The sequence below is a fragment of the Sebastes fasciatus genome, chromosome 18, assembly GCF_043250625.1.
Source record: "Sebastes fasciatus isolate fSebFas1 chromosome 18, fSebFas1.pri, whole genome shotgun sequence".
Taxonomy (NCBI): Eukaryota; Metazoa; Chordata; class Actinopteri; order Perciformes; family Sebastidae; genus Sebastes; species Sebastes fasciatus.
In genome coordinates, this window is record NC_133812.1 from 26,137,329 (window position 1) to 26,239,570 (window position 102,242).

Here is a 102,242-nt window from a genome sequence, read left to right on the forward strand (position 1 = left end):
CACTGAAGGCTTGTAAAAGGAACCCACCTAACATTGAATTTAAAGACAGCTGTATTACAATAGACAAACAGGCATAAATATTTATTAAATATCTAAAAGAAGAAAGAATACTATTACAAAACTTGAGGTTAAGAGGATAATCAAGAATCCAGCTTTTCACACATTATAGTTAACAAACTGTAAATATTCTGGCTTGCTACATCCTGCAGTATCCACGCCCTCATGTATTATTACCTTTGTTTGTCCGACAGATAAAGTGATGAGGCAGGACCGGGAGATCAAGGAGATGAAGCAGAAGATAGCGGAGGTGATGGCCGTCAGTCCCGGCGTATCCTACATGGCTCCTCGGCCTCCGGTGCCGCAGTATCTCACCAAGTTACTCAACTCTGAGCGCTACATGCTGAATCCACGAGCGCTGATGTACCAGTGTCTGAAGAAATAAAGGAGGCCATCGACCCTTTCTCTGATCCTCAGACCCCTCCATCGTAAAACACGAGGGCACGGGGCTAACGGACTTTATTACAGAGCTAAATGACACCATGAAGTCATCTACTTCCAGCCATCAGTGGAACCAGAATGAACCTCTCCACAAGTCGAATGCCTTTCGCTGCACTGACGGTGCTAACTTTACGCTGGGTTGAAGTGTTTCACTCCAAAATAAGAAATCTGATATGCAGAGCTGCTCTAGGCACAAGTTTTATTTAAAGATACGACATAAACCATCTCGTCGGGATGCAACAGAGAAAACAGCACAACATTTATTGAAATTTAATCTGAATAAATTAATGATTTCTGCATAAATAAGTAGATAAATCTCGTTACCCTGCGGATCCACTAACTTACTTACCTACTGTAGCTTTAGAAGACTGGTCAACTCTGTACAATATGACATTAACTACTGATAAAACTACACTCTCATTATTATTTATGTCCTTATCAAAAGCATTATACTTACAAAGTTACAAGAGTTAATAACCTTTGTTTTAATGATACAGAATGATCTTGATCTGCAGGGATGTCGACTAAAGAATTCAAAATAACATGATAGAATTTTATAATCTTGTTTATCCCTTTGAGACAAATGATTTTACAAAATGATCTAATAAGTATGGAAGCCCATTTCCGCCAAAATGATGAAAAAAAGATCTCGTTAGTCATTATAATGAGAAACCTCAAAATAATGAGAAACTTTCTCAAATACATTTCTCATTATTTTGAGAAAGTTTCTCATTATTTTGAGATATTTAGTCATTATTTGCGTGTTTCTCATTATTTTGAGATACTGTGTCATTATTTTGAGATACTAACTCACTATTTGAGAAAGTTTCTTATTATTTTGAGAAAGTTTCTCAGTATTTTGAGAAAGTTTCTCATAATTTTGAGAAAGTTTCTCATTATTTTGAGAAAGTTTCATTATTTTGAGATACTATGTCATTATTTTGAGAAAGTTTCTCATTATTTTGAGAAAGTTACAATATAATACAAATATTACGTCCAAACAATATTGTATTTACAATTTTCTCAAAGCCTAAATATGATTATTAACCGACAACATCAACATATGCTAAATGTTTAAGGAAAGTATGTCTGTGCCTGTAAATAGTGGATTAAGATCATTTGAATTGTGCTGAAATTAAGATCAAATTAACACTTTTTAAAATCTAAAATGTGTTTTGGAATGAGACCCTTCAGAGAGACGGGTGTCGTTTTCATGTGAAGCTTCCTCAGCTGCAATCTGGGAGTTCATTGTGAACAACGAGCAGCGTTGTTTGATTGTCGGAGTGACCAGATAAAGTTGAGGAGAAGTGTTAGCAGCGATTATCTCTTTGTTTCAACTGACGGCTACATTTGGCAGCTCTCGGCTTCACGATGGCAAAACTCTGGAAACTAGAGAAAGTGTGAAAAAGTGAACTGAGTAGTTTCCACTTTGTTTGCCAGAATCGGATTTCGTCCGTGAGTTAAAGTGGAGTTGTGAATAACAAGGAATGACCAAACATGGTTCATGAATTTAATTACTGTGCCTATATACATTAAGCCGCCCACACATGATCAGCCGCTCTGCGCCGGCTGTACCATTGTTTTCTTACGGGGAGAGCGCTACTCTCGGCGTGGCACTCGAAATCGCCACCGAGCGCCGCACTCAAAGTTTAAATTCTTTCAACTTTGACCTTGGTTGCCGCGGCCCTTTCAAAGCGCAACCAGAGATAACAGCTGTTGTTGTTGCCTAGAAACAGTGAATGGCGTTCTTTGCGCACTTACTGATGGCCTATTATACCTGCGCTGCGCTTTGCCTCTGCGAGGCTCTGCGCTCTACCTCGCGGTGAGCGAAGGGCACATTTCTTATCATGTGAAGGCAGCTTTACTTTCAAACTGGGAAGTAAAAAACACAAATTTAATGTGAACCAGTAATGTGTTTGACTTTTGAAGTGCTATGTACTGTTTTTTGTAGTTTTTTTTTTCTTCTTTTTTTTTACTCACAATGTACAGAATTTAAAATACGGCTGATAAACACTCATGAACTGGATGTCGCCATTTTGGTAGCTTTTTATTTTAGAGTGTGTTTCTAGGGTGTTTTATATCAAAAGTATTTTTTTGTCTCGCTGTACTTTTATTATACTGCTGTAATTTTGTACGGCAAATGTGTTTGTCAGCATGAAATGTGTTTTATTCAACTGTTATTCGAGCACACATTGTGACTTTAAGTATGTACATGGATATACTTGTACAAGGGCTACAGTTTCTTAACATTTTGAACAAATAATGAATTGAAACGGTGATGCTCTGAGGGTAGAGATCACGATCCTGATACACCAGGATGGGTTGTTTTGTATAAATAATTTAAACAATGGAATTTTGTCTCAATTGTGTGTCTGTGTACATTATTTTACTTTTATTATACGGCTTTGTTGAATACTCGATTCTGATTGGTCAATCACGGCGTTCTACGGTCATTTCTTTATAGCTAACTTTTTTCTCGAAAGGTTATGACTTTATTCTGGTAATATTATGACTTTTTTTCTCGTTAACTTTTATGACTTTATTCTGGTAATATTATGACTTTTTTTCTCGTTAACTTTTATGACTTTATTCTGGTAATATTATGACTTTTTTTCTCGTTAACTTTTATGACTTTATTCTCGTAATATTATGACTTTTTTTCTCGTTAAGTTATGACTTTAATCTCGTAATATTACGACTTTTTTCTCGTTAAGTTATGACTTTAATCGTAATATTACGACTTTTTTCTCGTTAAGTTATGACTTTAATCTCGTAATATTACGACTTTTTTTCTCGTTAACTTTTATGACTTTATTCTGGTAATATGACTTTTTTCTCGTAAAGTTATGACTTTATTCTCGTAATATTACGACTTTTTTTCTCGTTAAGTTATGACTTTATTCTCGTAATATTACGACTTTTTTTCTCGTAAAGTTATGACTTTATTCTCGTAATATTACGACTTTTCTTCTCGTAAAGTTATGACTATTCTTAGAGATTGATCTCTTTGCTTGTATACTCTGGTGTTTATACTAAGGGAAGTGGTAGTAGACCTTTTTAACCTCTAGGGGGCGATAGTGTGAATGGTAGGACGGAGAGGCGTGCTAGTGGAGACCGGAAGTCACCTGGAACAGGTGAGGAAGACGTGAGGACACGTCCTCGCGATGGAGGATCAGTCATGTAACTTTAGAGGGAAAGTTCTAGATTTATAATGAATTATCAGTTAAAATGCGAGAGCCAAGATCTTTGGGGTGGATGACGTCATCACGTCAGAAGAAGACCGGGCGGTTTCGGAAGAGGTTAAAAGTATCAATTAAAGCTACTTTGTGGCTGTTCAGGTTAATTGTAGCCATGTATGGAAGCTAAAGAGCGCGGCTAAAACGACCCACGCTGCGGTCAGAGGTGACAGTGAGCTGTGACCAGCAGGAGAGATGGAGGAGGAGGAGGCCTGGATTTACCAGCCAAAGGAGGGAAGGCAAGTGAAGGCTGTCATATCTATTTTCCAGCTGCCTGTCATACTACACTATGACTTATTTGACATACTATATACTATTACATTTTGTTACTTTTTTGACATACTATACTATGAACTTTATTACTTTTTTCGACACTATACTATGACTTTTTTTCTTTACATTTTTCAGTGCACTATAATGAAATTTATGAGTTTTTTTGATACACAATATGAATTTTGACTTTTTTCAACCTACTGAACTATGACTTTTTTTTACAACTTTTTTCAACATACTATGACCTTTTTCGACATACTATACTATGAACTTTTTTTTTTTTTTTACATTTTTCAACGAACTATATTATGAAATATATACTATATACTATATACTGATTACTTTTTTTTTTTTTTTTTTTACTTTTTTTCCACATTGATCTTTTTCGACATATTATACTATGACTTTTTAATAACTTTTTTGACATTTTTTTGACTTTTTTCAAAATACTATACTATGACACATGACTTTTTTGGGCATACTATAAACATAATGACTTAATACGAAATACTATAATATGACTTTTTTTCTAAACTTTTTTCGACATGCTATACTATGAGTTTTTATGATTTTTTTTCAACATACTATGCTATGATTTTTTATGACTTTTTTCGACATATTATGAACTTTGAGTATTCAACGTACTATACTATGACTTTTTACGATTTGTTTTCAACATACTACACTATGACTATGACTTTCTAAGACTTTTTGACAGGCTTGAACTTTTTTATGACTTTTTTGTTTTTTTACATTCTTCGATGCACTATATTATGAAATGTATGCGTTTTTTCAACATACTATGCTATGACTTTTTTTACAACTATTTTCAACATACTATACTATGACACTTTTATTACTTTTTTTGGCATACTATAAACATAATGACTATATGAAATACTATATTACTTTTTTTCTTAACTTTTTTTGACATGCTATACTATGACTTTTTATGAATGTTTTCAACATATTATACTATGACACTTTTATAACTTTTTTACATCATTTTTTACTTTTTTAGAAATACTATACTATAACTTTTTTCAACATACTATTCTGTGATTTTTATTTTATCGCGTTTATAGATAGGGTGACTGGGAACAGAAAAAGAAGGGAGGCCAATACAGGGCTAAAACAGCATAAACATAAGTTAGCGACCAGTTATGGAGGGTAGCTGATAGGGGGCTCAGGCACTTACATTCAGGGGCTCTTGTCTAAACTATGACTTTTTATGACATACTATAATATGACTGTTGAAAAACATCAAGAAAAAAGTCATAGTATATTATGTCGAAATTAGTAAAAAATGTCATAGTATGTCAAAATAATTCATAAAGAAAGTATAGTATATCCAAAAATAAAAAAAGTCTTAGTATAGTATGTCAAAAACAAAAAAAGTCTTAGTATAGTATGTCAAAAACTTTCATGGAAAAAGTCTCAATTTAGTATGTCGAGAAATTTGTTGAAAAAAAAGTCATGTCGAAAAATTTCATGAAAAAAAAGTCATGTCGAAACTTTTCATGAAAAAAGTCATGTCGAAAAATTTCATGAAAAAAAAGTCATGTCGAAGTTTCATGAAAAAAAAGTCATGTCAAAAAATTTCACAAAAAAAAGAGTATAGTATGTTGAAAATTTTCATGAAAGAAGTCATGTCGAAAATTTTCATGAAAAAAAAGTCATGTCGAAACTTTTCATGAAAAAAAAGTCATGTCGAACTTTTCATGAAAAAAAAGTCATGTCGAAAAGTTTCATGAAAATGTCATGTCGAAAAATTTCACAAAAAAGTCATGTCATACGTCAAAAAAGTTCATGAAAAAAGTCATAGTATGTCGAAAATTTTCATGAAAAAAAAGTCATAGTATAGTATGTCGAAAAAGTTCATGAAAAGTCATGTCGAAACTTCATGAAAAAAAAGTCATGTCGAAAAGTTTCATGAAAATGTCATGTCGAAAAATTTCACAAAAAAGTCATGTCATACGTCAAAAAAGTTCATGAAAAAAGTCATAGTATGTCGAAAATTTTCATGAAAAAAAAGTCATAGTATAGTATGTCGAAAAAGTTCATGAAAAGTCATGTCGAAACTTCATGAAAAAAAAGTCATGTCGAAAAGTTTCATGAAAATGTCATGTCGAAAAATTTCACAAAAAAGTCATGTCATACGTCAAAAAAGTTCATGAAAAAAGTCATAGTATGTCGAAAATTTTCATGAAAAAAAAGTCATAGTATAGTATGTCGAAAAAGTTCATGAAAAGTCATGTCGAAACTTCATGAAAAAAAAGTCATGTCGAAAAATTTCATGAAAAAAAAGCCATGTCGAAAAATGTCATAAAAAAAGTCATGCTGAAAAATTTCATGAAAAAAAGTCATGTTGAAAAATTTCATGAAAAAAGTCGTGTCGAAAAATTTCATGAAAAAAAGTCATGTCGAAAATTTCATGAAAAAAAAGTCATGTCGAAAAATTTCATGAAAAAAGTCATGTCGAAAAATTTCATGAAAAAAAGTCATGTCGAAAAATTTCATGAAAAAAAGTCGTCGAAAAATTTCATGAAAAAAAGTCGTCGAAAAATTTCATGAAAAAGTCATGTCGACACTTCATGAAAAAAAAGTCATGTCGAAAAATGTCATGAAAAAAAGTCATGTCAAAAAATTTCATGAAAAAAAGTAATTTCGAACTTTTCATGAAAAAAAAGTCATGTCGAAAAATTTCATGAAAAAAGTCATGTCGAAAAATGTCATGAAAAAAGTCATGTCGAAAAATTTCATGAAAAAAAGTCATGTCGAAAAATGTCATGAAAAAAAGTCATGTCAAAAAATTTCATGAAAAAAAAGTCATGTCGAAAAATTTCATGAAAAAAAAGTCATGTCGAAAAATTTCATGAAAAAAAGTAATTTCGAACTTTTCATGAAAAAAAAGTCATGTCGAAAAATTTCATGAAAAAAGTCATGTCGAAAAATTTCATGAAAAAAAGTCATGTCGAAAATTTCATGAAAAAAAAGTCATGTCGAAAAATTTCATGAAAAAAGTCATGTCGAAAAATTTCATGAAAAAAAGTCGTCGAAAAATTTCATGAAAAAAAGTCGTCGAAAAATTTCATGAAAAAGTCATGTCGACACTTCATGAAAAAAAAGTCATGTCGAAAAATGTCATGAAAAAAAGTCATGTCAAAAAATTTCATGAAAAAAAAGTCATGTCGAAAAATTTCATGAAAAAAAGTAATTTCGAACTTTTCATGAAAAAAAAGTCATGTCGAAAAATTTCATGAAAAAAGTCATGTCGAAAAATGTCATGAAAAAAGTCATGTCGAAAAATTTCATGAAAAAAAGTCATGTCGAAAAATGTCATGAAAAAAAGTCATGTCAAAAAATTTCATGAAAAAAAAGTCATGTCGAAAAATTTCATGAAAAAAGTCATGTCGAAAAATTTCATGAAAAAAAGTCATGTCGAAAAATTTCATGGAAAAGTTGTCGAAAATTTCATGAAAAAAAGTCATGTCGAAACTTTCATGAAAAAAGTCATGTCGAAAAATTTCATGAAAAAAAAGTCATGAAAAAAGTCATGTCGAAAAATTTCACGAAAGTCATGTCGAAAAATTTCATGAAAAAAAGTCGTCGAAAATTTCATGAAAAAGTCATGTCGAAACTTTTCATGAAAAAAAAGTCATGTCGAAAAATGTCATGAAAAAAAGTCGTCGAAAAATTTCATGAAAAAAAAAGTAATGTCGAAAATGTTCACGAAAAAAGTCATGTCAAAAAATGTCATGAAAAAAAGTTATGTCGAAACTTTCATGAAAAAAAAGTCACGTCGAAAAAGTTCATGAAAAAAGTCATAGTATTAAAATTTCACGAAAAAAACTTCATAGTATGTCAAAAAAGTCATAGGACATGTCGAAAAAAAGTTAAAAAAAGTCATAGTATAGTTTGTCAAAAGAAAGTGAAAAAAGTTATGGTATAATATATCGAAGAAAATGTCAAAGTATAGTATTTTGAAGTATAGTCTGTGGGGAAAAAAACGGTTAAAAAAAGTCATCTTATAGTATGTCGAAAGAAAGTGAAAAGTTATGGTAATATATCGAAGAAAATGTCGTATAGTATAGTATCTCGAAAAAGGTCATAGGATAGTATGTCGAAAAAAAGTGACTTAGCATCTCAACATAATAATAGTATAGTAAAAAGTCAAAGAATAGTATGTCGGAAAAAAAGTCATAGCATAGTCGAATAAAGTCATAGAAAAGTCATAGTATTAGTGTCGAAAATTTATAAAAAAGTTAATAGTATAATACCTCGAAAAAAGGCTGACTTAGTATCTCAACATGACTCAGCATCGCAAAATAATGACCTAGTCAAAGACTTAGTATCGCAAAAATAATGACCTTGTATCTCAACACAATGACGGTATCGCAAAATAATGACTTAGCATCTTAACATAATCACCTAGTATCTCAACACGGTGACACTATCGCAAAATGAATTAGTATCACAAAATAATTAGAAACATTAAGAAAGCTTCATTATTTTGAGGTACTAAGTCATTATTTCTAGAATGTTTTTTCCATCACAAGGCTTCATCAATGTGAATATAGAGATGATAAATGACAAAATAGAATTATCCCCAAACCATAGTTGTGTTTATGGACTTCCTTTGAAATTTAAGATTAAAATACAAATATTAGGTCCAAACAGCACAAACATACTCTCACGGCTTTAATCTTCCACATTTACTTCCCTTTAATCATGAAAGTTAACGACACCAAACAAAACCTTAAGTGCTGATAGTGTAAATATTTATTCAGGAAGTGAAAAAAGGGGGTAAATGCATTGCAGAAACAGAGCACGGTGTCCAGCATACAGTGTACAAGATGGTTACAAGCATGCCAGGCAGTTCCACACTTGTATCTCAAAGTATCTACAGACCCTGTCAGAAGGTTTAGTGACAGCACAGAGTCGACTGGATCACTGACATTTATAATGTCGCCATTTCCAATTCATCTAAGTTCCTCCTGTTGTTGCAAAGAAGCCAGAGGCCACGGGACATTTCCAACAGGATAGAAAAAGTGTGCAAACTAACAGAGAGATCCCCAAACAGTTAACATATAAGGGTGGTCTGAGCCAATAAGTGAACGTCTACATGGCGAGGGCGAAGGTATAGCACTGGGGTCACGCAGAATACTTCAGCCATGAAGAAAACTAATAATTCAGTCACAAAATCTAAATGTTGAGACGCCTAAGCTGACAAAACTTCCTCTGCATGATAAACGACTTGACTATCACTATTGCTGTTAAAATGAGAACTCCAGCAGCAAGCTTGTTGCATGCATCAGTTTCCATTTAGACATAGAAAAGCTTTACATGCATTCATCAGAACCGGATGACAACTTCAGATGAACCTAACCAACCTCTCCGGTGTAAAATGTCACCTAAAGACAACTTTTTATGGACCTCGAGGTCAAGGGGTCTCCAACAAGAGCTACCAGTAGCTCGCTACCTGTGTCAGAGTGGCTCACCGAAGTGTTACAAGAATATGGACATTAATCTGACAACACAAAGTCACATTGTTAACCAGTTTAAATGTCTATCAAATCAAATTCACAGACACTGCGCCCCTTTCTGACACAAAATTATCATTCGCCAATTGGCCAGCAAAAAAACATACTATTTTAATAGTATAGCGAGCGTGTCAGTCAGTAAAAGATGCAACGTCGAGCGCCGCTTCACCAAAATCCACAGCAACTTTTCACGGGACTTTCCGGCTGGTTGCAGTTTACGAACGGAGAACGTGAAGGAGCTGAAAACAACGCTTAAAAGACGACGAAGTCTCTGTTAACAAACTAACAAAGAAGAAGGCCAACGCTGCAGCAGAGGCTTCGTTTAAAGTGGCGCACATCCTAACGACACAAAACAGCAGCGGTGGCTGCAACATTATTAAAGGACCAGGGAAGTAAGACAGAAATGATGTCCGCTATTGGCGACTTGGTGGCGCTACGTGTAGCTCTCGGCCGGAAAACAGGTTGGAGACCCCTGACCTAAACCTAATTGATAAGTGCTGCACGTGGAAAACAGAAGTAGTTGGACCACAGTCGTGTGACGACACTCTTTTCATAGAAAATGAACAGCGTGATTTAAAGAAAATATAGCAACTAAAAGCGTACATTCAATCAACCACCGGGCTTAGTGCTGGAAGTGAACAACAGTACACACTCGAGAAAAATACACAAATAAATAGTTTGATCTTTTTTGATATTGTAGCTGCAGCTCTTCAGATTGCGTTGCAGCTGCATGGTTCATGACTAAGTCGTATAATTACAGAAATTTTGAAGTAAAAGTGACGTTGCATTACTAGCTTGATGCATTTGAGAGTCTTCGAAAGCCGATACAAGTTAGGAAGATGCCTCGCTCGCTGCTCAAGAGAGAGTTTAAAGCACCGGACTTATTAACCTTACAACACCATTAACACATACACTTCAGTATGCCGGGACAAAGAGGGGTTTCTTTATACAGACAACTATTAAACAGTTTTAAGTAAAAATGTTTAAAATACAGTTTTAATACTGACTTAAGGAAAATACTTCTGTACTCCAGTTTGATGTTTCTTACCTCTTTCTTCACTACTTGAATGAAATAAGCCAAAAAAGTGAAAACATTTGTATTTTCCTTGAAGTTGCCGACTAGGATTTCCTCTTTTAAAAGAGAAGCAGATGGCTGTATTGGGTGGGAGGGAGGAGAAAAAAAAAAAGAAAAGATAGAAAGCAACAACCACTTAGTGGCAGCTTCTTCCCACCAGAAGATGACAGCCTGCAGGATCTGCAACCAGACCAAAGGCTTCCTCCTCTGTCCTCGCAAAGCTTTCCTGCAACTCAGAGGTGGAGCAAAAGAAGCTAGTCCTGTTGTAGAGGATGAGGAGGGCTGAAAGAAGGCCTAGCGAGTCCTCCGCTACGAGGAAACAGTCACCGGATTGAGAGAACCGTTCCGGCTGTAGAACTTTGAAAAGGCCTCCTCAAGAACGGATGCGAGTCGCGGCTGATCGCCCTGAAATGCAGAGACAGCGAGGTTAAAAATGTCTTACAGGTTGTGGTTATATTGAGTGTTTTTCAATACAGATGGTGATGAACTCCGCTTACCTCACTGATGAATCCCAGCTGAACCAGCTCCACAGCCAGCTCCTGCACGTTCTCATCTGAACAGAAATACAAGTCGGTCAGAATCACGGTGGCAGGGTGATCCTAAAATCCTAAATTAGGATTCCCATCTTGGCTAAATTAGGACAGTTCTGTAATAGCTAAATTCCCATCCTAAAATAGGATAGGATTGGATTTTTTTTCTTAAATGCAGTTAGGAAACAAAAAAAATCCTAAATGACATCCTAAACTGAGATAAGATAGGATTTCAGACTTAGGAAGTTTGGACCCTGGTTGACAAATACCAAAGTTATCCTTTAAGTCTGTTACTCAAAGGTGATTAAAGGTGCGACGTGGAGTTTTGTCAAGCAAAGTTTCCCATATTACGTGCACTGTATGTTTTACCAGCATCCACATAGAAATGATCAGCTTGCACACAAATGCAATACACAAGCAAAGGAGTGATGTGATACACAATGAAACCTCCTAAAGTTACTTGTTATTTAGTTTTCAAATGTTAAAGTGCATGTGATTATTAAAACATCTCTCTAATTTAAACTGTAAAATAAAGGCTGTTGATTATAACTGAGGGTGAGAGTATTTTATAATAACATGTTGATGTTGGATTGATTTGTGCACGTGGCAAGAAATTAAGACTTACTTGGTAACAAATCACAGCTTAAGTGCCTGTTCAGTTTATCCTCCAGTTTCAACAGCAAGGTCAGCTGGAAGGAGAATAAAACAATTCATTTCAGAAAAACAAAGCACTTAACACATATGACATATAACACTTTGAAGCAGAAACAGTTTATCACTCATCAGACGGGCAGCATTGAAACTTACATGATGCTTGGTGCCCTCATCAACAGGCTCAATATTGCACTGCATCTGAAGGACCTGTGAAAGAAAACACATCAACTGTGATCAGAAAATGATGAGGTGGTACACAAATGAAGAACTTCCTGATTTAAATCGCGAGGAATCGCAAATTAATCACATTTTTATCTGTTCAAAATGTACCTTAAAGGGACAGAGATCTAGTTTCTGTGCGCTCCTGCGTTTCAGTTCTTACCTTCCTGGTCTCGAGCTCTGCAGGTTCAGGAGTCGGGGTCTTTACTGACGGCGGCACTATGGGCGACTTCACCGCCTCCTGCTGAGGTTGTTGTGGACACGGTACCCCAAACGCAGTCAGAGGATAGATCCCATTCCTAGTACATCAAAAGGAAAAGAAGAGGCATTACTTCAGGTGCAAATGATTTCATGCTGTGCAGTTGTGCCCTGAACACCGGAGGAAATCTTTAAAACTCAGGTTTTGCTGACCATGCATGTAGATAATGTACAAACGAGGCCCTACTTCAGGCTTTGCACATATTTAACTGCAATACAACAACAATTTCCAATTTTTGACCTCAATCGGGTGTTTCAGTGAAGGGTGACCAATTCTCATTTCATTTTCCACACCTCATTTTACTAGCAGATACAGGCCGGGGTTATTATAGTAAACTAAAACTAAAAATAAGCAGTGAAGAATATTTTTAATAAACTGAAACTAAATGAAAATATATTCTTTAAGAAAAACTAAACTGAAATTATAGTTCTTGGTTAAAAAAAAAGAATGAAAAAATAAATTAATTTAATTGTTTTAGCTATAATATATCACTACCGTAAAAAAGGAGACAGCATGAATTTCCATCAACTCGCGTGACATTGAACCACAGAAATTCCAGGAGATGGTGCTATTGTTTCACATTGGACTAAAGTAGTGCAAAAACAAAACTAAATATATAAAAACTAAAACTAGCAAACACACTCTGAAAACTAACTAAAACTACACTAAAATGAAATCGGAAAGTCAAAACTACAATAAAAAAAACTAATTGAATATTCAAAGCTATGATAACCTTGAGAGGCATCAAAGCCAGAATGACCAAATAAAAGGCAAATCAAGAGCAACTTTCTAAGTATGCAGGAACTCTCCCAGCTGTAGCGTTAATGTTTTCTTACCGTACATCTTCCAGGAACTTGTCCAGCTCCAGGGCAGGAAACTGAGAGAGCCTGAAGCAGAAGAAAAACCGTTACTCGTTATTCATGCTGAATATTCAACCAATCAGGACCAAAGTGTGACTAAAAATTCAACTCAATTAAAAAGTAAAAGGCTGAGCTGGGAGACATGGACAACTTTTCATTCAGGTGTTGTAGCATTTAACTGTAATGCAAACTTTAGTATCAGGAAAAGATACCATTAAAACTACATCAGAATAATTTGAATGACAAAAATAAAAATAAAAAAAATAAATCTTGCCAGTGTATTGGGATATGAAATATATACACATGTAAATAAAAATATTCTGTTTAAGCATGACAATATGAAGACAGGTTTTTCATCCAATTATCTCTTAACATCAGAGTAATGTGGTTTAACTCAGACTTACTTCATCTGAACTCCCTCCTTGGCGACCTCAACAATCACCAAGTTAGGGTCCATGTTCTTCGTCATCTCTTCTAAAGCATTTTCTGGAATCATATCTGCAGGATAACACAGAAGATAGAAATCAGATAAGAGCATTCACTGATGACTTTTGTTTGATTTTTTGTTACTGTTTGAGTTGGGTTTTGGGCTTTATGTCACAGTCCTATAAAAGTAAAAGAAATAAAAGAAATCATTCTTTGGTATATGAAAAATAGCCAATTTGAGCTTTATAAGAGAACACTTCATCTTCGGCTGACTGATGAAGTTCCAGTCTCGTGCTGTGTTCACCGCCTACATGTGTGTTCATCATCTTTAAACTGATAAATCATTTTGTGTGTGTGTGTGTACTTTGACTCACGTTGGTGGCTGACGATGCAGTGTGCAGCCAGCAGCTTGAGTAAGGGCACCTCAAACAAGGCCTGGTGGAACAACAGCTCCTTAGCTGTGGGTCGCTTACTGGGGTCCACCTCCAGACACTTCTGGATAAATTCCTGAGAAAGCACGGGCAGAAAAAAACACCTTCAGGTTATGTGTTTCTCTTCCAAACAGCCATTCAGGCTTTGAATGTTTGCCTCTTCCTCTTCCTCACTCACTCGTTGCAGCGGGTCCTCCAGGGACTGAATGGCACTGTTTATGGCTTCTTGGGACACATAAGACGAATCTCCATTACTCTGGATTTCCAACACGGCCATCTGAGGAAGTGATCGGACAAAGACGGGTGTTGATTGGAAGTGATTTATAAATACAAACATCAACAGCAGCCACTCTCATGTTACATAACACATTCTGAAGATCACTGCAGACCTGATGGTGTCTTTTACACAAAAGAATGATTAAAAACAGTATTTCCACATTTCTTGTCTTGTCTTTCTTGACAGTTTTGTTTAGAACGCATTGATACATAAGCCGTCAGTGCATCACCAATCAAGCAGAACAAGGTATCCTCTCACCTCTAAGGCGCACATTCCAAAGGAATAGATATCCACGGCTGTGGTAACATTGGCAACAGCTGAAAGCAGAAATAAGATGATCAATATCACAGAGACTCTACCGCACAACGCAATGATATGAGACAAATTATGGGATTTTCTTTATGCCTTTATTGGACAGATTAAAGTTAGAGGCAGACTGGAAACAAGAGAGATGGGCATGACATGTAATTAAGTTACAGTTACAGGACTTTTGATGAGAAAATGATAAGATCTTACCTCCGTATTCTGGAGCAAAGAAGTGAAGGCTCTTCTGCTCTTCCCGACAGGTTTTCACGTGGTTATTGATGGTGTCTGGGGCAACTGGAAAAGTGGAGAAAAGTCTTAAGAATTACCGCCTCGCAGTTGTATGAAACTGCAGTTTACATCCATGTCCAACCCGAAAACATAATACCTCTGGACACGGAAAAATAAGTGTGAGGGCGTCTGTAGCATTGAAACCAAATATTCTGCAAAAGAGGGCCAAAACACTGGCTTTACACTCTCCTGATCTGATCTTCTGAAAGAACTCTGTTGCTTTAAATCGGTGGTTCTCAACCTTTCTGGGTCACCTAACACCCTCCATCAATCAAAATATATGCTAATTTTCTCCCCTGAATATTAATGTTGGTTATTATTCTATGTTATATCATTAAAAAAGCATGTCACTGAATGCCCAATAACAGGTTTTGATTAAACTGGACAGTTGGAATATCATTATCATTAGTTTCCCAGGGCATAAAAAGGCCATGTGATTATAAATTATATTTATGAGTGTTAGACAAATGCAACAGTTAGAAATTTGACATTAAAACGTTGCGTTATCGATCACAAACAGCAGCCAATCAGAAAGCCAGTCTCTGAACGCCCCCTAGTGGCGGTACAGTGATCTCTACCTGAGCCAATCTTGATGAGGCCGTTGTGCTGGATGAAGATGGTGTCACAGGTCAAGTTGCCATGAATGATGGGAGGTTCACAGGAGTGCAGGTAGCTGGAGACAAGAGAACAAAAGTAAAGTCAATAAAATAACTGCTACCACACCAGGGAACAAATAACGTTTTTGTTTGCAGTCAGTTTCAAGACAAATATTTTTTAAACTGAATGAACCTATGTATCAGAGCTGATTGTCAGCAGTTGTAGTAAAAAAATATCTTTGCATTTGGATTGTGGATTGTGTCAAAGCCCCCTAACACAATTTATTCTTTAACACTAAGTAGCTCGCAGAAATGAACCTTTTTGTTCCACTTACCTGAGAGCAGAGAGTATTTGTGTGCACCAGCGCTTCCAGGCCTGTCAGAGGTGACAGAAAATAAAAGTTAATTTAAAACAGACTGAGCAGGTTTCTTTTATCAACAGTTCTCGTCTCGTTAGCGTCATTTACAAGTAACTTCATTTCAAAATCTGTTGACGATTTACAGCAGAGCTTTCTCACCTTTTCATTCATGGTCTTGTGGTTTTTCTTCGTCTTTTTCAAAAACTGTTTGAGACTTCCTGACGACATGTACTCAGTGATGAAAATGACCTGCAGACAAAAAAAAGAAATGCAACATAAAAGCTGTTAGACTCACCACTTTTAATATGACTTGATAAACAGGTGATTTTTGAGATGATCTCCTACCCTCGCTCTGTTCTCTTTGACATCCGCCCAGTACTTGTGGAACTTCACGATGTTCAAATGCTCCAGCTGGATCAAATTATCAAAAACTGCTTTGACTTTCTCCTGTGGAGAAAACAAACAGAAAAGATTCAATTTTAATGTATACAGCAGGTTACTCACATACGTTTAACAGTAGCATATAACTGAATCTTAAATCTTCCACTCATGTTGTCAAATTAAACAGTGTTTTTCAAATAAATTCTCATGTATTAATTTGAAAAAGTAAGCAACAGACTGGATCTGATGCCATTTCTGCAGCCAAGATAAGAGTGGGGAAAACAGAAACCACATCAGATTGATGCAACACCAACAAAAATGCCAAAAGGCTTAAACAAACAAGAGTCTTAAATCCGACTTCTTCTGGTCTGCTTACTCCCTCCCCTTCAAAAAATTGTTTCTGCGACTACTCAGGTACAGCGTGTGCTTTGCTGTGATGCTGGCAGCAACAAGTCTGACCACTCGCCTGAGGAGCTTAAAGCCAAAGGGGGGGAAATGAAAACCAGTAGGCTTCTACATTGTTATTGAGATCACAGTAAAGAATGCAACCTAACACAAAAATAACAATCCTTAGTTAACCTCCTTCCCGACAAGCTTCCTGACTGGTTTGGATATCTGGACCCGTCACTCTAGCTCTAAAAATTAACCTGCTAGAGCCTCTGAAAGACAGCAAAGTCGGTCGGGATCGCAGGTCTCAGAGGGTTAAAACCTTGTCAAACATTTCATTCCTTGCAGGTATAAACGCTGTTGTCTTACTGACGTAATCATTACAATGATCATTATTATCAGCAGTGCACATAACTGCTTCAACCTAACATTGCACCCACCTCCTGTAGTTTGAAATTCTTCCTCTCTGAGAACATGACCTCATTCCACACCACCTCAACTCCTTCCTCAGTGTCCATGGCCAAGTAAGCATTATCGATCCCGGGGACGTTGCGCTGATTCACCTTCAGAAGGAAAAACAAAATAATGCATGAGGCTTTATTTATATCTTAGTAAAGGTAAACTTGACTCCTTCACTATGGCAAGCCGTTTAAACATTTAATAGCTAAGCTTAACTATCCTGTATATCTACAATTACAATTCCCGGCTTCCTCCCCGGGTCACATTTCTCCTGTATTTCTCTCTTTTTAAAGTCACCAGAATGAAGGAAACAAAGTCTCTGAGACGGCAATTATTCTGGGGGACAAAATCCTCCCTTTCTATTTTTAAAGTCTCAAGGTTGGCCAAGTATGCATATCCCCTTTACCTCTTCTCTGCGTTTCTGCCAGCGTCCACACGGGCTTTCCTCCAAAATCTCTGACTCATCCTCGCTCTCCTCTTCCTCATCCTCTGTGGCAGCAGTCGCTGGAGGCTGGGTCACCATGGAGACGGGAGGAGACACTGATGACACTGCTTGACCTGTGGACTCTGCTTTCACTTCCTGGGCATTGTCCGAGGCCTGCTTGTTCTCTCCCTCAGACATCTTCTTTGATTGTCAGGCCCAACAGCCAGCTGTGAGAGACACACACAGAGAAACACAATAACATTAATATCAGCATCATAGTCTATTAAACTGAATGTTGAGAAAGTAAAATCGTATCGTAAATTCGTGAGCCTGGTTTGATAGCTCAGGGCTTATGCCCTTTTCTATCCAAAGGAAACGTTGGATGGAGGAGAGAAGAGATAGAAGAGATGGAGGAGGAGCCCAGTTGGTGCTGAGGCATCATGGCCCATGCCCGTCCAGTTGAGGAGTTTTGTTTTATATATATAAATATATATATTTTTCCTTTTTTTCTTCCTTTTCCTCATAACAAAATAACATAAAATGAAATATGGATAAAACAAAATAGAGAGAAAAATAAATTAAAGAAAGAAAAAAGAAAGAAAGAAATAAAAATAAATAAATAAACAAATAAATAAACAAATAAAAATAACTTTTTTAAAAAGTCAACATAACTGGGCAATGAAAATACAAAACATGCCAATTATATCACATTTAAAAACCATCTTATCAGCAATAGTATGGTGGTTATAGCTGGCTAACATGGTTGCAGCAGATGAATAAGAACTGTTGAGACTTTGCACAAGAAGTTAGCTTATTTAACATTACACAGGAATTGGGAAAGAAAGCTTTTAGGTTTCAACCTCAACTTCAAAACTTAGTGACCTTGAATGAGTTTAAATCTCTGGTGAAATCACTGCAGTCCAGGCTGTCTGTGTGTGTCAAGTGTTTTGTATGAGCAAGTTTTAATGTTAATTTATGCGTTGTGTTACTTCTTTCACTATAACTGAGATCTTTGATCTCAATGGGACTCACCTGGTTTATTTTTTACAATTAACACTTGATGAAGGCACTTCCAAATGACAAGGTAGTACAACATGTAAACCATACTTTGGTGTTTCACTTTTACCTCTTTACTTAAGATTTCATTACATTTCTTTTTACAAAATGAACCAAAACTCCGACAAAGAGGAAGATCATGGGTAGATAATGAGGATAAATATGAAACAATTTAAATCATACCCCCTTAAACTAAATCAGGTTTGAGTTGAATCACTATTACTAAGCCTGTTTACAAGATATCCTAGTTAACGCAGGACAATAGAATAAACAGTTACGGTCATAATAAATCACACAGATGAGTAGAAGTAGCACATACTGTTTAAAGAGGAGATGTGATGATGCCAGCTCCAGTTCAGCAGCTCCAGTTCAGCAGACTCCACCGTCACAGCTCCTTATGTTGTTAGCTCTGTGAGCTAAAGATCCTCCAGTAGCAGCTAGCCCTGTGACGCTGCTGGCTCCTCTGCTCCAGTCCGTCACTAACTCACCATGAGCCAGACTCTGGAGCCTCTAACAACCTCCACAGCTGTTCACTTCCTTCACTCTACCGTTAACGCTTGACTTGGTGGCAGCTAGCTAGAGCTAACTAGCTAACTAGCTAGCTGCTAGCTCTGTTAGCTCTGACAGCTAGCCGCTGCTAATGTGAAGTAAACTACACAATATAACAAACACACAGTCCAGTTCTCGTTCTACTGGTTAATAAACATCACAGCAGTTCACAGATACTCTACAGACTGAACGAAGAGAAGTGAATGAGCTCATTAATCAGCTGAAGGCTGCTAGCAGCTAGTTAGCTCAGCAGTTAGCTCAGCAGGATGGCGACTACCTCCAGATGCACACTGACTGACGAGCTGGTTACGTCACAGCCGTAGTAAGGTTGCCAGACAATGTTTGTCCCATCCCCCTTTGTGCGGTGTTCAAATCACTGCAGCAACTTTTTTCCTCAGTGATGCAATTAAGATTTTAACAGAATATTTTTTCACACAAATTCAGAAGTTTTTAGGCTTCACTTTTGGGGGAGCTGTCATGTCTTCCATCTTTATATACAAAGGAGGACGGTCTGCAGGACAGATAATAATGCATACAGTGCACTTTCATAGACTAAGCTACAGTTACCCTGCACTATATTCAGTTTTAACAGTCTCTTCTGCACTATATTCATTTTTAACAGTCTCTTCTGCACTATATTCACTTTTTTAATAGTCCTGTATCACAGCTGTTATCCTGCACTATATTCAGTTTTAACAGTTTTCTTCATCTCCTTGTATTTTTATATCTGGTATATTTGTTTGTACTTTGCACTACTAACTTTTTTACTGCCTTATTACTAACATGTTTTTTTGCACTATGGAACTGTGATGCTGGAAACTTGAATTTCCCTCGGGATCAATAAAGTTACTATCTATCTATCTATCTATCTATCTATCTATCTACAGTCTATTTATACTGAAACAAGAATGCAGGTTTCTCTCAAACCTGGCAACCCTGCATTCAGCAGCTCATTTGATATGAGTCTGGACTGACAGAGAATCAGACCAACTGGAGACTGACTGATGATGAACAGCTGGTTTAATATTCAGCCACAAACAGACCATTGACAAGGAAGGCGTTTATTGTACCACTAGGTGTCAATATAACTGATATTATAAATTATAAAAAAATAAATAAGTAACATCTACAGACAGACTCACAAACATACCAACCCCACATACATAATAATAATAATAATAATAATAATAATAATAATAATAATAATAATAATAATAATAATAGCAAAAAAAGCATTTCTTGTTTGGAAATAATATTTTTTTCTTTCTTTTGGATATTTAAAAAATTCTATATAATATAAATATAAGACATATATTATGTCTGTTTGTAAATTGTAATACAGCCATTTTTAATTTCAATGTTCCTTTTACGAGATCTTTTTCAACCACCTGTGCATTTATTGATGTTATTGTAAATCTCCACTCTTTTGTTTTATTTTATTATATGCATAAATAAATAAAGAACTAAAGCAGAATTTGGAGGTAGCTGCTTGTACTTTCTTGAGTATTTCCATTTTATGTAACTTAATACTTCTACTCCACTACATCTCAGAGGGAAATATTTTACTTTTTACTCTACTAGACTTATTTGACAATATTAGTTACTAGCTTCGAAGCTTCGACCGTTGCCATGGTAATAGACCTCCGAATGAGTATTTCATACTTTATTTTTTCACTTTTTTCGAGGTTGTTTTCATATATGCAATTTACAGTTTGTAATTAAAATAGTTTATAAACCAATTTTTTTAAGTAGTTGATCTCAGAGACGAACACAATAAGTACACTAGGAAAAACAACTTCAGCATTCAAAATTGAAATAAAATTAAGAAAAGAAAAAAATTATAATAGTTATAATAATAATAATAATAATAAAAAGAATAGAATAATAAAAAAATAATAATATTAATACAAAGAAAATAAAGTAATAATAATAAATTAAATAAGAAAGTTAATAGAAAAAAAATTGTATTCCAATGCTTTATTTTTGTTTTTTCTTTTAAATATAAGTATGTAATAATAAAGTATAAATCGAATACCTTCGAATAATTCTCTCCGAAGCTTCGAAGCCCAAAAAAAATAGTGAACGAACCACACCTTCCAGCACCCTATAGGGCTTAAGTTAAGTAACATTTTGAATGGAGGACTTTTACTTGCAACGGAATATTTTTACACTGTGGTAATTACTACTCTGAGTATTTATTCCATCACTGCCAACTATAGGCTTTATATTCCATAGGGCTTTTAGTGCAGGACTTCACATACATTTAAAGGGGGTATCACAGTGCAGAGGGCTCATGCCACCGGGTACATGACCTGACCTAGATGTATTCCCTCCGGTAATAATCCACCATATCCTCAGTCAGATGTGCAGATTCTGATCAACTCACTGTGACCTGTAAATGTTGCATCAGGGTCAGGATTTCTCTCGGCGGAGCCTCCTCCCCTTCTCTGAAGAGGCCTATATTTAGGTGCAGCCATGCAGCAGCAGGGACACAACAGTGGGCGCTGGTGTGAGAGGCTGTTGGCTGGAAGACGGTCTAAGAGCAGCAAAATAGAGGAACTAGAAGTGATCATCAGCGTAAGGGAGGACACGGGAAGTTTCTTTGGGCTGTTTTGCAAGTTCATGCCGTTTCTGCAAATAAGAAACTGACTCTGAAACAGGAACACGAAAGCCTGAGGCGTTCACTGATAAAAGATGGGGGACAAGAAACATAAAGTTGCTCATGTTGTTGAAAACACAAAGGTGAGAGTTCTTTATGAAACTGAAGCATCAAACGGGCCCGACGACAAAGCCAATTACCCTCCAGCTGGAACCAACTCCATCTACTCTGCCATTCTAAGCCGAAACGAGGCCGTCAAGGATGCAAAGCGTCTCAAGACTTTCTTGGAGCTGCGAGACAAGTACGTGAAGAAGAAGGTCCTGTTCGAAGACCCCCTGTTCCCTGCTGACGACTCCTCGCTCTTCTACAGTCACAAACCGCCCATGAAGTTTGAGTGGAAACGTCCATCGGTGAGTCTTCAGTTACTCTAAATGTAAAAGTGCACTCTAACATGTTAGAGAAGCTCTCCTCTAAAAGCTCCTGTGAATCTCATCACTTCAACCACAACACATGGCCTGGATGTCAAGTGGCTGCGTGGTTGTGGATGCATCACTCGGAGTTATCGCCTTCTACAATCACAGACAGCTGACTCTCACACAGGAGGACGCCATCTGACACGCTGGGACGCATAGTGGCGACTCAGTGTTGGCTTTATATCTTTCTGATATGCAAGAGGGTTTGATAGTCTTCCAACAATAGTTAAGCTTGATATCTTTTGCCAAAAGTAAACATGTCCTTGACTCTCAATACCTGCCAACACACCGGCAGAGATCTTAACACTGATGACACACATATTTACCTCAGACCCAACACTTATATAGCCATACTACCATGTAAAAATACTCTGTTACAGTTTAAAGTCCTGCATTCAAAATCTTTCCAATTTAAGTACAGAAATGTTATCAGCAAAATGTAAATATCAAAAATAAGAGTTCTTTTAATGCAGAATAACTAGGGCTGTCAAAGTTAACAAGATAATAACGTAAATTTGTTTTAACGCCACTAATTTCTTTAACGCATTAATGCAACTTGCAATTTTTTGATACTGGTATCATATAAAACTAGAAAACCAAATGAATCCATTGGTACCAACCATGTCATACTAGCTTGTAGCGAAGGAGGTTAAATATCAGCCCAGTCGCACAGCACTTTAATTTTAAAATTAATGAATTGATTCGTGTACATAGACACAAATTTAAAAATTTCTTTCGTGATGGTCAGCATAAAATCAATTCATATGTAATCCACATAATTGTGAACCGGGAAATATAAATAGCGGTGACTGCCACCTAGGTAGGAGGTCGGGCTGGATAGGTGGCTCAAAAACACTGGACTGTCACCCAGGAGACTGGTGTTCGTGTCCTGTGTGAAACCAGTCAATCTATTGATTTATTTGTCACATAACTTCCGTACTGAAGTTACGCCACTTTCGTAGTTATTTTAACCCAAACCACGATCTCTTCTTAAACCTAACCAAGTAATTTTATTTTGAAAAAACTGGAGCGGAAAAAAAAATGTACAAAAAAATACGCTGTCAAATGTCGTGCTGAGCGTCACGAAAAAAAAACGAAAATTCGTGTCTACGTACACGAATCAAATACAATACATTTTGTGACTATTTGACGAACTGCCGTGAGACGGTGTTGTTAAATAACGCTCCAAACTTATACAGAATTTTGGCGAGGAAAAACTGTCATGGCCATTTTCAAAGGGGTCCCTTGACCTCTGACCTCCAGATATGTGAATGTAAATGGCCTCTATGGGTACCCACGAGTCTCCCCTTTACAGACATGCCCTCTTTATGATCATTATATCATATACCTTCAGGGCGATGAGAGTGCAGCATCGCCCTGTCTGGGTTTCTTTCACAACAACGACCTGCTCGCTGTACATTATCCCTTATACTTAAAGAAAAGACAATGCATTCCCGTAACATTAAATCTATTTTTCCATTTAATGATTTTATGTCAGCTTCGTACAGTAGTTAACAACATCCAGTGTAACATGACTCTGCAGCTCGATCGCTGCTTAATAGCTGATGATGAATGCCAGCTGAGTTTAGTGATACGTGAATCCCATCCGGGGGGTCAGCGGTGGAGCTCGCTCTAAATTCAGAACATGAGACTGCATTTTAACAGCCTTAGTTATGGTCAGTCATGTGATGAGGGGAACAGACTCACTGCTGTGAATCCCCCCTCATCTTTATCCTTTCGTTATCCTCTTTTCTAACCCCTAAAAACTCTACGTTCTGGATATTTCAGGAATTAAAAAATGCTGTGTTGTTTTTTGCGTGAATGATTGTTTTTATTCTTCTCTGATTGCTTCATTTGAAGTATTTGTAGAGGGCTGAAGAGGTGAAATTTTATCCAATATTTCACAAGAAAAAGGCAAAAAAAATTAGAGAAAAGTCAGAAGAAATAAGCAGATTTATCTTGTGGCCCTTTGAGGGGTCCAACTCCACACGTAGGAAACCACTTTTATAGAAGACCATGCAATATTTGCTCCAAAATAATGTTCCACAATATGAGATATATGCATTGATAGGGCTGTCAATGTTAAAGCTATCGATCTTTCGGAGGTTGTGGCGGGCTATGACACTAGAAAACCTAATGAACCCATCGGTACCAACCATGTCATACTAGCTTGTCGGAAGAGGAGGTTAAATAACGCTCCACACTCGCGCTGAATTTTGGCGAGGAAAAACTGTCATGGCCATTTTCAAAGGGGTCCCTTGACCTTTGACCTCCAGATATGTGAATGTAAATGGGTTCTATGGGTACCCACGAGTCTCCCCTTTACAGACATGCCCACTTTATGGTAATCACATGTTGTGTGCATGAGTGTTTTATCTCTGATTGCTTCATTTGAAGAATTCGTAGAGGCCTAAAAAGGTGAAAGTATCCAATACTTCAGAAGAAGAAAGGCACAAAAAATGTGAGAAAAGTCAGAAAAAAATTTATGGAACAGAAAATGTGTTTTTATTCTTATTCATTCAATCATTTTATGACCTCCTCAGTGCTCCAAAATGTTCCACAATATGAGCATAAACATATGCATTAATACTTAATGCTGTACATTTCTATTTCATTTTTTAATTTATATTTAACACACTACTTACCAATTACTTATTTGCTCTGTGGTTATATATTGCATGTTTAATGCAAATATTTGTTCTTATATTCTCATTTCTTATTCTTATTTTTAGTATTTAATATATTTCTTTACATATACTGTGTTATATATTGTAGCATTATGCACATAATATACATGTTACATACTATTTTAATTCTATTTTATTCTAGTCGTATTATTTCTTTAAGAGCAACAGCAACGCCCCAATTTCCCCTCTGGGTTAATATCTGGTATAAAATCCCTTTAATAAGTGTCTGAATATATAATAAAATATAAATGGATGATCAGTTGGTTATTTCCCGTAAGACCACAGACAGTCAATCACTCTGACTCACCACAAGATACGTAGTTATGAGGTGAGGGCTTCTCTGCATTCAGCGCAGCGTTATCTCTTGTTCAGAGCACTAAAAGGTCGCGACCTGCAGGACCCCCAGCAGCTGCTTCCTCGTAAATATGCAGCGAATGCAGCCGGAGACATTTCTCCAACTTGCTTTCAGTTTCAGGGTCAAATCCTCATATTGTCAATCATGTCAGGCGTAGAGTTGTAAAATGCAAGATTTTAAATTGTTGTGGTGTTCAAATGTTGACCAATAATATAAAAATGCTACTTTTATAATATCTTACTTTAATTATATTATTATATTAGTATTATAATATTATTATTTTTAATATAAATATGTTGTTTTTAGGGCTGTCAATCAATTAAAATATTTAATCACGATTAATCGCAAATTAATTACACATTTTTTATCTGTTCAAAATGTACCTTAAAGGGAGATTAGTCAAGTATTTAATCCTTTTATCAACATGGGAGTGGGCAAATATGCTGCTTTATGCAAATGTATGTATATATTTATTATTGGAAATCAATTAACAACACAAAACAATGACAAATATTGTCCAGAAACCCTCACAGGTACTGCATTTAGCATAAAAAATATGCTCCAATCATAACATGGCAAACTGCAGCCCAACAGGCAACAACTAATTTGCATTAAAGGGTTATTATTGCGTTAACTTTGACAGTCATAATAAATATATTTAAAATTGTGTTTTTACAGCTAATGCATGTACCATTTCACCTTAAGATTTTTTTTTTTTTGGCGCTGATATTTCACAACATGCTCAGAAACCTCTTCTTTTTTTTTCGATGACAGGAAATTTGTGAAAACCCCAAGTTCATCATAGACGGAGCCAACAGGACAGACATCTGTCAAGGAGAATTGGGTAACAAATAAACTGTTTCTGCTTTCAAATAAGTGCTTCAAAAGTCCACCATGCTGCATGGGAACTTAGAGTATGATTTGGTGTCTTATGGTTGCACACACAGGCACCTTTGTTGACAAGACATTAGCATTATTTTTCTTACTAAAGCCTGCATGTTCATAATACTAGAATTTAAAAATAAGAGTATAATAGCAAGAGCATGGAAAAGTGTAGAAAGAAATAACATTTTCACCTGCTTTTGGTTTTGGTGCCAGATGGATGTTAAACACAAAGTTGTGCAGTTAAAGAGGACCTGTTATGCTCATATTCATTTTCAGGAGGAGGGAGAGTATTGTCTTTTCACCCTCTGTCTGAAACACTCTGTTTGAAGCAAACTGTGTTACTTGGTGACATCACTACGTTACGGAAGAAAAGGCGGGACTTCAATCAATGTGTTTCAGGCAGTTCAGGAGCCGTGTTTCTGTGGGGGAGAGTAACTTTGGCTTGGACTTTGCAGTACTTTTACATGCACAAAAAACTATATAACACGCTAAAGGAAAAGGGGTAAGCACAAAAGCATAAAAGGTCCTCTTTAAAGTTTTAATGGTGCAAAAAGTCTAATGTGTCTCAGCTGAAGACAGCTTGTACCTTCTGTGCTAACCGAGACATGGCAAGAAAATGAAATACCTGTAACAACGTAGAGCACAGCCAAGACATGTGGGGTGGAAACCAGAGCCGGGAACACGCCAGGCAGCTGAAATGACCGTGTGAGAATCAACCCTAATTTAGTTACCTAACTGATGTCGACGACTGACACCTGCAGCGATGCGGCTTTAATCTGTGACAACGGCTTTATGGAGTGGGATGTTTAGATTAAGTGCTTTCATGGCTCATAAATCTACTGTTGGCAGGTGACTGCTGGCTGCTCGCCGCCATCGCCTGTCTGACGGTGAACGAGAAGCTGCTGTACAGAGTGATTCCTCCGGACCAGAGCTTCACGGACAACTACGCCGGCATCTTCCACTTCCAGGTTCATTGAATGGATGTTTGGCACTTTGTGCAGTAAACTACTGAATCTTCATGTTCTGGGAAATATACTTTGTTGTGACTCTTAAAGGACCAGTGTGGAACATTTGGAATATAACATTAATAAGTATGTTTTCTTTTGTGTATAATCACTCACTCAGTCAGCCCTAAACATATGAATCAAATAATAATCTAAAAGATTATTTTCTTTGCACGGTGATAAATCGTTCTTCTCTGTCTCATCACTGACTTCCTGTTTTAAATCTGTTCTGTCTTCTCACCCTCAGTTCTGGCGTTATGGCGAATGGATCGACGTGGTCGTGGACGATCGCGTCCCGACCTGCAACAACAAGCTGGTTTTCACCAAATCATTCAGGAAGAACGAGTACTGGAGCGCTCTTCTGGAAAAAGCTTACGCCAAGTGAGCTCAGTCTGTCAATGTTCACTGTCACCTACATGATGTTCAATCATTCAGTAGAGTTCAGATTGACTGTCTGTCCACTGAAAAAGTTCATCATTTAGTTTTCAGTTCTTGTTTTGTTGCTGAAGAAAAGATGAGTTTTAAATGCAATTTTGCTAAAGTTTATTTTTTATTTTTAATGTTTAATCAGTATCAGTGACAGTATTGAGAAAAAGTGAAAATTACTCAAATGGCATCAACATAATGCAGCCTGTTCAGTCCTCATTCCCAGGGCGTAAAATACCGACGCTTTGTCACGCCCATCGGCGTGTGATGCCTCCGCACAAAGCACCCCTTAGCGCCGGTATGAGACACACCAGGCTTTCCAATAACTATAATGTAAACCCATCTGCTGCAACAGTAAACACTCAGAGAAAGTGGTTGGGGAGTGTGGTGACATAGTTTAAAGCGTGAGAAAACACACATAGGATGGGGGGAGGCGCAGTGGATGGGTCCAACAAACACAAGGCTTTCATCCAGGAGACCGCCGTTTGTGTCCGGTGCGTTAAGTTTCACTTTCACGTTACAATCAGCTGTTTGTTTGTGTTCCGCGTTCGCAACTTTAAGTCTCATTTTCACTTTACAAACATAGCAATCTGAAGGCCAACCATGTACTTTTTCCTAAACCTAACTGAGTGGTTTTGTTGCCAAAACCTCAGCAAGTGTTTTTGTTTAATTCACAACGTTAAGAACGTGTTTTATTGCGACCGAAAAGTGACGCAGAGGGGTCTGACAAAGCGTCAGTATGTGACGAGTTAACACTGTCGCCTCACAGCAAGAGGGTCGCAGGTTCAAACCCGGCTCGGGGCCCTTCTGTGTGGAGTTTGCAGATTCTCCCTGTGTTAGCGTGGGTTTTCTCCGGGTTCTCAGGTTTCCTCCCACAGTCCAAAGACATGCAGGTTAATTGTTGACGTAGGTGTGAATGTGATGTGAGCGTGAATGGATGTCTGTCTCTATGTGTCAGCCCTGTGATAGTCTGGAGACCTCTCCAGGTTGTACCCCGCCTTCACCCAATGTCAGCTGGGATCGGCTCCAGACCCCCCACCACTCTGAACAGGATAAGCGGTTAAAGTTAATGGATGGATGGATGGATGGATGGATGGATGGATGGATGGATGGATGGATGGATGGATGTCAAAAAAGACGATTGACACCTGAAACCACCGACCTCCCACCTCCCTGGCATAGTTAAACTTATTTAAAGTGAAACAACACGTGTAAATGTCGTATTACGCTGTGTATATTTGCTGCTGTGTAGCGACACTAACTAGACACGCCACTCCTCCTTCCTCGTGTTTCCCAAACTGGCTGCAGACGCTGTGAAGAACCCAAGCCTCGGAGAGAACAAACATGTCAGCGCATTGAGCAGGATGATCGACCTCTCTCTCTCTCTCAGGTTGCACGGCTCTTATGAGGCACTTAAAGGGGGCAACACTCTGGAGGCCATGGAGGATTTCACGGGAGGAGTTACCGAGTTCTTCGAGTTGGCCGAGGCGCCCAAAGAGCTCTACAGCATCATGAGGAAGGCGCTGGAGCGAGGCTCGCTGATGGGCTGCTCCATAGATGTGAGCGGTGATGAAAGATGTGAAATGAAGTGTACAGAATACAGAGAAAAAATCACATTACAGGGACAAAAAGCAAGAAATCATTAGATTAGACATGAAGCAATTAGGGCTGTCAAAGTCAACGTGATAATAACGAGTTAATGCAAATTTGTTTTAACGCCACTAATTTCTTTAACGCATTAACGCATCTTTCAGAGGTTGTAGCGGGCTCAGTTTTAAAGCTCCAAACTTGAGCTAAAGTTTTGCGACGAAAAAACTGGCACGGACATTTTCAAAGGGGTCCCTTGACCTCTGACCTCCAGATGTGTGAATGTAAATGGGTTCTATGGGTACCCACGAGTCTCCTCTTTACAGACATGCCCACTTTATGATAATCACATGCAGTTTCGAGCAAGTCATAGTCAAGTCAGCGCACTGACACACTGACAGCTGTTGTTGCCTGTTGGGCTGCAGTTTGAGCATGTTTGTTATGCTAAATGCAGTACCTGTGAGGGTTTCTGGACAATATCTGTCATTGTTTTGTGTTGTTAATTGATTTATAATAATAAAATATGCATATGTTTGCATAAAGCAGCATATCTGACCACTCCCATGTTGATAAGAGTATCAAATACTTGACAAATCTCCCTTTAAGATACATTTTTAACACATAAAATGTGTGATTAATTTGCGATTAAATATTTTAATGACTGACTGAAATATGAAATTCAAATTCAACTGTAAGGAGGAGATTGATATAAGGGACACGGTAATAAATACCATCAATAAACAGCAGATACATTTCATTTCCTCATGCAAATCCAACAATTTCAACAATTTTGTCACAATATGAGAAGCTGAATTAAAATGTAAAGTTTGATTTTATTATCCCCCTTTCACATCTTTAACTTGACTTTAGGGAAAACTAGATTTTACCATCAAATCCAGAATAAATGACTGAATTAAAATGATGTATTTGTGTGTGTTTTGCTCTGACTCGTGTTGCATCTGTCAGATTTTTTCAGCCGCTGAACTGGAGAGTCGGACTGACCAGGGGCTGGTCAGAGGTCACGCCTACTCCATCATAGGGCTGGCGGAGGTGCAGTAAAATGTTACAGTAATGCAGATTTGGTGTATTCTTTTTAAGAGAAGAAGGCCTGTTAAAGTGATGTTGTTGTTTCTAGTGTGACGAGGTTGCAAAGGATACCAGGATTCGCCTGATTCGCTTGCGTAACCCCTGGGGCTTTGTGCTGTGGAAGGGACCGTGGAGTCCAAAGTAAGATCTGATCTAAGACAACTTTAACCTTTTATATTATTATAAGATATAATTCTGCTTATATGACCCAGGTGCTGTACTACGGCTAATTCTTTCTTACTAATGTGTATTAATATGATTTCCGTAGCTCAAAGGAGTGGTCGACCATTTCCACCGCAGACAAGGACAACCTAAAAAAACAGACGGTGGAGACGAGTGAGTTCTGGTGAGTAAAACCACCGTGACTTCATCACATCTTTAGTTTTGGATCATTCATAAAATAAAATATTAATTTAATATTTTCACCAGTTTTATAGCTGCTTTTGCTTTTGTTTAGTCTATTGTGACGGTGAACTTGAGAGTACACTGGCACAAAATTGTGGTGCTGCACAAAACGTGACTTGATTCAAGCAAAAGGTCGCAACTATCAATTATTTTCATTGACGATTAATCTGTTGATTATTTTCTCGATTTAATCGATTAGTTGTTTGGTCTATAAAATGTCAGAAAAAGCCCAAGATGACGTCCTCAAATGTCTTGTCTTGTGCACAACTCAAGGATAATTCAGTTTACTGTCATAGAGGAGTAAAGAAACCAGAAAATATTCACATTTAAGGAGCTGGAATCGGAGAAATTTGACCTTTTTTTCATAAGAAATTACTCAAACCGATTAATCGATTATCGAAAAATAGTTGGCGATTAATTTAATAGTTGACAACTAATCGATTAATCGTTGCAGCTCTGGGTGGCATCATAACTGTACACATACAGTAAATGTTAATTACTACATTGGAATACTGATTTGGAGGTTGATTACCATGGCAACGGTCAAAGCTTGGAAGCTTGGAAGCATTTGGGTCAGCCATAGCAACGTTTTTCCCATTTTTCACCAAATTGAACTATAAAGAATTAACTTCCTCTTTCATGTTCTCCTCCAGGATGTCTTTCGATGACTTCAAGAAGAACTTCACAAAGCTGGAGATGTGTAACTTGACCCCCGACACCCTGCAGGGTGACGAAAGGCACAGCTGGACGGTGTCGGTCAACGAGGGTCGCTGGGTCAGAGGCAGCTCTGCTGGCGGCTGCAGGAACTTCCCACGTAGGAACCTGCTTATTTTATTAATATCAGCTTTTATTCCTCTAGAAGCCTTTAAGTGTCTTTACTCTACGCTGCTATCGTGTTGTTGCAGATTAACCTTTTTGTGTTTGACAGAAACGTTCTGGACGAACCCTCAGTACCGGCTGCAGCTGTACGAGGAGGACGACGACCCGGAGGACGGGAAGGTGGAATGCACCGTCGTCGTGGCTCTGATGCAGAAAGGTCGAAGGATGCAGCGCCATCAAGGGGCCAAATTCCTCACCATCGGATTCTCCCTCTACGAGGTCATTGATCACATGAACCCTTAAATCACTGGATAAGATGATGTGAACTTCTCCTTTAACTTTGTCTTCTGTCTCTGCAGGTGTCGAAGGAGGTATGCACCTTACTCTGAGGAGAGTGGTATCAATCTTTTCGTCTAAATCTCAGCAAGAGAGTTCCAATTTTAAACTATTCTCTGCTTTTAGTACTTCTTCTGTATCGACTACATACCAGCTGCTTTCTTTCCATCCGTAGATGTGTGGACAGAACCAACACCTGCAGAAGGACTTCTTCCTCTACACGGCCTCCAAAGCTAAATGTAAGACGTACATTAACCTGCGGGAGGTGACGGAGCGGATCCATCTGCCCCCCGGGGAGTATGTCATCATCCCCACGACCTTTCAACCCCATCAAGAGGGAGAGTTCATTCTCAGGGTCTTCTCTGAGAAGAAGAACACGTCTGAGTAAGTGATGATCACCGGGGGGGGGGATATATTTGGTGGTGCAGCTGAAGCTATTTTGGGGATTGTTGACAGCAAAATTACAAGAAATGAAGACCATTATCATTGAGTAGCAGGAATCCTAATGTGTCTTTTTTGTTACTTGCAGGGAGGCGGAGAACACGATCAACTCTGACCTGCAGGTTTGCAACGTGATTGAAGGGTTGGAAATATATGTAGATAGTTCTGACTGATACTTCAGTGGTGAAATGATTAAAACAGAAGAGTAGACTCACTTATTAGCTCTATTAAATTATTTCTAACATGGTTTGAATCCCTTTCAGTTAGGGCTGCACGATTATGGCCAAAATGATATCACGATTATTCATTGATTTTAGCGACAACATATTTTATTGCACTTTCACATTAGAATAAACAGAACTCTGTTTTTACTTCCATGCTGTGCTACATCCCTGTTAATGTACAAATTAGGGCTGCATGATGTTGGAAATCTGACATTGCAATATTTTTTCTGCTATATATATATATTGCAATATGAAAAAATACAGGATTATTCACCCTACCCTTTTTGTTAAGCTAAATGCATCAAGATTAGATAAACAGATAAACATTTTTATGCTCTCAGTTTAATCATTGACACACTGGTTGTATGGATAATATCTATCCCCAAAAGTGAAGCCAAAACATCTGGATCACCGGCTGCTGGCTGTTAGTTTAGGAAGCGCTTGATTTGATATTTTCTATGAGCAGAACACGCATTTTAAAACGTCAATATCTCAGGCGATCGTGTTCATTTCATTGTGGGAAGCCAAAATCATGATCGCGATTAATAATCCATTAATTGTGCAGCTCTACTTTCAGTGGCCAGGTGATATATTCATATGTATGTGCTTGAATGAGGCTTGATTATAAAACGTTGTCCATTCTCTAAAGTATATTTAAAAGGCTGCTTACTGTTGCATACAAACTTTCTTTTTTAAACCTGTTCACATATTTTGAATTAAACAGACAGACTGGGATGTAGAACAAAAACTTTAGGACAGAAATAAGGTTATTCATTTATGAATTTGTTTGTTAGAAGCTCACATCTCATCACACAAGATTAAGGTGCACACTAATATTGAACATAATTAGGCAGAATGTTAAGAGAAAGAGCTGAAAATGTCTATGAGAAAGTCCATAGCTGAATATATGGACAATACCACAATAGTGCAGATACTTACTGCAACACATTTCCACACTGTAGTATCAGTTTGAATTTGATATTTTGTAAACCCCAAACATATTTCATCAACCTTGTTCTTAAAATCTCTTTGTCTCGTCCTTATTCATTCTGTACTCATTGTGTTTTTTCCAACAACTTTAACTAACAGACTTAAAAAGTGTTTTCCTCCTTTTTCATCTCACTTCATCCTTCTGTCCTTCTTTGTCTTATTGGCCTTCAGCAAGACCAGATAAAGAAAGAAAAGGTAAAGATGCATGTGGCTGTTAAACTCTGCTTCCTCCTCCGCTGCTGCTGCTTCTCCATCATACATCAGCTGTTGTAGATTATTATATTATAACTATAAATTAACCCTCTCTCTTCTGTTTCTGTTTGTCTTCTATAACCCGTCTCTCCTCCGACTAACCGCCGCCGTCACCAGCCTATTGTATTTGTGTCAGACAGAGCGCGAGCCAACAAAGAAATCGAGCACGACGGCATTCGTGGGGAGAAGAAGAAGAAACCGAAGGTATAACCTCCCTCCTCGCTGCGGGAGCCAAAACTTTGACCCTGCAGCCACGCAGCACATAGCTCACACAGTGACCTTTGACCTGTCGTAATTTATAGAGACTGACGGCTCTGAAATGTAATCTTGACCAGGTCAAATATCACCGCTGGGAATAAAACAATTGAGTTTGAGGCCAACTGATCTCCAGTGGCTCAGCTGCACCTGTTTCCCTGTAAGACCTCCGAGTATACAGGCTGAGATGTTTACGTCTCTCTGATGTGCTGCTCTCCTAAAGCCGACTGAGGAAACACATCAATCAATCACTAAATGATTTACTGTTATTATTATAATGCATTATAATGTGTTTATACCTATGAACTTTTGCTTTAAGTAAAGTGAAAAAATATAATTAAATCTATGCAAGAACATCACAAAACGTTGTCAAATATATTTGTACATATCTTAAAGTAAACAAAGACCACTTAGAGTAACGTATAATCACATTATAATGCATTAAAACAGTGATTATAATGAATTACAACTATGGGAACTATAATAAACTATGATCAATGCAAAAAAAAATGTCAGTGAGTGTCCAGCAATTATGAAATATTATGATACTTGACCTTATTAATCATTATAAAAAATGCTTTAAAGCATTAAGGATCTTTATGAGTGCTTATAACTATGATTATACATTATGCTATCATCAGATTATTATAGCAATATAATATAATAATGGAGAAAAAAATAAACAGAAAAAAATCTAGCCAAGCTTAGAGTCCATTTAACTTACATCCAAACATACGATAATCCTCCTAAAAGACATCAAATCAAGGTTTTACAACTTATAAAGCGATCACACAGTTTTTATTTTTGCTACCAATAACTTCCTTTATAAATTATTTCTCTTTTATTTGTCCCTTATCAGCGAAAACAACAGGAACCTGAGGAGGAGACCGAAGAGGAAAAACAGTTCAGAGCAATTTACCAGCAGATCGCTGGTGAGGTGAGTAACGGTACTCAGAGAGGAGAGAGGAGAGAGGAGAGAGGAGAGAGGAGAGAGGAGAGAGGAGAGAGGACGACACTGTGACTGACTGTGATAAACTATATATACAACATATTATTCCTCCCTCATTCAGGACATGCAGATCTGTGCCAACGAACTCAAGATGATCATGAAGAACGTACTCTCCAAACGTGAGTTCACTGGAGACGTTAAGATCATGATTCTATAGTGATGTGATCAATCATACCGAGCTGTCTTCTTCCACAGATAATGACGTAAAGACAGACGGTTTCAGCCTGGAGACGTGTCGCAGTATGATCGCCTTGATGGATGTATCCTTTCAGTTGTGGCATCAGCAGGTTGTTGGTTTGAATCCCTCTAGTGACTGAGGTTAGTGAATGAGTAGAACTGTACATCCTCAGTTACTCAGTGGAGACCCCAACAGGCAAACTACTTTTCCTAAATACTCAAAGCACAGCCAAAGTTTAAGGGGTAACACATCTTTTACTTATCAGCAGGGCTGTCAGTTGTTTCAAATATTTAATCACGATTAATCGTAAATTAATCACACATTTTTTATCTGCTCAAAATGTACCTTAAAGGGAGATTAGTCAAGTATTTAATCCTCTTATCAACATGGGAGTGGACAAATATGCTGCTTTATGCAAATGTATGTATATATTTATCATTGGAAGTCAATTAACACAAAACAATGACAGATATTGTCCAGAAACCCTCACAGGTACTGCATTTAGCATAAAATATATGCTCAAATCATAACATGGCAAACTGCAGCCCAACAGACAACAACAGCTGTCAGTGTGTCAGTGTGCTGACTTGACTATGACTTGCCCCAAACTGCATGTGATTATAATAAAGTGGGCATGTCTGTAAAGGGGAGACTCGTGGGTACCCATAGAACACATTTACATTCACATATCTGGAGGTCAGAGGTCAAGGGACCCCTTTGAAAAAGGCCATGACAGTTTAGCGCAAGTTTGGAGCGTTATTTAACCTCCTTCGTGACAAGCTAGTATGACACGGTTAACACAGTAACTTTGACAGCCCTAATCTTTAATAATTTATTGTTGATGACAAAAGCACAAAAGGAAAGTACCAGTACTACAAAAAAAGGATCAAATGCACCTTTAAAATTGTCTCTTCCCTGGTTGTGTTGGTTTTCCTATAAGTGACCGTCTCTCAGACTGACGGGACGGGGAAACTGAACCTGCAGGAGTTCAAACACTTGTGGAAAAAGATCAAGGAGTGGCAGGTAGGACCGTCGTAACCGATCTAAAGCTGCTGCTCATGTTTAACTAACATCTGACTGACCGTCCATCTCCTCCTGATGTGTCTCCAGCTGATCTTCAAACGATACGATAACGACAAATCCGGCTCCATCAGCAGTTTTGAGATGAGGAACGCTGTTAATGATGCAGGTGAGCAGCACGTTTCTTTATGCATACGGTGAGTTCAGAAAATCACATCACTTTACTGTAACGCAGCCTTTAAAACCAGGAAAAGACAACACTGACGCCATATTACGATATCCAAAACCTAAGACGATATCTGGTCTCATATCACGATTTCGATATAATATCGATATATTGCTCAGCCCTAACATACTGTATATTTCCAATTTTGGATTCCATGCATTTCCAGAGCTGATAATCTACATTTAAATTGGAATAAAGCATAAATGAAACTTGAATTATAAGTTAACAATATAATATTATAATACAACTGTTTAAGGGTTAACCTCACAGTTTTGTCCTAACTTTTGTCAGAAGTCACAGCCTCTCATTAGAAACCTTTAACATGATATAAACCTGATCTGTGTCTTCTCCACATGAAGGGTTTCACCTCAACAAGCAGCTTTACGACATCATAGCGATGCGCTACGCAGACGAACACCTCAACATCGACTTTGACAGTTACATCTGCTGCTTTGTGAGACTAGAGGGAATGTTCAGTAAGTATAAACCACACCTGAGCTTTTTATCCTTTATCTGAGGTCTTAAAATACAGAATATTTTACACTTTTTATGAATCTTTGCACGGCCAAATCTAACTTATAGGACCCACTAACTGCAGCTTTGTCCTGCTTCAGTTTAAGATTTATAAAGAGATGAGTGAAGATTGATTTGTTGTGTCTCTTACAGGAGCTTTTAATGCTTTTGATAAAGACGGAGACGGAATAATCAAGCTCAACGTCCTGGAGGTAAACCTGTTATTCACAACATGATATTCTAAATCTGAGCCTTTTGATATTTATATGTTGTTTTCTTTGTGATAAGACTAGTAAGACTAGAGCTGCAACGATTAATCGATTAATTGTCAACTATTCAATTAATCCCTAACTATTTTATATAATCGATTAATCAGAAAAAAACCAAGTCTAAATCCTCTGGTTCCAGCTTCTTAAATGTGAATATTCTCTGGTTTCTTTCCTCCTCTATGACAGTAAACTGAATATCTTTGAGTTGTGGACAAAACAAGACATTTGAGGACGTCGTCTTGGGCTTTTAGAAACACTGATCATTATTTTTCACCATTTTATAGACCAAACAACTAATCAATTAATCAAGAAAACAATCAACAGATTAATCAACAATGAAAATAAAATTATTATTTTATAGCTCTAATTAAGACAGGCTTGTGATGAAGATCATCAAAGTTCATTCTTAAAATTAGAAAGTATGAGAGTATAAAAGTTGTATTTTGGCTAAATGCTCCCAATTTAAGGTCAACTTACTAAGTTTTTCCAGAGTTTCAAACGTGCTGAGTAACCAGAAAAAGATAAACACATGTTGCCTTTCAGTAAATACTACCTTACTTAATTATTTTCCATTTTCCTTTTTTGTGATTGCACTTTGAGGTACTGCCTTGTTGGATTACGTTACACTAATAGGTGTTTCTTATTTTTTTTCAACTTAATATTCATAAACAGTATACATGACCAAAATCTAATCAAATATCAGAAACTATGACCTCAAAAATGTCCCTGCATTATATTACTACGTAGTGTGTGTTGCAGTTTTCTGGTCACTCAGTGTGTACTGTTGGTATACTTTCAGAATGAAACCGTTTATGCTCATAAAGTGTTTCTTTGTCTCTCTGCAGTGGCTTCAGCTCACCATGTATTCATAAATCAACATCTTGACCGCTGATGTAGCCGCAGACGGTTGGAGATCATGTTCATCAATCAACTCTCCTGGACGGCCTCTAATTTTTTTTTTTTTTGCACAGATTTGGGGATTACAACAAAGTCTTGTGTTCACAAATCAGACGTTTGAAGAGTTCTCTAGTTTTTATGTCAAATTTAGATTTCATCACTCAGACTGTGATGGTTTAGATCAATTCTATTTTATCTTATTTTTATGTGACTGACATAAAGGGTATCTTTGGTATTTTTAACCTGGACTCTATTTCCCCATGTTTTTGTGTCTAAGTGTCAACAACTTTTTACAGTTTTTCTCTTTCGCTTTGGCTCAATTCTTGAATTACATTTTTTTTTTTTCAAAACAATAAATTCAAACCTCTAAACAGTTAGTTTGTTGTTCACAACAGATTTTAATTTCTCATTCATTCAAGTAAATTGCACATGTTTTGGCACATGTGCAAAGAGTCAGTACAATAACCACTTGCACGTCTTTCTGATCAACCCTGCAGAGAAATAAAACCTTTTTCTTACCTTTGGCTTGGTCCTTCTGTTTGTTATTGTGACCAAGTCCTGCTCATCAAGGACAAGTCTGGTTGTGAAGAAGAAAACACCTCGTCCACATGGTGGAAATCATCTAAATATTCAGCCATGACTAAGCTACGCTTTCTGTTCTCCAACACAACAAACTCTGCCCGGCTGGCACTCACGTTTCCTCCATGGATGTATTCCTCTATTCCACCGTTGACTTCCGGCAACACATGAGATCTCAGAACGAGACATCTTCTCCTTCTTCTTCTTCTTCTTCTTCTTCTTTTTTTTCCTGCAGACTAGGGACGGTTTAGTGCATTGCTGTTTTCTCTCTGGGACCTACAGTACATCTTGCAATTCGGGACTCTTTCCATAATGTCAGACACTTAATAATAACAATCAGAGCCTGTCATCAAACATATTTAAAAGCATTTTTAGTGGACGTAAATGGTTACAGCTTGCCCCAATAGCACCGTATTGCAGCCTGTGTTGTCCTTATTAGTCAGTTGGACACACAAACATGAGAAATAGGGTCCTGGTTGCTGCTATAGTTCCTAAGTTGTGAAGAATATTTGGTTAGTAATGCAAAGCTAGAAGGATCATGTCGTGTCCACAGGGGCGTTTTTTATGGCGAGGGATCGCCTCGCTTCCCAGCATTGGACGCTTGATGGGCTGGCACTAGACACTAAAGGCACTCGGCACCTGATTGGATGAACGCTTTCCCTTGTTGGGATGCTGCTCCCAGCTTTAAAACTGCAAACAACATGGCGGCTTGTTTAGAAACTTTCTTCTCTTGTATCATAAAAATAGTTCACGAAATGTATTTTTGAAAACATTTTATGCAAGAAATAAGTTGCAAATAAGTTGCTGACTCTGTCTTTATTTTGGATCGACACCGCTTAGTTTAAAAGATTCTCTAGTTTCCTGATTTGCATAAAGACCTCAACTTTATGCAAATGAAGAGCGGACAACGTGACGCCCCGTCTCTTGAATTGCGCCGCCACGCAACCTGATTGCATTGCACGGCTGCTTCCATAAATGAATGGGAAGCGTGGAAAGGATGGAGAGGTGGACACTGTAGATGATATTTGTACTTTTATTGCTGTACACATACAGTAGGTATTAAACACAAATCAAATACACACTGTACAGTATAACATACAAAAACGAAGGCGTGACTTTAAAACAGCATTTCCTCTCTGGACCGTTCGGTCTGACAACTTTCAATACGACTCCTTCCATTTGCCCAAAACACAAATGTGTGTCATATAAAGTGATATACTGTAGGGAACGAGCACATTGCCTGGAATAACTCTCTGGGAAATGAATAGATGGTTTATATATGTCATGATGTATGATCAAACCTCTCAGTCATTTTAAAGATATCAAGTGTGAAAGGATTAATTAAGGATTCATTGTCTTGTATGTCAGGAACAATAAATAATACAATATAACAGCATGTTAAGCCTGTTCATCGTCTACGTACGCTGGTCCCCTCCACACCGAAGTGACGACAATCTCAGGACTTAAGTTTTGAAAAACTTTAGGAAAGGATTTGAAAATCCTCGTGACAATCCTCAGAGCCCTGACCCTTCCTAAAACTACAAGAACGAGGTGTGAGGTTGTGACATCAAAGTGTGTGGAGTACGAGGCTCTTTAACTTCAGCTTAACTGATGCCACGGCTGTCGGGTCGGTTGCATCACAGCAGCTCAGTTATGGGTTCTTGCATAACTGAAGTGTAATTGTGGCAGAAATTTCCCAAAATGTTGCATATTGAAATCCTTCAAATACATGTGCATTTTGTGGATGATATCCATCTGAGAAAATGCATCATTTGAACAGACTTTGGGTGAGTAAGACCTGTTGTATACAGTCAGAATTGTGATCTAACTTATGAGTGAAAATGAAAATATCTAATTGATGAGAACATCGTCAACCCTGCCTTTAAGGTCTGAGGTTGTGGGGAAAAAAAGGCATCACAGACACTTAATAAATGATCTTAGTAGTAAGTGAATCCTCTTTAAATAACAGTCTGTTTACAGGTCTTGGGGAGTGCGACTGTATATGTGAATAAAGTTGTTTAGTGGCTCCAGAGAGCTGCATGGAATCCGATAAAGTGCCTCAAGTGATGTCAGCTGTGGAGGTGTGGAGTTAGAAAGAAGTGAGCTTACCAGACCTCTGTAGCTCGCTCTTCATCTCTGCTCGAGGTTACATTAGCCAGCACTAGCAAACACACCCGAATCACACGGTTCGAGGTGCATTGTGGGTATTGTAGGCTCCAGGTTTTTAACAAGGAAGACAAGAATGGAATAAAGACAATCATCTCTGGTTCTGCTGCATCGATTTTGATCCTTTTTTTTGGTGGAATACTCCTTTAAGGTAACTCCTGTGAGCGTGCAGACAGACGGAGTCACAAACCGGGTGTTGATATGTGATGTATTCTGTTCAGGTTCAGACACTGTGGAGTTTCTGCTTCGCTGTTCATCAACAGATTCAGACAATATTAAAAGTTCACAACTACAAGCTGCTTTGCAAAAGCTCCTCGGAGGTGTTTTATGCCAGTGCTGCATAGCTGTAGAAATGTTCTGAATAATCTGCTTCACATATACTAATGACACATATCTGAAGAGGCTCACTGTACGATATATATTTACGGTGAACAAATCCACGTCATGAGTTCACAGTGACAACAAAAAACTTCCAAAAAAATAGAGTAATTACTGATAACTCCAGATAAGTGATGAAGTAAATACCTGACAATAGTTATTTTAACAGCAGGGTTGATTGTTAGAGAGTGAACGTCTCAATAATACGGTCACACAACGGCTTCAGGGATCAATAACAAGGGGTCCGTCTAACATACAACTGTGCACAAGACCAAAGAGATGTGATCAACACCTCAGAAGCTAGAAAATAACAGGAAAAAAGAATTATAAAACCAAAAATCCTGAAAAGAACAACCTTATCTGCTGCATCGCTTCACCGCCGCCGTCAAGGCTGCACTTTACTGTCGTTCTCCACGTGGCTCTGCATGTGTTCAGGCAGCGTCTGCAGGAAAAATACACAAAGACAAGACTGAGGAACTGTTCTCATCCTGAAAGCTGCACATATTATTATATATATATTAGTGCTTTCAATCAATTAAAATAGTTAATCGCAATTAATCACAAATTAATCACACATTTTTTATCTGTTCAGAATGTACCTTAAAGGGAGATTTGTCAAGTATTTAATCCTCTTATCAACATGGGAGTGAGCAAATATGCTGCTTTATGCAAATGTATGTATATATGTATTATTGGAAATCAATTAACGACACAAAACTATGACAGATATTGTCCAGAAACCCTCACAGGTACTGCATTTAGCATAAAACAATATGCTCAAATCATAACATGGCAAACTGCAGCCCAACAGGCAACAACAGCTGTCAGTGTGTCAGTGTGCTGACTTGACTATGACTTGCCCCAAACTGCATGTGATTATCATAAAGTGGGCATGTCTGTAAAGGGGAGACTCGTGGGTACCCATAGAACCCATTTACATTCACATATCTGGAGGTCAGAGGTCAAGGGACCCCTTTGAAAATGACCATGACAGTTTTTCCTCGCCAAAATTTAGCATAAGTCTGGAGAGTTATTTAACTTCCTTCTTGACAAGCTAGTATGACATAGTTGGTACCGATGGATTCATCAGGTTTTCTGGTTTCTTATGATACCAGTATCTTCTCTCTAGCTTTAAAACTGATTTATGATTTAACAACAAAACACCTGGGAAGAAAAGTGGAAGTTGTGTATGGTGTGAAGACGGCGTCGCTTCATTACCTGCTGAACTGACTGCTGTGTGCCAAAGAAAGTGCTGCAGCTTCTCCAGCGACATTTGACCGCTTGCAGGTTGGGGTTGCTGTGATCTCTGACGAGGTGCTGCAGAAGATGCTCCGCCATGCCGAAGATCATAGCGCAACTCTGCCACTGAATGAGAGGGCGAAGGTCACGAGGACGCACATTGATATGAATCAGAAAATATAACAAATCGTGTTAACATTTAATATCTTCAAGAAGAAGAATGTTGGATATTTTTCTGTGTGAAGGTACTGATTATATTGATCTAAATCATATATATATAATATATCCCTTTATGATTCCCTCTGTGTATAAAGACGTAGAGTCGTTACCCAGCAGCGGTAGTTCTTCATCAAGTTGAGCTTCACAGCTTGAACGCTGCCATCATAACAGCCTGTATAGACCTGGGTGGGACAAACAACGGTAAGTACATAGCTCAACAATATCCATCCAGCTTTTTCCAAAATAAATCTTTGTCATGCAAGTTTAAAAATGATGGCCGGGCCAGTTTTAGTCCACGTACCACACTCTTATGTACGGCCATGCACATCACCATGTCACTGTGACCCCCGTACACCTGCAGGCGGTCATGGGACTGGAAAGACACAAATAGATATAGATATAGATGATTCACCTGATGCACAAGATTTAGTTGTAATATATTCCACAAGATATCTTCAAGAAGTCTAATTTAAAGGTTCCCTATACCATATCTTTTTTAAGACACATAAAGGCTTCAAAATGCACGTTAAAATCTCTCCAGCTTGTGTTAACCACAGACTTTATTTCAGCCATCTAACTAAAAACACGTTGACTTCCAGACGAAGAAACAGGAAGTGCTAAAATGCTGACTCATTTCTGTGTTTTAGGACTCATTCCTTTAAGATCTCTTTTCAAATGGTGGCCTGATTGTACCTCACTTCTAACGCTGCACATGGAAACTGAGAAGTCAATTAGTAATTAGTAAAGGAAAATAAATTAGTTTCAAGTATTCTACAATGGATGGTCAAGTAATATGAACTGAATGAAAGTGATTGACATGCTAATATTTGATTTTTTTTTTTGATTTGAGGTCTTAAATTGAGAAAATTCAAAGCCTTCTCTTTCTTATTTTATCAACATTTATACACAAACCGCTAATTCAGAAATCAGTGTCAAACGGCCGGCAGGTTTCGACTTCTGGAACAACACATTATTGTAAGATTGCGTCATAAATACTGTACCTGTAGCTCATAAACTCGGACCAGTTTATCCAGACAGGCCGTCACCATCACTTTCCCCAAGATGACGATCGATGTGACGGCGTGATCGTGACCCTTATAGATACGAACCAGCTCACCCGTCTGCAAATAAAGACGGACGTGACAGTGAACGTAGTTGAAACAGACCCAGGCAGACACTCGGCATAAATTAACATTTACATATTACAAGATTATGAATCCAAATAATCTCAACCTTTTAACTGTTATGTTGGTAACTAAACCTAACTAACCTCAGAAACTAAATCTGTGGTCAAATTTCAAGACACAAGCGCAGGCGCTCTTCTGAGAAACGCTCAGCTGGGAGAGCAATTTGGAGGCGCAGCGTTTTTTCAGCTGGGGCGCTTTAGTTGCGTCTGGTTGCTATGATACGGAATATCCGCGGAAGTAATCATGTCGGCACACGGTAGAGAGCTTACTCAGGATGAAGGGAAGGCTGAAGCAAGTAGGGAGAGGGGACAGAGCTGCCGGTCTATGTGGGCGTGGAAACATCTCGGCGCGTACGATCTTTCAATTGAGATACCGATACAGATTCTGATCAAATGTATTATCCCATACGACCCCTGATAGATTTGTGATGTTAAAAGGCATCACAACAAACTGCCGGTGCCTGTCCATCGATACTCATAGATCATTTAAACTCCTGTGAATCTTTAACACTTACGTGGATGTTGTGGGCGTGAACAGACGTGTCACTGGAGCCGCTGAAGACCAGGTCGTTCACCACCTGGAAACAACAAAGGAAATATGATTCAGTACACCTGATATACCAGTAATAATCTATTTGATGATCTACACGTCAGCTACAAGTAACAGAAGAACTGACCTTTTTAAACCAAACTACAGTCAAAATACAGCAATTTATAGCAGCATTTAAAAGGAACAAAGTATTTCCAGCTTTAAGAAGATGTAAATGTGATGTTCAGTCACTTTTGAGAAGCATCTGCAAGTGTCAACATCTGAATTTACTATTATTTTGCCTCCTTATCTGGACAAAAATCCGTTTTCAGTGGGTTTATGTCCTCACCTTCATGCAGAGTACAGTTTTGGTGTGACCCTCCAGCGTGCGCAGCAGCAGGCCGTTCTTGGCGTCTCGTACGCTGATGCTGCTGTCGTAGGAGCCGACCAGCAGCACTCGGCGGGCGCCCTCCTGCGCCGTACCCAGACAGCTCACGCCTCGCGGGCCGTGGCACTCGAACACATCCAAGTTCTTCAGAGTCTGACGGAGAGAGAGAGAGAGATCAGGATGAGGATGAAGAAAAATATGAGAGAGAGAGGTAGAGTTAACGGGGATACTGACGGTTTTAAGGACCTGTCTGAACATTAATCTGGCAGACAAAGTTAAAAATAAGACCGATGCTCGGAACAACGCTGCTAAATCATTTACAGATATGGAGATTTTCTTTAGCCTGGTCATTCAAATACCCAGTTTCGATGATTGTCTTACTCAAGTTACAGCATAGGAGTGTTTCTTAATGTCCAGTTTTACAGTAATCTCACTCACCTTTAAGTCGTGGCTCGCCACTGATCCGTTGCCGAGTCCGGCGTACAAGATGTTCCAGGCAACGTGCAAACACAACACTCTGTCTGACACAGAGATCTGAGACAGACACTTCGTGGTCTAGAGGAAAAAGAAATTAAAACAAACTAGAAGATAGGAGGCAGTGGGAGTGTAATTTAAACCATCAGCAATTCAACAAGTAAACTATAACTTCTGGGTATCACACTGAAACTCTAACTGCGTCAGTAAAGCTGCTCTTTCTTGAACAAAAACCTGGATGTGTAATAACATCAACAGCTGAACTATTCCCCGTCTAATGAGGGTTGAAAAGGAGTCCAGATGTTTAGTACCTTTATGCTGTAACAGCGGATGGTCTGGTCGCTGGAGCCGGTGTAGAGGAGCGCCGGCATGTTGGGGAGGGACGAAACCCGCAGACAGTTGACTTTGTTTGTGTGACCCTCAAACACCGCTTGGCACTCCCTCGTCTGGATACACAGACAAAATATACAGCTTATTATCTCACAGATTATAATTTAATGGATCAGTGTTCTTGGTATGTCAAAATAATTATAAAATGTTTGTATAATAAATTCAAGATAAATGTTGAAAACTGATTAGTTATTTTGTCATGGTGTAAAAAGCAGAAAATGAACAGTCTGCATGAAGCAGAGGGATTGTTTTGGTTTGATTATATTTGCTTATTGTCTGAAGGATACAGTGAACACATGAATATAAACATGAACATGCCCTGCGGTTGGCTTGTCAATATTGCGGTTATTGCGACAGCCCTATTTTAGATGGCGATCAGCATACCGTCAGACTGTAGGCCCGCGCTGTGTTGTCCCCTGAACACGTGTACAACCGGCCCTCGTGAATATGGAGGCCGTGGACGGGGCCCGTGTGATTCGCGAAATCTCCAACGGACGGCTCCTCGTCCTCGAGCTCGACCACTTCAACACACTCTGAAAAAACAACACACAGTGATTACGGTGATTATCTTTGCATCTAAACATGTCCCGTGGCACTTAATGCCAGCAGGAGAGACGACACTCACCTGGAGCAACACTGGCGTCTTTCACTGGCACAACAGGCTGAACTCTTCTGAGAGGTCAAGAGAGAAAAGTCAGTCACATTTCACACGTACACAAGTAAAGTAACGTGTTCAGGATTCGACACCAGACGTGATCTCACCTCTCAGCATCATTCTTCTGAAACGTCTGTGTGCTCGAAGAATTAAACTCCACGCTGACGGACTTCTGAGGAGGCTCTTGGTGGACTGGAACATCTGGCGCTTCCTCATTGTCCGATTCCTCGATGTCGATGACCACCAGGTTGGAGGGCTCCATCATTTTGACGGAGGCGTCGCTCTCGTTCCCTCCGTCGTCGTCGTCTGGAGCTACAGCAGCAGCAGCGACTGGCTTCTCTGCTGCTGCTGGCTCTTTTTCTTTAACTTCTTCTATGCAGCGATTCCCTCCCTCCTCTTCCTCAGAATCACTGTCAACCGACTGTGCTTCTTCTCTCGCTAACATCACTGTCTGCTGCCTGGCAGACGATTCAGGGACATCATTAGTATCTGGTGAAGTAGGGTGCTCTGTTTTGAGTTGTTTGACGGCGGTAACAGCAGCTGTAGGAGCAGCTAAGTGTGGTGACGGAAGCAGCAGTGAAGGGAGCAAATCAGAAGGAAACAAGGGCGCAGGCTGGTTCACGGGAACCTGCTGAAGTGTATCAGAGTTACAGGAGACCGTTTTGGCAAACTGACCGGCCTGTCCAGCTGTGGATGGTTGGAAGATTTCTTGCTTTACTGGCATGGTTGGTGGCAGGGCAAGGGGGCTGATGGAGGATGCTGGGATAGTGGGAGATGATTGCTGGCTAGAGGAGGAGGAGCAGGAGGAGGGGAAGGCAATAGAGGAAGGAAGGGGATAGAGTCTGGGCTGCACGGTAGCAGCTGATGAGGTGGAGGGTCTCTCTGCTCCGACGTATCCTCCTGAAAGAAGGAAAGAGGTAAACGTCTTGTTGCGTATGAAGCCGTTTAAAGAAAAGGGTAAATCTGCTGTACCTTGCATCCCTTGCAGGATTTCAATGCGCTGCGCTCTCAGACTGTTGACCTCAGTAGTAAACTATAACAGCAGGAAGAACAATGTAATAATGTGACATCTTAAGGAAACGGTTATAAAAGGATGTGTGTGTGTGTCTTCATTAGTGGAGGTACCTGCTGTCTCAGTAGCAGCAGTCTTTGGACTTCTGTGTAGGCAGCCTGCAGGGCGTTGCGGACCTGGACCAGAGACTTGTCCAAATCCTGCAGCGAGTGGCTGAGCTCGTCCTCCCTCAGAGACACGGCCAGCAGCTGGTCCATCGGGCCCTGGTCTGAAAACAAGAGAAAAAAACACACTGAGATTTGACTTCTTTTTTTTTTGATCCGACGACCTGACAGAACGTCATCCATCTAAATAAATCTGTGGTTCAGAGTCAGTGCAGCAGTTTAACCAAAAGCATCCCCTCACCAGCCCGTGCATTGATCACATGCACGGACCAATAGTCTGTGGCTTGGCGCATGGTCTTCACATGATCAGAGAGTGCTGTTATTCCAATCACCTTCTGCGCAGATCGCAAGGCCTCATTTTCCTCCAACTCAGCTCAGCATCAGTGTTGCACCTTTCTGGACTCGTTTCTATTTATTATTGATATGTTCTTTCCTGTGCGTCCATGAGAAAGTGAGTATTTGTTATAGTTGTCTATTGTTTAGTAACTGCATCGTTATAATAATTCTAAAGTCACCTGTATCATGTTATAATGCTCATACTCGTTTGTCTATAAGAGTTTGAATGATAAGTTGTGTGTTTCTGTGTCAACATCATTTAAGTTAGAACAGCGCAGTGAACGGGCATATGCGGCCGTCATTAAGGGACCGTCGCACAATTACTCATATCACCCTCTGTGTGCACTCTGCTCATTGTACTGCCTGAGAGCCTGAGTCTGCTATTTGTTGACGCTCCCTTAAAGTTCAGAAGGCTGCGTTCTCTTCCTTTTATTCCTGTTTAGCTTGCATTGTATTTCATACAATACTGTTTGTTTATTATTACTTCATGTTACTAATACCTGCTCATGTTTTCTATTTTATTTCTGTATTTAGTAAACACTATCCACACTATCCACACTATCCACACTATCCTCACTATCCACACTATCCTCACTATCCTCACTATCCTCACTATCCACACTATCCACACTATCCTCACTATCCACACTATCCACACTATCCACACTATCCACACTATCCACACTATCCTCACTATCCTCACTATCCACACTATCCTCACTATCCTCACTATCCACACTATCCTCACTATCCTCACTATCCACACTATCCTCACTATCCACACTATCCACACTATCCTCACTATCCACACTATCCACACTATCCTCACTATCCTCACTATCCACACTATCCTCACTATCCTCACTATCCACACTATCCTCACTATCCTCACTATCCACACTATCCACACTATCCTCACTATCCACACTATCCTCACTATCCTCACTATCCTCACTATCCACACTATCCTCACTATCCTCACTATCCTCACTATCCACACTATCCACACTATCCACACTATCCTCACTATCCTCACTATCCTCACTATCCTCACTATCCTCACTATCCTCACTATCCACACTATCCACACTATCCTCACTATCCTCACTATCCACACTATCCTCACTATCCTCACTATCCACACTATCCACACTATCCTCACTATCCACACTATCCTCACTATCCTCACTATCCTCACTATCCTCACTATCCTCACTATCCTCACTATCCACACTATCCTCACTATCCACACTATCCTCACTATCCTCACTATCCACACTATCCTCACTATCCACACTATCCTCACTATCCTCACTATCCACACTATCCTCACTATCCTCACTATCCACACTATCCACACTATCCTCACTATCCTCACTATCCTCACTATCCTCTCTATCCACACTATCCTCACTATCCTCACTATCCTCACTATCCACACTATCCTCACTATCCTCACTATCCTCTCTATCCTCACTATCCACACTATCCACACTATCCTCACTATCCTCACTATCCTCACTATCCTCACTATCCACACTATTCACACTATTCACACTATTCATAAAAGGATTTAAAAACCATCTTCAATCAATAAATGAGTGGTATCTCAAAGAGAGTGTGTGTGACCTGGACTAATTGATACATCGTCATCATATTCATGTTCTTACCGGACAACCTGTGGAGATTGTAAATGACATTCATAGAACCATCATCTAAGGGTTCATTCACTCAGCATCACTAAGGTCACAAGTTTGGTATCCATTACACCAACGCCTATTTTACACCCCCTCTTAGTCAATTAGTCGACTAATTGGTCGTTTTGGTCTCAGTCGACTAAGATTCGTCTGAATGACTTATTTCCCAACAAACTCCTGAGCTCATCTCTGGTTGGTAAACACCAGATTTAAAGTGGTGATTTTATGTGAGTCTTTGTGGAGAAACTCAGTTTCACAGATCTGTCGATTAAATCAACTAATCGATTAGTGTTAGCAGAGTAAGAATTTCTTTGGTCGAGGACGACAGCCCTAAAAATGATAAAGTCTGAAAAATGTTTAACTGTATGTTTAAATTACACATTACGGAACTTGGAAAAATAAAGCACTCAAAATATCAGAAATTACCTTTGTTTGACTTTGTTTTCTTCTTTTTTCCACCTGGCTCCTGATCAGAAACGCCGTCATACTGTAACAACACACCATAATTAAATTAAAATAATAAAAAATGTATCAATTAAGTTGGTTGCAATCTGCAACCACACCACTAGATGCCGGCAAATCCTACACACTGTCCCTTAACAACACTGTATACTACTCACCACGTTGTGTTTCCTCTTGCTGGTGCTGCTGTCGCCTCTTGAATCCCCGTTCTCATCCTCCAAGCGTGGCTCCACCTTCACAGAGACGGCGTCGAGCGGCTGACTGCTGCAGCCTTCCTGCGCTGCACCGGGCGGCTCCGAAGGCGGCTCTGAAGGCTCCTGCGTCTGAGAACTTGACTGTGTTTCTGTGCGAGAGTCATCATGTGTTGTGTTCTGAGGCGGAGGAGGAGGAGGAAGTCCGGTGCAATGTGCACCTGAAGGACGTTCTGGGACCGACTCCCAGTGGAAGCCTTCTGACAGAGTCTGGCTGTTGTCTATTGTCCAAGCTTGTGCTGAGCTGCTTTCTTTGTCAGACCGGCGGTTCGCCAGGTCAATCCCAAACCTGTTACCACACAGAATTAAAACAACAGATAAAAAAACTTGTGTTTGGCAAACAAAACAGATACACCTCTTTTATGATACCTGGTTCGGCTGAGCTGTGTGTTAAAACACTGCCTTTAAAAACTTCATAAAATGCTGTGGTGGTCTTATCCAAAGTCGGCCTGGTCCTATCCTGACTAAAACCTTTGTACAATCTATGTGCTTTGTGTTATTTATATCTGCTTTGTAGTCAACAAGTTGCTGAATGATTGGTGTTATCCGCTGTCTAATCTAGAAAAAAATTTTAAGCGAGGATAAAAATTTATATGTTTCCTTTGGTTCATCACAGTTTACTCATGAATTCTCTGAGGTCTTACCTATCCATAGAGACCAGGATCATGCATATAGACCTGGTAGTTGTGGAGCTATTCTTGATTTATTTTGGGTATGTCTGTCTAGATGAACCACACCTTCCAGCACCCTAAAGAGGCTTAAGAGGTTAAAAGACAAGAGGAGGTTTACCTGGGCAAGCCTCTGGCCCTCCCCTGCTTCTTCCTCTTGTTCTCCTCATATATCTCCCTCCAGCTGGTCCGACTCTTGGCTCCTGATAAGCTGAACAGTTTATTCAGGGTTGGTTTAAGCGCAGCCTCTTTCCCCCCCTGAACTGTGGCTGATTTGTGGGCGATTCGAACCTTGGGGGCGGCGTTCACGTTGGGCTCGGAGGGTGCGGTCGAACATCTGCTGAGGGAGGACTGGATGTCGCGGGGAGGTATTCTCTCCCCGCTGTTTGATGGTCCATTTGAGTCACTTGCCAACGTTGAGCTCTTCTCACATTGCGGAGTCATAACTTGTGTCATTTTGAATGTTCTCTGCTTTGGTTTAGGAGGAGCTATACCGGAGGGACCGACACCAGAGGGGGATGCAGGAGCAGAGCTGTTGACCTGCGAGGATTGCACAGATGTAGCTGCAGCAGCCTCCTTGGCGTAGTTTCTTAAGGAGCCACTTGCCGGCTTCTCTTTCTCAGCTCCAGCTTGTCGCGCGGCGGTACGATCGGCTTTACGGACGCCCACCTCGCTGCTCTGCTTCCGGGCTTCGCGGTCAGCTCTACACGGCTCCCTCACGCCCAACGCTCTTCTGATTTGTCGCAGCATCGCGCTGACGTCGACGTCCCGTATGGGAACTGCGTTGGCGGCGGATCCGTTCGCTGGAGCGGGTTGAGCTGAACCTTCTTGTCCCGAAGATTCCGCACTCTCATTCTGGCCTTGATCGAAGATGATGGCTCCGTTGTGAGGAAGGTGATCACTGGTGAATTCTCCGTCGTACTGCTTGTTGTAATAGTCATTTTGGCAGACGGCAGGCCGTGCGGTTCGTTTTGGCTTGTTAGCGGCGCCTCCTTGGGTGCTGTACGTTCTTCTAACTGTTTGGGAGCCCTCAATTTTGACAGTAACGTCGTACGTCAGCTGCTGAGCAGACTGTGTGAACTGGTCTCGGACAGAAGGGTAACGAGCGGCTGGATCTCCTGGCAAACACGCCAATCTTCCACTTTGATTCTGCAGGGTTGATTGAAGAGGCCTCTGCAGACTGAACACTTTATTCTCTTTGTTTTGAACAACAGCATTGTTTATTCCTTGCTGGTAGGTCTCCTGTTGCAGTGTCCTCCTCATGTTCACTTGTTTCACCACTGTGGACACCACCGGGAGGTTTCTGCTGCCTCCCTGTCGCATATCTGCACGCTGCTGACCAGCTGCCTGCTTCAGTTTCTTTCTTCTCTTTCTCACTGCTTTCTTCCTGCAATGGAAATTAAAAAAAGTTATACAAACATGTGACCTCACAGAGAGAATAAAATGCAATCAGATAAACAGGTGAAAATATTACTCCTCTTTTTTCAGTGTCTTGTTTCTCTCCCTGATCCGATCCATGGTGTCTGTGCTCAGAGTCTTACACAGAGCGAGGGGCTTTATCTTTCTATTCATCAGGATCTTCAGCTTGACTTTGTGTTGAGCGGTAGAGATGTGCTGAGCATACTCATCTAATCCCATGGAGGAGGCCTTACACGCCTGACATTCATGGAATGAATCCCTGTGAATGGAAGAACATAAACAACATTTCACTCATAAAAAGTGATTAAAGGTCCCATATCGTGCTCATTTTCAGGTTCATACTTGTATTTTGTGTTTCTACTAGAACATGTTTACAGAATGCAATGTTAAAAAAAACTTTATTTTCCTCATGCTGTCTGCTTGAATATGCCTGTATTTACCCTCTGTCTGAAACGCTCTGTTTTAGCGCATTTTGACGGAATTGCAACGGAATTACAACAGAATTGCGTTGCCTGGCAACAGCTTGGGTCCATGTTTACTTCCTGTCAGCTGATGACATTCACATACACTGCAACCAGTAAATAAACTGGGACACATTTAGAATGTTTACGTTTAAAACTGTGTAAAGGGTCTAAATATTGTATATTTGTGACATCACAAATGGACAGAAATCCTGACAGCTTGTTTCAAATGCAGAGTTTCTGAATACGGGCTGTGTGTATTTCCCTGTGGAATGAGTGTTTCGATACTTTCACAGTATTTATATAGAACTTAAGCCTGCTTTATAATAAAAGAAACATGAAAATCTCACTTATTTTATAATATGGGAAATCAGGTAGACATTTGTATATCTGACAGATATCACTCACTTGCCCAGCACTGTCTCCAGCTCTCTGTGGTGCAGCATACCATGCACATGCTCTTGAGCTTCCTGTAGTTTAAGAGACATAATGTCAAGATTATAGATTATTAGGGGGAAAAACATACTAGCAAACACTGCTACTCATGTAAATGTCACTTACATGTTTTAAATAAGACTTGCGACACAAATCACAGTAAACTTTTTTGGCCTTCTGGGAGAGTTTTGCGTTGTTGTTCTTCTTCTTCACAGGGGTCTTACCCACCTTATCCTGCGGGGTTTGAACCTTTGCCATTTCTGAGAACATATAACAGCACATATGTGAAATAATTAGCTTTGTATTAGCATTAAATATGTGGTAAATAAAGCTCAACTGCAGCGTCTCACTAGCATCACAGAAGACAGCCTACAGCCTACAGCCTATAGGTTATACACTGTTGGTGGCAGGGTGTGAAATTAACCTTTTCCTTCTCCTGCCACTGTGGCAGGTCATTCAACATTTCTACCGGCCACTCATTTTTTTTGTCTGCCACTTCTGAAATCTAAGTAGAACGCTTTAAAATAGTCAACACTGAGTCAGTCAGTGGTACCAGACCGTAGAATTATGGAATATATCATGAAACATTAATCCATGACTATATTTGGTAACACTTCATTTTACAGGTCTGCAAATTTCATGCTAATTAGGTGATAATTAGCAAGTTACCTATTTGAAATCTCTTTGGAATTACTGCCAAATTACCCCAATATTTACCTCAATTTATTGAAAATTACTTCATTAGTAGGTCTATTAGAGGTCACCAGAAGCAGTCGTAAGAAGATTGGTGATGCGGCCTTTGTCAACTACGCCCCAAAATTATGGAACGCACTACCCATAAATATTAGGGAAGCAAACACGCTAGACATTTTCAAAAGACATCTTAAAACCTATCTTTTTACCAGAGCATTTTCTCTGTAACTTGCACTACGAATTTTATCCTGCACTATTTATATTTGACTATTTCTACTGTTCTAAAATGTTTTATTACTTTTATCATTGTTGACTCCATGCACTGCTCTTGCTGCTTGTTTTATATTGATTTTATGTAAAGCACTTTGAACTGCAACTCCTGTATGAAATGTGCTATATAAATAAAGTCTTACTTCATTATCAACATTATTTAATAATTATATACTAAAATAGCATCTAATGGTTAAAATAGGGAAATTATCTGCTAATTATTATCTATTTATCAGCAGACATGGAAATAAAGCATATCAATTAACTTTGTATTCTTTTCCTAGAAATGTATTAAATTAATTACCAGCTATTTGAGAAGTAGTATTATAGTAAATAATGTTTATAATAAAGTAATATAAATACATTATGAGGTAATTATTTGGGGTAATTTGGCAGTAATTCCAAAGAAATTTAAAATACTTGCTAATTATCACCTAATTACCATGAAATTTTCAGACCTGTAAGATGAAGTGTTATAATATATTTCATTTATATTGCTTTTTAAAAATGATATGTCTTAATATAAAGAAAGCCTGTCTCCATGGTGACAGGTGACCTGATGCTTTCACCTGGCAGGTGATCATTTCATCCCTGGTTGGTGGTATAACCTTATATCAGCATTAAGGTGGATTGTGGACAGTTAATAACAACAATAACAGAACAAACAATAACAGAACAAGCAGAGTGTAATAACTCATAACAGCAGCTAAACGTGGTAGTTTAGTGAAAACTCGCCTCGTTAACGTCTAAATGTGACTAAATATAAACCGTTACAACACTCAGGAGATGTCGGGAGAAGTTAACGACATGTTAGGTTCATTATTAACGCGTTATACTGCACAAATATGAAGTTTAAATAGTAAATAAATCATAATTACCAGAAACATTTCACATGGAAACACAACTCTACTGCAGCTCGGCCGCCATGTTTGGTTACGTAATGATGACGCTGACCAATCAGCGGCGGGAGATGAGACCGGAAGTTTTGGTAGTGGGCGGTTGGTGGGGTTGCCAGGTTGCGCTGGTTTCCGCCTAATTGGGCTACTTTTGATTTAATTGGGCTGGGATAAATAGAGATGGGCTAATAGATTACATTTAGGCTGCTTTTGATTTAATTGGGCTGGGATAAATAGAGATGGGCTAATAGATTACATTTAGGCTGCTTTTGTGAAAACAAATCTGACCCCAGAATACATAATGGATCTCTTAACACCCTATACGCCTGTATGTGGTCTGAGATCATCTGATCAGCCACTTCTTGCTGTTCCCAGCTCCAATTTTGTGACAAGAGGTCAGAATCAGAATCAGAATCAGAAAGGTGTTTATTGCCAGGTGTAAGAGGTATACACGAGGAATTTTCTTTGGCTTTGTTGGTGCGAGACAAATAGTATAATAACAAAGAAATAGATAAAATGTTAGAATAAAATAAGAATAAAAATGTACAATTTACAAAATAAGCTATAAAAACAAACATGATATAAACAGATAGTGCAAATATTGTAGTAGTGTGTGTGTGAGGGGGAGACAGTCACAAGGGGGCGGATGGGCTGTTGGAGAGCCCCACTGCCATGGGGAAAAAACTGTTTTTGTGGCGTGAGGTTTTGGTCCTGATGGACCTTAACCTCCTGCCAGATGGTAAAGTCTGAAATAGATGGTGTCCAGGATGGGAGGGGTCAGCCACAATCTTCCCTGCCCTCCTTAAGGTCCTGGAGGTGTACAGCTCCTGGAGGGAGGGAAGGTTGCAGCCGATCGCCCTCTCTGCAGCACGGATGACCCGCTGCAGCCTGGCCTTGTCCTTGGCAGTGGCAGCGGCGAACCAGACGGTGATGGAGGAGGTGAGGATGGACTCGATGATGGCCGAGTAAAAGTGCACCATCATGGTCTGTGGCAGGTTGAATTTCTTCAGCTGCCTCAGGAAGTACATCCTCTCAGGCTTTTGCTGTCAGGGCTTCCAAACTCTGGAGTGCACTTCCTATAATATACCATCATCTAACTCTGTATCCACTTTTAAAAAACCTTTGAAAACATTTTTTTTAGGATAGCATTCCTATAAGTAGATAGACTGCACATATTACATTTATTTATTGCAGATACTAAATTTATTTATTGACTGTTCACACTATGTTCACCCATTCACTCTGTATCTTTAATATCTCTATTATTGTTTTTATAATTTTTGTATACCTTTACCTCTCCTGTGTTTCACTCTGTTTGCTGATGTTGCTGCTTTGACACCTTAATTTCCCTTAAAGGTTCATCTTATCTTATCTTATCTGATAAATATATATATGTATACATCCGTTTCTGGACGCATGTGTACATTTATACACATTAATGTGTATACACACTGTATATTTGTTTTATCAACTTGTCATACCATTTTACCACTTTTATTATTATTGATATGTTCTGTGATGTTCTGTTTTAGCAGTATTTTTTAATTCTATTTTATTCTAACGTTTTTATCTATTTTGTTATTATACTGTTTGACTTGCACCAACATAACCAAAGCAAATTCCTAGTGTAAATCTCTTACACCCGGCAATAAACACAATTCTGATTCTGATTCCATATATTTTACTTTATTTATCTGATTTTATTGTCTTGTGAAGCACATCTGTTTTGAGAAGTGCTATATAAATAAATTTATTGTTATTATTATTATTTTAATACTTAGCGGGGTTTTGAAAATATTGTTAAAACAAAATCATTTGGTCTGTTTTTTATTGAAAAGGTTTTAAGTTATGATTATGCTGGAAACTGGCAATCAGATCTGGCAACCCTCAGTCACATGTTTTGTGTAGCCGCAGGGAGAAGCGTTCAGTCAAAACAAGAGCAGAGCAGCAGACTGAGAGCTCTTTACGGTGTTTAACGACAACTGACTGAATATTATCGAGTTAAAATGTGTAACGGTTGTGTGCAGAAAGAATACCCGGACAGGGTGAGTTACCTAACTAGATCTAACGTTAACTTATAAACGTTATAGTGCATTTATAGAGACAGTTAGCTTACCTGTACATGAATGTGAAGTTAAAGGTTAAACTAACATGTTAATAACTCTGTAATGTGCTGGTTCTTGGTTCTCAGGGTAACACCTGTCTGGAGAACGGATCCTACCTGATGAACTACCAGAGCTGTGCCAGCTGCCATCAGAGAGACTTCGTGCTGATCAGCAATAAAACCACCGAGGAGGAGGATGGAGAGGAGATAGTCACCTATGACCGTTAGTCACCTCTATACCAACCTCAGGATCATCATTATGTTATTATGATTATGATGTTTATGCACTTCTGGGGCTGTTTTTCAGGTTTGATCCAGGTCCCTTAGTTCAATCTGAGGTACATCTTAAAGCTGCAGTAGGCAGGATATAGTTTTTGGCATCATTGGACACAAATTCCATAATAACCTTTCAGCATATTGTAATTCAAGTGTTCTGAGAGAAAACTAGACTTCTGCTCCTCCTCATGGCTCTGTTATCAGGATTTTAAAACATCTGGCCCGTGACGGGAGACTTTGACCAATCACAGGTCATTTCATTGAGAGAGCGTTCCTATTGGCTGTGCTCCGGTCATGTGACCAGAACTTGGCGTTCCTTCACCAGATTTCTAATTTTACAGCTAAACCGTGCACCACAAGATGATTCTGAAAACATTTGAGGAGAGAAATAGGCATTAACATAATATTGATTCATATTTGATCAGCGCTGCCTAGTTTGACCGTTTGGTCGGAGTTCAGAGTGATTGACAGCCGGCTCTCATGGACAGCAGCTGGACAGCAGACCTCAGATCAGCTCTTACTGCTTGTTTTCCTCCGGTATGTGAAATCTTGCAGATGTTGTTAGAAGCACCGGAGGACGCAGAGGCACATGATTTTTTTCAGGATACCTGTCACGATATAGCGACCGTTTTATAAAAATAACTTTTGCTTCAATCTCGTCTACTGAAGCTTTAATTCTGCAGCATGCAGTGATATTTTAGATACTAAGGTGCTTCCAACTATGTTGGCAACAGTTTGGGGAAGATGCTTTTCCTGTTTCAACATGCCCAGGTCCATAAATGTTCTCTCAGTTTTGTGTGGAAGAATCTGGCCGGCCTCCTGCACTTCTTCCACCCCCTGAGGTGGAAGAAGTACTCAGATCTTTTACTTCAGTAAAAGTACTAATACCACAATGTAGAAATACTCTGTTACAAGTAAAAGTCCTGCATTCAAACCTTATCTTAAAGGTCCCATATCGTGCTCATTTTCAGGATCATACTTGTATTTAGTGTTTCTACTAGAACACGTTTACATGCTGTAATGTTCAACAAAAAACTAATACTGTCTGCCTGAACATGCCTGTATTCACCCCTCTGTCTGAAACGCTCTGTTTTAGCGCATTTCGACGGAATAGCGACGAAATTGCAACAGAATTGCGTTGCTAGGCAACAGCTTGGGTCCATGTGTACTTCCTGTCAGCTGATGACATTCACATACACTGCAACCAGGAATAAACTGGGACACATTTAGAATGTTTACGTTTAAATCTGTGTAAAGGGTCTAAATATTGTAGATTTGTGACATCACAAATGGACAGAAATCCTGACAGCTTGTTTCAAAAACTCAGTTTCTGAATACGGGCTGTGTGTATTTCTCTGTGGATTGAGCGTTTCAATACTTTCACAGTATTTATATAGGACTTAAACCTGCTTTATAATATAAAAGCCATGAAAATGTCACTTTTTACAATATGGGACCTTTAAAGCAGCCACAGCATGTTTATAAAGAATCCACTAACATTCATTTCTTCCTCCAGATGTTTGCAAAAATTGTGACCACGTCATCGCCAGGCACGAATACACTTTCTCCGTTGTTGATGAATACCAGGTAAGGTTTCTCTACTCTTCTTTTATTGACCATACCTATTTGTATAATGCTTCTTAGTTGTTGCCGCCGTGTAGTGTTTCAGTGAAGTGTGTTTTGTGTGGTGCAGGAGTACACGATGCTGTGCATGCTGTGTGGAAAGGCAGAGGACTCCATCAGTGTGTTACCAGACGACCCCAGACAGTCTGCTCCTCTCTTCTAGACCTCCAACCTGCAGGTCATGACTCACCTTTTAGATCCGGTGTCACCACCACGGACGTGTTGCTGCCTGCTGGCTTCAGGGGTTCCAACCCCTTTTAATCATCCATTCAACATTTTTATGCACATCTTCAATCAAGTATATTTGAAGTCCTCGGCTGTTTATAAACTTCTGTATGCAGATATCAGTTGAGCAGAACATATCACTTTTTTTATATCAACAAATATTCTGTATGTGAACTGATGATATGAACTGTAAATAAACATGTTTTACTAAGACTTTTATTACCGTCTGCATTTTACTGCTGATGTTGTAAAGCCAGAAGGACAGAAAAAGGGAGTCTACCATGCAGCCAGCACCCCCCCCCATTCAGTCCCCGGCCTGTCAGCAGTCTCTCTTTGCTTACGGGGACATCTGTCTAAGAAAACGGCTGCTTCGACACAATCGGACAAGGGATTGTTCTCGGGGGACATGTTGCAGTCTGAGCTCGTGTGCCTTGAGTTTGACTCGAGTTTGAAAAAACACTTCATCATTTGAGCATGTTTAGTCAAAGTTTAACGGTCTATTTTGACTACAATTGTGTTCTGTACAATACAATGTAGACTGACTGGGAGTGGGAGTGTAAACTAGGCCAAATGACACTATCCAGAAGTTACTCTTCACAATAACTACTGCCTAAACATGTAGAATGACAACTGGTCAACAACTTTAGTAGGTGTATACTTTAGGTTGTGAATCCTCAAAGGCCCAACGATACGATATGTAACATTTTGCGATATGCTGAGTATTGCAATAAGACATATATTGCGATTTATTACCTTTTTTCAACTGAAAATTATGCAGTTTGTCAACATCAGTTTTATCTATTAAGATCCTGTTTTCGTTCCGTTCAGAGTTTTCATTGTGTCTTTCCCCATTTATCTGATCACTGACAGTGCTGCTAAGATTTGGACCGTTTCTTCCGTAGAAACTAGTTAATAAAATCCGTCCAGAGCTGCATTGATTAATCGATTAGTTGTCAACTATTAAATCAATCGGCAACTACTTTGATAATCAATTATTCGGTTTGAGTAATTTTTTAAGAAGAAAAAAGTAAATCCTGAGCTCCGATAAGCTGCGGCGGCGGCCGTTTGATTCTGCAGCTTAGTGCGTCAAAACAATAGTTGGGAAAAGTTTAACTTTTAACGGCGAAGTGCTGCCAGAGAGGAGAGGACCCGCAGCCAATCAGTAAACAGACCCTGTTTTACTGTTACAAATGTAAAATACATATCATATTTGTAACATACGGCATGTTGACGTATGTTACAAAGAATTTCTTCCCGCCTAAAACACATGAACACGCCTCCCGGCTGCAGAAAAAAATTATTATTGAGGCGAGCTGCACTTTGCCGCTGCCTGGTGTGAATTTGGCGTAATAAAGTTTGCCTTCTTGGTTCAGACTACAATATAATGTACGTATTGAATACGTATACGTAACAGAAAAAGTCGTTTTGTCGCTGCATAATATTCCGTTTAAAAGTACTCATGACCAAAACAACAGTTCAGAAAAAATACTTACAAAAGAAAACATACTTATTAATATCCTATTCCATTTCTGCCACTAGATCCCCCTAAATGTTGCACACTGGTCCTTTAATCGTATCGAGGTGGCGACAGACATCTTAACACTCCAACTCCAACTATCTGTATACCACTAGGAGTGAATGAGTAAATGTAGGTGCATTGACCCTTTAATCAACAACGAAAACTGCTGCAGGTGTAGCCAGGAAGTAAAGTTTTTTTTTGTTCTTTTTAGATCTGGCATTTATTGAATTTACTTATTTTAATATATACTTTAAATTATGATAAAAAATAAAATGCAACAACAATCAGACATGATGAACAGGTTCCATTTTTATCTTCCTTTTCCCATCGACTTGATGTAAGAAATAAAATTGCACATCGTTGCCGGTCTACATTTATGATGCACTTTGATCAGAAGCAATAAAAATACAGATGTTGAAGCGGATTGTACAAATGAATAAAATAAAAAAACAAAATGCAATGATCCTCATGCACTTTTACAATACTGAAGTATGAGTGCACTTACAGGTACATTCTAATTATGCGGATGCCTTGTTTTGCATGACAGATATTTTCTAGCAAAGTAAAAGCACACTACTACACCGTGATATGCCAAATTCATCGTCACATAGAATAATTAATCTAGCGGTTGTTTTTACAGGAGTGAGGTCAACGTGGGGCGGCATGCCCTGGTTCTGTACATGAATGCCGATACTGCTGCGTGGTGTTATTTACTCTTCTTAACGTGAATACATGGTTTCTATTAGTGTCTGCTATTATTTTCTTCATGGTACATATCTACAGTTAGCGTCATTTTTACATCCCTCGAGTATTAAACATGATCTTTTTGGTCACGTATTAGGCCTATATGGAGAGTTAAGAGTGAAATGAGAGGTAAGAGTTGGCAATCTTCAGGTTTTTCTCAACCTTTTTGTTTCAACTGCAGGTTTCAAAGCCACATCGTCAAGTATTTTTGAGAGACACATCCAACAAATGAATAAATAAATAAATACAATTTATACATTTTACATTTCATAGAGTACATTCCCTTGAGTAAATACCGTATTTACACATGCTATCAGCGACCGGATGTGAAAACAGCCTCTCGCTACCGTCCCGGATCAGTCACTTCTGTGCGTCGGTTACAGTCATCGACTCACTTTGCCGGAGCCTTTGCCGTCGTGGAACAGACCCCGTCCCCTGGAGCCGAGAACCCACAGAGGCTGCCCTCCGGAGCGGTCGTGCGGGTGGGCGTGGCGAGGGGGAGGCGAGCCGGAGAAGCTGGACGGGGAGCGGCTGCGTGCCTGCAGCACCCCGCCATCCCGAAGCTCCTGGCGGGAGGGGGAGGAGCTTAGCGAGCGCTGCAGGGAGGAGGAGGAGCTGCGAGGGCGGGGGGGAGGGCTGAAGAGCATCCCGCTCCGGTCCTGCATCAGCTGGGTCAGACTGGCCAGGAAGTCTGCGTCGCTGGTGCTGCTGGCGCGCACTCTCAACCGCCGTCGCCTGGAGAGAAGAACACAAGACAATGTGATGATGATGATGATGATGATTCCTCCTCAAATCTTCCTGGGAGGAGAAAGTTATAATATAATAAGTTATAATCAGGGCTGTCAAAGTTAACGTGACAAGTAACCACGGGTGTCGCCACATCAATCAGAGCTGAGATCTAACGGATTAAAGCTTTAAATATTTACCAGCTAACAGAAAGTGAGAGATGAACTTGTTCAGCTCTTAGTATCATCGTACCTGTTGTCCACACACGGGCGGATGGGTGGCTTCCCGGGAGGTGGTCGAGGCAGAAACCTGCTCGTGAGTTGTTCGGGTATGAAGGTGGCGCTCACAGGACGTGGGATCTTACTTTTACTACCCGACGAGGAGGACAGAGAGAGCGGGTCTTCTCCCACACAGTCGGATCTGGATCCTCGCTCCGAGAAGGCCCGGTCTCTCAGCAGAGCACAAGGCAAGTTGTCGCAGGACAGCGACGGAGAGGGGGAGTGTGTCGGGGAGCCGGGGACTGGGCTGCTCCAGCGATGACGCCTCTCCAGGTTGAGGTCCCTGATCGGAGAGTCCAGGGGGTTGCCCGGTTCTCGTCGCGGGATCCGACTCAGTCTCGGGGACGAGGGGGAGTCTCTCCTCTGGAGCAGAGCCGGCGGCGGAGACGAGGACACGGTGACGGTGCTCTCCAGAGCGCCTCCTGCCGTGTCGGCTTGAGGCTGCTGATTGGGCTCTGAGGAGCGATCGGGCAGACCAGAATCGCTCTCCGGGTCTCTGTCGTTGGTCAGGTGAGCAGCGGGGCCTTTGGCTGAGCTTGGCACTGGAGCTAACTCCAACCTCCCTCCATCTTTTAGGATTTCCTCTGGGAGTGTTACAGATTTAACAGATGGCGCCTCTAGTGGTATCGCATCACTCTTCTCCTGAACAGGGGACGGTAGCGCACAGCTAGAAGACTGAGAAGAATTTAATGATGGTTTTTATTTGAAAAAATTTGAAAAATTCCATCCTACACACCTTTTCACACTAACATGCTATTTAGTACGCTGGTATGTGAGATATTTTAGTACGTCCAAAACCTTAGTATGAAACCAATAGTACACTAATTGCATACTATTTCTGGTGAAATATTACAGTATGCAAACACTGGACACTACGCCGACATAAATATCCCACAATGCAATGTGAACGTTCATAACAGACGTTAACAGACGGACTAAATGCTTGGTCTCCCCTACCTGGTCCATCTGGGGTCTTCCCATGATGATGGAGGGCATTTGTCCCAGCATGCCCGGCAGCCTCCTGTGGCCCAGCAACCACGTGCCGGGCATGGACATCTGCGACAGAACGGGACTGCTGGGCACCACCGAGGACTGGCCGTCCTGCGGCTCCGAGGACTGGTTCTCGGTCTCGGCGGGGGTACGCGTCCCGGGCTTGTCCTCGCGCGGGGCCTCACCCGGAGGCTTGGTGGCTCCGGACCCGCTGCCTTGCTCGAGCTCCAGCATCACCCACTCCTGAGAGTCTCCCTCCTGGGGGACGGGACTGAGGTTCACGGCCACGAAGCCGCTGCTCGCCGCGCCCTCCTCTTGGTCGGGGGTCGCTGCGCCGGAGTGTTCCTCGTTGCAGGACGTCTGTCCCCGCTCAGGAATGGACTTCTCCCCAACTTGAGAGAGGACAGGGCGCTGTTTGCCCAAACTGAAACGAGATAATGAAAGTGTTATGGTGAGTTTCTGTCCGTTTTACAAAAATAAAATGTTTGCAAGCTGTATATATAAGATTGTATAATAGCAGACTCTATACAGAACAGAGCTGCACGCTCTTTTCTTTATTTCCTAAATAACGGTGTTGTCTTGTAAGCTTGTTTGGCAGATTATGTATGCATGACACAATAATAATAAAATCAAATAAAACAACTAACTAGGCCTCGAGGAAGCGTTCGATGGTGGGCTTGGGTTCAGGTGCGAGCCTCTTTTCAAACGCCAGGCTCTGACTGTGTCTCATCCTCCGGAGCAGCGGTGCCGCCCGCTCCAGGAACATGGTCTCCGATCGCACCCGTCTGGGAGAACTCTGCATGGAGCCGGTGTTGGGGCTCTGGTTCCCCTGGTTCTGACTGTGTTCATCCTCACTCACCACCTGAGAAGAATGAACGACAAGGCGGCTCAGCAACCCCAGAAACAACAGGCTGTAGACATGCATTTCTTTAAATAGAGAGGCAGGCCTGCAGTGGTGGGTTTCTATTCAAGCCCAGGAGGAGGAGATGTAGTGATACAGGACGCGTGAGCAGCATCTCTGCATCGCAGAACCTCTTGCTTTTTAATTTGCCGACCATGTTAACAGGTTAGAGCAGCGCGGCTCGGCTGCGTCTCTTCTAGAGATTCGAGGTCTCGCCTATTTTTTCTGCGTGCCGCACGGTTCACAGCAATATCTGTCTTTGTTTTGTGTTGTTAATTGATTTCCAATAATAAATATATACATATATTTGCATAAAGCAGCATAGTTGCCCACTCCCATGTTGATGAGAGTATTAAATACTTGACAAATCTCCCTCTAGAGTTTTGTTTTCTGTGGACAGAATTTGTTAACACAAGGCTTTTATTCTGAAATATTTGCAGGACAGTGTTGTGGAAAACGCAGTGACTTGCGAGGCTTTATAAATGAATAGTACACCGGCTTTTAATCGTGGATTATTACTATTATTATTTGCAAATGAGCACACACTTTTTTTAACCTTTTTCTGTCTAAAAAAAATATAAATGACATTTATAATGAAATAAAAATGGGCATTATGAAAGGCAAACTCTATGTAGAGAGAAACGGCTTGTAGTAGCAGCTGCTACGCTGTCGGTGTGTCAGTGTGGACACCACACGCGTGAGAGACGCAGCAGTTCAGCGAGGCAGTCGTCACATGCTGCTCATGCGTCCTGTTTAGCCCGGGGCTTAGCCATTATCATATGTCTGGGCAAAGTCAATGTAGTCTTGGGGAGAGTTTTGTGCATGACATCCACTGCAGTGCAGATAAACTCTGCATCTCAATTCACAGGAAGAGAAGCAGTTACATAAGAATAATATTTCAGCAGTTGGTAAAAACTTGAGTGAGCTACATTTCCCTGACCTTCCTGATCATCGGCTGGACATGTTTAAGGTTGCGGTTGCGATCCATCTCTTCCCACACGTCTGCACCAGGGGTGATCGGCGTGGGGATGTGGGGGCAGTTGTCGGCGTCGCTGAGGCGCTCCCCTTGCAGGACATCCTCGGTGTTCTCCCTCTGCAGCTCGCCTGGCAGCACCGAAGCGTTGGCCATGCTGTGGAGGAGAAGGAAGGTCACCCTGCAGCTCATTTCAACGGCACAACTTAGAGCAGCGGTTTTCTCAGAGATCTCTGACTGAGCAGAATACGAGTCTAAAAAAAGCTGCAGCTACATCTTTGAGTACGTATCCGACAGAGTGTGAAGGACGTTTGAACAGTGAAAGTGCAAGAACAAATTAGTAGAATAAAAGGCTGATAGTGACGGAGCGTTCTTTAGCTGTAAAATACCCCAAGTAGGCCGGTGTGAGGCGAGTGAGCTGCTGAGCGGTGGTTGTTGCGGCATTGATGGTCAGCATATCCTCCGAGTCACATTTCTCCCAGTCATACGCGTCGTTCTCCAGCACGTTGTGGCTCTTCATAGCGCTCTCAAACACTGACATCAGGAGCTGTCACAGAGAAGTCACAGGCGTCAGCATTTTGACAGCTGGAGGGGAACAAACACAGTGTGTGTGCAAAATACGCCAAACAAGAGACGGCCGACCTGATAGTCCGGCTTCGTGAAGTAGTCCAAGGTCAAGATGTGATCCAGGAAAGCAGGGAACTCTGAGGGAAGGTGCTTCAGCATTAGTCGGTGGTCATACGTCTCCTTTAGGTTTCCTACTTGTTCCTGAGAGCAGAGAGAGAAATAAGAGTTTGAATGAATCCACGTGATGTGAATTACAAATCTATACTAACTCAAACACAGAGGAACATACTTTGTCTTTGATTTTCCTCCAGGGCAGCTGACCAACCATGAATTCAACCAGCATGTAGAAGAGGGACCACAGGTCGTCATGACGACCCATTTCCTACAAATCAGGAAACACAAATGTGAGTAATTTCAAAGGTAAAATAAATATATAAATAATAATAATAAATAAATGAATAGCAGAATATGTTTTCGGTCCATGTGCTCACCTTATTCTTATGAGCATTGATTGAAGCATATCGCACAGTTCCTCTGAAGCCGGCCACAGGACGAGGCTGAAAGAGAAGAGATAATAAAGATTAGGGGTGGGGGGGGAAACATCCATACAGCATATTATCACGATATTGTAATGATACACAGACGTCAAGTATCGATCTTTTATATATAAACTATTAACCTCTTAACAACCCGATCTTGAATCTTAAAGCTAGAGTGAAGATACTGGTATCATATAAAGCTAGAAAACCTGAGGAATCCATTGGTACCGAGCAACTAACGCTCCGAAGTTACGATCAATTTTGGCGAGGAAAAACTGTCATGGCTGTTTTCAAAGGAGGTCCCCTTGACCTGACCTCCAGATATGTGAATGAAAACTCAGAGTGAAAACTGTATCGTATTAGACAAAACAGATGTTGACAAACTGCATAATTTGCAGTTGAAAAAAAAAGGTAATAAACCGCAAAATATATATCTTTTCGCAATACAAATAAAAAATGTTTAAAATTGCATTAAGATCATATCGTGACTTATGATAATATCGTATCGTGTGGCCTCTGGTGATTCCACCCCCTAATGAAGATATAGTAAAATGGAAGAAATGTTAATGTCCTTTACATCAAGTTCATAGGTTCTAAATAACATTCTGAGGTATCTATATGTTAAAGGAAACTGGATTTACTGTTTTAATCTTAAAGACATTTCCCAGTCTCAGGCATTCAAACCTTTTTGGGACGGTCACACACTGATGTCACATGAAGGTCACACAGCGGTCATGTGAAAGTTGTCATGAATTTGGTGTGAAATGTGCACATTTGTGTTCCTTTAACTTAACGTTTCTAGATATCCTGTCACTGGGATGACTCCCTAGTGCTGTCATTTCTTTTGGATCCAACACTTATCTGTGTTAACATGCTAGATCAAACCTCAAAGAGTTGACATAGTACGCTTTAACCCTCTAAAAACAGACCTCATTGACTGCATGAGCCCGTTTAAATCAATCTAAAATAATAATCAGAATAGCTAAAGCATTCATTCATTTATTCATTTTGCAGCAGAAAGCTGAGGCTTTGGTCTTTTGCGTCATCACGTTGTACGCTCGTGATGACGTCATTACATTAGGTTACATGCGGAACATAACAAAACTACTAAAGCGCCTTTTTCACTCCATCTTCTCATAAAAATGAGCTTATCTCAATAACTAAAAAATGTGCATAGTTCAAATAACTTATGGAGTGTTAAGAAGTCTACATTTAGAAATCTTTTGGATCAATATGTTCTGTTTGTTTCTTTAGTAACATTTTATGAAAAATTATTTTGGTATTTTTTTTATATTTATGACACAATTTCAATACTTGTATAAATTATTCTGGTTTATTGACTTATATAACCTTTTAGCTGATGTTGTACAGATTTTAGGGATATGAAGCATTTGAAAATACTCCCAAGAAATGACATCACAATAAACAATAAAAATTGAATAGAAAAAGCCCAAACAATGCTTAAAGGAAGTTGACGCAGAGAACTTACTGGACGGACTTCCTGGCTGGAGTTGGTGAACTGACGGGCCAAACCGAAATCAAGCATATAGCAGCATCTGCAGGTACTGGCGAGTCTTCCCATCGCAAAGTTAGACTGCAAATTTAACAAACACAGAAAAACACAAGCATGTTGAAGTTAAACTGTCATACGAATAAAACTTTACAAAACCATCCAGAGTTTCAGGTGAACTTACGGGTTTAATGTCTCGGTGCAGGAAGCCCACAGAGTGGATGCTCTCGATGGACTCTAAAATCTGCTTGCCAAGTCTCAGAGTGGTGGAGACGGAGAAGGTGCCGCGGGCCATGGTTCTGCGCAAATCGGCCAGATTCCTCCCCTGAAGACAGGAAGTCAGTGGTCACATTTATGACGCAGTGATTTGGTGTCAGCAGCAAAACAAAACACTAAAAAGACCATCCTACCTGCAGTTCCATCACCACGTAGTTGAAACGATCGTTTCGGCCGCAGCCCACAAAGCGACACACGTGGTCTTTACCTGTCAAAGAAATATAAATATATATAAACAGGTAAACTGGTTGATGCCTGCTGGCCTTGCTTTTCACAACAAACACAATCTGTATCCACATATGTTTACATTTATCATCATTTATATGTATTCATTCTGTTACAGACACAAATGTCAGATATTTATATGTTGCATATGTCGCTGATTGTGTGATATATTGTAATCACTGCTGGAATATCTCAGCATTAGTTGGGACACTGAATGGTTTAACAGGCTCTACAGTGTGATTCTGATACACCAGGGTTTCCTACTACTATTTTTGTGGTGACTGAAGTCAAGGTCACTGCTGCTTATATCATAAAAACATGTACAACATGAACCTTTGTGGAAAAAGCAGAGAGGTTCCACACAGTAAATGCCATACGTTTGGTTATTCTTAAGCCATCACCTACCAACTAGATTGACAAAATGCACCACGATGTGGGGGGTTACCACCTTGGCTAAACAAATTCTTGGGAGGAATTGTGTTATTTCTCTGGGAATTTTCAGTTACTGACAAGAGGATGGCATCACTCACCCTGGAGCTTCTTCAGCACCGCCACCTCCATCTTCAGCACCTGTTTGGGTTGTTGAGCAGACTCCACCTTTAAGGCAACAGTGGCCTGACTCAGCTGATCCAGAACCTCGTAGATCTCCCCAAACCCTCCTCCACCGATCTTCCTCGCCTGGAAAGAAGCAAATTCTCATTTGTGTTTGTGGAGAAATCTTTGCTGTATTTTCTAAAACGTGACTTTGTGATTTTTCTTACCACTTTCCATCTGTCTCTGACCACGTCTGCCACTGACAGGATGTCAGTGTGCTCCACAGCCGCACTCATCCTGAGTGCTCTCAGCTACAGCCTGCACCTGGCATCAGTGACGCAAGCCCCTCACTGAAAACAGGGAACACATTTGAACCTCTTTTACCCCAAAAGAGCTGAGCTGTGTGTTAAAACTCTGCCTTTAAAAGTGAAAGGTTTAGTGAAAATTGTATTTTTACTTCATAATATTTTTGACTGTTTTAATATTGAATGTACATATTTGACTTTTTTGTTATTATTTACGTTGTTGTGATCTTATTTGTTATTATATACTTGATCATATTTCATTATTATAATAAAACTACTCCATTTGGAGTCAAAATTATACAATTTAGTTGTTTTTTGTATCTATGAATCTATGTGCTTTGTGTTATTTATATCTGCTTTGCCACAGTTGTAGTCAAGGAGTTACTGAATGAATTCGGTGTCATCTCTGTGCATGGCATCATTGCTATAATGGTGTTATCCACTGTCTTATCTAGGGGATAAAAATGTAAATTTGTCCTTTGGTTCATCAGTTTACTCAGGCATAGTAACAGTCACAATGTTGATGGAATCTCTGAGGTCTTATCTATCTATAGAGACCATGATAATGCAGATAAACCTGCTAGTTGTGGAGCTATTCTTGATTTGATTTTGGGTCTGTCTGTCTAAGCGACCTTCCAGCACCCTAGGGGCTTAAGAGGTTAACATTGAGGTCCATTTTCTGTCAGTAAATCACTGCACACACTGCATGCTAACTGAGCGTGCAAAAACACAGAAAGAGGAAGCATTCCATGTCACATGTTATTGTTGACAGAAACATGTGGAGAATCACATTTAAACGGCTACAAATGTGAGCTAACGATATCCAGATTCCCTTTCAAGAGGTATCTTTGGCACACTTTGGGTATCCACGTGGCCAAATGGAGAGTCGGCCTGGTCCTATCCTGACTAAAACCTTTGTAGAAGCTATGTGCTTTGTGTTATTAATATCTGCTTTGGCACAGTTGTAGTCAAGGAGTTGCTGAATGAATTCAGTGTCATCTCTGTGCATGGCATCATTGCTATAATGGGGTTATCCACTGTCACTGTCTTTCCTTTGGGTTATCACAGTTTACTCAGGCATTGTAACAGTCACAATGCTGATGAACTATCAGAGGTCTTATCTATCCATAGAGACCATGATAAGGCATATAGACCTGGTAGTTGTGGAGCTATTCTTTGATTTGATTTTGGGTATGTCTGCACCCTATCGGACTTAAGAGGTTAATATGCAGGTCCATTTTTCTGTCAGTAAATCACTGCACACACTGCATGCTAACTAAGCATGCAAAAACACAGAAAGAGGAAGCATTACATGCCACATGTTATTGTTGACAGAAACATGTGGACTTAAACCTGACTTAAACCTTTGTAGAAGCTATGTGCTTTGTGTTATTCATATCTGCTTTGGCACAGTTGTAGTCGAGGAGTTGCTAAATGAATTCGGTGTCATCTCTGTGCATGGCACCTTTGCTATAATGGTGTTATCCACTGTCTTATCTAGAGGATACACATGTAAATATTTCCTTTGTTTCATCACAGTTTACTCAGGCATAATAACAGTCACAATGTGAGGTCATCCCTATCCATAGAGAACATGATCATGCATATAGACCTGGCAGCTATTCTTGATTTTAAATCACTGCACACACTGCATGCTAACTGGGCATGCAAATACACAGAAAGAGGAAGCATTACATGCCACATGTTATTGTTGACAGAAACATGTGGAGAATGAAATTTAAACAGCTACAGATGCAGCTCACACCCACCTTAAAGGCTCATTATAGAAGATGCTAACCCCATGTCCTGCAACCCTGAGACACCCTGTCCTGCACTTACTCAGGCATAGTAACAGTCACAATGTTGATGAACTCTCTGAGGTCTTATCTATCCATAGACACCATGATCATGTATATAAACCTGGTAGTTGTGCAGCTATTCTTGATTTATTTGGGGTATTTAGCAGTAAATCACTGCACACACTGCATGCTACTCGGCGTGCAAAAACACAGAAAGAGGAAGCATATCACATGCCACATGTTACTGTTGACAGAAACATGTGGAGAATCACATTTAAATGTGAGCTAAAGATGCACAGCACGTCTTAAAGGGCTCATTATAGAAGATGCTAACCAATGCTAGGAGAGATAGCAGCCAGTGTTTGACTCTGTGCCAAAACACAAGCAGGAGAAAAGCGCAGCAGCTTCACTGGGTCATAAATGAGACATAAACCAGAGCAGATTATCTGAGAGGAGGATAATCTAGCTGCTGATTGTGTTCACTGCGGCTGTAAACAAGCTAACTAGCTAACTGTTTACTAAAAGGATAACAAATGACCTCTCCTACCTCGCTGTGCTGCACCATTGTGATCCCAGTTGAAATCCAAACAGTCCCCAGTCTGCTGTTGCTGTGTAGCCAGCTCATTCCGTCATCCACAGAGTGTTTACTTTAGAAACGAGGTGGTGATGATGATAGTGGTGATGCACCATGGCTCAGTTAGCTCAGTTAGCCTGCTAAGCTACATGTAGCCTGCTAGTGATGATGATGATGATGAAGAGGAGTGATGAAGAAGCCCCCGCGGTGTGACGTCACAGCGCTAGACTCCTCCTGATTGATCCGCAGACTCCTGCAGAGACACTGAGACACACTGTCCTGCAGACACACTGAGACCTGAGACACACACTGTCCTGCAGACACACTGAGACACACTGTCCTGAGACACACTAAGACACCCTGTCCTGCAGACACACTGAGACAAACTGAGACACCCTGAGACAAACTGAGACACCCTGAGACACTCTGAGACACACTGAGACACACTGAGACACTTCGAGACACCCTGAGACACACTGAGACACACTGTCCTGCATCTCTAAGACACACACTGTCCTGCATCCCTGAGACACCCTGAGACACACTGAGACACACTGTCCTGCATCCCTGAGACACACTGAGACACACACTGTCCTGCATCCCTGAGACACCCTGAGACACCCTGAGACACACTGTCCTGCATCCCTGAGACACACTGAGAGGAGCAACAACACTTAATTTAATACTGATTGATCCGCAGACTCCTGCATCCCTGAGACACACTGTCCTGCATCTCTAAGACACCCTGAGACACCCTGAGACACACTGTCCTGCATCTCTAAGACACCCTGAGACACACACTGTCCTGCATCCCTGAGACACCCTGAGACACACTGAGACACACTGTCCTGCATCCCTGAGACACACTGAGACACACTGAGACACACTGTCCTGCATCCCTGAGACACACTGAGACACACACTGTCCTGCATCCCTGAGACACCCTGAGACACACTGTCCTGCATCCCTGAGACACACTGAGAGGAGCAACAACACTTAATTTAATACTGATTGATCCGCAGACTCCTGCATCCCTGAGACACACTGTCCTGCATCCCTGAGACACACTGTCCTGCATCCCTGAGACACACTGTGAGGAGCAATAACACTGCATTTAATCATGCATTTAATACAAAGCTCACACTAACTCCATGTGGTCCACTGGACAAGAGAAGGAACTCTGCATCACTAATTTAGATGGATTATCATCATTCAGACTGATCAGTCGTTATTACTGTTGTAAAATAAACCATCAGAGTAGCAGAGGGTGTTGCCGAGAATTCTGGTGCACCTGATGAAATATTGATAACCCTTCACCCCCCCACAGCTCCCTCCACCACCGCAAGAGGAAGTACTCAGACCTTTTAAAGAGGACCTACTATGCTTTCCCCCTTTCCTTTAATGCAGGGGTCAGCAACCTTTACTATCAGAAGAGACATTTTAGATCGCAAAAAAAAAAAAAAATCTGTCAGGAGCCGCAGAATAATTTGAGCATTGTGATGAAGGTAACACAGTTTATAGTTTAAGTATATAGTATATAAGTCTAATGCGGTGAGGGCAAATGTACTGCGGAGTATTAGGGCCACATTAAGGGAAAAAACATCTGAGATTTACAGAATAAAGTCATAGTACGAGAAAAAAAGTCGTAATATTACTAGAATAAAGTAATAACTATACGAGAAAGAAGATGTAGTGTTACGAGAATAAAATCATAACTTTATGAGAAAAAAGTCGTAATATTACGAGAATAGTCATAACTTTACGAGAAAAAAAACTGTACTATTACGAAAATAAAGTCATAACTTTACGAGAAAAAAATCTTAATATTACGGGAATAAAGGCAGAACTTTACAAGAAAAAACAACGTAATATTACGAGAATAAAGGCATAATTTTACGTGAAAAAAAGTCGTAAAATTACGAGAATAAAGTCATGGCTTTACGAGAATAAAGTCGTAATATAATGAGAATAAAGTTAGAACTTTATGAGAAAAAAGTCGTAACATTATGAGAATAAAGTAATAACTTTACGAGATAAAAAGTCGTAATATTACGAGAATTAAGTCATAACTTTACAAAAATAACACGTAAAATTTCTACTTTATAATATTATGACTTTATTCTCATAATACTACGACTTTTTTTTCTCGAAATCTCAGATTAATTTGTTTTCCCTCAAGGTGGCCCTAATACTCTGTCGTATTGTCGTACCTACAACAATGATAAATAAAAATGAAAATGTAAACAAAAAACAGTTATTCATTTCCACTCATTTTTTAAAAAATCCACAGGGAGCCCCTGGAGAGGAGCTAAAGAGCCGCATGTGGCTCCGGAGCTTTAGGTTGCAGACCCCTGGTATAGTGTGTTAAAGCTGCAGTAGGCAGTATATTCTTTGGCATCATTGGGCAAAAAATCCACAATAACCTTTCAGCATATTGTAATTCAAATGTTCTGAGAGAAAACTAGACTTCTGAATATTGATTCATATTTGATCAGCGCTGCCTAGTTTGACCGTTTGATTGGAGCTGCACAAGTGATTGACAGCTGCTCAGAGACGACAGACTCCAGATCAGCTCTGACTGGTTGTTTTCCTCCAGTCTGTGAAATCTCTGCAGCTTTCATAGATCCCACTTCTCAGCATTTTGTATTACTTATTTACACTGTGGTTATACTGTATATTGTATGTGTTTGAGAAACATATTTGTACATATTTCTTATTTTTATTAATTTATCTATATTCCTCTACATATATTGTGTTATATATTGTAACATTAAATGTACATGTTACATACTCCTTTATTTCGTTTTCTTACATTTCTTCATGCTTTTACATAAGAGCAACTGTAAAGTCCCAATTTCACCCCAGAGATCAATAATGTATTTCTGATTCTGATTCTGATTATTATTATTATCAGAATTAATTATTGGCAAAGTAATTTAAGTAGTTTGTGTTGGAGTCTTGTCTTAACAGCGTAGCCACATGCGAGCGCGCATAGGACACCGACCCGGATTGATTTATACGTGTAAGAAGTTACAAACAGTCCCTTTAAGGTACATTTTGAACAGGTAAAAAATTTGTGATTAATCTTTGATCAAACACGATTAACTATTTTAATCGATTGACAGCCGTAATTATTAATAATTAATATTATTCCTATCAGAATTTATTATTGCCAAAGTACAGATCACTCATCTTTTAATGTGGAATAACTTTAAAACATTTTTTTAAAGTGTGTAAAATATTTTACCGAAAAATATAATGGACAAGTTGAATGAATTGAACAAGACATTTTTTTTTAATATTAAAAGGACAATTATCGTATTTTAAGGTGTCTTCTAACTATCAGGGGGCTGCATGGACCTTGGACCTTTTGACCTCTGTATTTCTGGCTGCAGCCCTGTTCAACGTGTCCATCACACTAATCTGTGATGAGTTCAGACTCCGCACTCCGGGCGGCCCCCTGACAGCAAAACAAACGCACACGGATACATGTCTGGGAGTGGCCAGACAATCGGATTGGATAACAGGATGTTGAGTTGATCTGTTTTGGGGTGAGGCGGTGCGTTCAGGGGGTGCACAACTTTTTCTGCGTGTTTGCGCAGTTTTCGCAGCCTTTCACTCAATCTGGATGAACCAAAGCGCAGCGAGTTAAACCTGCAGGAGCAGCGCAGAGACGCGCTCAGATCAGCGGAAATACCACCGGAGCAGGCCGCTGCACAGACACCCAACCTCTCTCTCTCTCTCTCTCTCTCTCTCTCTCTCTCTCTCTCTGTGTGGCTCACTGCAGAGAGAAAGTTGTGGACATTTTTTCCTCTGAAGTGCACGGTTGGGTTTTTTTTTGTTGCGGAAACAACTCTGCAACATTGTAACATTGTAACATTCTTTTTTTCATATGGACACAACTCTGCAACATTGCAACATTGTATCTATCAGCGTTCTTAATGCGCCTCTCCAGCCGCTCCGGACTTTGGATACATTATGTGTTGCTGGGATTGTAAAGTCGCCTGTTCGCCATATTGTGCGCAGTGAAACTCGAGTTGAGGAAAGTTGTCAAACAGAGTTATGACATTTGCTGCGCACGATCCCGTCATGGAGCTGCATGACTTTGATCGGAACCAGAGTGGCTCCATGGAGCTGGCCATGGAGAGATCCGTGCGCCATTGATCAGGTAGATATATAGATATATCTATACACACCCATGCTTACTGTTCTGTTCTGTTCTTGCTGTGTTGCCTAACAGCTCTAACAGTCGCTTCCTTATTGCTGATTTTTCACATAACATCAGTGGCTATCTATCGGTTGCTCGGCTGATTGCAACCGTTTCCTGTATTTCTTGTTATGCCAAATGGCAGCTGCACAGTCAGCGCCTCCTTCTTGTTGTTGCCTTCAAAACTTCTCCAGGTTCCAGCGTCCTGTCTGCACGCACATGGACATATATATATATATATAGAAATATTACATATGCAGTATGGAGGACCAAATGAGTCATGCAAATAGTAATAAACATGTAATTAATTAATAACTAATTGTAAAATATGCATATGCATATGCAAACTCATTTATTAATCTATGAATAAATGGACTAAATTGCAAAGTCATTTATTAATCTATGAATAAATGGACTAAATTGCAAAGTCATTTGACATTTTAATGGGCAATTAACCCTCTGAGGCCTGTGATCCCGACTGACTTTACTGCCTTTCAGAGGCTCTAGGTTCAGTTTTAGGACTAGAGTGAAACTACGGATATCATGTGAAAAATTAGAAAAAAAACTAGAAGATTTAAGGAATCCATTGGTACCAACCATGACATGCTACCATGTCGGGAAGGAGGTTAAATAACGCTCTAAATTTGGGCTAAATTTGGGCTAAATTTTGGCGAAGAAAAACTGGCATGGCCATTTTCAACTAGCCCCAAACTGCATGTGATATCTGGAGTGGTATCTGGAGGTCAGAGGTCAAGGGACCCCTTTTAAAAATGGCCATGCCGGTTTTTCCTCACCAAAGTTTAGCGGAAATTCGGAGCGTTATTTATCCTCATTAACAACAAGCTAGTATGACATGGTTGGTACCGATGGATTCATTAGGTTTTTTATTTTCATATGATGCCAGTATCTTCACTATACCTAAAACAAACCTTACAACTGAGCTGCTACAACATCCAAAATATTTGACTAGCTTGTCGAGAAAGAGGTTAAATAACGCTCGAAACTAACGCTAAATGCTCAATTTTATTGAGGAAAAACTGTCCGGGGGTCCCTTGACCTCTGACCTCAAGATATGTGAATGTAAATGGGTTCTATGGGTACCCACGAGTCTCCCCTTTACAGACATGCCCACTTTATGATAATCACATGCAGTTTGGGGCAAAAAACATGCAGGTTTTTTTGCATGCAGTATAAATGTGTTATTTTTTTCCTATTCTAAAATGGTGTATTTGAATATTTCTGCATACTGGCGTCCCTAAACAGTCTTGAATTTTTCATTTGTAAATTCTTTATATATATATATATTTAGGTTAATTTGTAAACAAATGTATTAATGCCTTTTTTTTATTGCACAATTAGTTATTAATTAATGACATGCTTTATTACTATTTCTGTGACTCCTATGGTCCTCCATACTCCAGGGCTTTACATCAGACTGACTGACTGACTGACTGGGCTATTTGCTCATGTAGGCCTCAATTTCCTCTTTGCTGCTTAGGAGTGGAAGGCGACTGTTTGTCTTCAGAGGAAAAAGAAAGTGTCTAACTCCTCCTTTCTCTCTCAAGGTCCGGCACCATAAAGAGGATGAGAAGAAAGGACAACAAACGTCAGATTTGATTGTGGAAGGAGGGTTGCATGCTCCCCACCCTGCACTTTCCTTTGGGATTTATATTTCCTCCCAAATACCTCGTGTATACACACAGAACTCCTCAACCACAGGCAGTGAAAGCACACTACAGAGGCATTTGCACGCTCAGAGATCAAGATTGAGACTCTAACATTACATTTTATAACATTACTATGAGTCTTCCTCCTCAAGCGAATGCTGACAAGAGCGGCAAGCTTCGGGCTGCAGCCATGAAAGAGCCTGTGCAGCATTCAGGGGACGTTTATTATGGTATGGGACCTCCGGCGTTAGAGCCGAGCCACAGCGACTCTGCTAGCAGCTCTGGCGTTTACAACCCCGAGAAAGGGCCCCAAAGTCTACCGCACTACCAACAGGCGCCTCCAGTAAAGTGGATGCACCAGGACTCTGTGCAGGCCCCCGGCTGGTCTCAGGAAGCTCCCGTTCCAGCCTGGGGTCAGAACTTTGCCCCCTATGTGAGTGGCGTGAACGCCAGAGGTCAGATGGCGTTCCACAAAGGGGTCCACGAGGGTGTCGCGCTGCCAATGGCGGGAGAAACCCAACCTGTGGAGGTTTACAGAGATGCCACCCAGGCTCAAGCTCAGGGAAGGGGGCTCGAGTGGGAGCACGCCGCCGCGGCCGCGATGCACCAGGCTCAGCTGCAGGCGTATCAACACGCCCACAAAGGCGTGGAGCTCCAGGGTCAGCCACACGTGCCTCCTCACACTCTGCAGGGGTCCATGATGCAGCCCTTCCAGACCACATTTAGGCCCAGCAAGCAGCAGTTTTCATCAGGTTATTACTCTGTTTTTCCAGGCAACAAGGGAATGCCAAGTGTGGCGTACGCCGAGCAACCTAAAACGCAACAACAGATGCTTCAACAGATGCAGCAGCAACAGATGCATCATCATCACCAGCAGCAGCAACAACAACAGCAGCAGCAGTTGCAGCAGCAGCAGCAGCAGCAGCAGCAACAGCATCAACTCCAGCTGCAACAGCGGCAACATTTGCAGCAACAGCAGCAGCAACAAATACAACAGCGTCAAATACAACAGCAGCAACTGCAGCAGATGCAGCAGCAGTATCACCAGCAGCACATCCAGGAGCGACAGCAACAAATTCAGCAAATGCAACAACAGCAGCAGCAAGTGCAGCAACAGAAGGTGCCGCAACAAGATGCAACGTCACCACCGGTGCAACCAAAACAGCAACAAACCCAAAACATTGTGGCTTTTCAGCCTCCTCAGCCGGGTCCTCCTCAGCCGGGTCCTCCTCAGCCGGGTCCTCCGGACGCCGCGCCTAAAAAGGAGGATGTCCAGTCAGTGGCGCCGCAGCAGGCAGAGGCTCAAACCCACGATGCATCACCCGTACCTGATCCGTGCCCCGAAAAGGTCGCCACAAATCCCGCAGAGCCTTCAGATGCGACGCCGGCTGCCCCCCGGCGTTCACGACGCCTTTCCAGAGACGGGCAGTCCCCGCTGGGACCCCCTTCCACAAACATCTGGTCTCAAGCGTCCAAAGATCCTCCGCCATCCCAGAACGGAGTAGCGGGCGCTCAGGCTGTGAAAGGAGGGGAGGTGACAACAGGAGGCGTAATCCGTAGGAGACGGAGGGCGTCTAAGGAGATCAATCTGGAGACTCTGGCCCAGAAGGCGTCAGAAATGGAGTCCCTGCCGGCTAAAATGATCAAGGTTAAAATCACTCATTACGCCGCCGCTGTAGTTATTTATTTATGACAATTTTACAGCAAAATAGCTATTTTATTGTTTTTAATTTGAACTATTTATTGATGGATTCATATTTCATTTGTAAATTCGGTGGGTAGAAACGGAGCAAATATGATTATTTTTATAAAAACGGTCGTACACACAGTATTGTCCAACTTCTATCTGTGGACATTGTTGCTACGGTGTTTGTCTGCGCAAAATACCGGAGTATTGCGTTGTTATCAACTGGTTGGTTGTTAACAAAAACTAAAAATGGCTAACCCAGGCTGGAAACCCCATCGTTCCCAGCTCCGACTTCCGAGGTAAATGGAACGTAGCATTATTCTATTTTTATCACACGGCTGTGTTGAATACTCGATTCTGATTGGTTAATCACGGCGTTCTGCGGTCTATTATTTCTTTATAGCAGACCGTTGCTATGGGCGCATATATAAACATGAAATTAAATCAGTAAATGGAGCATACACATTAGATTTCCCTCCATGACACCTCCCTCCCGGGCTCCGTACAAGGGCACCTAAAAGCATTTCAAACTGAACTAATTTCCTAAATATATCAAGTTTTCACTTCGATATAAGCGCTGATCAAATATGAATCAATATTCTGTTAGTGTTGCCTATTTCTCTCCTCAAAACACCTTGTAGTGTACTGTTTAGCTGTAAAATGAGAAAGTTTATGACCCGGCAGCCATGTTGATATCAAGTTGAGGAAATACCAAGCACCGCCCACCAGCCAGAGCACAGCCAATAGGAACGCTCTCTCTCTGAAATGACCTGTGATTGGTCAAAGTCTCCCGTCACGGGCTAAATCTTCTAAAGCCTGAAAACAGCCATGAGGAGGTGCAGAAGTCTAGTTTTCTCACAGGACACTTGAATTACAATATGCTGAAAGGTTATTATGGAATGTTCGCCCACTGATGCCAAAAATATATTGCCTACTGAAGCTTTAAATACTCGCTTTAGGCCCAGTTCAGTTGAGGAAGAACGGCGAGGGCAGCTAATCGGTGCACGTAAGGGCACATTTTCTCATCTGGCAAAGTTGGCGAGCAGCTGCACAAAGAGGAAGAACCCTGTTTCTATGCAGAACTTCCCCATGGTTTACAAAATCCTTTTCTTAGGTGTGTAAACTTGATTCCCACAGCTGTCGGGCCTCAGTTACGGCAGGCTGTTTAACACAGTGACGCTATACCAGACACCAGACACTGGTGCAACCTGAAAAGCGGCTATTATTGAAGATTTTGCATTTGAAAGATTGCTCTCATTTGATCAGAAAGATGATACACTTAGTGTTGTTATTGAGGATTTATAATGTTTAAAGTGGCACACCCTGTGGATCCGGCTTCTTTATTTTCTCTGAGGCATCTTTGGTAAACACGCACGAAGCACTAAACCTTGTTAAACTTCAGTTTTTGTGAGTTTTTTCTCAGCACGGTGACGTTTTAGTGCTCATCCCCTCGGGGGTGTTATCAGGCCCGTGGTAGGTTTTTTGTGCACGCTGGATGTACAGTTGGAGCGGCTGCATGTCTGCACACCTCCACATTCCTCAGCCTCCTTCCCAGTCATTCAACAGAGCTAGGGAGCGGCCGGGCTGTCAACCTGCAACACTCCTAACACACACCAAACAGGTTTAATATTGCTATTCTCAACCCAGAGCTGCTGTTTTGTGGTTAACAGGCAGCACTTTTGTGGGTCAGGAGATTCAAATGTCTGGTACTTTGTTTGTTTGTTCTTTGCCTGAAGTATAAATCATAAAACTGGGTTATATTTTTCGCTGCTGCGAGTAGAACTATTTAAGATTACTGAAATTTTTATCAGCTTGACCAGACATACCAGGGATGTGTGTGCACAGCTCCGAATACTACAGAAATATGTAATAATAAAACAACTGTTTATGTATTTAGAAAAAGAAGCAGCGCTGCAGATTGTCAGATTTTACCCATAGTAGTTAAAAATATATCAACTTTTTTTGCTCCGTAGATGCAACTTTTAAAGTAAAGAGGCCACTAATTAGCTATTTGTTATCAATTATGTGATTACAGAAAGTTAAAGAGCAACAATTTTAATAATCGATTTATTGTTTCAGACATTTAATCAACCAAAAAAGCCACATTTTCACTGGTTCAAACGTCTTAAATGTTAGGATTTGCTGCTTTTCTCCAATTTCTATAATTATAAATGTATAATATTTGGGTAACAAGGCAGTAGAAGATGTATTGTTATTCATTTGATGGCAATTTTTCCCTTTTTTTAACTTTTCACAGACTAAACGATTAATAAAAAAAAATTATATTTATATATTAATCTATAATAAAATCATTTTAAATTGCAGCCAATTTATTATAAAATACAACATATATATTTTCATTCAGGAAGAAAATTAAAGTTGTAGTTGATTTTAGGGCTGCAACTAACGATCATTTTCATTGTCGATTAATCTGTCGATTATTTTCTTGATTAATTGATTAGTTGTTTGGTCTATAAAATGATGAAAAATGTTTATCAGTGTTTCTCAAAGTCCAAGATGACGTCCTCAAATGTCTTTTTTTGTCCACAACTCAAAGATATTCAGTTCACTGTCATAGAGGAGTAAAGAAACCAGAAAATATTCACATTTAAGAAGCTGGAATCAGAGCATTTTAACCTTTATTTACTTAAAAAAATACTCAAACCGATTAATTGGTTATCAAAATTGTCGGCGATTAATTTAATAGTTGAGAATTAATTCGAATTGACGATTAATCATTGCAGCTCTAATTATATATTAATCTATAATTAAAACAAATATTTTTTAAATTGCAGCCCTAATATAATTTATTATAAAATACATCATATATATTTTTCATTCAGGGAGAAAAAAATTATTAATTAAATTAATTAAATATTTAAAGCTGTAGGTGGTTTGAAAATGAATCTGATTCTCACACCATCTCCCTCTTTCAATCTCCCCGTTACTTTCTCTTTTCCATCTCTCTGCCTCCTGGTGCCTCAGCAGGAAGACGGTTCCGTCAGACAGGCCACCATGGTGCCTCTGGTTATCCCAGTATCGGTGCCCGTACACAGGAGTCATACGGATGCTCAGGGTAACTGGATTCTCGGACGACATGGCCTGGGCGAGCGGCCTGCAGGACACTCCGATCGTAAACCGTCTGTCATCGTGGCTCGTCGGCGATCGCTCAGAAACAACATGAGTGAGAGCTCTGGCCAGGTTAGTATTAAGAGGAGATGACGTTAGCATCGCTTTGATTGTTGGTTTATTACTGATATCCTTTCTGTCAGTGGTAGTAGTGTTGAAACGGTAGATTTAGGGTGACCTGTCATCACATTAACAGCCTTTTAAGATGTCAACATTAATAAGTAATCAGATCTGTTGCAATACTACAATTTAAAAATACTCCGTTCCACGTTAAAGTCCTGCATTCAAAAATTTTAGTAAAAAGTATTATCAGCAAAAGTGTCAAAAGAAATACTTATCATGCAACAGAATGGCCCCATGAGTGTATTTTTATTGATATTATTAGTGATTCATTAACGTGTGAGCAGAATTTATTGTTGTAGTTGTGCAAAAGGGAGCTCATTTTATGTACTTTTCAATAATCTATGAAAAGGCTTCGTATTTTCTAAACTGATCGTAGCGTTTGTACGTTAAATCTTAAAGGAATAGTTTGAAAATTTGTTTTCTTGTTGAGTCAGATGAAAAGTTAATAGTCAATATGAAACTACAGAGAGCTGCCAGTTAGATTCCACAGTGAAGTGTTTATGCAAGTTGTGGTCGTAGATGTTTATCAGACTCACATTACGTAACTACCTCGAGACCCCCGTAGAGATGCAGGTCTGTGGTGAATTAAACAACGTCAGAGTTCAAGTTCTCATGAGCGGAGTCGCCTTTAAGATTTCAGCCTGGCAAACCTCCACTGGAACCAATCTGCCATGTGTTTTTGTGGCGTGGTTCAGATTATAGTGTGACTCATTAAATACTCTCCAAAACGGCTCTTTTAAACCGGGTGTGTAGGTTCACAATGAAGCCTGATTGAGCAAGAACACAATGTACTACTGTGTCACAGTTATTATTAAGAAAGTCGTTTAGGAGGAAACGTTGGAGTACGTCCGTTTGGAAACTAAGATAATGGGACCAACAAGTGGTGCTTTGGTGCAGTTAGATGTGGGAAAGGTCCATGTGCATAATAATGTGGTTATTATAGAAAACTAAAACTGAAACTAAAACGAAAATAAACAGTGAAAAATATTTTCGATATTCTTTAAGAAAAACTAAACTGAAACGATATGGCCTGGTCAAAAACTAATAAAAATGAACGTAAATTAATTTCATTTTTATTTTTTTAGCTGTAATATATCACTACTACACCACACTACACTACTACTATTACGACACGAATTTCCGTCTCTTCTCATGACATTTGAACCACAGACATAGAACTGATTTGACATTCCAGGAGACGGCGCTACGCTGCAATCGCTTCACAGTTAATCCCTCACTTGCAGTGTAGTGTTGTAGAATTAAATAACAAGAACACAATTTCAATTTTGTAGTCGATCAAATGCCATTTATCCAAACTGTTCAGCTCAGGTCTCAGGGATTTTGTATGTACATGTAGCTACATACTTCTGAGACGTTATAGCTGGCCCTAACAAAAAACAAACTAAAACTAAATACTAGGTTAACGATAACGCGATAATAAAGCGTTAACGCCACTGATTTCTTTAACACATTAACGCAACTTGCAATTTTTAGGTTATAGTGGGCTCAGTTTTAAAGATAGAGTGAAGCTGCTGGTATCATATGAAACTAGAAAAACCTAATGAATCTGAATCTGAAACTTTATGATAATCACATGCAGTTTGGGGCAAGTCATAGTCAAGTCAGCACACTGACACACTGACAGGAGCATATTGTTTTATGCTAAATGCAGTACCTGTGAGGGTTTCTGGACAATATCTGTCATTGTTTTGTGTTGTTAATTGATTTCCAATAATAAATATATACATACATTTGCATATAGCAGCATATTTGTCCACCATAAGAGGATTAAATACTTGACAAATCTCCCTTTAAGGTACATTTTGAACAGATAAAAAATGTGCAATTAATCAAGATTAAATATTTTAATCGATTGACAGCCCTACTAAATATATAAAAACGAAAACTAAACCTTTCTGCTATTTCTAGTTTAACCGCACTCTCTTAAGTTTAAACGCACTCTGAAAAACTAACTAAAACTGAACTAAAATTAAATTGAAAACTGAAAAATATAATTATAATCATGGTGCAAAGAACAGTGCATGTTTATCTTCCGTCTAGTAAAATTCCCGGTTTACTTAGCGACAGCAAACACTTCCCAGAAATTCCCCTGAAGAGCATCCGCTCTATCAGTTCACAGCTTTAACAAGCCCAACTTGTTTTGATAAAGAATTCAGTCAATAGTATTCGACATCTGATTATCTGCTCTGCATGGAGCGAGTCATTTTCCACACAACAATGGGAAAAGTAAAGTAATCTTACAGAGCATCACCTGTAGCTGAACCGGTGTTTCATTACTCCGCGCAATATTTACAACAGATTTGCTGTCAAAAATTGCAGAAAAATGACCATTGAACGAGCACAAAGAACTCCATAACTGATATAAATTGATTATGGGAAAGTAAATTACAGCAAATACACCTATAAGTACATAATTTTACTTTTTAAATTAGACTGATGTCAAAGAAACCAGAGTAAATGTGTGATAAAACCTTCACTCTTCTGTCTAGGACGGGGAAGACGATCCCGGGCCGGACGACGATGGAAAATCCAAATTTAAGCGCCGACCTCGTCCCGAGCCGCTCATCATCCCTCCTCACAAACCCTCCACCTTCATCCCTCCATCCCTCTACTCCAGCATCACCTCCTACCAGAGCAACCTGCGCTCTCCGATCCGCCTGCCGGAACACCCCCTCAACCTGCCGCCGTACACGCCTCCACCCATCCTGTCTCCCGTACGCGAGGGCTCGGGGCTCTACTTCTCCGCCTTCCTCACCAACATGGCCGTGAGCAACCAAATCCTGCCACCCCCTCCTACGCCCAAATCTGCATCGCGCAGTCTGTTGCGCTCCAGTAAGTCTTAGTTGTTGCTTCTATGAGTTTGATCTCAGACTAATTCTAGTAAAGAGGCGTTCTCAGATAATGTCTAAAGAGGAGATTTATTTTTGTGTTTTCAGCGAGTTCAGATATCACACCTCCTGTTCTACCGTTAATGACTGATGCTACTCCTGCGAGCCTTGAACCGTAAGTACCATCGCCTAAACACGCTTCTGAGGTTTTCTTTTTTCTTTTTATCTTACTTTTTATTGTTTCCTTAATAAAAATTACTACAACAACCTAAACCATAACAAATAATGTAATATGTACTAACAGATAGGAACTGTTAATTGAAAACGAAAGTATTCAAAAACAAGGGAGGAGAAAAAATAATGTAATAATTAAATACATTAAATTACAATAATAACAATAAAATAAATTAATAAATAATATATATACATAATACAAAATAATAATAATAATAATAATAATAATAAAGAAATACACATTTTAAAAATAATAAAATTAATTCAAACACCAGATTATCAGCACTTACTTATATCCCCATGATCCCACTCTCACGTTGATTCACCCACACCAGACAGATATAGACGACATAATATGGGTTTACGGCACGTTGACAAAAGAGTAAAAAAAAAAACTAATATAAAGGCCTCTGAGGTTTTTCTTTATTTTTGAATAATGCATATTATTGTTTCCTTAAGAAAAATAACTACAACAACCTAAACCATAACAAATAAAGTAGTATGTGCATATGATAACAGATAGTAACTAGTGGTGTAAGAAAATATCAAAAAAATCAAATATCGCGATATTATGTTTTGTGATACTGTATTGATTTTTAATTAATAGTTTACATGCAAAGATTGACTCAGTTTAAACTTGATTTCATTTGTAAAGAGATGCACCCTCTCAGTTTATGTCTCCTCTCAAAGTCGTGCTATGATTCTGGATGTTACAGGGACTGTGATGAATGCAAATGTAGATCCCGTAAACCTTTTTTAACTCAGATTTTATGCAGATGATGGTGTGTTCTTTATACTATTTTACCAAAATTTAGATTAAAAAATTGCAATATATCGCGTTGCTTACAGTATCAGAATATATTGCAATATTTTGAATCATAACCCCTGACTCACGATACGTATTGTATCGCTGGATTCTTAACAATACACAGCCCTAATAGTAACTATAAATTGAAAAGCAAAGTATTCAAAAACAAGGGAAGAGAAAAATGGTAATAATGATAATATAAATACATTAAATTATAATAATGATAATAAAATTAAAATAAATACATGAGAATTATAACAAAAATAAAACAATTTAAATAAAATAAATAAATAATAATAAAATAATAAATAAATACAAATAAATGAATAAAATAAATTCACACACCAGATTCCCAGCACCTACTTATATCCCTGTGGTCCCACCATTAGACTACATACTATGTGTTTAAGGCACATTTACAAAAGAATAAATAAAACAGAATATAAAGGCCTCTGAGGTTTTCAATGTCGAACCCAAAAAATATCTTCTTTTATCAGAAATGTACCTTTTTTCTTAACTTGTTCAGACGTATCAACATCGGACTACGGTACCAGGCGGAAATCCCAGAGTTACAGGATCAACCTTCCTCCCAGTTTGACGTGCACAAGGCGAACCTGGTCTGGCTCCCTGTGGAGGTCTCCCACCTCAAACACGGCGACCAAGAGAGCAGTTAGTATCTCGCATCAGTCAAACACTAATCTGTTCTTTGTGTGAGCTTTTTATCATCATATCATCCTCGATCATTCTTTCTAACCGTCGTCGTTTTCACTCTCCTTTTGTGTAGTGGAGGATCTGATGAACATGGCTTGTTGCAGTGTGCTCAGGGGCGGAGGAACCAACCAGGAGCTGGTTTTACACTGTTTACATGAATGTGGAGGTGATCTCCTGGTGAGTAAAGTGACTCATTATCAACTTACTGCAGTTCAGTTAGTTTTGTTAAGTATTTAATCCTCTTATCAACATGGGAGTGAACAAATATGCTGCTTTATGCAAATGTATGTATATATTTATTATTGGAAATCAATTACCAACACAAAACAATGACAATATTGTCCAGAAACCCTCACAGGTACTGCATTTAGCATAAAACAATATGCTCAAATCATAACATGGCAAACTGCAGCCCAACAGGCAACAACAGCTGTCAGTGTGTCAGTGTGCTGACTTGACTATGACTATCACTCTAGCTTCAAGATTGAGCCCGCTACAACCTCCAGAAGATCGATTGCGTTAAAGAAATGAGTGGCGTTAAAACGAATTCCTCAAATTCCTAAAAAATGACAGCAGCAGAATTTGTCATAATCATCTTAATAAATGATTTGAATATGTTTTTATTTTCACTGAACCTTCCTACTTGTTACTGTTAGAATTGTTATTGTACTGCTGAAGCACTGAAATGAGGAACACTGAGTAAAGAATGGATTATTCACTGTGATGAATCCTGTTGGTTTGAAGGAAACGCTGGGACGGTTGATGTTTCAGGACCCGGTTTTACCTCAAGGTCACCACCTGGCAGGTTATCACTACTCAGGTACGACATTACAGAGAGAGAGAATAACATCTGTTTAATGTAAATCTCCTGTCTCTGATTATCTAACCGTCATCCTCTCTCAGGCTCCGACTGCTGGACTGCAGAAGAGAAGCGCTACTTCAACAAGGGCATCTCTGCCTACAGGAAGGACTTCTTCATGGTGCAGAAACTGGTACGCTCCGTAGTGTTACCCCGCAGCGTTAACGATTATCAATCACTGTAAAGTAATCTGAAATACATTTAAATTTGTGCTTTGTGTAGCATTTAAACACCAATAAATCATTAGCACATTCACTAGGAGGCGTCAGTATAACTGCTTTAAACAAACCAGACAATCAAAGTACGTAGTATGAAAATGGCCATGCCAGTTTTTCCTCGCCAAGATTTAGCGTAAGTTTGGAGCGTTATTTAACCTCCTTTGCAAGAAGCTAGTATGACATGATTACGACACGCGTTATTATCGTGTTAACTCTGACAGCCCTGACATAAATGATTCATTTAATAGTAAGTTGCATCCCGCTCAGCAGCATCACAGTGGAAAAGGTTTATTAATGATATTAAATTCTGAATGTGTATATATTTTTTTTATCAAAGGTGCAGACGAAGACGGTGGCTCAGTGTGTGGAGTTTTACTACACGTTCAAGAAACAGGTCAAGATCGGCCGCAACGGGATTTTAACCTACGGCCCTCCAGATTCCCCGATGGAGAAGCACACGGAGTCCGTGGTGGACGTTAAGGTAGAGAGCAGTCAAATGTACCATAGTGATGATGTGCGGTAAAGCATTAACATTACTCCGTTAATCAGTAATGTTACAGGGTGTGTTTGCTAAACAGAATTTTTTAAAGACTGAGTGAGGTAACGAGAAAGATTTGATAACTGTGTGAATTTCATCTTTTAAAAGGCACACTGAATAATCCTTTTTAAAAGGTGTTTAAATGAACATTTTAAAGGTAGTTCTAATATTTTGTGCCATAAAGTTGTATTTTTCTGGTGTGATTCGTTACAGAGTTCACAGCAGGCAAAATTCAATCAAAGAGAGACGGTTGGAGACGACAGGAGGGATGTTTCTTATGAGAACAGCAACCAGGCGAGGATCGCTCGGTCACTACAGGCTCATGACTACGTCAGTATAACACAATCAGGTTTAATAAAAAAGGATGTGAGTCAAGAAGGTTGATCCTTCCTTCAACAGCTAAACTAACATCTACTTCTTTCTGGTGCTGCAGGCCGGGACAGTGCTGGTGATCAAAGAGGAGGCTGTGAATAAGGAGGCTCACCACCCGTCAGCACCTCACAGACCTCCGGCCGAGCCTGCAGCGAGGAAGAGCAGAGCGCCAGCGAAGCCCCCGCCGGATCCTGACGCAATATTTCCGTGCAAGAAATGTGGCAGGTACGTCAGAATCATGAGAGATTTACTTTATCTTCGTTTATAACTCAAGCCAGGTTTCCACCAAGAAAGTCCTAGAAATGTCAGTCCAGGAACTACTTTATTAAGGAACTAAAAGGTTCCTTGAAAAGCCCACTGTTGTTTGAGTTTCCGCCGCGGTCTGATGAGCTACGAAGATCAGGCAAATTAGTCCTTCGACGTATGAAAAAGCAACATTGACGTGAGATGAGGGCTGCTGGTAGTCACAGCGGTAAACACACTCTGCAGCCTGCAGGTCAGTGTGTTCAGAGGTTTTGTCTCACTGCAACGGCATTTTCTGCTGCATAGTATTTACTGATGCACGTTGGATGTAATGAAATGCAGAGGAAGAAATACCTAACTTTACTTTTAGTGTTAACAAACAAAGAGAAATGCTCTGCCCTCTGTCCTAAATCCTCACTCGAGTACTTCCTTGTTTATGAATGAAGCGGTACAGTTGAAGCAGCGACGGTCATCCCTGCAAACCCCAGCCCTAAAAGTTCCTGTACTTTCAGAAAGGTACTACCCCCCGACCAGGGCCTTTTTTGGGGGTAAACATAATTTAGACCCTGGTGCCTGTGATCGAAACGCAATGAGTTCCTGCAAAGGTTCCTAGTTCTGAAGGAAAGTTCCTGCAGTGGAAATGAGGCTTTAGACTGAGATACGTTGTCTTCATTTTGCATTAATGGTACTTTCTCATAGTTTTTCTAATCCAGTGCTGCAGACTTAGGTTACAGTAGCTCATGTGGTTCACCATGTTGATCTTCATGTGGCTCAAATTTTTCAATAATAGATAAAATAGGACATTTTGAAATAATAAATTATGAAGAAATACAGATCAAATCTATAACGTGGACTTGAAATTGTGAAATAATCTGCCGTTTGTTTTGATGGACAGATGAATAAAATGGGGAAATTACTTTGTGAAATTAAAAAAATACATTTTGAAACAGATTTTTTTCAAATGCAGTGTTTCTCCCTGCAGTAGAGTTTAGTGGACTAAACCGCTGCTATTGTGTGTGATAGTGTTGTTCAAAATAGCGACAATAGACGGATACCAGCTAGACTTTCTGCTCTCTTTTCTCTATGCCCTCAATGTTATCGTGGTATCGAGGATGGTATCAGATTTCAATGTTTTTCAAGGTATTGTATCGGCGTTTTGATGTCAGTGTCGTGACAACACCGGTGTGTAATGATGAATCATTTTCTTCCCGTACCCTACAGGGTGTTTTATAAAGTGAAGAGTCGGAGCGCCCACATGAAGAGTCACGCGGAGCAGGAGAAGAAGGCCGCAGCGCTGCGTCAGAAAGAGGAGGAAGAGCAGGCGGCGGCGGCGGAAGCTCGGGCCAGGAAGGCGGCAGTAGTGGCGGCGGCGGCAGTGGCAGCGGCTGTTAATCAGGGAGGAAATGGGAACGGAGTGACAGAGGACGCGGAGGGAAGCAGCCAGGAAGAGTCATCTGAGGGAGAGGATGAGAAAGATGAAGACTGGCACTGAGAGAAACCAGAGAGAAGATGGACTGATGGGTGAAAAGAGGGTCGAGATGGAGGTCAAATCAAAAGATGGCGGGATGAAAACAAGACGTCCTGCCTCACGGAGAGCAGAATACAGACAAACAGAGCTTCCTGTTAATCTTCACACTCCTTCCTTGTGACCGTCATCATCATCAGTCACACACATTTTGTACTTTTTAAATATTCAGAGGAAGTTTATTTTTTTTGTAAATGCACTTACGCTTCTGCTTTTTGCCAATATTGCCTTTTTTATATCCTTTATTTAATTGAATATACGTCAAAATATTACACATTTTCATCGCGTGGACTTACACGATATTTCATGAGATAATCAGGATGCCTGTTTAGCAATAAAACATCACGATCAAATCACTTAACAGTAGCAGCCCTTTTAAATAAAAGCGAGTAAGAGCTTGTATTTCTCTTTCTCTTAAGAGAATACTGAATGCTGAACTTTTGCAGATTTCCATCAGATTTTTTAGGTCGGTTGCACACTTATTTTTACAACGTAAGGGACCTTTTTTGAAATTAATATGTACAAAAAAAGTATATATGAGATGGCCATATATTTATGATACTGCATTTTTTGCAATGATTTTTTTGGTAATATAAAAACTAATCAGCTGCAATAAGACTTATGTGAATTGAAAAGTTTATTAAAATCTCTACTGTAGATGTGTGTCTTTATTTCAGTCACTAAATGCTCAGTTTATAGTTGCAAGACTTTGTTGATCCAGCAGGTGGAGGCAGCGGTTCAGGATTTCCTTTGCACACATGGTTGTGTGTAGATGAATAGTCATTTAGTATAAATGAAGATAAACTTGGCTGTAATTCTTTGTGGATCCATTTGTCATTTAACCATTTTTCCCTTAAATCTTAACTTACATTTTGCTTAAAACACTGCCCTTACACCAACAACTCTCTACTGAGCAAGAAAGATTTACCACAATAAAATACAACCCCAAATGCTGTATTCTATGAAGGCAACATAATTATTTTCAGATTAAAGGCTGGAAATTTGGCAGTGATCAGCGGTGACATAACTCAGCCGTTTAAAGAGCGTGCTCTCAGTACAGTAAAGGGAAGTGTAGCCCGTCGCCTCTCAGGAGATGAGCTTTAAGGCATATTGCTCTGAGATCATTTAGGACGAAATGGCCCCGTCTGCCACATCCTGTTGGACCTCGTCAGCTCTCATTTCACATTTTTACTGCAGAAATCAGCTGGAGAAGAAAGTTCACACTCATTTATATAACCGCTTCTTGAGCCAAGACGAGCAAGAGGAAAACGTGGCCCGATTTAAGGGACTGTACACAAATTATTGCGTATCGTGGAAAGGTAGGGTAATTCTTAGATCCTCCACAGCATTATTCAGGTTTTCTTTAGACCAGCTCCTCTTGACTCAGACAAAGACAGTAACACCCTTCACACGGTATCGGTAAAGACTAGGGCTGTCAAAGTTAACATGATAATAACACGTTAACGCAAATTAATTTCAACGCCACTAATTTATTTAATGCATTAATGCAATTTGCGTCGTGAAGGAGGCTAAATAACGCTCCAAACTAAATTTTGTTGAGGAAAAACTGGCATGGCCATTTTCAAAGGGCTCCCTTGACCTCTGACCTCCAGATATGTGAATGTAAATGTGTTCTATGAGTACCCACGAGTCTCCCCTTTACAGACATGCACACTTTATGATAATCACATGCAGTTTGGGGCAAGTCATAGTCAAGTCAGCACACTGACACACTGACAGCTGTTGTTGCCTGTTGGGCTGCAGTTTGACATGTTATGATTGGAGCATATTGTTTTATGCTAAATGCAGTACCTGTGAGGGTTTCTGGACAATATCTGTCATTGTTTTGTGTTGTTAATTGATTTACAGTAATAAATATATACATACATCTGCATTAGGCAGCATATTTGATAAGGGTATTAAATATTTGACAAATCTCCCTTTAAGGTACATTTTGAACAGATACAAAATTTGCAATTAATTTGCAAATAATCACGGTTAAATATTTTAATCAATTGACAGCCCTATTTATTTTTCCAAATACATAACAACTGACATGTTGGTACTATTAGTTACTAGTTGATCCAAGACAGGATTGTTGTCCTCTGCATATGGCAAGACCATCCCCCTATTATTATGATAATATAATATTTCCTTCTGCAAAAAGAATAATTACACATCCCTCCCTCTTTTCTGATCCCCTAATAATTTTAGCACATTCCCTGACATGTTTTTGGGAAAGACTGAGATCAATTTCAGGGGACTGTTATCGTTTTAATCCTGCGGACTCGGGCTGTGTATTGGCAAAAATCTGTTGTCATCCGTATCATCATACAGGGGTTACGATTCAATATACTGCGAGACTGTAAGCAAGGAGATATATTGGGATTTTTAAAATACAATTTTAGGAAAACTGTCATAGTATAAAGAACACTATATGCATAAAATCAAAGTAAAAAAAAAAAGAAAAGCGTTAGCACTACTTCCTGTCTCAGTTTACATTTATACGCTGGAGTGTAAGAGTCAAATGACTGGAGGCAGATAACAACACTGTCGCGTATTCAATGTCCTCCTTTTTAGCTCGGGGCTTGTGTGACAAAGCGTTGGTTTACTGTAGCTTTAGAGTGAGGATCGAATGTCGTCCCTGAGCGGTGGGCCTGCTAATAAAGCCCTATTAGAAACCGGGCTACATGGATACAGTAAAACAGGTTAAGGGATAGAGGAGAAGACGAAGACATTATGAGGAAGACTCTCTGGATCAATGTCACTAAATGTCCTGAAGACAAATGATGAGATCGATGTTTCTCCTCCAGGTTAAATCTGATGCAGAGCACAAATGTACATTAAGATTTACGTTCAGCCAAAAAGCGATAAAACTTTGATTATTTTCCGAGAGTGACCCCGAGAAGCTGCAGGTCAATGTCATTCTTACAGTACGAAGGCTACACAGAAAGAAACACAAGGCCACACAGTATACAGCGTGTTCATAAAGAGACTGCACATGGATACAACACATCTCCAGCCACCATAGATGGGCTCTTTCTTCATTTATGGGGTTAAAAATTAAGTAAATCAATCACCGAAACTATGAAAAAAAACTCCAGTAAGTGTTTACATGGATTTAGTTTTAGTTTTATAATTCTTTCTAGTCTAGTCTAAGTCTTTATATATTATTATTACTTTATATATTGAATATTTAGGTTTATTTTTGATAGGTTGTGGAAATGCGTCACATTGATCTTATTTATTTTGATCTAATTTATTTCTATATATTATTTATTTAAATATATATATTACTGTATTTTCATATATTTATTTTTTTATTTGTTTTTCAGTTGAATTATATTCAAATGTCAAGAAAATACACTGTTTTGTGATGGGAAAGATGGATTAGGTATAGAACTAAAGACAAAGGTACTGTATAATTTTATAATGTAAATTATTGTATAAAAGTTTTAATAAGCAAATAGTACTGTGTACGGCATCATTATTCTTAAACCTCCTCTCTGCAGTTGTAAGTTGTTATATTTGTGTTTTATTTGTGTACGTATAAATACAATAAAGACTAAAGTGACAAAAAAGAGAATCCACTGTTAAAAAGACAATTTAAAAAAAGGTTGAATAAATGCATGATGTTTCCAAAGTCATTGATTCATTTATTAATTATTATTATTGTTATTTTTAATTTGTTAAATAATCGTGATTATAATCTTTGCCGTCATCGAGCAACTCCGCTTCTAATATTTACAAAAACCCTTTTGTAAATATCACATTTACTGCATTTAAACATGAAAACCTTCTTGTTCACCAGAGTATAGAAGAGAAGCTGCATCTCTATATGTAACATGTATGATCTCTCCAGCATTGCTTAAATCGAGCCGTCCTTGACGCCAAACCGAAACCGCCTCGCGTAACGACGTATAGCGGCCATTAAACTGACAAACCACTCAGCTCAATTTCAATGTTCGGTCAACGGCCTTGAGGGATGTAATCTGCCGGGCTGACCTCTCAACCTCCCTGACACCTCTCGCTTCGATTGGTTATCCCTCTGCCGTCTTTACCTATACAGCTCTCCAGCGTTTTACCGGTTCAGTGGACGTAAAAAGAGCGCCGGCGCTCTGCTGCGGGTCAGCTGCTACTCCATCCTTATACAGTAGCTCACATAATAGAATTAAAGCCATCTGTCAGTGATTCAGCTGGAGTCAGCAGCGTTACTCTATCACTGCTGCTATGCAAATGACCCTGGACCACAGTCCATTCATCTCCGGTGAAAGGAGGCTGTGATGCCTCAGATATATACGAGGTGCTGCTGACTGACACTGGCATGTTTAGTGAGATCTGTATCACGGCTCATTTTAATGGAACATATAGATCACAGCCTCAATCTACAAACCTACCGCCTGCTTTTAGGTGAAGAGGCTCCGTACCCGACAGCAGGAAGATATTTATTACCTCGCCCATGAGTCCAGAGCGGTATCAATCTTATCATCTAACCCTCGGCAAGAAAGAGAAGAAGCATATTTCCTAAAATGTCAAACTGTTCCTTTAAAGCAGTGGTCTCAAACTCAATTTACCTGGGGGCCGCTGGAGGCAGAGTCTGGGTGAGGCTGGGCCGCATCAGGTATTCCACAAAAAAAGCTTTGTTAAAAAAAAAAACAATCTTCTCAAACGTCATTATTAACAGTTCTTTAACTTGAATGGGTTCTTCTGAACATGAACTGTCCTGAACATTAATGGAACATTGAAGAACATGAACGGTTCTTCTGAACATGGCCTCTATTGCGTCTCCCACTTTTCCTGAAATTGTCTGTGCTCGTCACCAACCTTTCTCTTCACTGCAGGCTTTGAAAAAGACATGATTGGGGCTGTGTGACAAGATATATATTCATTCCACTTGGTGTCACTCCGCAATAAAGTTGTGCCTGCTGTGTTTGTGTTGCTCTGCAATTACACCACCAAACCGCTAGTTGGCGGCGGCGTCTCTATGAGTTTCCTTCTTCTTCTTGTACTACAAACAGAAACTGAGGGAGTTGGAGCTAATAACTGTTGAACCACAGAACTTTTACTGACATTACTGCAACGCCGAAAAGAGACAATATATCTGAGTGGATTTGTGTGAACAAACATTGAAAAGATGGAGGCAGAGAGAAGTAGAACTTGGTCCTGGCCGCTCAGCATCGCTGACAGACTGGACCAATCACAGCTGTTGCGGTCTGCGTCGCCGCGACGTGTAGTTACATTTCTGGAGAGGTGCACGTCAGGCTACGGCGTCGATTCAACGCAGAAGTATAAATCAAGCTTTAATCAAGCTTATGCGATGTTACACGGGCGCCGCCACAGTTGTTGTGAAATGTTTCTCTGCTTGCATCAAGCCCGGCCGATTGCCCGCCCCCGGGAGCCATATACCCCACTGTGATTGGTAGGTTCGTTCAGCTCGGGCTCGCGCAACAAAGGGACCTTCAACGGCAAACTGCCATTCACATAAAACTCGCGGGTTGAGGGCGCCTGGTTAGCTCAGTTGGTAAAGCGGGCGCCCATGTAACGAGACTTAGTCCTGACCGCGGCGGCTGAATCCACTCTCTCTCCCCCCTTTCCAAGACTCTATCCACTGTCCTGTCAATAAAAATGAAAAAATGCCCCCAAAAAAAACTTTATAAAAAACTTTATAAAAAAAAAAAAAATTTGCGGGCCGCACTAACATTAAACTTTCATATCAAGGTGGGGGCCACAAAATATCGTCTTGCGGGCCCAATTGGCCCGCGGGCCGCGAGTTTGAGACCCCTGCTTTAAAGGGACTGTTTGTAACTTCTTACACGTATAAATCATTGCGGGTTGGTGTCTCATGCGCGCTCGCGTGTGGCTACGCTGTTCAGACTCAGACTCCAACACAAACTACACGGAAGCACCAAAACCTCTTGGTTGTATCTAGTGAAGCCCGTCTGTTAAACAGTGTTGGCCGCGGTCGGAGGACGCGGGGGAGACCGTAGCTTTGGTCTCCAGGACCGGAGTCTCTGCTGTACTCTGCTCCTCTGCTCCTCTGCCTGCCTGCCTTCACTCCGCCCTCATTCTCACTCTTTCGCTCCACTCTCACGTGCATGTGCGCTCACTCCACACTGCAGAAGAATTAGTAGCTCTGAGAATATCTAGTGAATGTACAGTGGACGTTTGTGCAGAAATAACTGCTGCAGCTCCTCCAGACCAACAGAGGTTTCCCGTGTCTTGTGAAGTGACGGGGCTCCGCAGCGAGAAACGTTATCGTCTCCGACCAAAACTCCGGCGTCTCCCCTGTTCCCTCCGACCGCGGTCGGGAGGCTGAGGCAGGAAAAGCCAACACTAGGATCAGCAGTGATTCATGGAGAGACCTTCGTCTGGTCAGCTAACATTACTGCCAAGCAGCTGAACTATAGAGTGACATTGTGCTTTTAGCTGACGTGTGTCGCCTCACTGTGTTGACCGATGCTCGTTCATGTCTATGTAGAGCGAGCACAAGCGCGAGCAACAGGACGCTGACTGTCGTTGACTTAGCGGCCACAGGTGTCGCTGTTAACAAGCAATTTCTGATTCTTACAAACAGTCCCTTTAAATTTGTCACTGTGGTGTAATGTGATGTGAAGCGAGGGCTTCACCAGTGCAGTGCCCGTTCAAACCGAGAACCGCTCATACAAACAACTTCACACACACACTGCACTTCCTCGGGTCCTGAGCAATACACCTGCCATGACATAGTTGCATCACATAAACCCTACTCGTGGTCAGAAACACTGGTGAAATACAGTCTGGTTCACGGGCTGACTTCACCATCAGCAGAGGTAGGCGACTGCCTGAGGCCCCCAACTGAGCAGGGCCAACTATTTTGATAATCGATTTATGGGTTTGAGTCAATATCTAAGAAAAAAAAGTCAAAACTATCTGAATTCTCTGAAAGTCTCAGGTGAATAAAATGTATAAATCCATTGCAAAGGATACCGTATTGATTACTACAGTAATCATTGAGTACTGTGTTGGTATGCAGTACTACAATACTGTAATGAGTTTCTTACCGTACCTACTACTGGTGGTACTCTCTGCACAGCCTCACTCATTGTTAGACCACGGTCAACCACGTGGCCTGAACCTCCTCAGAGATGATGGCTTTCCTTGGTCTTCCTCTTCCTCCTCCTCCTGTATAAAAGGACATTTACAGTTTCTTTACGATTGCTTAAGCACGACTTTGAAAACACTCGTTTAAAACACTACACACAAGTAACAAAACACCTCAAATCTTTTGCAAAATGAAACACTTCATTCAAAACTATACAAACATTTATAGAAACACAATTTTGTACACACTCATGGTTCATAGGATGTGATTGTGTTTGAGCCAGTTACACACTGCTGTGCTCAATCTATACCACTTTTAACACTTGTACTTTTCCAATGATCCAATAGTCTGGGTTTGATTGTTTCACAGATATTGGTAGAGCAGCTAAAGTACATGAACATATTGACCAAACACAACACAGCAAAAAATCTATGTCAATACATCCATGCATTTTCAAAGGTTGCATTTTGCACTGAAAAGCAGAACAGAACGTATTCTTAACAGGATAAAGTGCATGAACACAGCAAAAAACATTTAGGGAGACAAAAAAGAAACCTGAATTACAGTTTTTTTCATACATGTTTTTGAAAACCAGGCCCCTCGCTGCTGCTGAATGTTGGCTTCCCTCATTGTTGTAAACAACCTGCGGTCTTTCTGTAGTGCTTACATCCTGATTGATGAGTCGACAATCGGGCAATCAGGTGTTCGGCCAGGTGGTGCGTGTATCGGGTCAAATGGTTCATGGGTGAGTCATTTTGAATGTCAGTGTTTGCAAATGATAAACAAGTGACTTTATGTCAGATTCCTGTGTCTTATGTAGAGAACCGTGTGCGGTGTGTTGCAAAAAGTGCCGTGTTGAATCGCAAATCGGGTGCAAAGCAGAAAATGTGTTTAGTGTTTTGGAGACTTGAGCTGAGGGTTTGCTCTCTAATTGTGCTTCATGTGTCATTTTTTAATGGCAGGGTGTTCCTTGTGAACACACAAGATTGTTTACATGAAGATTGGGCCAAATATAGAGAACTGTGTCGTGTTTTGAAAAGCAAAGTGTGGTTTAAACCTGCAGTCGGAGTGCAGTATGAGTGCTTGTTTTTTTTTAGCAGAATTGGTTCAGGGGGTTGGTACATGAGTTACAGGTTGTAGTCATTGTGTCTCAAGTACCAGTGTTAGTGTGTAAACAATTGAGAACAACTGTACTTAGCGGAGGTATTTTGCTGAATAAGCATTGTAATTTAGAAGCCTATCAAGTCTTACACCGGGGAAATACTGTATAGTCTTACTAACGGGGAAAACAAGTTGTGATTTACTCGCGGTCACACCGGAGAAACGCCGAGTCGAAGAGCCCTGCAGACCCGCAGTCCTAGACGTCTACGCATGCACCTGTTTAAATGACAACAGATAAAAACGGCGGTACAGCGATCCGTACTGTGTGTACCGTTCTCTTTATTACATCCATGGCGTGTACAAGTGAAAAATGAATAAGACAACGTTATTTTGAAATGCAGCGCTGTGATGTCGGAGTAGTTGTTTATTAATGAATTGTTTATTACTACTGAACATGTCTTATGTCCAAACTGCACCAAATTCAACAATGCACGTCCTTGGGTCCTCAGCAACACACCCGCCAAGTGTGAAGTAGCTCGTGGGAGTGGTTGTTGAGATATACAAAAGACTATACACATACTCACATATACATACACATAGAGATGCCTTATAGTTTATAGTTTAACATAATGCAACCAGCAGGTGTGGAGGACGAGGGAGTGAGAGCTTAATGTAACGGAGACACATTTTAAACAGAAGGTTTTAAATCACCGGTGCAGCGACAACATCAGGGAGGCTGTGCTCACTCGGCCGTCCTCTTCCCTAATAAAGTCCATTTTGTTTATTACAGGAGACTCTTCCTTTGTTATGACTCTGCAAAATAAGCAGCTCGGGTGGCCACCTTGCTGGAATCTGAAATTATCCGGCAGTGAAAGAGGTGGTGGCTGTGAGTCCTGCCAAATGCACTCACTCACTCACTCACTGTAAGTGCTCTCAATCCCGTCCTCATTTCCTGACTCCTGCCAATCTTCCCATGAGAGAACAAGAGCTTTTGGCCTCTCAGTAAGTCACAAAGACAATCTATAGAGCGTACGAGGACATTATTTAGTGCTTACGCTGCAATAAAACTGGTTTGCTTCACTTGAAATGGGGGAAAGAACATCACTAAATCACATTTGCATTGTAGTAGTGACCTTGTGGTACACTTTTAAATATTTACCACATCAGGACGCCTCAGATGGTGTCACAGTGTCACAGGGAAGTATACTGGATATATGAAATGTGCTATAAAAATAAATTACCTCGACACTCTGTCTCCATTTGAGGATCATCATCGAGCAATAAGCTGCCAGCCCGTACAAAAGAGAAGTTTATTCAAGTGTACTATAAGTTTACTTCTTTAAAACTTACTTTTTATGTACCTATCAGAGTTAAACTTAACAAAACTATACTTCAGCATACTTGGCTTATACCGACGAGTATACAGAAAAGTCTATGTGTACTTGGCTTATACTGACAAGTATACAGAGAAGACTAAGTGTACTTGGCAAGTATACAGAAAAGCATAAGTATATTTGGCTAAAAACTGAAAAGTATACAGAAAAGTCCAAGTATATTTGGCTTATACCGACGAGTATACAGAAAAGTCTATGTGTACTTGGCTTATACCAACAAGTATACAGAAAAGTCTAAGTATACTTGGCTTATACTGACAAGTATACAGAAAAGTCTAGGTGTACCTGGCAAGTATACAGAAAAGTCTGTAAGTATACTTGGCTTATACCGACGAGTATACAGAAAAGTCTATGTGTAATGAAAACTTACAAGTATACTTGCAGTAAAAACTATTAAACTAGTAGTTTATGCTACAAGTATATAACTAATAGTATACTTATAAGTTACACTTGTGGTATAGTTCATATTATAGTTGCAGTACAAAATACACCTTGGATGTAAACTAGTTGTGTACTCAAAGTTTACTACTCTTACATTTAAAATATACTTTTATAAACTAAAAAGTGGGCCAATTTAGTCCCGAGAAGTATTGAAGTAGTACACTTACAAGTATACTACTAGTACAGTGATATTAGTATACTTATTACATAAAGTATACTTGGGAATATACTTGAACTATACTTAAGTTTGCTTTATAAAATAAACTTGAAGTATACTTCAGGGGAGAGAAGCATTCATTCATCTTGTTTAAGCTTAATAGTCCCGATCCTCGTATAATTAGCATCTGTTTGATATTGATTTCATATCGCAACGATTTCTTTCAGCAGTAAATGGTCGTTAATCTTGGCAATTAAAACTGTGCAAATAAACGTGTCTGTTTGAATGTGTTAAACTCTCCGTCTTACCTCATTTTAAACAATATTTGTTGAGTAGAAAATATGATAAATCACTCAAAAACAAACAAACGCTCCCCTGGACTCACAGCTAATGTACATAAACCACATCAGCATGTTTCCTTCAGCACCAGGACGTTCCCTTCAAACCCCTGAGCCAACGGTTTTTAAAGATTGGCCAACGTCCTGCTCCATCTCGCCGTGATCCATCACCAGATCTGATGGATACTGAATCCGTCATCCATCATAAAGTCATCAACATGCAGCCTTCTCCTCTCAGAGGGGAGGAGATGTGATGCTGGCTGCTCTGATTTATCTCTGTGATTCACTGTATTCTCTGCTCGCCCTGCGTTCGCCTGTCTCACCTACACCCGCCCTCCCCCCTCCCACCGACCACCACCACCACCACCACCGCCACCATGATTAAACAGCCCTCCTGCATCCAGGTGTGATGGAGTGTCGGCCTACATCAGCCCTGGGACGTAAACTGGAGGATGGGTCCTGATTTGTTGAGATCAGGAATCCTTCAGCAGCGTGGCGTTGGGATCGATCCAGGCGTGCAGCCAGAGCGCCATTAGTGAACGAGCTGAGAGGTGCATGATGAGGAACCAGTTTCTCAGAGGGGCTTTCCTCAGTTTCACATCATTCATTTAAGAATAAGCATTAAATCATACATTAATGATATGACATATATATAGGCAGGTTCTGAAATGAACTTGTGGCAACTATGCACTGAATGAAGGAATAATATTTTAGATCTGATGTCATTCAATATTCAATATATTTTACAGAAAACACATTATATGCACGATAAATTACAGTGTTCGAGTCACACCGTAGCTTCCAGGGAAGCCCTATTTTTCGGGGGTGGAAGGGTACTGTATACTGTACTGTACTTTGTCAGTGTTAGCTGCCCACCGGCTGC

The 102,242-nt window shown here is 40.0% G+C and overlaps 7 protein-coding genes across 13 annotated transcripts in view; 4 read left to right on the top strand and 3 right to left on the bottom strand.

Annotated features, from left to right (window-relative positions):
• The window catches only part of LOC141755847 (macoilin-1), a 14,637-nt gene extending 11,763 nt beyond the window's left edge, over positions 1-2,874 (top strand). Inside the window, exons 11-12 of one of the 2 annotated variants that reach the window (XR_012591357.1) lie at positions 252-1,261; positions 1,445-2,874. Coding sequence is in view for 1 of the 2 variants with exons in the window: in XM_074615125.1 (XP_074471226.1) it covers positions 252-442 (191 nt within the window). In the remaining variant the exon portion in view is untranslated. Of the gene's footprint in view, positions 1-251; positions 1,262-1,444 lie in introns of those variants that run through there. The other variant, XM_074615125.1, reaches the window with a different exon arrangement.
• A 5,892-nt stretch (positions 2,875-8,766) lies between these two features.
• nrbp1 (nuclear receptor binding protein 1) lies at positions 8,767-19,378 on the bottom strand. Its single transcript, XM_074616157.1, has 18 exons — positions 18,857-19,378; positions 17,464-17,708; positions 17,039-17,161; positions 16,176-16,277; positions 15,990-16,079; positions 15,807-15,847; positions 15,454-15,548; positions 14,798-14,881; positions 14,540-14,598; positions 14,183-14,281; positions 13,948-14,080; positions 13,552-13,645; positions 13,124-13,174; positions 12,192-12,327; positions 11,963-12,016; positions 11,781-11,844; positions 11,123-11,178; positions 8,767-11,030 (listed from the first exon to the last, which is right to left on the bottom strand). Exons 2-18 carry the CDS (start codon positions 17,677-17,679, stop codon positions 10,935-10,937), a joined length of 1,593 nt encoding a protein of 530 aa, XP_074472258.1. The 5' UTR covers positions 17,680-17,708; positions 18,857-19,378; the 3' UTR covers positions 8,767-10,934.
• A 2,199-nt stretch (positions 19,379-21,577) lies between these two features.
• Positions 21,578-38,547, top strand: capn3b (calpain 3b). 4 transcript variants are annotated; one of them, XM_074616153.1, is made up of 23 exons: positions 21,578-22,095; positions 25,975-26,044; positions 26,935-27,053; positions 27,337-27,470; positions 28,906-29,074; positions 30,069-30,152; positions 30,238-30,329; positions 30,457-30,534; positions 31,247-31,407; positions 31,522-31,691; positions 31,772-31,783; positions 31,924-32,132; positions 32,278-32,311; positions 33,575-33,598; positions 33,773-33,859; positions 34,770-34,847; positions 34,981-35,038; positions 35,115-35,179; positions 36,052-36,120; positions 36,208-36,286; positions 36,703-36,819; positions 37,010-37,068; positions 37,971-38,547. In XM_074616153.1, exons 1-23 carry the CDS (start codon positions 21,781-21,783, stop codon positions 37,995-37,997), a joined length of 2,310 nt encoding a protein of 769 aa, XP_074472254.1. In that variant the 5' UTR covers positions 21,578-21,780; the 3' UTR covers positions 37,998-38,547. The 4 variants fall into 4 exon arrangements, with proteins under 4 accessions (XP_074472254.1, XP_074472255.1, XP_074472256.1 ...); XM_074616154.1 differs by lacking the exon at positions 33,575-33,598 and having other exon boundaries at positions 37,971-38,143; XM_074616155.1 differs by lacking the exons at positions 21,578-22,095; positions 25,975-26,044; positions 26,935-27,053; ... (6 more) ...; positions 31,522-31,691; positions 33,575-33,598 and having other exon boundaries at positions 31,770-31,783; positions 33,796-33,859; positions 37,971-38,143.
• Positions 38,548-39,620: 1,073 nt separating this feature from the next.
• On the bottom strand, positions 39,621-55,098 carry LOC141756452 (zinc finger protein 106-like). Of its 2 annotated transcripts, none has more exons than XM_074616152.1 (21): positions 54,972-55,098; positions 53,257-53,390; positions 53,104-53,165; positions 52,290-52,493; positions 50,937-52,202; positions 50,055-50,436; positions 49,861-49,921; positions 47,351-47,505; positions 47,198-47,258; positions 46,333-47,125; positions 46,196-46,239; positions 45,955-46,103; positions 45,492-45,626; positions 45,145-45,261; positions 44,668-44,859; positions 44,305-44,367; positions 43,605-43,724; positions 42,905-42,976; positions 42,714-42,785; positions 42,364-42,510; positions 39,621-41,587 (listed from the first exon to the last, which is right to left on the bottom strand). In XM_074616152.1, the coding sequence occupies exons 2-21, from the start codon at positions 53,386-53,388 to the stop codon at positions 41,531-41,533; spliced, it is 4,284 nt and encodes a 1,427-aa protein (XP_074472253.1). In that variant the 5' UTR covers positions 53,389-53,390; positions 54,972-55,098; the 3' UTR covers positions 39,621-41,530. The 2 variants fall into 2 exon arrangements, with proteins under 2 accessions (XP_074472253.1, XP_074472251.1); XM_074616150.1 differs by having other exon boundaries at positions 46,196-46,242.
• Positions 55,099-56,877: 1,779 nt separating this feature from the next.
• churc1 (churchill domain containing 1) lies at positions 56,878-59,430 on the top strand. Its single transcript, XM_074615239.1, has 4 exons — positions 56,878-57,034; positions 57,181-57,316; positions 58,886-58,956; positions 59,063-59,430. The coding sequence occupies exons 1-4, from the start codon at positions 56,996-56,998 to the stop codon at positions 59,153-59,155; spliced, it is 339 nt and encodes a 112-aa protein (XP_074471340.1). The 5' UTR covers positions 56,878-56,995; the 3' UTR covers positions 59,156-59,430.
• A 1,473-nt stretch (positions 59,431-60,903) lies between these two features.
• Positions 60,904-71,856, bottom strand: ttbk2b (tau tubulin kinase 2b). The gene is made up of 15 exons (XM_074615238.1): positions 71,651-71,856; positions 69,227-69,349; positions 68,996-69,143; positions 68,375-68,448; positions 68,149-68,289; positions 67,944-68,048; positions 66,407-66,472; positions 66,205-66,297; positions 65,991-66,116; positions 65,738-65,895; positions 65,316-65,505; positions 64,122-64,336; positions 63,442-63,898; positions 62,459-63,159; positions 60,904-62,215 (listed from the first exon to the last, which is right to left on the bottom strand). Exons 2-15 carry the CDS (start codon positions 69,293-69,295, stop codon positions 61,864-61,866), a joined length of 2,895 nt encoding a protein of 964 aa, XP_074471339.1. The 5' UTR covers positions 69,296-69,349; positions 71,651-71,856; the 3' UTR covers positions 60,904-61,863.
• Positions 71,857-75,156: 3,300 nt separating this feature from the next.
• mideasa (mitotic deacetylase associated SANT domain protein a) lies at positions 75,157-91,502 on the top strand. 2 transcript variants are annotated; one of them, XM_074616658.1, is made up of 13 exons: positions 75,157-75,845; positions 77,450-79,199; positions 82,224-82,439; positions 85,001-85,343; positions 85,448-85,514; positions 86,908-87,050; positions 87,166-87,269; positions 87,837-87,912; positions 87,996-88,084; positions 88,507-88,650; positions 88,921-89,037; positions 89,141-89,304; positions 90,544-91,502. In XM_074616658.1, exons 2-13 carry the CDS (start codon positions 77,685-77,687, stop codon positions 90,812-90,814), a joined length of 3,249 nt encoding a protein of 1,082 aa, XP_074472759.1. In that variant the 5' UTR covers positions 75,157-75,845; positions 77,450-77,684; the 3' UTR covers positions 90,815-91,502. The 2 variants fall into 2 exon arrangements, with proteins under 2 accessions (XP_074472759.1, XP_074472761.1); XM_074616660.1 differs by having other exon boundaries at positions 82,227-82,439.
• Positions 91,503-102,242: the final 10,740 nt, after the last annotated feature.

Excerpts from the sequence above, each read along its gene's own strand:
- nrbp1 (XM_074616157.1), bottom strand. The coding sequence starts at position 17,679 with ATGTCTGAGGGAGAGAACAAGCAGGCCTCGGACAATGCCCAGGAAGTG. Across the intron at positions 16,080-16,175 it reads TCAAAGAGAACAGAGCGAGG|GTCATTTTCATCACTGAGTA; the intron begins GTAGGAGATCAT and ends TTTTGTCTGCAG. Across the intron at positions 12,017-12,191 it reads CAGAGCTCGAGACCAGGAAG|GTCCTTCAGATGCAGTGCAA; the intron begins GTAAGAACTGAA and ends TTTCTTTCACAG.
- churc1 (XM_074615239.1), top strand. The coding sequence starts at position 56,996 with ATGTGTAACGGTTGTGTGCAGAAAGAATACCCGGACAGG. Across the intron at positions 57,035-57,180 it reads AGAAAGAATACCCGGACAGG|GGTAACACCTGTCTGGAGAA; the intron begins GTGAGTTACCTA and ends CTTGGTTCTCAG. Across the intron at positions 58,957-59,062 it reads CCGTTGTTGATGAATACCAG|GAGTACACGATGCTGTGCAT; the intron begins GTAAGGTTTCTC and ends TGTGTGGTGCAG.
- capn3b (XM_074616153.1), top strand. The coding sequence starts at position 21,781 with ATGGGGGACAAGAAACATAAAGTTGCTCATGTTGTTGAAAACACAAAG. Across the intron at positions 33,860-34,769 it reads AGAAGAAGAAGAAACCGAAG|CGAAAACAACAGGAACCTGA; the intron begins GTATAACCTCCC and ends GTCCCTTATCAG. Across the intron at positions 36,820-37,009 it reads GAGACTAGAGGGAATGTTCA|GAGCTTTTAATGCTTTTGAT; the intron begins GTAAGTATAAAC and ends TGTCTCTTACAG.
- mideasa (XM_074616658.1), top strand. The coding sequence starts at position 77,685 with ATGAGTCTTCCTCCTCAAGCGAATGCTGACAAGAGCGGCAAGCTTCGG. Across the intron at positions 79,200-82,223 it reads TGCCGGCTAAAATGATCAAG|CAGGAAGACGGTTCCGTCAG; the intron begins GTTAAAATCACT and ends CTGGTGCCTCAG. Across the intron at positions 88,085-88,506 it reads TCTTCATGGTGCAGAAACTG|GTGCAGACGAAGACGGTGGC; the intron begins GTACGCTCCGTA and ends TTTTTATCAAAG.
- ttbk2b (XM_074615238.1), bottom strand. The coding sequence starts at position 69,295 with ATGAGTGCGGCTGTGGAGCACACTGACATCCTGTCAGTGGCAGACGTG. Across the intron at positions 66,298-66,406 it reads TCAATGCTCATAAGAATAAG|GAAATGGGTCGTCATGACGA; the intron begins GTGAGCACATGG and ends CCTGATTTGTAG. Across the intron at positions 63,160-63,441 it reads GAAGACCCCAGATGGACCAG|TCTTCTAGCTGTGCGCTACC; the intron begins GTAGGGGAGACC and ends AATTCTTCTCAG.
- LOC141756452 (XM_074616150.1), bottom strand. The coding sequence starts at position 53,388 with ATGGCAAAGGTTCAAACCCCGCAGGATAAGGTGGGTAAGACCCCTGTG. Across the intron at positions 42,977-43,604 it reads TCCGAGTTTATGAGCTACAG|TCCCATGACCGCCTGCAGGT; the intron begins GTACAGTATTTA and ends GTGTCTTTCCAG. Across the intron at positions 42,786-42,904 it reads TGGCCGTACATAAGAGTGTG|GTCTATACAGGCTGTTATGA; the intron begins GTACGTGGACTA and ends TGTCCCACCCAG.